We start from the raw sequence: 144179 nt of genomic DNA, 5'->3' as shown, positions 1-144179 counted from the left end.
ACACACAAAACCACACACACAACCACACACACAACCACACACACAACTATACACACACACAAGCACACACACAACCACACACACAACCACACACAAGCACACACACAAGCACACACACAACCACACACCCAACCGCACACACAACCGCACACACATAACCACACACACAACACGCACACACCAAATACAACCACACACACAACCACACACACACAACCACACACACAATCGCACACACAACCACACACAACCACACACACACATACAACCATAAACACACAACCACACACACACAACCACACACACATAACCACACACATACACAACCACATACACACAACCACACACAACCACACACACCCACAACCACACACACCAACAAGCACACCCACACACAAGCACACCCTCACACAACACCACACAAACAACCACACACAACCACACACAACCACAACCATACATACAACCACACACACACACACAACCACACACAACCGTACACACCCAACTACCCACACAACCACCCACACAACACACACACCCACAGCCACACACAACCACACACACAATCACACCCAACCACATATCCACACACACACCCACAACCACACCCACAACCACACCCACACCTACAACCACACCCACACACACAACCACACACACATCCACACACACAACCATACACACAACCACACACACAACCACATACATAACCACACACAACCACACACACAACCACAACCACACCCACAACCACACCCACACCCACAACCATACCCAACCACACAACCACACCCATAACCACACACAACCACACACACAATCACACATACAACACACACAACCACACACATACAACCACACACACAACCACACCCACAACCAACCACAACCACACACAACCACACCCATACTCACAACCACACACACAACCACACACACACCACACACAACCACACATAACCACACACACAACCACACACACAAGCATGCACAACCACACACACACAACCACACAAACAACCACACACACAGCCACACATACAGCCACACACACAACCACACACACAACCCCTCTCATAACCACAGACAACCACACACAACCACACACACAACCACACACACAACCACACACACAAACCATACACACACAACCACACACACAACCACACACAACCACACACAACCACACACACAACCACACACAACCACACACACACATACAACCATAAACACACAACCACACACACACAACCACACACACACACAACCACACACATACACAACCACATACACACAACCACACACACCCACAACCACACACACCAACAACCACACCCACACACAACCACACCCTCACACAACCACACACACAGCCACAACCACACACAACCACACACAACCACAACCATACATACAACCACACACACACACAACCACACACAACCGTACACACCCAACCACCCACACAACCACCCACACAACACACACACCCACAGCCACACACAACCACACACACACCTCCAATCACACCCACACACACAACCACACACACATCCACACACACACAACCACACACAACCACACACACAACCACACACATAACCACACACAACCACACACACAACCACACCCACACAACCACACCCACAACCACACCCACACACACAACCATACCCAACCACACAACCATACCCATAACCACACACAACCACACACACAATCACACATACAACACACACAACCACACACACACAACCACACACACACAACCACACACAAGAACACACACAACCACACACAACCACACACATAACCACACACATAACCACACACACAACCACACACACAGCCACACACACAAAACCACACACACAAAACCACACACACACAACCACACACACAACCACACACAACCACACACACAACCACAGACACAACCACCCACACAGCCACATATACAACCACACACACACAACCACACACACACACAACCACCCAAACCACACACACACACAACCACACACAAACACACACAACCATACACACAACACACACAACCACACACACACACAACCACACACAACCACACACAACCACACCCACAACCACACACAAACAACCACACATGCACACAACCACACCCACAACCACACACACACACAACCACACACACAACCACACACAACCAAACACAACCACACCCACAACCACACCCACACAACCACACACACAAGCACACACACAACTACACACAACCACAACCATACACACAACAACACACACAACCACACACCCAACCACACACCCAACCACACATACAACACACATACAACACACACCACCACACACACACACAGCCACACACAACCACACACACAACCACACACACACCCACAACCACACACACACACTACCATACAACCACACACACACAACCGCACACACAACCACAGACACACAACCACACACACACAACCACACACCCACACACACACACAACCACACACACACAACTACACACACAACCACACACACACAACCACACATACAACCACACCCACAACCAACCACAACCACACCCAACCACACAAACATACCCTCAACCACACCCAACCCCACACACAACACACATAACCACACACAAAACCACACACACAACCACACACACAACCACACACACAACTATACACACACACAAGCACACACACAACCACACACACAACCACACACAAGCACACACACAAGCACACACACAACCACACACCCAACCGCACACACAACCGCACACACATAACCACACACACAACACGCACACACCAAACACAACCACACACACAACCACACACACACAACCACACACACAATCGCACACACAACCACACACAACCACAAACACACATACAACCATAAACACACAACCACATACACACAACCACACACACACAACCACACACATATACAACAACATACACACAACCACACACAACCACACACACCCACAACCACACACACCAACAACCACACCCACACACAACCACACCCTCACACAACACCACACACACAACCACACACAACCACACACAACCACAACCATATAGACAACCCCATACACACACAACCACACACAACCGTACACACACAACCACCAACACAACCACCCACACAACACACACACCCACAGCCACACACAACCACACACTCAACCACACCCAACCACACATCCACACACACACCCACAACCACACCCACAACCACACCCACACCTACAACCACACCCACACACACAACCACACACACATCCACACACACAACCACACACACAACCACACACACAACCACACACATAACCACACACAACCACACACACAACCACACCCACACAACCACACCCACAACCACACCCACACCCACAACCATACCCAACCACACAACCACACCCATAACCACACACAGCCACACACACAATCACACATACAACACACACAACCACACACACACAACCACACACACAACCACACACAAGAACACACACGACCACACACAACCACACACATAACCACACACACAACCACACACACAGCCACACACACAAAACCACACACACAAAACCACACACACACAACCACACACACAACCACACACAACCACACACACAACAACACACACAACCACCCACACAGCCACACATACAACCACACACACAATCACACACACACACAACCACCCAAACCACACATACACACAACCACACACAAACACACACAACCATACACACAACACACACAACCACACACACACAACCACACACAACCACACACAACCACACCCACAACTACACACAAAAACCAAACATGCACAAAACCACACCCACAACCACACACACACAACCACACACACAACCATACACAACCAAACACAACCACACCCACACCCACACAACCACACACACAAGCACACACACAACTACACACAACCACAACCATACACACAACTACACACACAACCACACACACAACCACACACCCAACCACACATACAACACATATACAACACACACCACCACACACACACACAGCCACACACAACCACACACACAACCACACACACACACACAACCACACACACACACACACACTACCATACAACCACACACACACAACCGCACACCCAACCACAGACACACAACCACACACACACAACCACACACACACAACCACACATACACAACCACACACACAACCACACACACACACAATCACACACACAACCACACCCACAACCAACCACAACCACACCCAACCACACAAACACATCCACAACCACACCCAACCACACACACAACACACAAAACCACACACAACCACACACACAACCACACACACACAACTACACACACACACAAGCACACACACAAGCACACACACAACCACATACAAGCACACACACACGCACACACACAACCACAGACCCAACCGCACACCCAACCGCACACACACAACCACACACACAACACACACACACCAAACACAACCACACACACAACCACACATACACAACCACACACACAACCACACACACAACCACACATACACACACATAACCATACATGCACTCAACCACACCCACAACCACACATATAACCACACACCCAACCACACCCAACCACACACAACCACACACACACACACACACACACACAACCACACACAACCACAACTACACACACACCACACACACACAACCACATACACAACCACACCCACACGACCACAAACACACAACCACACCCAACCAATCAAACACACCCACAACCACACACACACAACCACAACCACACACAACCACACAACCACACACCCAACCACACCCACAACCACACCCAACCACACAACCACAACCACACACACAACCACACACACAAAACACATACAACCACACACACACACAACCACACACACACAAGCACACACATAACCACAGACACACAACCGCACACACACAACCACACACCCACACACACACACAACCACACACACAACCACACACACAACCACACCCACAACCAACCACAACCACACCCAACCACACAAACACACCCACAACCACACCCAACCACACACATAACACACACAACCACACACAAAACCACACACACAACCACACACACAACCACACACACAACTACACACACACAAGCACACACACAAGCACACACACAACCACACACAAGCACACACACAAGCACACACACAAGCACACACCCAACCGCACACCCAACCGCACACACACAACCACACACACAACACACACACACCAAACAAGACCACACACACACACAACTACACACACACAAACACACACACAACTACACACACAACCACACACACACACACATAACCACACATGCACTCAACCACACCCACAACCACACACACAACCACACCCAACCACACACAACCACACACACACACACACACAACCACACACAACCACAACTACACACACACCACACACACACAACCACATACACAACCACACCCACACAACCACAAACACACAACCACACCCAACAAAACAACCACACCCACAACCACACACACACAACCACAACCACACACAACCACACAACCACACACCCAACCACACCCACAACCACACCCAACCACACAACCACACCCACAACCACACACACAACCACACACACAACACATACAACCACACACATACACAACCACACACACACACAAGCACACACACAACCACACACAAGCATACACAACCACAACCACACACACAACCACACACACACACAACCACACACAACCACACAAACCACACACACAGCCAAACACACAACCACACACACAACCACACACACAACCACACACACAACAACACACAACACACACACAACACACACACAACCACACACACACAACAACACACACAACCATACACACAACTACATACACATCCACACATACAACCACATACACACACACATACAACCATGCACACACAGCCACACACACACAACCACACACACACAACCACACACAACCACACCCACACCCACACACAACCACACACACAACCACACACACACAAACACAACCACACACAACCACACCCATACCCACACCCACAACCACATACACAACCACCCCCACAACCACATAACCACACACACAATCACACACACCACCACACACACACAACCACCACACACAACTACACACAACCACACACACAACCACACACACAACCACCCCCACACACACAACCACACACCCAACCACACATATAACCACACACACAACCACACCCCCCCACAACCACACCCACAACCAACCACACACAACCACACAACCACACTCACAACCACACACACAACCACACACACAACCACACACACACAATCACACACACTCAAACACACACACACAACCACACACACAACCACACACACACAACCACACACACAGCCACACTCACAACCACACACACACAACCACACTCACGACCACACACAACCACACACAACCACACACACAACCACACACACACAACCATACACACAACCACACACACACAACCACACACACACAACCACACACACAAACAACCATACACGACCACACACACAACCACACATACAACCACATACAACCACACACACATAACCACATGCACACACAACTACACATACACACTCACACACACAACCATACACATGCACAACCACACATACAACCACACACCCAACCACACACACACACAACCACACACACACAACCACACACACAACCACACACACAACCACACACACACAACTACACACACACAAGCACACACACAAGCACACACACAATCACATACAAGCACACACTTACGCACACACACAACCACACACCCAACCGCACACCCAACCGCACACACACAACCACACACACAACACACACACACCAAACACAACCACACACACAACCACACATACACAACCACACACACAACCACACACACAACCACACCCAACCACACACAACCACACACACACACACACACACAACCACAACTACACACACACCACACACACACAACCACATACACAACCACACCCACACGACCACAAACACACAACCACACCCAACCAAACAACCACACCCACAACCACACACACACAACCACAACCACACATAACCACACAACCACACCCACAACCACACCCACAACCACACACACAACACATACAACCACACACACACAACCACACACACACACACAAGCACACACACACACAACCACACACACACACAAGCACACACATAACCACAGACACAACCGCACACACACAACCACACACCCACACACACACACAACCACACACACAACCACACACACAACCACACCCACAACCAACCACAACCACACCCAACCACACAAACACACCCACAACCACACCCAACCACACACATAACACACACAACCACACACAAAACCACACACACAACCACACACACAACCACACACACAACTACACACACACAAGTACACACACAAGCACACACACAACCACACACAAGCACACACACAAGCACACACACAACCACACACCCAACCGCACACCCAACCGCACACACACAACCACACACACAACACACACACACCAAACAAGACCAAACACACACACAAACACACACACACAAACACACACACAACTACACACACAACCACACACACACACATAACCACACATGCACTCAACCACACCCACAACCACACACACAACCACACCCAACCACACACAACCACACACACACACACACACAACCACACACAACCACAACTACACACACACCACACACACACAACCACATACACAACCACACACACACAACCACAAACACACAACCACACCCAACCAAACAACCACACCCACAACCACACACACAACCACAACCACACACAACCACACAACCACACACCCAACCACACCCACAACCACACCCAACCACACAACCACACCCACAACCACACACACAACCACACACACAACACATACAACCACACACATACACAACCACACACACACACAAGCACACACACAACCACACACAAGCACACACAACCACAACCACACACACAACCACACACACACACAACCACACAAACCACACACACAGCCAAACACACAACCACACACACAACCACACACACAACCACACACACAACAACACACAATGCACACACAACACACACACAACCACACACACACAACAACACACACAACCACACACACAACTACACACACATCCACACATACAACCACATTGTGAGAAGTTGGCCTGGTATATGCTGTTCACTAGTTCTAGTGACCACCTTGTACCATGCCAAGCAACCCTTATGGTGTGGTTGTAAGTCAACCTTTTCGGACTAGCTGCCCTAGTGGTAGCGTAGGCTAAGCAGTCTTTGAGGCTAAACTCGTGATGCGTGTTAAGCAAGCTGTTTTACCAATAGTAACCCCCTTTTATACCAATGAAAGGACACCACACAGATATATATTCAAAATATATATGTATTTATTTCTCAAAGTAACCCCTAGTCTCTTTATGAGCACAGGAGCACAAATCGTCAAACAAGATTACAGTAGAATACACAGAAGTTGCACTTTATATGGATAGGCCCTGGTGGCCACTCAAACCATATACTAAAATAGTGGTATAAGTACCACGAACAGGAAAGGGAAAAGGCCTAGGGCCTCTAGAATCGCTGGGCCTACAAGGAGCTAACGTCAGTTAGTGACCAGGAGGTCCACGGGTGGCGTGTGCAGAGCAAATAGTCACACGCGGGCTCCCATAGGTTTCAATGGGTGCGTAAAAAGTACAAAGTTACTGCAAAAGGAATCTTCCGGATGACCTAGGAACTTAAGATTTGGAACACAGGCACTAGAGATGTATTACTACACATGGGCACCGGAGTACCAGCTTTACCTCACCCACAGGAAGCGGGTGCATAGGCCTCAAAGTGCGTCGGGTTTCTTCTATCTGTTCCGTTGAGCCTGGGACAAAGATGCTGCAGGCGGTCGGTCGGGAAGAGATGCAGTGGATCCAAGAGTGGATCGGAGATGTTGAAGACCTGTAAGCAGAGGGGACAGTGTTCACAGTCACTAGCCAGTGACCAGCGTGGCACCAGGTGGGTACCAGGCGATGTCGGGTGCAAACAGGTGATGAGGGGTAGCTTGTCTCCGCAGCCACGTGGTCCCTGAAGGTCGACGACGTCCAGGAGTCGGCTCACGAGCTGTCCCACGCAGGCTCTCGCTGTCGGCGGTGTCGGTGACTTGATCGAAGCAAACAAGCCTTGGCAAAAGCAATTGCAGGAGGATTCGGAAATCAGCTGTTGGTTCTGACCAGCAAGGTCAGAGGGATTGCTCCTTTGGAGGGGAGCAAGGGCCAGTCTGGAGCAACCAGACCAGCGGTGTTTGTCGTAGATTTCGTCGCCAAGATGGCCACTAGCCAGCGGGCCAGCAACCGGTTAGGCGCGTCGAGTGGCAAAATGCAGAAGGGCCCCACGCAGATCGTGGAGATGCTGGAGGGCTCACCTTTGGTGCAGATGCTGCTCGAGGGTTGGGCTTCTCAGGACCCAAAGCACAACTTGGAGGGAGCCTCGGTTGTTGCACTGGTCAGCTTGTCGTAGTCGTTCCAAGATGGCTGGCTCCACGTGTCTCGGTGCCTCCACGGGTCTCCTCTTTTCAGGGACTGTGGATCGGGCGGTGAGAGGTCTGGAGGTCCAGGTCTTGTCAGTCTCTGGGCTCGGGCTCCGGCGGGAGGCGGCGGCAAAGCAGACGGTGATTCGCTGGATGGTGCTTGCGTTAGCAAGGTGGTCACTCCCTGACCACAGGGGAGATTTTCTTCAGTCTTCTGTGCAGCAGAATGTCGAAGTTCCCGTCTTCTTCTTAGTTTCAAGTTGATTCCAGGATGTCTGAAGTCTTAGGACACAGCTCCTACCTTTAAGCGGATTCTAGGGGCCGGACTACCTGCTAGGTCCCTCCCTATGGGTGGGACCAGGAAGGGGGGTGGTTACACCCCCAATCCTTTGTCCAGCTCGCCCCAGGCCCGGGACTGGTGTGCCCCAGGACCGGTTTGAACTGGCATATGCACCGAGGCTCCTTGTGAGCCACAGGCATGTCTGGTTTCTTTCAAGCCCTACCTGACCAATACACAAAATCCTGTCTGGGGTGGTGCATGCACCTCCCCTGGCAGGAAACCCTTTGTCCACACCTCCCAAGCTGGAAGGACTCCCAGCAGCAGGAGGGCAGACTTGTGTCTGTGGTGGCAGCATCCATTTTGTGGAGCTGAGGCTATGTCTGATTTTACCCGGGTTTCAGGCACTGTACATGTCGTGTCCCTCTAGAAGGGTGGAATGCTAACCCCGTCGCCAGAATTGGCGAGGGGTTAGTATTCCAATTCGTATGACACCTTACTCGACATGTTTTGATAAAGCCAAACCAAAGATAGCATTTAACCGTGAGGTTCATAATGCACTTAAGAGTATATGGTATGACGATATCTGGAAACAGTAGAAGGAAGTTGTTCCGACCACTGCAGACAGGCTCAGCTCATGCCAGAGCACCATCTCACATGGAACCAAGCACTCTGCCTTCAGGATTGTTAAGGCCTGCCATAGGAGTGACTTATAGGTTACCAGGTGTCCCATTTAAGGTTAGGTATAGGTATACTACACCTAAGTAAGAGGTGATTACACCAACTTACCCCAGCTGAGTGATCAGCCAGTTGTGTCAAATTGTTAGGCCAAGCCTGGGGTGGCATAATACATGCTGCAGCCCCTGGCAGGCCTTGGGTACACCAATGCCCTGGGTACCTAGTGTACACTGGTACAGGGGCTGACAGGGTGATCCACTTCCAATTGGTTATGCACCTAGGGTGCATAGTTTTAATTTAGTAGAGAGAACAGCAGGCTGGGGGTCTGATTGGCAGGCCCACAGCCTCAATATGTCAAAAACCAGTGAAGCAAAAAGCAAAAATTTGGGGTGACCATAGGATAGCAGACCCTACTCTCCTACACAACCCCCCCCCAAACGCTGGGACATTAAACTAGCCTTGACCAGTCTCGTCTTCATGTCCTAAGTGGAAGTACCTGGAGAGACCATCTGCATTCCCATGGTCAGTACCTGGCCGGTGCTCCACTGTAAAGTCCATCCCCTGTAGGGAAATGGACCACCTAAGCAGTTTGGGGTTTTCACCCTTCATCTGATTTAGCCACAAGAGGGGCTTATGGTCGGTCTGAATCTTGAAGTGAGTGCCAAACAAGTATGGCCTCAGCTTCTTCAGGGCCCACACCACAGCAAAGGCCTCCCTCTCAATAGCTGACCAATTCTTCTCTCTGGGGGTCAACCTTCTGCTAATAAAAGCAATGGGTTGGTCTTGACCATCTACATTAAGTTGTGACAGCACAGCTCCCACACCCAACTCAGAAGCATCTGTTTGGACAATAAACTCTTTGGAGTAGTCAGGACTTTTCAGGATAGGTGCAGAGCACATGGCCTCCTTCAGGTCATCAAATGCCTTTTGACAGCTTACTGTCCACTGAACCTTTTTGGGCATCTTCTTGGATGTCAGATCATTAAGAGGAGTCACAATGGACCCATAGTTCTTAACAAACTTCCTGTAATACCCAGTCAAGCCCAAGAAAGCTCGAACTTGAGTCTGGGTGGTTGGAGGGGACCAATCCTTGATGGACTGTATCTTACTCTCCAGTGGTTGAACTTGGCCCCCACCTACAAGGTGGCCCAAATACACAACCTTACTCTGCCCTATCTGGCACTTAGTAGCCTTGATAGTGAGGCCTGCCCTTTGCAGAGCCTCAAGAGCCTTCTTCAGGTGGATCAGGTGATCCTCCCAGGTGGAACTAAAGACAGCAATGTCATCAAGATATGCTGCACAAAAGTCATCCAACCCAGTAAGGACTTGGTTCACCAGCCTTTGGAAGGTGGCAGGTGCATTCTTCAGACCAAAGGGCATCACCACAAACTGATAATGCCCACCTGGGGTTGAGAATGCTGTTTTGGCCTTAGACTCCTCAGCTAACCTGATTTGCCAATAGCCAGCTGTCAAGTCAAATGTGCTCAAAAACTTTGCAGAAGCTAGTTTGTCTATGAGCTCATCTGCCCTTGGAATAGGGTGTGCATCTGTCCTGGTGACAGCATTGAGTCCTCTGTAATCCACACAGAACCTCATCTCTCTCTTGCCATCTTTGGTGTGAGGTTTGGGGACCAGAACCACTGGGCTAGCCCAGGGGCTCTCTGAGGGTTCAATGACACCTAATTCCAGCATTTTATGTACCTCAGCCTTTATACAGTCCCTGACGTGGTCAGGTTGTCTGTAAAGTTTGTTCTTTACAGGCAGACTGTCACCAGTGTCCACAACATGGGTACACCAGTCAGTTTGACTAGGTATCAAGGAAAACATATGTGAAAATGATTGTAGAACCTGTCTACATTCAGTCTGCTGATGGGCAGTGAGGTTGCCTCCAAGGGTCACTCCTTCAACTGAGCCATCTTCAGGGTTCTGAGACAACAGGTCTGGGAGAGGGTCACTCTCTTCCTCCTGTCCCTCATCTGTAGCCATGAGCAAGCCCATGTCTGCCCTGTCAACATATGCTTTAAGCCTGTTAACATGGAGTACCCTGTGGGGACTCCTGGGAGTTCCTAGGTCCACCAAGTAGGTGACCTCTCCCTTCTTTTCCAGGATTGTATGGGGTCCAGACCATTTGTCTTGGAGTGCTGCTGGGGCCACTGGCTCCAACACCCATACCTTCTGTCCTGGCTGATACTCAACCAAGACAGCCTTTTGGTCATGCCAAGCTTTCTGTAAGGCCTGGCTTGCCTCAAGGTTTTTAGATGCCTTCTCCATATACTCAGCCATCCTGGAGCGGAGACCAAGTACATAGTCCACTATGTCTAGCTTAGGCTTTTTGAGAGGTAACTCCCATCCTTCCTTCACCAAACACAGTGGGCCTCTCACAGGGTGCCCAAACAACAATTCAAAGGGGCTGTAGCCAACTCCTTTTTGTGGGACCTCTCTGTAAGCAAACAGAAGGCAGGGTAGAAGGATATCCCATCTTCGCCTGAGCTTTTCAGGTAATCCTTTGATCATACCCTTTAGGGTCTTGTTGAATCTCTCAACAAGCCCATTGCATTGTGGGTGATAAGGGGTGGTGAACTTGTAGTTGACACCACATTCCTTCCACATAGCTGTCAAGTATCCTGACATAAAGTTGGTACCTCTGTCAGATACTACCTCCTTAGGAAACCCCACTCTGGAGAATACTCCCAGCAGGGCCCTGGCCACAACAGGAGCTGTAGTGGTCCTAAGGGGAATTGCCTCTGGATACCTGGTGGCATGATCCACTACCACCAGTATAAATCTGTGCCCAGATGCAGTGGGAGGATCCATGGGACCCACTATGTCTATTCCCACTCTTTCAAAGGGGACCCCCACCACAGGTAGTGGTATTAGGGGGGCCTTTGTTGTGCCACCTGATTTGCCACTGGCTTGGCAGGTAACACAGGAGCGACAAAACTCCTTTGTATCTTCATTCATATGAGGCCAGTGAAAGTGAGGGACAAGTCTGTCCCAGGTCTTATTCTGGCCTAGGTGTCCTGCTAAAGGAATATCATGGGCCAAGGTAAGAAGGAAGCCCCTAAATTGCAGAGGTATGACCAACCTCCTGGTTGCACCAGGCTTGGGGTCTCTAGCCTCTGAATAAAGGAGCCCTTCATCCCAATACACTTTATGGGTACCTTGAGCATTCCCAGCAGCCTCAGCAGCAGCCAGCTGTCTGAGGGGTTCAAGAGAGGGACAGGATAACTGAGCCTGCCTCAAGTCAGCCCTTGAAGGTCCCCCTGTCCCCAGAAACTCAACCTGATCAGGTTCAAGCTCTTCAGGGACAGTTCCTTCAGGGTCCTCTAGATCAGCTTCCTGGGAAGGCTGATCATCACTCTGAGGCAGGGGGGAAGGCACAGCCTTGACCCTCCTGTTCTTCTTCTTGGTAGGTGCTTGGTCCATTGTTCCAGGATCCAAGACCTGTGGTTCAGTGAGGCACTTTTTGGCCTGTGACCTGGTCACAGCAAGGACATGTGATGATATACCTAACATCTCTGCATGAGTCCTGTACTCCACTTCTGACCATAGAGAACTCTCTAGGTCATTGCCCAACAAACATTCTACTGGGAGGTCTGCACTAACCACAACCCTTTTGAGGCCAGTTACCCCTCCCCATGAGAAGTTAACAACTGCCACACTATGTGAAGTAGTGGCATTGCTGGCATTGGTCACCAGGTAGTTCTCACCTGGTATGTACTGTCCAGGATCCACAAAGCCTGGTGTCACCATAGTGACACTGGCACATGTGTCCCTGTAGGCTTGAGCCACTTTGTCATTAATTAAAGGAGTCTGTCTGTACTTGCCCAGGTTACTGGGGCTCACAGTCAGGGACAAATCAATGTCCCCATCACAGATCAAGACTGCCTGTGTAAGGGTTCTGTCTAAGTCAGAATCTCCTTCAGTTCCCATAGTGATTCCCACTACACCCTTTGTCTGGGGACCAACACTGCTAACAGTAGTACTGGGAGCAGGTGCCTTAGGGGCAACAGTGTTGGGGGCTCCACCCTTTTTGCAATCACTAGTCCAGTGAGTTGTATTTTTACAATGATTGCACCAGGGTTTCTTTTGACCTTCTTTCTTCTTTTTGGACTGTTGTTGGGACCCACCCTCCTTAGCAGTAGTTTGGGGCCCTGTTGAAGACTTCTGGTCTTTAGATTTCTGATCTCCACCCTTTTGGTCTGTTTTCTTCTGATCACCCCCTTGGCCCTGGTTCTGGTTCTTTTGCTTAACCCTGGTTCTGACCCATTTGTCTGCCTTCTTTCCCAATTCTTGGGGAGAGGTCAGATCAGAGTCAACCAAGTGTTGATGCAGTTGCTGGTTTTGACAGTTATTTAAAATCTGTTCTCTCATCATCAAATTATACAATCCTGTAAAATCAGATACCTTACTTCCCAGCAACCAACCCTCCAAAGCCTTAGTGGCACATTCAATGTATTCAGACCAGTCCTGAGTCTGTGTCTTTTGGGTGTCTCTGAACATTAACCTGTACTGCTCAGTGGTTAAGCCTAACCCATCAACTAGAACACTCTTCAGGACTCTGTAGTTTCTGACATCCTCTTCTCTAACAGTGAGGAGTCTGTCTCTGCCTCTTCCTTCAAAGGAGAGCCAGAGGATTGCTGCCCACTGGTCTTCAGGAACCTGCTGTACTTTGCAGGCTCTCTCAAGAGCAGTTATCCACTTGTGGATGTCATCCCCACTTTTGTAGGGGGGCACAACCTTAGACAGGTTTCTATTGTCGAAAACCCTATCTTTGTCCTTAGGGACAATGCTGCCACCAGTGGGTATAGACCCACTCTCTTTATGCTGTCTAGCCTTGCTAAGTTTCTCTTCCATCAGGGCTACTTCTAGCTCCTGCTTCCTGATCCTCAGCTGAGCCTCTTGCATCTTGGCCTCATGTTCCCTCCTCTGAGGGGTGGTCATCCTTCTCCTGGAGTGACCTTGAGAGCCTCTAGAGCCATGGGAAGCATGGGAGTCACCTGAGCGATTCCTTTGCCTTCCAAGCCCTGTGTTAAGTCCACTGGGGAGATCCAGTGGGTTGAACCCACTGTCAGTCCCCAATAGCCTTGGTTTAGCTGGGCCAAGTATAATACTTGGCACTGGGCTAGTTCTCCCTTCATCCTCACTACTGTCAGTATCCTTTTCACTCTCATCCTCTGTGGTAGGCATCCCATCTAAGGGGTGACTATTGGAACTGGGTACCTCTGTAGTATCTTCAGAAGGGGGGCCTCCTGTTCCTGACCCTAAGGGGGCTAACTGGGAAGCTTTCTTGAGTGCTCTCTGATTCTCATCATTCTGTAAGAGCTCTCTGAGCTCAGCAGAGTTTGGGTTCTTGGGCTGTTTAAGGCCTCTAAGAGTTGCCAAATGCCTGAGCTCATTCTGATTAAGGGTAGCAAAGCTGGATGGTGCCCTCTGGGGGTCACTCTCAACAGAGATGGGTACAGTGGACCCCTCTGCCCCGGCCATTGCTCTTAAGTGTGGGTGGATGTGTTGCAATCTACCTACACTTGGGTTTACCTACTAAACCTATCTAGTAGTTGTAGTCAGGGTGTGCTACTCCCTTTGCTCTACAACAACTAAGTTCAGTAGAACTTATGTATATCTAATCTTGTTTTATATGTACCTACAGGTACCTATGTGATCTTTCAATTGGTAACCAAGAGATTACAATGGTAAAACACAGCAAGCTCAAATCCAACCGCTGCTCACCAATGTGAGAAGTTGGCCTGGTATATGCTGTTCACTAGTTCTAGTGACCACCTTGTACCATGCCAAGCAACCCTTATGGTGTGGTTGTAAGTCAACCTTTTCGGACTAGCTGCCCTAGTGGTAGCGTAGGCTAAGCAGTCTTTGAGGCTAAACTCGTGATGCGTGTTAAGCAAGCTGTTTTACCAATAGTAACCCCCTTTTATACCAATGAAAGGACACCACACAGATATATATTCAAAATATATATGTATTTATTTCTCAAAGTAACCCCTAGTCTCTTTATGAGCACAGGAGCACAAATCGTCAAACAAGATTACAGTAGAATACACAGAAGTTGCACTTTATATGGATAGGCCCTGGTGGCCACTCAAACCATATACTAAAATAGTGGTATAAGTACCACGAACAGGAAAGGGAAAAGGCCTAGGGCCTCTAGAATCGCTGGGCCTACAAGGAGCTAACGTCAGTTAGTGACCAGGAGGTCCACGGGTGGCGTGTGCAGAGCAAATAGTCACACGCGGGCTCCCATAGGTTTCAATGGGTGCGTAAAAAGTACAAAGTTACTGCAAAAGGAATCTTCCGGATGACCTAGGAACTTAAGATTTGGAACACAGGCACTAGAGATGTATTACTACACATGGGCACCGGAGTACCAGCTTTACCTCACCCACAGGAAGCGGGTGCATAGGCCTCAAAGTGCGTCGGGTTTCTTCTATCTGTTCCGTTGAGCCTGGGACAAAGATGCTGCAGGCGGTCGGTCGGGAAGAGATGCAGTGGATCCAAGAGTGGATCGGAGATGTTGAAGACCTGTAAGCAGAGGGGACAGTGTTCACAGTCACTAGCCAGTGACCAGCGTGGCACCAGGTGGGTACCAGGCGATGTCGGGTGCAAACAGGTGATGAGGGGTAGCTTGTCTCCGCAGCCACGTGGTCCCTGAAGGTCGACGACGTCCAGGAGTCGGCTCACGAGCTGTCCCACGCAGGCTCTCGCTGTCGGCGGTGTCGGTGACTTGATCGAAGCAAACAAGCCTTGGCAAAAGCAATTGCAGGAGGATTCGGAAATCAGCTGTTGGTTCTGACCAGCAAGGTCAGAGGGATTGCTCCTTTGGAGGGGAGCAAGGGCCAGTCTGGAGCAACCAGACCAGCGGTGTTTGTCGTAGATTTCGTCGCCAAGATGGCCACTAGCCAGCGGGCCAGCAACCGGTTAGGCGCGTCGAGTGGCAAAATGCAGAAGGGCCCCACGCAGATCGTGGAGATGCTGGAGGGCTCACCTTTGGTGCAGATGCTGCTCGAGGGTTGGGCTTCTCAGGACCCAAAGCACAACTTGGAGGGAGCCTCGGTTGTTGCACTGGTCAGCTTGTCGTAGTCGTTCCAAGATGGCTGGCTCCACGTGTCTCGGTGCCTCCACGGGTCTCCTCTTTTCAGGGACTGTGGATCGGGCGGTGAGAGGTCTGGAGGTCCAGGTCTTGTCAGTCTCTGGGCTCGGGCTCCGGCGGGAGGCGGCGGCAAAGCAGACGGTGATTCGCTGGATGGTGCTTGCGTTAGCAAGGTGGTCACTCCCTGACCACAGGGGAGATTTTCTTCAGTCTTCTGTGCAGCAGAATGTCGAAGTTCCCGTCTTCTTCTTAGTTTCAAGTTGATTCCAGGATGTCTGAAGTCTTAGGACACAGCTCCTACCTTTAAGCGGATTCTAGGGGCCGGACTACCTGCTAGGTCCCTCCCTATGGGTGGGACCAGGAAGGGGGGTGGTTACACCCCCAATCCTTTGTCCAGCTCGCCCCAGGCCCGGGACTGGTGTGCCCCAGGACCGGTTTGAACTGGCATATGCACCGAGGCTCCTTGTGAGCCACAGGCATGTCTGGTTTCTTTCAAGCCCTACCTGACCAATACACAAAATCCTGTCTGGGGTGGTGCATGCACCTCCCCTGGCAGGAAACCCTTTGTCCACACCTCCCAAGCTGGAAGGACTCCCAGCAGCAGGAGGGCAGACTTGTGTCTGTGGTGGCAGCATCCATTTTGTGGAGCTGAGGCTATGTCTGATTTTACCCGGGTTTCAGGCACTGTACATGTCGTGTCCCTCTAGAAGGGTGGAATGCTAACCCCGTCGCCAGAATTGGCGAGGGGTTAGTATTCCAATTCGTATGACACCTTACTCGACATGTTTTGATAAAGCCAAACCAAAGATAGCATTTAACCGTGAGGTTCATAATGCACTTAAGAGTATATGGTATGACGATATCTGGAAACAGTAGAAGGAAGTTGTTCCGACCACTGCAGACAGGCTCAGCTCATGCCAGAGCACCATCTCACATGGAACCAAGCACTCTGCCTTCAGGATTGTTAAGGCCTGCCATAGGAGTGACTTATAGGTTACCAGGTGTCCCATTTAAGGTTAGGTATAGGTATACTACACCTAAGTAAGAGGTGATTACACCAACTTACCCCAGCTGAGTGATCAGCCAGTTGTGTCAAATTGTTAGGCCAAGCCTGGGGTGGCATAATACATGCTGCAGCCCCTGGCAGGCCTTGGGTACACCAATGCCCTGGGTACCTAGTGTACACTGGTACAGGGGCTGACAGGGTGATCCACTTCCAATTGGTTATGCACCTAGGGTGCATAGTTTTAATTTAGTAGAGAGAACAGCAGGCTGGGGGTCTGATTGGCAGGCCCACAGCCTCAATATGTCAAAAACCAGTGAAGCAAAAAGCAAAAATTTGGGGTGACCATAGGATAGCAGACCCTACTCTCCTACACACATACACACACACATACAACCATGCACACACAGCCACACACACACAACCACACACACACAACCACACACAACCACACCCACACCCACACACAACCACACACACAACCACACACACACAAACACAACCACACACAACCACACCCATACCCACACCCACAACCACATACACAACCACACACACAACCACATAACCACACACACAATCACACACACCACCACACACACACAACCACCACACACAACTACACACAACCACACACACAACCACACACACAACCACCCCCACACACACAACCACACACCCAACCACACATATAACCACACACACAACCACACACCCCCACAACCACACCCACAACCAACCACACACAACCACACAACCACACTCAAGACCACACACACAACCACACACACAACCACACACACACAATCACACACACACAAACACACACACACAACCACACACACACACACACACAACCACACACACAGCCACACACACAACCACACACACACAACCACACTCACAACCACACACAACCACACACAACCACACACACAACCACACACACACAACCATACACACAACCACACACACAGAACCACACACACACAACCACACACACAAACAACCATACACGACCACACACACAACCACACATAAAACCACATACAACCACACACACATAACAACATGCACACACAACCACACATAAACACTCACACACACAACCATACACACGCACAATCACACATACAACCACACACACAACCACACACACACACACACCCACACACACACAACCACACACACAACCACACACAACCACACACACACCACCACACACACAAAACCACACACACAACCACACACACAACCACACACACAACCACACACACACAACCACACACACACACACACACAACCATACACCCACAACCACACCCACACACAACCACACCTGCACACAACCACACACACAACCACACAACCATACACACAATAACACACACACAACCACAAACACACAACCACATACAACCACACACAACCACACACACCCACACACACACAACCACACCCACACACAACCACACATGCACACAACCACACACACAACCACAACCACACACAACCACACACAACCACAATCATACATACAACCACACACACACACAACCACACACAACCGTACACACCCAACCACACACCCAACCACACACACAACACACACATCCACAACCACACACAACCACACACACAACCACACCCAACCACACATCTACACACACACTAACAACCGCACCCACAACCACACCCACAACCGCACCCACACCCACAACCACACCCACACACACAACCACACACACAACCACACACACACATACAACCATACACACACAACCACACATACACAACCACACACACAACCACATACACACACAAACACATGCACACACAACCACACATACCCACACACACAACCACACACACAACCACACACAAAACCACACACACACAACCACACAAACACACAACCACACACACAACCACACACACACAACCACACACACACAAACACACACACACACAACCACACACACACAACCACACACACAACCACATACAAGCACACACAACCACAACCATACACACAACCACACACACACACACACAACCACATACCCAACCACACACCCAACCACACACAACACACACAACCACACACACAGCCACACACACAGCCACACACACAACCACAACCACACAACCACACACAACCAAACCCACACACACCCACAACCACACATACAATGACACACAGAACCACACACACAACCACACACACACAACCACACACACAACCACACACACACACAACCATACACACACACACACAAACACACACACAACCATACACACACAACCACACACACATACAACCACACAAACAACCACACCCACAACCAACCACAACCACACCCAACCACACAACCACACACACAACCACACGAAAACACACACACAACCACAACCACACACAACCACACCCACACAACCACACTCACAACCACACACACAACCACACACATCCACACACAACCACACATACAACCACACCCACAACTACACACCCACACAACCACACACACAACCATACACGCAACCACACACATCCACACTCAACCACACATACAACCACACACACAAGCACACACACAAGCACACACACAACCACACATACAACCACACCCAACCACACCCAACCGCACACACACAACCACACACACAACACCCACAACCACACACAAAACCACACACACACAACCACACACACAACCACATCCACACACACAACCACACACAACCACATACACACATAATCACACATGCACACAACCACACCCACAACCACACACAACCACACACAACCACACCCAACCACACACACAACCACACACACACACACACCCACACACAACCACACAAACACACCACCACACATACAACCACACCCCCAACCACACCCACACAACCATAACCACACCCAACCAAACAACCACACACACAACCACCCACAAACATACACACAACCACACACACACACACACAACCACACACCCAACCACACCCACAACCACACCCAACCACACAACCACACCCACAACCACACACATACACACACACACACACACAAGCACACACACAACCACACACACAAGCACACACAACCATAACCACACACACAACCACACACACACAACCACACAAACCACACACACAGCCACACACATGACCACACACACAACCATACACAGAACCACACACACAACACACATACACAACCACACACACAACACACACAACCACACACACACAACCACACACACACAACCATACACACACATACAACACACACACAACCACACACATAACCACACACACAACACTCACAACCACACACAGACACACACACACACATGCATACACACAAGCACACACAACCACAACCACACACACCACATACACTACACCCACAACCACACACAAGCACACACAACAACACACAACCATATACACAACCACACACACAACCACACACCCAACCACAAACACAACACACACAACCACACACACACACACACACACACACACACACAGCCACACACACAACCACAACCACACATACAACCACACACACAACCACACCCACACACCCACAACCACACACACAACCACACAACCACACACACACAACCACACACAACCACACACACACAACTGCACACACAACCACACACACAACCACACAACCACACACACCCTCATACACACATACACAACCACACACACACAACCACACACACAACCACACACAACCACACACACAACCACACACACAACTACACACACAACCACACACACAACCAAACACGCAACCACACACATCCACACACAACCACACATATAACCACACACACAACCACACACACAAGCACGCACACAACCACACATACAGCCACACACAACCACACCCAACCGCACACACACAACCACACACACAACACACACAACCACACACACACATACACGTGTTACCATCCTTGTGGGGACTATGTGTAGATACCTGCCTTGTGGGGACTAACCTTTCCCAATGTTTTAAAAATATACCAGAAATGGAAAAATGTTAAGAAAAAATTCACAATACAGGATCCTGCTTCAAATTTGCAAATATCTTGTTATTTAATCACACGCACAGTACCATCTTTGTGGGGACTTGAACATGTGTTACCATCTTTGTGGGGACTTGCTGTATAATTATCATTTGCTATTGAATACAGTCATGTACACATGGCTAAATGTTTATTTTATCAGTAAAATATGCACATAACATCATAATCTTTTCATAATTCAATGACTTAATTTATTCTATGGGTACATGTTAGAAAAGGTAGACGGACCGGGAGGGTCGGCCGGGGTCAGGAGGAGAGGTCTCCGGGGAGAGCCGTCTCCAGCGATCGTACAGACAAGTAACTTCCCCCCCACAGACAGATATCACACACGGATAAGGTTCAGCGTTCTTTATAAGCACTTATTTAAGGTACGGTTGAATGGTACAAGGAGGTCTGGACTCAGGGGTCCCCTCGATTAGAGTCTCGCAAGGTAGGGAAGGGGGTAGCGGGGCAGTCTATTTACCAATCAGGTAGTTCTGATGAGATGATGATGAGCTCACAATCCTCGAGCTTGGTGGTGAGGTGGTACGGGCCGCGGCAGCGCCAGCAGGTCCCGGTGTGGATGGTCGATACAACGGGCCGCGGCAGCGCCAGCAGGTCCCCGGAAGATATACGGTCCGCGGCAGCGCCAGCAGGTCCCGGTGAGGAAGGTCGTTACAACGGGCCGCGGCAGCGCCAGCAGGTCCCAGGAAGATGACTGTTGCAGAAGGCCGCGGCAGCGCCAGCAGGCAGGACGATGGTTCACAAGAGCGGGCTACGGCAGCGCCAGTAGACCGTCAAGGTTGAGTTCACTCGGTGTCTCTCGACTCCAGGATACAACTGCCTTCCTGCTCCGGAGCTGCCTCAGTTATAGGGCTGGTGCCCTTTGATGTCCGGACCCTCGCACTTGGAGGTCGGAGGGTCCAGGATGAAGGTGTCCAGACACCCAGCAGGGGGTGGAGCCAGTGCCTGGGGGAGCTGGGGGCGATCGGCACCTGGCGGGGGAGAGCCCTTGACAGTTCGTTCTCCCATTGACTTGCCAAGTGGTCCGCTCACCTCCTGGGTGGATGGTGGTGCCGGGATGTCGGGGCCGGCCAGGCCCGGGGTTAGGGTCGAGGGGAGGCCATGCGGCCACGTGGTGCAGGGCCCCCGATGGCGGCTTGACCCGGCCGGGGAAGCCGGTGGGGCTGGACCCCGTGATGAGTAGGGGTCCGAGGGTAGAGGGTCCGTCGGGAGACGGAGTACAGGTGCTTGTCGTGGGGATATGCCAGGTGGGCCGGAGTTCGGGCCCTGTCGAGCGGGGAGGGAGCAAGCCGTCTGTGAGGCCTGTCCAACATGCGTCCCCCCCAGCTGAAGGCGGGGAGAGTCACCCATCTCCTTGGGGACTCTCTTCGTCGAGGCGGAAAAAGCGGGACAGGCCATCCGCGTTGGCGTGGTCTTGGCGTGGTCGGTGCTCCACGGTGAAGTCCATTCCCTGCAGGGAAATGGACCAGCGCAAGAGTTTTGGGTTTTCCCCCCGCATCTGCATCAGCCATTGCAGGGGTCGATGGTCGGTTTGTACCCGGAAGTGGGTACCGAAGAGATAGGGTCGGAGCTTTTTGAGGGCCCACACTACTGCAAATGCCTCCCTCTCGATGGTGCTCCAACGCTGTTCTCGGGCCAGGAGACGTCGACTGATGAAGGCCACCGGCTGGTCATGACCTTCGGGGTTCAACTGAGAGAGGACGGCTCCGATGCCGTGGTCGGAGGCGTCGGTCTGCACCACAAATTCCCGACTGTAATCGGGGGCCTGGAGCACCGGGGCGGTGCACAGGGCGGCCTTCAGCTCCTCGAAGGCCGCTTGACAATCAGGAGTCCAGTTGACCCGCTTCGGTTGGTTCTTGGATGTGAGACCCGTGAGGGGCCCCACGATGCTGCCGTAGTCCTTCACGAACCGCCGGTAGTAGCCGGTGAGCCCCAGGAAGGCTCGGACTTCGGTCTGGGTAACGGGGGGCTGCCAGGACTGGATGGCAGCAATCTTAAGTTGTAGTGGGGCCACCAGCCCGCTCCCCACTTGGTGCCCAAGGTAGGTCACAGACCCTTGGCCAATCTGGCACTTGCCGGCCTTAATGGTGAGGCCGGCCCGCTGGAGGGCGTGTAGGACCTCCTGGAGGTGACGGAGGTGGTCGGACCAGTGGCGGCTGTATACAGCGATATCGTCCAGGTAGGCAGCGCTGAATTCTTCAAGTCCCGCCAAGACCTGGTTCACAAGGCGTTGGAACGTGGCGGGGGCATTCTTCATGCCAAAGGGCATGACCTTAAATTGATAGTGGCCATCGGGGGTAGAGAAGGCTGACCGTTCCTGGGCCCTGGGTGTGAGGCCGATCTGCCAGTAGCCCGCCGTTAGGTCGAAGATACTAAGGTAGCGGGCGGCACCCAGCCGGTCGATCAGCTCGTCTGCTCGGGGGATGGGATGAGCGTCGGTCCGGGTGACAGCGTTCAAGCCCCGGTAGTCGACGCAGAATCTCAGTTCAGGGACGGAGCCGGGGGCAGCGGCCTTGGGAACTAATACGACCGGACTGGCCCAGGGACTGTCCGAGGGCTTGATGACCCCGATCGTGAGCATCTTGGCCACTTCCTCCTGTATGCAGGCCCGTACCCGATCTGGTACGCGGTAGGCCCGGTGCCGGACAGGGGGACTGTCCCCGGTGTCTACGTCGTGCAGACACCAGGGGGTGACCCCGGGGGTGAGGGAGAACAGGGCAGCGAACTGCAGCAGGAGGTCCCGGCAGTCCTGGCGTTGCTCCGAAGTGAGGGCGTCAGAGAGCCGGACCCCGTCCACGGAGCCGTCCTTCTCCTGAGTCTTCAGGAGATCCGGGAGGGGCTCGGAGTCTTCTTCCGTGCCACTGTCTGTAGCCATCAAGAGGCTTAGTTCGGATCGCACAAAGTGTGGTTTGAGCCGGTTGGTGTGGAGGACCCGAAGGGGGTTCCGGGAAGACCCCATGTCGATGAGGTAAGTGACGGGGCTTTTGCGCTCGACCACTTTGAAGGGCCCGTCCACTTATCCTGCAAGGCACATGGTTCGGTGGGGGACATCACCCATACTTGCTGCCCAGGCTCGAATTCAACGGAGGAGGCATTGTGATCATACCACCTCTTCATGTCCTCCTGGCTGGCCTCGAGGTTCGCCTTGGCCATCTCCCTGAAGCGCCGGGTCTGGTTTCGTAAGGCCAGGATGTATTTGAAGACGTCTGGAGGGGTCGTGAGGGGGGCCATCTCCCAACCTTCCTTGACTAGGCTGAGGGGCCCTCGCACAGGGTGCCCGTAGAGGAGTTCAAAGGGGCTAAAACCGAGGGACTTCTGGGGAACTTCTCGGTAGGCGAAGAGGAGGCACGGGAGCAGTACATCCCACTGGCGACGGAGAGGCTCTTCCAATCCCCCAATCATCCCTTTGAGAGTGCGGTTAAAACGCTCCACTAGTCCGTTCCCTTGGGGGTGATAGGGGGTCGTGAATCTGTAGGTGACCCCGCATTGTTGCCAGAGGGACTTCATGTATTTGGATATGAAATTCGTACCTCGGTCGCTGACGACTTCTCGGGGGAAGCCTACCCGGGAGAAGATCCCCATCAGGGCCCGGCCAACCACCGGAGCGGTCACTGTCCGTAGGGGCACCGCCTCGGGGTAGCGGGTGGCATGGTCCACTAGTACCAAGATGAACCTGTGTCCTTGCGCCGTGCGGGGGTCCAGAGGTCCCACAATGTCTATCCCCACCCTCTCGAACGGGGTGGTGACCACAGGGAAGGGTTGCAGAGGGGCTTTCAGCTTCCGACCACTCTTCCCGCTGGCTTGGCACGTGGGGCAAGATCGGCAGTGGTTCAGGACGTCATTCCTCATTTTCGGCCAGAAAAAGTGGGTCACCAGGCGACTGTACGTTTTGTCCTGGCCCAGGTGTCCAGCCAGGGGGACGTCGTGGGCCAGGTTGAGCAGAAAGTCTCGGAAGCGGAGCGGTACCACCAGAACTCGACCGGCCCCCAGCTCGGCGATTCTTTGCTCGCTGTAGAGCAGGTCGTTATCCCAGTAGACCCAGTGGGTTCCGGTGGTGTCCCCGGCGTTTTGGGTGCTGGCTTGTTGGCGGAGTCCCTCGAGGGAGGGACAGGTCTTTTGTTCCTGGCGGAACTGTTCTTGGGTGGGCCCCCCTTCTTGCCGCCACTGAGCCAGATCCGGGAGGTCCTGGTGTTGCGCGTCTTCTTCGGTAGTCGGGTCCGGGAGGTCGGACTCGCCGTTGTCCTCTACGGGGGCAACCGGGGGCGGAGGTGCTGGCCATTCGGTTTCTTCTGATCGGGGGGCGGCACGGGCGGCCATGGATCGGGTGGTTACGCAGGCCCAGTCCGGGAGGCCCAGCATCCCCAAGTGCTCTCTTTTCTCGACGGTGGCCCACGGGGAACTCTCGAGGTCATTCCCCAGGAGGCAGTCCACGGGGGCATCGTCCCGGACCGTCACCTTCAGTAGGCCGGAGACCCCTCCCCATTCAAACGGGACGCAGGCCATCTTACACATGCTCTCAGAGTTATCCGCCGAGCGGACGGGGCAGAGAATGTTCGGCAGGATCTGCTCGGGCTTTACCAGGTGACAGCGGACGGCCGTCACGCTGGCGCCGGTGTCACGCAAGGCCTCGGCTCTCTGTCCATTAATGGTCACCCACTGACCGTATTTTCTGGTGTTGGCGGGTAGGGGAGCCCGCGGAACCATGTCTCTTCCCCCTAAGCATGCCAGGACCATGGCGGCCGGTTCCCACCCTTGCTGGGCCGGCTCATACTCTTCGGGTCCCTCCGATGATTGCTCTTCCCCGAGGGCAGCGGCAGCTACCTGGCGGGGCTTGGGTGTTTGGTTGTGCGGGCAGCTCGGGTCATTGGCGTAGTGGCCGACTCGCTGGCATCGGTGGCACGTGACGTTGGCCCGGAACCCAGGACGCAACGGGGGGTTGCTCCGGCCGGCCGGAGGCGGGGTGCTGGCCACGGGGGTTGCCGGCAAGGCGTCTCTCCCTCGGCCCTGGCCTCCTCCTCCACCCCGAGGACGGTGCTGGCTTTGGTTGCTTCGATTCTGCTCGTGTGGCCCTCTCCGGCCCACTCGGGTGCTTTCCCATCGGTCAGCTTCGGCGGCGAGCTGCCGGGGGTCAGTCAGCTTACTGTCGAGTAGGTGCTGCCTGAGCTCGACGAAACAGTTGTTTGACAGGTGCTCCCATACCATAAGGTTGAAGAGTTGTTCGTAGGTGGTGACCTGACTTCCCTTGATCCAACCCTCGAAGGCCCGGCTGAAATAGTTCACGTATTCTACCCAAGTTGTACCTGGGATCCGGGTGCAGTCTCGGAACCTCTGGCGGTACATCTCGGGCGTGAGGCCGTAGCGGGCGAGGAGGGCAGCCTTCATGTGGTCGTAGGACGACATTTGGTGATCGGGGAGCTGTAGTAGGGCATCGCGACCCTCGTTGATAAATCTCCCCCAAAGTCCGGCTCCCCAATCACTCCGGTCGATCCGGTGGGAGGTCATTGCGATCTCATAGGCTTTAAACCACTGTTGTATGTCGTCTTCTCGGACATACTCGCGGACCACATCCTTGGGGATGTGAACTTTTTTCTCAATTGGCCCCGGGGTGTGTGGTCGCTCAGGCACCCCCAGTTCCTTATTCTGTTTGCGCAGTTCTATTTCCGCCAGTCAGCGCTCATGCTCGAGCGTTATTTTTTTCTCTTCCAGCTCTCTCTGTCTCTGCTTTTCTTCTCGTTCCTCTCGAAGCCGCATATGCTCGAGGTTGAGTTTCTGTTCAGCTAACTTGAGTTCCCCATCCATCTTGAGTCGTGCCATCTCTAATTCGTGTAATCTGACTCTGTCTCTTTCTCGTATCTCCTCCTGCGAGAGGCCCGTTCCCCGTTCCTCGGGAGCCGTGGCGTTCCCCTCTGGTGTGATGCTGTTTTGGTCTGGTGTGACGCTGCTTTGGTCGGAGGGTCCTGCGACCCCAGTTTCTGTCCATGACTCAAGAGCGCGCTTTAGATCATCCTTGGTACTCAGGCCGGTGGTAGCAATGCCAAGTTCTATGCAAAATTGTCTCAGTTCGCGGTGGTTGTATTCTTCTAATTTCTCCATTTGGAACTTCTCGGTGGAGCTGCTATCTTTGGTCGACATCGTGTTTTGTCGTGGGGTGAGCTACTCTTTGTACGATTACGCGTTGATTCGGATCGCGCCGCTGGCCACCAATGTTAGAAAAGGTAGACGGACCGGGAGGGTCGGCCGGGGTCAGGAGGAGAGGTCTCCGGGGAGAGCCGTCTCCAGCGATCGTACAGACAAGTAACTTCCCCCCCCACAGACAGATATCACACACGGATAAGGTTCAGCGTTCTTTATAAGCACTTATTTAAGGTACGGTTGAATGGTACAAGGAGGTCTGGACTCAGGGGTCCCCTCGATTAGAGTCTCGCAAGGTAGGGAAGGGGGTAGCGGGGCAGTCTATTTACCAATCAGGTAGTTCTGATGAGATGATGATGAGCTCACAATCCTCGAGCTTGGTGGTTAGGTGGTACGGGCCGCGGCAGCGCCAGCAGGTCCCGGTGTGGATGGTCGATACAACGGGCCGCGGCAGCGCCAGCAGGTCCCCGGAAGATATACGGTCCGCGGCAGCGCCAGCAGGTCCCGGTGAGGATGGTCGTTACAACGGGCCGCGGCAGCGCCAGCAGGTCCCAGGAAGATGACTGTTGCAGAAGGCCGCGGCAGCGCCAGCAGGCAGGACGATGGTTCACAAGAGCGGGCTACGGCAGCGCCAGTAGACCGTCAAGGTTGAGTTCACTCGGTGTCTCTCGACTCCAGGATACAACTGCCTTCCTGCTCCGGAGCTGCCTCAGTTATAGGGCTGGTGCCCTTTGATGTCCGGACCCTCGCACTTGGAGGTCGGAGGGTCCGGGATGAAGGTGTCCAGACACCCAGCAGGGGGTGGAGCCAGTGCCTGGGGGAGCTGGGGGCGATCGGCACCTGGCGGGGGAGAGCCCTTGACAGTTCGTTCTCCCATTGACTTGCCAAGTGGTCCGCTCACCTCCTGGGTGGATGGTGGTGCCGGGATGTCGGGGCCGGCCAGGCCCGGGGTTAGGGTCGAGGGGAGGCCATGCGGCCGCGTGGTGCAGGGCCCCCGATGGCAGCTTGACCCGGCCGGGGAAGCCGGTGGGGCTGGACCCCGTGATGAGTAGGGGTCCGAGGGCAGAGGGTCCGTCGGGAGACGGAGTACAGGTGCTTGTCGTGGGGATATGCCAGGTGGGCCGGAGTTCGGGCCCTGTCGAGCGGGGAGGGAGCAAGCCGTCTGTGAGGCCTGTCCAACAGTACACAATAGATGAATTGTGTTAATAAAGTGCCAGATATTAACATATAGCAAGATTACAGAAGGTAATTTAAAACTGTATGCAACTCTTTGCTTAGTGCTCAAATTCTTCAGAGACCAGTAGGAGGGGGAGTAACTTGCATTATTTTCTCTAGCGTCATTATACGAAATTACAGCAAAATTATGCAAAATCTTGCTGAATTACGCAATTAGCATATCCCAGCATTTAGGACTTTTGTCTGAGTGCAAAATGCACAAAATGGACCTGAGGACGCATTTCATGCTAAGACAATAGCTAAGAAAATAGATCTAAATGTAACAGAAACCGAACAGCAGCAGTCCACATCCACTCATGCTCGCTATATTCGTTCTTCCGGTGCTCCTGCAACAGGATGTCTGTGCCAAATTACTCATAAGTACACGAACGGGCAGAGTAACGTAAAATTGCTGAAATTGCTCTCATAGTGTGTGGGGATTATCATGGCCAAGTCCATACAGTGATTGTGTGTAACTATAAATGTATTCAAGTCCCCACAGGGATAGTGTGTTATTATAGTGATGTTCAAGTCCCCACAGAGATGGTGTGTGATTATTGGAATGTTCAAGTCCCCACAGTGATAGTGTGTGGTTACTTTGATTTTCAAGTCCCACAGAGCTAGTGTGTTATTATAGTAATATTCAAGTCCCCACAGAGATAGTGTGTGATTATTGGAATGTTCAAATCCCCTCAGTAATAGTGTGTAGTTACACGGAACGTTCAAGTCCCAACAGAGATAGTGTGTGGTTATGAAGATTTTCAATAGAGATCATATGTGAAGGTAAGCATGTTCAATTTCACACAAAGACAGTGTGTGTAGATAACATCTCTACACATATTGGACCGGATTCACAAAGATGGTGTGTGATTATAGTGGTGTTCAAGTCCCTACCAACAGAGTGTCTGGAGAACATTATGGTAACGTCCATACAACGATAGTATGTAAAGGTAATGATATTCAAGTTACCACAGGGATAGTGTGTGACTACAGCGATGTTCAAATCCCCAGAGATATGTGTGATTATAGTGATGGTCAAGTCCCAACAAAGATAGTGTGTGATTATAGTGATTTTCAAGTGCCCAGAGAGATAGTGTGTGGTTATAGTGATGTTCAAGTCCCCACAAAGCTTGTGTGTGATTATAGTGCTGTTCAAGTCTCCACAGAGAAAGTGTGTGATTATAGTGATTTTCAAGTCCCCAGAGAGATAATGTGTGATTATAGTGATTTTCAAGTCCCCAGAGAGATAGTGTGTGATTATAGTGATTTTCAAGTCCCCAGAGAGATAGTGTGATTATAGTGATGTTCAAGTCCCCAGAGAGATAGTGTGTGATTATAGTGATGTTCAAGTCCCCACAAAGATAGTGTGTGATTATAATGATTTTCAAGTCCCCAGAGAGATAGTGTGTGATTATAGCAATGTTTAAGCCCCATAAAGATAGAGTGTGATTATTGTGCTGTTCAAGTCCCCGAAAATATAGTGTGTAGTTACTGGAATAATCAAGTCCCCATAGATATATTGCATTGTTATTGGGATGTTCAAGCGATAGTGTCATGTCCAAAACTCCCCAAACAGTGTGTGAAGATATTATTCTTTTTTTGCAACATTTTGTTATTGATTTTACAGACTGTTGCTAACACCACTGCATTGCGGCCACCGACACTGATCTATGAAGTGCTCAAAAATTTATTACACAGAAGGAATAAGAAGGGACATATAAAGAAAACGGACATACACATAACAAACTATCTTGACCCGCACCATACCTCCTGAACATTCTAGGTCATAGTTTAAGCAACCCTACCAATGCTAGTACTATTTAAACAAACCTGAGTTCACAGATATGCAGCGCTAAGAACTAAAAACAGTATCACCAGTAATATACCCAATGTTACTTCACAATAACCATACCTTCGCACACCCACCACTGTATGAAAGTATAGGTAGAGCATGTGCTACATACCTAGATGTACAATATATGCCCAGTGCCGCCCTCTGTTGTCCTACCTCTCTGTCAAATTTGATAGTGGTCATGCATGTGTGTCAGTATTCACTCCAATCCCATGTGATATGCCTTTGCTGCCTTTTCTGTTTGATCCCTGTCACCTATACCTATACCTATGCCTGGGGTGGAGGGGGAAAATGGGGGATGAAGATACTGTTCAATCTCCACACAGATAGTGCATGCAGATAACGATCCTTAAGTATCCACTTCAGGCCCTCACGTGATTTTAGATTATAATGGCGTTTAAGTCCTTACTGACAGAAGGCCCAATTCACAAAGCTAAACTTAGACCTGATTTCTAAGTTTAGGCCTGAAGTCCAGGTTTAGAGCTGAAATCTAACTTTAGACTTCAGGTTGAAATTTAGACTTCAGGTCTAAAAAGAGGACCTGTAAGTTTACAATTGTTAGCTATTCACAAAGGTATTTTTCTAGTAGCATCTTCACGACTGCTAAGAGTCCCCACATAAAAATATAGGACTGTCCTATCTTGTTATGTGCGCAGACTCCACAGTTGTAAAGATACTTCTAGTAAAATACCTTTGTGAATAGCAAGCACATTAAAACATATACAAAATTGTATGTTTACCTTTGCGAAACAGGCCCTTAGACTTCAGGTCTAAACTTCGACTTCAGTTCTAAAGTTATACTTCAGGTATAAACTTCGACTTCAGGTGTAAGTTTACCTTTGTGATTTGGGCTCGAGTATGTTGAGATTGTCAAGTCCATACAGTAATAGTCTGTAAAGGTAAGGATATTCAAGTCCCCATAGAGATAGTGTGTGATTATAGTGGTGTTCAGGTCCCCACAGAGATAGTGTGTAACTATAGACATGGTCAAACCTCTACATAATGTGTAATAGTGGTGTTCTCCTTCCTAGGGAGAAAGTGTGTGAAGATAATCATGTTCTCATTCCCAGAGCAAAAGTGTGTTGCGATGATGTTTGAGTCCCTACACAGATCGTATTAGAACATAATCATGTTCAAGTCCAAACAAAGATCATGAGAGACAAGAGTGGTGTTCAAGTGGCCACAGATGTTCAAGTCAAAGATAGTGTGTGATGATAATCATGTTCAAGTCTAGAGCCAGTGTTTGATTACGGTAATCTTCAAGTCTCTATAGAATTACTGTGTAATTATAGTGATGCCATTTAAAGTTAAGCCAGATTTAAGTGATACCTTTACCATATTGTGTTATGATGGTCATGTTCAAATTCCCAAAGCCATAGGGACCAAATCACAAACTGTATTTTTCAGTATGTAAAGTAGTACTACAGTAGTACTGCTTACTAAAACACGCAATTCAAAAACCTATGGAGCCCATTCACAAATAATATTACAAATGAATAAATTTGCATGTCTAAGTTTACTCACTTTTGAGCAACTTTTTGCTTAGGGCTCTTCACTATTTATGAGTGTAATGTTACTCAAAAGTCCTCGCCTTCTAAATTTATAGGCTGGAGCCTAATTTATGAGTTTAAAGTTACTACTTGTAATGTTAAATACATTGGAGGAGATCTCCACCATTAAGGTCGCGGTCTCACAGGGTAAAGTATAGGGAAAATGTTTAACGTGTATTTTGTTTAGAAAAAATAGAAAACATATTTGTGTTAATTAATAATGTGAATTCATGATGATTCATTTTATATATTTATTTTAAACGTAAAATAATAAAAACAATGTCACAGAATTATTAACTTAATTTTAAATTAAACATTTAAGTATTTTGAATTTTTTTAATTTAAAAAATATTTCATCTGAAGTTTAATTATTAAAAAATCGCACTAAAGTAAGAAAATGTTATTATGTATTTAAAATTATTAAAGGCATAGCATATAATTAAATAACAGTAATTTAATTATGTTTAATAAACTCTTGATATTTACAAAAGCTTAATACATTATTTTAAATTAATAAATATGCTTCATTTTTAAAACCTTTGTTAAAAAATACATAGAATTTATTTATATTTTGAACAGAGTAATCCTGCATGTCGCATTGATTCCATGGATCCACAAAACTTCAAATAAAAGATTTTTTTTTAAAATTTGACAAAGGTGGTCCCTCTGAGCCCCCCGCCACCCCCAAACAAGGCACAGGGGTCAAGGCACCCGTACCCAACTTTCTATCATTCTATTTTGTTTTTAGGACTAAGATGATGGGTGCAATTTTCTGTCAGGTTCAGCTAGTCAATCAAAATGCTTGCTTAAGCTTGGGGATCCACTGATCCATCGTGGATCATTAGCATTGTTAAATATATATACATTTGAGTCGCCTTCTTGTCAATTTTCTGTAATTCCGCTCAGCCATTTTGGCTGAAGCTGTGTCTAAATTTTCTATGGAAAACTACATGGGAAAAACATGTTTTATGAATCACCGTTTTTCTCACCCCCGCTTGATGGATCACCTTTAAGAAGCTGAGGTGGATGAAACGTTTTTGAGGGAACGTTTCATAAAGATTAATCAAAAAGCACCAAAGTTATTATTAGACCAAAAAATCCATATCCTGTTCCTATGGATACGTGTCCCCATCTATAATTAGCTAGTGGGGAACACTGGGTAATATATACACATGTACATATATAAAAATGATGTTCAAGTATGATCAGAGATGTGTGTAATTATGGGCATGGGCATATTTTAAAAAAATTTATAAATACATTTCCCTAACTATGATCTTTTTAATAAAGTAAAATAGGCAGGGAACAACTATGAAACCTACTTACCCATATTTAAGGTGCTTATACAGAACACAGCCAAAGTGGAGTGCAAACTACATGGCTGCACTTTACTTTTGGAAAGGCATCAATGGCTGGCAATATACTGCCTTGCGATTGGCATATACTGCGGTATACCATGAAGTAATCGCAGTATACCGCAGGCCAGCACATAACTATTTGTATTGTGACTTATAACTTTAACAATACTTAAGAAATTTAGAGCCACTACCAAAGTGACCTTTTCTACCCCATGTTCTATATTCTTGCCAAATGTAATCTACATTAGTTCAGACACTTTCATCCTATGTCTGTTTAAGCTAGACCCTACTACAAAACATGCCACTTCACTCTACACCACACCACTCTGCACCACTCCTATCTACACCATTCCACTCTATGCTATTTGCCTCTTTGCCACTTCACTCTACACCACTCTATTCTATGCCACTCCAGTCTAAGTCATTCCACTCTGTGCCACTCCACTCTACCCTATTCCACTCTCTGCCACTCCACTCTACTCTGTTTCAGTCTACAGCACTCCATTCTATGTAACTCAACTGTATGCAACTCAACCCTGTGCCACTCCAATCTACATTATTCCACTCTATGTAACTCCACTTCAAGCCACGTCTCTCCAGGCTACGCTATACCACTATTCCAGTTTACACCATTCCACTCTATGCTATTCCAATGTACACCTTTCCACTTTATTCCTCTCCACTGTATGCCATTTCACTGTATACCATACCACTATACGTGACTCCACTCTACGCTACTCCACTGTATGGCACTCCAATGTACTCCACTCCACTCTAGACCACCCTTCTCTAGACCACGCCACTCTAGACCACGCCACTCTAGACCACTCCACACTATGCTATTCCAATATATGCCCCTTGGCTTTACGCCACTCTACTCGACTCTACTTTACTATAGAACACTCCAGTCTACCCCACTCCACTCAATGCCACTCCACTTTACAACACTTCACGCTATGCTATTCCACTCTTCACCACTCCACTTTACACCACTCCAGTTTGCACCACTCCAGTCTATTCCACTCCACTTTATGACATTTAATTCTATAACACTCCACTCAATGCTATTCCATACTGTGCCACTTACTCTACGACACTAAATTCTATGCCACTCCAATGTATGCCACTCCCCTCTATACCACTCCACTCTACACTATTTGAAACTACTACACTACAATCAACACTACTCTACTGTATGCCACTCCATTTTATGCTATTCCTTTCTATGCCAATCAATTCTATGCCACTCTACGCCACTCCACTCTATGCCACTCCACTCTACGCAACTCCTCTTTGTGGCACTTCACTCTATGCCATTCCACTGTACACCACCTCTACGCTATTCCACTCTACGACACTCCACTCTGTCTCACTCCTCTCTATGCTGATCTACGTTACGGTATTTAGCTCTATGCCGCTCCAATTTATGCCATTCTACTTTGTTACTGCACTCTGTACTATTCCAATCTATGCCACTGGAGTCTACAGGACCCCACTTTTTTGCACTTCACTGTACACCATTAAATTCTACACCACTCCACTCTAAGCTTTTCTACTCTGTGCCACTCCATGACACTCTATTGTATGCCACTCTACATCACTCCCCTCTAGGCAACTCCTCTCTATGCTACTCCACTCTACACTATTTGACTATACACCACTCCATTCTATTCCCCTCTACTGTACACCACTCCACTCTACATCACTCCAGTCTATGCTGTTCCTCTCTTCACCGCTCCACTCAACTCTATGCCACTATAGTCTAAACCATACCAACCCACACCACTCCTCTCTAAGACGCTAGACTCTACGCTATTTGACTCTATGCCACTATACTCAATGCCACTCTCCTGTAAGCCATTCCACTCCATGCGACTGAACTGTACGCCAATCCACTCTTCTATTCCACTCTATGCCACTCCACACTATTCCACTCTATGTTTCCCAAATCTACGCAACAACATTTTATGCTTTTCCACTCTACGTCATTTCACATTACACCACTCCACTCTATGCCTCTCAACTCTATGCCACTCTGCTGTATGCCACTCCACCCCATACTCCACCCCATACCACTCTACAGGTCACACCGGGCGGCAGCGGTTAACTCCTTGAGCCGTTAGTATGTGACCGTGTGCTCCCGTGAGCTGAGAGCGAAAAGCAACCCTGCTCGACAATTGCCTGATGCAAATCTGGGAACGGCAAGCCTGCCGGAGAAGCAAACCAAGGTTCGAGCGGAGCGGAGATTCCTGGTTGCTGGTGTAGGGGCTGCTGTGCCTCAAAGTTTTGCGGAGCTCCGGTGGGGTGAGGCAGCGCGAGAGCTCCGACGTTGCAGGGAAGCCGGCGCGATGTCCGGTGGCAGAGCCAGCACAAGCTTCAGCTCCCCACAGTATTGAGAGCCTCTTACTGAGTAGAACAGCATACAACCTCGACCCCCGGAAGCTTTGAGGAAAGGAGAGTCAGGAGGGGCAAGAAGTTTCCTCTATTGCACAGGAGAAGCCCGGGTAAGAAAGTTCCATTTCTCGCATATAAAGAAAGGTGCCCCATTAGAAAGAATCATCCGAGATAAGCCCTTCAGATATACTCTAAGTGGGAGGTAAGAATTGTGCCCCCGCGAACCGGAGTCGAGACGGCAACAAGGTCAGAGGGTTGTTAGCGGCTGGGCTGGGAGCGGCAGAGTGCGTGGAAGAAACCGAAGTAACTGAGCCACGATATAGAGGCTGAGCCGTAGCTGGAGCCAGCCCCCCCCGCCAGGGGGGATTGCCACCAAGCCCTCTGTACTGCGACTGCAGGGTGTAATGCGGCAGGGAGCAGTAGGAGCCACAGATGTGCTTAATGCAGCAGGCATTACTACAGCTCTAAAGGTAAAGTTGCTGTTAAATTTTTGATCAAACCCAGCGAATAACATAAAGGTTGGCAAGATGGCAAGATGGTAAGGTGTTTTGCCTGACATTTATTGAACTTAAAGTGGGTTTGGCACCGCGTGGTTTTAGTGGTTGTGGCGCCAGACGGTGTATGGAGCGACTCTACAGACACATATACTCTTGTCGACCTTAGCCTGAGGTACCTGTTGTTATAATATATACGAGTGGTCAGATGGTGGGATAAAGATAGAGCGGGATCGTCCCCCATAGATAGATCACGGTGAGTCCTGTGTTACCTCAATATTTTAAGTACCCGGACTTGTACCACTAAGAGCCTGGTATTGGAGCAGGCCCTTGTGAAACCTGAGAAAAAGAAGTGGCGCTTGTGGACTTTGAAGAAACTGGTTGTAGAGTAGAGAAGAGTAAAGGGAAATGCCTCCAAAAGGGAAGTCACGCGGGATCAAAAAGTCCCTGAAAGCTGTAGTGCCAAGAAAAGCAAATAAAAAGTGCCAGCAACAAAAGTCATTGACATTGGAGAGGATCAGCATAGATTCCGTGGAGGAAACATCGACACCAAATAAACATGACTGTCCACCAGCCCTAGTAGAAGAAGCGAGTGGAACTTCCTTAGGGCAATCTATAAAGAAATTTGGGGGGAAATATTATAAAAAGAAGCCTGAAATATCTGAATATTCCCCGCAATTGGGGGAACTCATGATAACTCATGAGCGACCAACGGACTGGAACTGGAACAGGTGTAATAATGGATGTAACAAATGATTCCTTCCAGCCACTATTTTTGGACCAAGGGGGAATAAATGAAGGGAAAATGTTTGAGCTGGAACCTAGATTATCATCATCACCTCGTCTATCCTGTAATGGAAGGAAAGAGGAGAGCCCTAGAGTACATAAAACACCACAACGGGAATCTAATAGTCAGGAGAAGAGGGGAATTGTAACTCCCCAACAAAGCTTTAACTCCCCAGATAACCTACAATCATCCTTGGCGCTTGACATGATTGCGTCCTTGGAATCATCTCTATTAGAGGTGATATTTTTAATGCAAAAAACTCTCCAGGCAATATTAGAGGCTTTGGTTGAGAATAATGGACAAGGGAAATCCCATAGAATCCAACTACAACTGATTGCAGAGGAGCTGAAACAAATGAATAACTGTATGCCAAATATAGTACGCCCAGTAGTGGAGAAAAGGGAGCAAGAGGTAAATGTATCCCTATATAACAACGAGAATAAAACCACGCATGTGAATGAAGTTATACAGATTGAAAATCCCCCGACAGTATACATCTCAAAGTGCCCTATGCGGGTAATAAAGAGGGGTGCATACAAAAGATCTAAAAGGGATAGGACCATAAAGAAGAGCAGAAAGCTCAGAAATAACCCACAGAAAATGGAAGGAAAGACAAGGAAGGTATACCAAAACCAAAGCCAGAGTATAAAAAAGGGTGTCGTAGTTTTAGGAAGTGAGGGACCACTGACAGATGAGATCATAAAGGCTCATGGGAAGATTCAGAATAGGAAAGTGATGAGTACATCAAAGAAGTTGAACACCCTGTGTGGAAGTGCGCAAAACCCAAGGCTTTGCAACACAGGAAAAAGCAGAAAGAATGTGGAGCAGGGTGGTGGGTGTACCAGCAGGGTCAAAAATGAAGGGTGAGTCCCACTTAGATAGAACAGGATTGAGAAGAGAGCCCGCTTCCATAATTAAGAGAAGCACGAGGATGCACGACAATATTGAGGACTTATGTGTGTTTATGGAAGGGTGGGGAAAAAGCGACAAAGGAAAATAAAACCCCTAAATCGTGCAAACCTATTGCAAATCCTGGTTAAATGCCCAACACTAGGAGAGGTTACATCTGAAGATATAAAACAAATAGGTTTTGTAACAAGTTTAGAAGGAAATGAGGTAACTAAGGTGTTTTTTTATTCAGAATTTTAAAGCAGTCGGTGGTAAAAGCAGAGAGAGATTTAGAAAAGGAGGGTATAAGATTTGTGCAGATCAATGAAATTGAGAGAGATGGGAATAAGTCCGGGAGCTCTGTGGCCCTTCTTCACCATGCAGGACTTTGCCCGTAGCAAGTACAGTATGAAGCATTAGGCGTCCACGATAGAAGAATCTGCACAGATAAAGATCAAGGAGGGTTAAAAGTAACAATACCGAATACCACATACGAGCCAATGTTGAGTAACCGATATGATCTCCTAATCGATTATTCAAATAGTTGGGAGGACAATCTGTCCAGTGTGTTAAGTGAAGTGGACTAGGATTCAGGGTACTCGCACAGCCTACGGACTCTGTCTTGGAATATTGGGGGATATAAGAGACAGCTAGCACAAGACACCTTTAGAGAAATGTTAGGTGTCTACGACATATTGTGTCTGCAGGAGTTCTGGTTGTGTGAGGTACCCATTCCAATAGATAGTTTTTTTATGGTAACTAAGGAGGCAGTACGAATGAACTTGGGATGACCCTCGGGGGGCTTAATTACTCTGGTATCAGTAAAAAAAGCCAATAAAATAATTAAGCTAAATGTGAATTGTAGGTGGTTACTGGCATGCCAGGTAGAACTATATAGTGGGACCGAGATAAAAAGACAAATTATTGTGATAAATGTATATATTAAACCAGGAGTAATAACAGATTACGAAGTTCAATTGCGCATGCTAGAGAAAGATTTGGAATCTATATGTATGACGAAAGCAGCATATTTGATAATGATCTTAGGAGATTTTAACCATAAATTAGAACCATCCCTTAGTGATAAATTGTTTAAGGAAATTTTAGCTACCTCACATATTCCTCATGCTAACTTTGGCGGCGTAGGTAGTGCCGCACGAGATAAATATTTGGTACAGTTCCTTGGATCAATAGGACTATTCTGTGCCAATGGACGGACGACTTTGGATTGCCCGGCAAAGAAGACTTTCCGCTCAGGGAATCAGAACTGCCCAATTGATTATGCTTTCATTGATGCATGGCACTTTAAGGATGTGGAACAATTTGAGGTACTGCAGAGTCAGGGTAGTGACCATTGGCCCTTAGAATTGTTAATCAAGATGGAAGAGGATACAGCAAGATAAAGAGTGATCCCCTTGCAGATTGAATACCCCAGACGCATAACCACCCGTATAACTGAGGAAAGCCTGCAATTGGTTAATAATTTGTTCATTGATTATACTACTGTTGGTAATGTACCACATAAAGGAAAAATTCTAATATAGTACACGCGGACTATCAAGCAGGTGGTAAATTGGCTAAAAATAAAAGTTAAAAAAGGGCCCACCCATAAAAACAACGGAAATTTAAAGAACTGGTTTAATAACGAGTGCAGAAATTTGAAACTTAGGGTACGGAAATGGGAAAGACAGTTAAAGAAAAAGCCAGATAAGGAGACAATGGAGAGCCTTCGAGTGGCGAAATCGGAATATAAAAATAAAATAAGAGAAAGGAAACTAGAAGATAAATTAAAAAATTGGCAAACAATGTTAGAAGTGATAAACACAAACAATATAAGAGCCTTCTGGCATTTGGTAAAAGAGGGCAAGGTACAAGGGGAAATGCGATGCTTGGTGGGTGAGGATGATTGGGTTACCCATCTGAGCAATCTATATAGGGGTAAAGTTTTGAAGAATACCCTCAAAGTAAAGCCTGAGGAGCTAGAACAATTAAAACAACACTTTTCCTTTCAAAATATAAAAAAAACAATTTAATCTTTAAAGCTAACAAAAGCTTCAGGACCAGACAATCTTCCAGCTATTATTCTGAAAAATAATACAGATTGGTGGGCGAGCTTTTTAAAAACAACCTTCCAACAAATTCTTGCGGTGGGGTCTTTACCAGAAAGTTGGAAGGGAGCAATTATGAGACCAATCTATAAAAAGGATGATGCTGCCCCAGAACTATCGCCTCATAAGCTTGCTGGAAGTGGGAGAGAAGGTCTTCTCCAAAATATTATTAGGGGTAGTGAAAGCCTGGGCAGAACAGCATGACCTGATACCCATAGAACAGGGGGTGTTTAAAGAAGAGCATTCGACCATTGATCACTGCCTCAGTTTATGGGCATTAGCAAGAAAGGCAACAGAAGTGCGTGGTAGCTTGTTTTGCTGTTTTGTTGATTTCCGAGCCGCATTTGACTTGGTAGATCGCAATATATTGTGGAGTATGTTGGTAAAGCTCGGAATCAACAAAGCAGTTCTTTCATTAATCCAGGATATGCACTCTAAGAATTGGGCTAGAATAATCCTGGATGATCTTGGGACATTATCTAAGAAGATTCCAATATTGAACGGCCTGAGGCAGGGCTGTGTTTTAGCCCCTTTGTTATTTTTCCGGTTTGTATCTGACCTACCATCTATATTGAGTAAAGCAGGGGGTTTAAGCCCTAAGGTGGGGGGAACCCATATTTCATGTCTGCTATAAGCGGATGACTTAGTGATGACAGACATGACAGAGTTAGGTTTACAAAAGAAACTAGATACCTTTTTAAAATACTGTAATAAGAAAAGCCTCACGGTTAATCTAGAAAAGACCAAAATAATGGTATTTGGAAAAAGAAAAAGTTCCTTCTACTGGAGACTGGGGGATGTTAGAATTGGTATAGTAGATAAATATAAATATCTGGGCATGTGGTTTGATAGTAGATTAAATTGGAAAGACCACATTCAGACCTTAAAAGCGAAGTCCCTTTCCACAGTCTGGGGTCTTAAACAATTTAAACAGAAGTATGGAGGCCCATCACTGCGACCAATACTCTCAGCCTTTACTGCATCGGTCCAATCACAATTTTTACATGGTGTTGAGGTTTTATTTATGGGGGGTAAATCAGATTGCAACCAAGAGGTGGGAAAATGTGTGAAACAGCTTCTCGCCCTCCTATCTTCAACTATGTTACAGGCTGTGCGAGTAGAATGTCATCTCACAGCCTGGAACTACCGGGGAATGCAAGCGACATTTAATTTTTTCGAAAAGATTGAATGGAGAAGGCCCCCCCAAAATAGCATATCTCTGTAAGAAAGAAATAGAGAATAGCGATCTTACTTGAGCGGTCCAAGCAAGGAACAAATTAGATAAGTTATGTGTTAAACTTACTCTAGAGCAAGATCTTTGGAAATCAATGCAGCAGATCCCTAGGCGGGAGTTACGGGCTATTGTTAACGCGGAGGCACGAGAAGAAGACTTATGCTACTTGAAGAGCAAATCCTCAGCCCAGTTTCTGTTAAATGGATGGATCAATGATGATGTTTTCCCCTATATAGAAGCTATGCCTAACCCAAAGCTCAGAAATGTAATATTGAAATTTAGAGTCGGCCTGAACCCAAGTAATATTAATGGGAAGATAAAATTACTTATGTCGAACGACCAAGGCCTGTGCTCATGTGGCCTACAAGTAAAATGCAGTAGCGAACATATTTTGCTGGATTGTTTGCGCTTTTTAGAAGAACGGAATTTTTTTTTTAAACCTATTTTTATTGTTTATGAAAGCTTCAGTAGAGACCAAGCACTTAGTTTACTGACAAATATGAGGTTTTTAAATGTGGCATGTGCAATAGGAAGATTTTTAATTGCTATACAGGAGTCAATGAGTGAAATGGCATAGGTTGAAAATTCAATCTTACCTATGATCTGGGGTCTATGCAAGATTTTGTATAAATGTATAGCTAATGTATAAGCAACCCCTTGCTGCCTTGGTAATGAACTAAGTGCCCTTATACGTGAGCTTTTTATGATATATTTTAGCAGGCTTTTATTGTGTAGTATACTGTTTTATGGTAAAACCTTGGGACAAATCATGTATTAAGTATTTGTAAAGTGTAATTTTTTTATGGTTAAATATGCCAAATAAAAATATTCAAATGAATGACTCTACGCTATTCCACTCTACATCACTGGACTCTATGCCATTTTATACCATTCCACTCTACTCCAGTCCACTCTATGGCACTACTGTACACCACTCTACTGTACACCACTCTACTCTGTCACTCCGTTCAACGCTATTCCACTTTACTCCACTTCACTCTGAGCCGCTCCTTGCTACACAGTTCCACTCTATGCCACTCCACACCACTCCTCTCTATGCTATTCCACTCTACTACAATTGACTCTACGCTATTCTATGCCACTCCACTCTATACTAGTCCTCTCTACACCACTCCACACTACGCTATGCCACGCCACTCTACACTATTCCGGTGTAGGTCATACACTCTACACCACTCTACTCTATGCCACTCCACTCTACACCACTTCATTCCATGCCACTCTGTAGGAGAGTAGGGTCTGCTATCCTATGGTCACCCCAAATTTTTGCTTTTTGCTTCACTGGTTTTTGACATATTGAGGCTGTGGGCCTGCCAATCAGACCCCCAGCCTGCTGTTCTCTCTACTAAATTAAAACTATGCACCCTAGGTGCATAACCAATTGGAAGTGGATCACCCTGTCAGCCCCTGTACCAGTGTACACTAGGTACCCAGGGCATTGGTGTACCCAAGGCCTGCCAAGGGCTGCAGCATGTATTATGCCACCCCAGGCTTGGCCTAACGATTTGACACAACTGGCTGATCACTCAGCTGGGGTAAGTTGGTGTAATCACCTCTTACTTAGGTGTAGTATACCTATACCTAACCTTAAATGGGACACCTGGTAACCTATAAGTCACTCCTACAGCAGGCCTTAACAATCCTGAAGGCAGAGTGCTTGGTTCCATGTGAGATGGTGCTCTGGCATGAGCTGAGCCTGTCTGCAGTGGTCGGAACAACTTCCTTCTACTGTTTCCAGATATCGTCATACCATATACTCTTAAGTGCATTATGAACCTCGCGGTTAAATGCTATCTTTGGTTTGGCTTTATCAAAACATGTCGAGTAAGGTGTCATACGAATTGGAATACTAACCCCTCGCCAATTCTGGCGACGGGGTTAGCATTCCACCCTTCTAGAGGGACACGACATGTACAGTACCTGAAACCCGGGTAAAATCAGACATAGCCTCAGCTCCACAAAATGGATGCTGCCACCACAGACACAAGTCTGCCCTCCTGCTGCTGGGAGTCCTTCCAGCTTGGGAGGTGTGGACAAAGGGTTTCCTGCCAGGGGAGGTGCGTGCACCACCCCAGACAGGATTTTGTGTATTGGTCAGGTAGGGCTTGAAAGAAACCAGACATGCCTGTGGCTCACAAGGAGCCTCGGTGCATATGCCAGTTCAAACCGGTCCTGGGGCACACCAGTCCCGGGCCTGGGGCGAGCTGGACAAAGGATTGGGGGTGTAACCACCCCCCTTCCTGGTCCCACCCATAGGGAGGGACCTAGCAGGTAGTCCGGCCCCTAGAATCCGAATAAAGGTAGGAGCTGTGTCCTAAGACTTCAGACATCCTGGAATCAACTTGAAACTAAGAAGAAGACGGGAACTTCGACATTCTGCTGCACAGAAGACTGAAGAAAATCTCCCCTGTGGTCAGGGAGTGACCACCTTGCTAACGCAAGCACCATCCAGCGAATCACCGTCTGCTTTGCCGCCGCCTCCCGCCGGAGCCCGAGCCCAGAGACTGACAAGACCTGGACCTCCAGACCTCTCACCGCCCGATCCACAGTCCCTGCAAAGAGGAGACCCGTGGAGGCACCGAGACACGTGGAGCCAGCCATCTTGGAACGACTACGACAAGCTGACAAGTGCAACAACCGAGGCTCCCTCCAAGTTGTGCTTTGGGTCCTGAGAAGCCCAACCCTCGAGCAGCATCTGCACCAAAGGTGAGCCCTCCAGCATCTCCACGATCTGCGTGGGGCCCTTCTGCATTTTGCCACTCGACGCGCCTAACCGGTTGCTGGCCCGCTGGCTAGTGGCCATCTTGGCGACGAAATCTACGACAAACACCGCTGGTCTGGTTGCTCCAGACTGGCCCTTGCTCCCCTCCAAAGGAGCAGTTCCTCTGACCTTGCTGGTCAGAACCATCAGCTTAAACTCCTTGCCTACAACAATTGCTTTCGCCAAGGCTTGTTTGCTTCGATCAAGTCGCCGACACCGCCGACAGCGAGAGCCTGCGTGGGACAGCTCGTGACTCGACTCCTGGACGTCGTCGACCTTCAGGGACCACGTGGCTGCAGAGTCAAGCTACACCTTCCTTCCTGTTTGCACCCGACATCGCCTGGTACCCACCTGGTGCCACGCTGGTCACTGGCTAGTGACTGTGAACACTGTCCCCTCTGCTTACAGGTCTTCAACATCTCCGATCCACTCTTGGATCCACTGCATCTCTTCCCGACCGACCGCCTGCAGCACTTTTGTCTACAGGCCCCACGGAACAGATAGAAGAAACCCGACGCACTTCGAGGCCTATGCACCCGCTTCCTGTGGGTGAGGTAAAGCTGGTACTCCGGTGCCCATGTGTAGTAATACATCTCTAGTGCCTGTGTTCCAAATCTTAAGTTCCTAGGTCATCCGGAAGATTCCTTTGGCAGTAACTTTGTACTTTTTACGCACCCATTGAAACCTATGGGAGCACGCGTGTGACTATTTGCTCTGCACACGCCACCCGTGGACCTCCTGGTCACTAACTGACGTTAGCTCCTTGTAGGCCCAGCGATTCTAGAGGCCCTAGGCCTTTTCCCTTTTCTGTTCGTGGTACTTATACCACTATTTTAGTATATGGTTTGAGTGGCCACCAGGGCCTATCCATATAACGTGCAACTTCTGTGTATTCTGTGATAATCTTGTTTGACGATTTGTGCTCCTGTGCTCATAAAGAGACTAGGGGTTACTTTGAGAAATAAATACATATATATTTTGAATATATATCTGTGTGGTGTCCTTTCATTGGTATAAAAGGGGGTTACTATTGGTAAAACAGCTTGCTTAACACGCTTCACGAGTTTAGCCTCAAAGACTGCTTAGCCTACGCTACCACTAGGGCAGCTAGTCCGAAAAGGTTGACTTACAACCACACCATAAGGGTTGCTTGGCATGGTACAAGGTGATCACTTTAACTAGTGAGCATCATATACCAGGCCAACTTCTCACATTGGTGAGCAGCGGTTGGATTTGAGCTTGCTGTGTTTTACCATTGTAATCTCTTGGTTACCAATTGAAAGATCACATAGGTACCTGTAGGTACATATAAAACAAGATTAGATATACATAAGTTCTACTGAACTTAGTTGTTGTAGAGCAAAGGGAGTAGCACACCCTGACTACAACTACTAGATAGGTTTAGTAGGTAAACCCAAGTGTAGGTAGATTGCAACACATCCACCCACACTTAAGAGCAATGGCCGGGGCAGAGGGGTCCACTGTACCCATCTCTGTTGAGAGTGACCCCCAGAGGGCACCATCCAGCTTTGCTACCCTTAATCAGAATGAGCTCAGGCATTTGGCAACTCTTAGAGGCCTTAAACAGCCCAAGAACCCAAACTCTGCTGAGCTCAGAGAGCTCTTACAGAATGATGAGAATCAGAGAGCACTCAAGAAAGCTTCCCAGTTAGCCCCCTTAGGGACAGGAACAGGAGGCCCCCCTTCTAAAGATGCCACTGAAGTACCCCTTCCCAATAGTCACCCCTTAGATGGGATGCCTACCACAGAGGATGAGAGTGAAAAGGATACTGACAGTAGTGAGGATGAAGGGAGAACTAGCCCAGTGCCAAGTGTTATACTTGGCCCAGCTAAACCAAGGCTATTGGGGACTGACAGTGGGTTCAACCCACTGGATCTCCCCAGTGGACTTAACACAGGGCTGGGAAGGCAAAGGAATCGCTCAGGTGACTCCAATGCTTCCCATGGCTCTAGAGGCTCTCAAGGTCACTCCAGGAGAAGGATGACCACCCCTCAGAGGAGGGAACATGAGGCCAAGATGCAAGAGGCCCAGCTGAGGATCAGGAAGCAGGAGCTAGAAGTAGCCCTGATGGAAGAGAAACTTAGCAAGGCTAGACAGCATAAAGAGAGTGGGTCTATACCCACTGGTGGCAGCATTGTCCCTAAGGACAAAGATAGGGTTTTCGACAATAGAAACCTGTCTAAGGTTGTGCCCCCCTACAAAAGTGGGGATGACATCCACAAGTGGATAACTGCTCTTGAGAGAGCCTGCAAAGTACAGCAGGTTCCTGAAGATCAGTGGGCAGCAATCCTCTGGCTCTCCTTTGAAGGAAGAGGCAGAGACAGACTCCTCACTGTTAGAGAAGAGGATGTCAGAAACTACAGAGTCCTGAAGAGTGTTCTAGTTGATGGGTTAGGCTTAACCACTGAGCAGTACAGGTTAATGTTCAGAGACACCCAAAAGACACAGACTCAGGACTGGTCTGAATACATTGAATGTGCCACTAAGGCTTTGGAGGGTTGGTTGCTGGGAAGTAAGGTATCTGATTTTACAGGATTGTATAATTTGATGATGAGAGAACAGATTTTAAATAACTGTCAAAACCAGCAACTGCATCAACACTTGGTTGACTCTGATCTGACCTCTCCCCAAGAATTGGGAAAGAAGGCAGACAAATGGGTCAGAACCAGGGTTAAGCAAAAGAACCAGAACCAGGGCCAAGGGGGTGATCAGAAGAAAACAGACCAAAAGGGTGGAGATCAGAAACCTAAAGACCAGAAGTCTTCAACAGGGCCCCAAACTACTGCTAAGGAGGGTGGGTCCCAACAGTCCAAGAAGAAGAAAGAAGGTCAGAAGAAACCCTGGTGCAATCATTGTAAAAATACAACTCACTGGACTAGTGATTGCAAAAAGGGTGGAGCCCCCAACACTGTTGCCCCTAAGGCACCTGCTCCCAGTACTACTGTTAGCAGTGTTGGTCCCCAGACAAAGGGTGTAGTGGGAATCACTATGGGAACTGAAGGAGATTCTGACTTAGACAGAACCCTTACACAGGCAGTCTTGATCTGTGATGGGGACATTGATTTGTCCCTGACTGTGAGCCCCAGTAACCTGGGCAAGTACAGACAGACTCCTTTAATTAATGACAAAGTGGCTCAAGCCTACAGGGACACATGTGCCAGTGTCACTATGGTGACACCAGGCTTTGTGGATCCTGGACAGTACATACCAGGTGAGAACTACCTGGTGACCAATGCCAGCAATGCCACTACTTCACATAGTGTGGCAGTTGTTAACTTCTCATGGGGAGGGGTAACTGGCCTCAAAAGGGTTGTGGTTAGTGCAGACCTCCCAGTAGAATGTTTGTTGGGCAATGACCTAGAGAGTTCTCTATGGTCAGAAGTGGAGTACAGGACTCATGCAGAGATGTTAGGTATATCATCACATGTCCTTGCTGTGACCAGGTCACAGGCCAAAAAGTGCCTCACTGAACCTCAGGTCTTGGATCCTGGAACAATGGACCAAGTACCTACCAAGAAGAAGAACAGGAGGGTCAAGGCTGTGCCTTCCCCCCTGCCTCAGAGTGATGATCAGCCTTCCCAGGAAGCTGACCTAGAGGACCCTGAAGGAACTGTCCCTGAAGAGCTTGAACCTGATCAGGTTGAGTTTCTGGGGACAGGGGGACCTTCAAGGGCTGACTTGAGGCAGGCTCAGTTATCCTGTCCCTCTCTTGAACCCCTCAGACAGCTGGCTGCTGCTGAGGCTGCTGGGAATGCTCAAGGTACCCATAAAGTGTATTGGGATGAAGGGCTCCTTTATTCAGAGGCTAGAGACCCCAAGCCTGGTGCAACCAGGAGGTTGGTTATACCTCTGCAATTTAGGGGCTTCCTTCTTACCTTGGCCCATGATATTCCTTTAGCAGGACACCTAGGCCAGAACAAGACCTGGGACAGACTTGTCCCTCACTTTCACTGGCCTCATATGAATGAAGATACAAAGGAGTTTTGTCGCTCCTGTGTTACCTGCCAAGCCAGTGGCAAATCAGGTGGCACAACAAAGGCCCCCCTGATACCACTACCTGTGGTGGGGGTTCCCTTTGAAAGAGTGGGAATAGACATAGTGGGTCCCATGGATCCTCCCACTGCATCTGGGCACAGATTTATACTGGTGGTAGTGGATCATGCCACCAGGTATCCAGAGGCAATTCCCCTTAGGACCACTACAGCTCCTGTTGTGGCCAGGGCCCTGCTGGGAGTATTCTCCAGAGTGGGGTTTCCTAAGGAGGTAGTATCTGACAGAGGTACCAACTTTATGTCAGGATACTTAACAGCTATGTGGAAGGAATGTGGTGTCAACTACAAGTTCACCACCCCTTATCACCCACAATGCAATGGGCTTGTTGAGAGATTCAACAAGACCCTAAAGGGTATGATCAAAGGATTACCTGAAAAGCTCAGGCGAAGATGGGACATCCTTCTACCCTGCCTTCTGTTTGCTTACAGAGAGGTCCCACAAAAAGGAGTTGGCTACAGCCCCTTTGAATTGTTGTTTGGGCACCCTGTGAGAGGCCCACTGTGTTTGGTGAAGGAAGGATGGGAGTTACCTCTCAAAAAGCCTAAGCTAGACATAGTGGACTATGTACTTGGTCTCCGCTCCAGGATGGCTGAGTATATGGAGAAGGCATCTAAAAACCTTGAGGCAAGCCAGGCCTTACAGAAAGCTTGGCATGACCAAAAGGCTGTCTTGGTTGAGTATCAGCCAGGACAGAAGGTATGGGTGTTGGAGCCAGTGGCCCCAGCAGCACTCCAAGACAAATGGTCTGGACCCCATACAATCCTGGAAAAGAAGGGAGAGGTCACCTACTTGGTGGACCTAGGAACTCCCAGGAGTCCCCACAGGGTACTCCATGTTAACAGGCTTAAAGCATATGTTGACAGGGCAGACATGGGCTTGCTCATGGCTACAGATGAGGGACAGGAGGAAGAGAGTGACCCTCTCCCAGACCTGTTGTCTCAGAACCCTGAAGATGGCTCAGTTGAAGGAGTGACCCTTGGAGGCAACCTCACTGCCCATCAGCAGACTGAATGTAGACAGGTTCTACAATCATTTTCACATATGTTTTCCTTGATACCTAGTCAAACTGACTGGTGTACCCATGTTGTGGACACTGGTGACAGTCTGCCTGTAAAGAACAAACTTTACAGACAACCTGACCACGTCAGGGACTGTATAAAGGCTGAGGTACATAAAATGCTGGAATTAGGTGTCATTGAACCCTCAGAGAGCCCCTGGGCTAGCCCAGTGGTTCTGGTCCCCAAACCTCACACCAAAGATGGCAAGAGAGAGATGAGGTTCTGTGTGGACTACAGAGGACTCAATGCTGTCACCAGGACAGATGCACACCCTATTCCAAGGGCAGATGAGCTCATAGACAAACTAGCTTCTGCAAAGTTTTTGAGCACATTTGACTTGACAGCTGGCTATTGGCAAATCAGGTTAGCTGAGGAGTCTAAGGCCAAAACAGCATTCTCAACCCCAGGTGGGCATTATCAGTTTGTGGTGATGCCCTTTGGTCTGAAGAATGCACCTGCCACCTTCCAAAGGCTGGTGAACCAAGTCCTTACTGGGTTGGATGACTTTTGCGCAGCATATCTTGATGACATTGCTGTCTTTAGTTCCACCTGGGAGGATCACCTGATCCACCTGAAGAAGGCTCTTGAGGCTCTGCAAAGGGCAGGCCTCACTATCAAGGCTACTAAGTGCCAGATAGGGCAGAGTAAGGTTGTGTATTTGGGCCACCTTGTAGGTGGGGGCCAAGTTCAACCACTGGAGAGTAAGATACAGTCCATCAAGGATTGGTCCCCTCCAACCACCCAGACTCAAGTTCGAGCTTTCTTGGGCTTGACTGGGTATTACAGGAAGTTTGTTAAGAACTATGGATCCATTGTGACTCCTCTTAATGATCTGACATCCAAGAAGATGCCCAAAAAGGTTCAGTGGACAGTAAGCTGTCAAAAGGCATTTGATGACCTGAAGGAGGCCATGTGCTCTGCACCTATCCTGAAAAGTCCTGACTACTCCAAAGAGTTTATTGTCCAAACAGATGCTTCTGAGTTGGGTGTGGGAGCTGTGCTGTCACAACTTAATGTAGATGGTCAAGACCAACCCATTGCTTTTATTAGCAGAAGGTTGACCCCCAGAGAGAAGAATTGGTCAGCTATTGAGAGGGAGGCCTTTGCTGTGGTGTGGGCCCTGAAGAAGCTGAGGCCATACTTGTTTGGCACTCACTTCAAGATTCAGACCGACCATAAGCCCCTCTTGTGGCTAAATCAGATGAAGGGTGAAAACCCCAAACTGCTTAGGTGGTCCATTTCCCTACAGGGGATGGACTTTACAGTGGAGCACCGGCCAGGTACTGACCATGGGAATGCAGATGGTCTCTCCAGGTACTTCCACTTAGGACATGAAGACGAGACTGGTCAAGGCTAGTTTAATGTCCCAGCGTTTGGGGGGGGGTTGTGTAGGAGAGTAGGGTCTGCTATCCTATGGTCACCCCAAATTTTTGCTTTTTGCTTCACTGGTTTTTGACATATTGAGGCTGTGGGCCTGCCAATCAGACCCCCAGCCTGCTGTTCTCTCTACTAAATTAAAACTATGCACCCTAGGTGCATAACCAATTGGAAGTGGATCACCCTGTCAGCCCCTGTACCAGTGTACACTAGGTACCCAGGGCATTGGTGTACCCAAGGCCTGCCAAGGGCTGCAGCATGTATTATGCCACCCCAGGCTTGGCCTAACGATTTGACACAACTGGCTGATCACTCAGCTGGGGTAAGTTGGTGTAATCACCTCTTACTTAGGTGTAGTATACCTATACCTAACCTTAAATGGGACACCTGGTAACCTATAAGTCACTCCTACAGCAGGCCTTAACAATCCTGAAGGCAGAGTGCTTGGTTCCATGTGAGATGGTGCTCTGGCATGAGCTGAGCCTGTCTGCAGTGGTCGGAACAACTTCCTTCTACTGTTTCCAGATATCGTCATACCATATACTCTTAAGTGCATTATGAACCTCGCGGTTAAATGCTATCTTTGGTTTGGCTTTATCAAAACATGTCGAGTAAGGTGTCATACGAATTGGAATACTAACCCCTCGCCAATTCTGGCGACGGGGTTAGCATTCCACCCTTCTAGAGGGACACGACATGTACAGTACCTGAAACCCGGGTAAAATCAGACATAGCCTCAGCTCCACAAAATGGATGCTGCCACCACAGACACAAGTCTGCCCTCCTGCTGCTGGGAGTCCTTCCAGCTTGGGAGGTGTGGACAAAGGGTTTCCTGCCAGGGGAGGTGCGTGCACCACCCCAGACAGGATTTTGTGTATTGGTCAGGTAGGGCTTGAAAGAAACCAGACATGCCTGTGGCTCACAAGGAGCCTCGGTGCATATGCCAGTTCAAACCGGTCCTGGGGCACACCAGTCCCGGGCCTGGGGCGAGCTGGACAAAGGATTGGGGGTGTAACCACCCCCCTTCCTGGTCCCACCCATAGGGAGGGACCTAGCAGGTAGTCCGGCCCCTAGAATCCGAATAAAGGTAGGAGCTGTGTCCTAAGACTTCAGACATCCTGGAATCAACTTGAAACTAAGAAGAAGACGGGAACTTCGACATTCTGCTGCACAGAAGACTGAAGAAAATCTCCCCTGTGGTCAGGGAGTGACCACCTTGCTAACGCAAGCACCATCCAGCGAATCACCGTCTGCTTTGCCGCCGCCTCCCGCCGGAGCCCGAGCCCAGAGACTGACAAGACCTGGACCTCCAGACCTCTCACCGCCCGATCCACAGTCCCTGCAAAGAGGAGACCCGTGGAGGCACCGAGACACGTGGAGCCAGCCATCTTGGAACGACTACGACAAGCTGACAAGTGCAACAACCGAGGCTCCCTCCAAGTTGTGCTTTGGGTCCTGAGAAGCCCAACCCTCGAGCAGCATCTGCACCAAAGGTGAGCCCTCCAGCATCTCCACGATCTGCGTGGGGCCCTTCTGCATTTTGCCACTCGACGCGCCTAACCGGTTGCTGGCCCGCTGGCTAGTGGCCATCTTGGCGACGAAATCTACGACAAACACCGCTGGTCTGGTTGCTCCAGACTGGCCCTTGCTCCCCTCCAAAGGAGCAGTTCCTCTGACCTTGCTGGTCAGAACCATCAGCTTAAACTCCTTGCCTACAACAATTGCTTTCGCCAAGGCTTGTTTGCTTCGATCAAGTCGCCGACACCGCCGACAGCGAGAGCCTGCGTGGGACAGCTCGTGACTCGACTCCTGGACGTCGTCGACCTTCAGGGACCACGTGGCTGCAGAGTCAAGCTACACCTTCCTTCCTGTTTGCACCCGACATCGCCTGGTACCCACCTGGTGCCACGCTGGTCACTGGCTAGTGACTGTGAACACTGTCCCCTCTGCTTACAGGTCTTCAACATCTCCGATCCACTCTTGGATCCACTGCATCTCTTCCCGACCGACCGCCTGCAGCACTTTTGTCTACAGGCCCCACGGAACAGATAGAAGAAACCCGACGCACTTCGAGGCCTATGCACCCGCTTCCTGTGGGTGAGGTAAAGCTGGTACTCCGGTGCCCATGTGTAGTAATACATCTCTAGTGCCTGTGTTCCAAATCTTAAGTTCCTAGGTCATCCGGAAGATTCCTTTGGCAGTAACTTTGTACTTTTTACGCACCCATTGAAACCTATGGGAGCACGCGTGTGACTATTTGCTCTGCACACGCCACCCGTGGACCTCCTGGTCACTAACTGACGTTAGCTCCTTGTAGGCCCAGCGATTCTAGAGGCCCTAGGCCTTTTCCCTTTTCTGTTCGTGGTACTTATACCACTATTTTAGTATATGGTTTGAGTGGCCACCAGGGCCTATCCATATAACGTGCAACTTCTGTGTATTCTGTGATAATCTTGTTTGACGATTTGTGCTCCTGTGCTCATAAAGAGACTAGGGGTTACTTTGAGAAATAAATACATATATATTTTGAATATATATCTGTGTGGTGTCCTTTCATTGGTATAAAAGGGGGTTACTATTGGTAAAACAGCTTGCTTAACACGCTTCACGAGTTTAGCCTCAAAGACTGCTTAGCCTACGCTACCACTAGGGCAGCTAGTCCGAAAAGGTTGACTTACAACCACACCATAAGGGTTGCTTGGCATGGTACAAGGTGATCACTTTAACTAGTGAGCATCATATACCAGGCCAACTTCTCACACACTCCAATTGATGCTAATTCACTCTACGCTACTCACTCCACTCTATGCTTCTCTGTTGTACAATACTACACTCTATGCCACTCCACCGTCTGCCATTCCACTGTACGCACCTCCACTCTGCACCCCTCCATCCTAACCCACTCTTCTCTACCCCACTCCATTCTACACTATTCAACTCTACTCCACGTCACACAAGCTACTCTATGCTACTCCACTTTACATTATTCCACGCTATGCTACTCCACTTCACACCCCTCCACTCTAGGCCAATCCACTGTTCTCCACACTATGCCACTCCACTTTACCCTACACAACTAGACTCCACTCTACGCCACTTCATTCCATTCCACTCTACTCTATGCCACTACCCTCTACGCCACTATCCTCTTCATCACTCCAGCCCACACCACTTCACTCTATGCCACTGCACTCTACGCCGCGACACAGTACACCAGTTCACTACCTCACTCTGCTCTACCACACTCTACTGTATGCCATTCTACACAACGCCACTACAAACCAATAAATAAGAAAAAAATAATCATGAATTTACTTGATATTTAAAAAAAATGAATAAATAAATGAATAAAACAAACACGCAAATCCAATGAAAAAAACAAAGGTTGAATCCTAGTTATAGTTAGGAAAAGATGTTTTATTCTTTCTATAGAAACCAACCTTAAACTACAAAAATATTATACCTTCAATTTCCATTTTATACACCATCTTTAAATTACTATAACTCACACACCTCCGCACACGGTGTTGTAAACTCACTAACCACACAGTACATGAACTACAACTCGCCCTGCTGCCATGCACAGTGCTCTCATAAAAGATGTAATTGGAAATGTGATGAGTGTTATAAATTATATAATTTAACAAAGTATAAGTGGTGTAATATGAAAGCATATAAGGTGTGCATGGAGAAGGCTTAAGTTATAGTTTATGTACTGTGTGGTTAGCGAGTACACAACACTGAGTACAGAGGTGCGTGAATTATAGTAATTTGAAGGCGGTGCGTAAAAAGATTGGGGGTAGCTAATTCAAAATACAGTTTGCAAGAGGTTAGAACACTGGCATTGAGGACTGGTTAGCAGGCCTCAGAGCACTCACAGGGGCTTATTTACAAGCCCATTGTGCGTTACTTTTATTGACACACCGGTAGTGCAATGGGTTTTCCATATTTGCAAGGCCATGTAAAGTCACAGTGCGCGAATATTCAAGGCCTTGTAAATATGTTTACCTTTCACGCATAAGTCTACGTGAAAGGGGCATTCCATGGGTGTTGCTGTGAGTGTTCCCACGCAATATCCATGAAACTTGACAAATTCCCAGATTTACATTTTGTAAACCCAAATGCGTTAGAAACCTACGACTCCCCAGGGGAGGCTTAAGGAGGGGCAACAAGGAGAAATACTTTTTTTTTCTCCTTGATTTTTCCTCTTTCTAATCGTGCTGCATTGTGCAGCACATATAGAAAGAGGAAAATGCCTTTAATTATTGTTTTTGCACAGGAAGGGATGCCTTCCTGCACAAAAACAATCATTCCCTTAGTGCAGGTACCTTTGCAAAATGACACAAGGATGTCTGCGCTGGCGCACGACTGCTGTTTGTGCGCCGGCGCAGGGGAGAAGGACAGGAATGTGCCATATCTTCTAGATATGGCACTTTCCTGCCCTTTTATTTTGATGCACAGCAGCGCAGCAGGAAGGCTTGCTGAGCTGCCATGTGTCAAAATACTGTAAATGGACCCTCAGAGTTGAAAACCAACAGCATCAGTCCAAAGCTTTGGGGGTGATCATGCAAAAAGAAGCATGTCCTTCGATTTAGAAAATGTATAGCATTATATTGCGTGAGGGCATACCTTGCATAATAAAAGTCACAAGAGACAGCAGGAAGAGATTGGTTTGAACAGACAATGTTTCCCTGTAACATTTTCTGTGCAAACCTTCCTCCCACAAACAAACCATAGCTGAAATTGTGTCATGCAAAATTTTACAAATTTTGCATTATTTAAATATCAGGCATTTTACCAACACAGCTTCAATTTTGGCTAGGCCAAGTAAGATATTCAATGTTGCAAAACCGGGAGAATCTCCTCTTTTAGCTGATGGGTCAATTTGTACGTATAAGCAAAAGGCGGTTCAAGTAGAAAAGTGATGAAATGTAGCCTACTGACTTGCATTTGAAACTCATCTAAAATGATATAAATTCTTTTGAAATGTTCTAGGAAAAATAAAATGTAGATTTCAGTAACGTAAATTAATTGTTTTTTTGATTATGAAATGTAGCAAATATTGCTTTTAAACTTTGTGCACTTGTGCCGATAAACTGGATGTGCTGTTATGACAGACACATATGCCAGAGTGCTCATGCTCCCATTAACCTGTGCGGATGCCTTGACCTTTGTCACTCTTTTCTTCACAATATTTATCAATGTTCAAATGAAAAATCCTGCACTTCATTTTGCTTCGCTTTAAAATGGCATTATTACGTTTTTGTGTTTGGGAGCACTAAAGGCAGTTTTAAGTGCTCAACCACATTCTGCTGCTGCGAAGTTTCTGCTGTCTACTGTCTGCGCACTTAACCAAGGTGTGTGTATTCTGTTGCAGCTGCGCCCATCCCCCAATCTGTGACAGTCACTGACTGGAGGTGGTTTCCAAAGAGCAGGTTGACCGGCCGGCCCTTTGTTATGCAAGAATGTGCATTTGCACATCTTTAGCTGACGATGGGCAGTGCCTTGGCTACCTTTCTTTCTCCCATTAAGAACAGGTGGCAGCCTGTTTGAGATCATTTTAAGAAGAAGCCTAGGAAACAGTTAATTAGCCTTATGAGGAAATGTGTAATCTTTCTGCGCAACGTCACTTTGAAAATAGTTTTAATACACCGAGAAAGTTCAGTTTATAACAACAATCTGTATTGTTTAAATGTGTTTTGTAGGAGAGTAGGGTCTGCTATCCTATGGTCACCCCAAATTTTTGCTTTTTGCTTCACTGGTTTTTGACATATTGAGGCTGTGGGCCTGCCAATCAGACCCCCAGCCTGCTGTTCTCTCTACTAAATTAAAACTATGCACCCTAGGTGCATAACCAATTGGAAGTGGATCACCCTGTCAGCCCCTGTACCAGTGTACACTAGGTACCCAGGGCATTGGTGTACCCAAGGCCTGCCGGGGGCTGCAGCATGTTTTATGCCACCCCAGGCTTGGCCTAACAATCTGACACAACTGGCTGATCACTCAGCTGGGGTAAGTTGGTGTAATCACCTCTTACTTAGGTGTAGTATACCTATACCTAACCTTAAATGGGACACCTGGTAACCTCTAAGTCACTCCTATGGCAGGCCTTAACAATCCTGAAGGCAGAGTGCTTGGTTCCATGTGAGATGGTGCTCTGGCATGAGCTGAGCCTGTCTGCAGTGGTCGGAACAACTTCCTTCTGCTGTTTCCAGATATCGTCATACCATATACTCTTAAGTGCATTATGAACCTCGCGGTTAAATGCTATCTTTGGTTTGGCTTTATCAAAACATGTCGAGTAAGGTGTCATACGAATTGGAATACTAACCCCTCGCCAATTCTGGCGACGGGGTTAGCATTCCACCCTTCTAGAGGGACACGACATGTACAGTACCTGAAACCCGGGTAAAATCAGACATAGCCTCAGCTCCACAAAATGGATGCTGCCACCACAGACACAAGTCTGCCCTCCTGCTGCTGGGAGTCCTTCCAGCTTGGGAGGTGTGGACAAAGGGTTTCCTGCCAGGGGAGGTGCATGCACCACCCCAGACAGGATTTTGTGTATTGGTCAGGTAGGGCTTGAAAGAAACCAGACATGCCTGTGGCTCACAAGGAGCCTCGGTGCATATGCCAGTTCAAACCGGTCCTGGGGCACACCAGTCCCGGGCCTGGGGCGAGCTGGACAAAGGATTGGGGGTGTAACCACCCCCCTTCCTGGTCCCACCCATAGGGAGGGACCTAGCAGGTAGTCCGGCCCCTAGAATCCGAATAAAGGTAGGAGCTGTGTCCTAAGACTTTAGACATCCTGGAATCAACTTGAAACTAAGAAGAAGACGGGAACTTCGACATTCTGCTGCACAGAAGACTGAAGAAAATCTCCCCTGTGGTCAGGGAGTGACCACCTTGCTAACGCAAGCACCATCCAGCGAATCACCGTCTGCTTTGCCGCCGCCTCCCGCCGGAGCCCGAGCCCAGAGACTGACAAGACCTGGACCTCCAGACCTCTCACCGCCCGATCCACAGTCCCTGCAAAGAGGAGACCCGTGGAGGCACCGAGACACGTGGAGCCAGCCATCTTGGAACGACTACGACAAGCTGACAAGTGCAACAACCGAGGCTCCCTCCAAGTTGTGCTTTGGGTCCTGAGAAGCCCAACCCTCGAGCAGCATCTGCACCAAAGGTGAGCCCTCCAGCATCTCCACGATCTGCGTGGGGCCCTTCTGCATTTTGCCACTCGACGCGCCTAACCGGTTGCTGGCCCGCTGGCTAGTGGCCATCTTGGCGACGAAATCTACGACAAACACCGCTGGTCTGGTTGCTCCAGACTGGCCCTTGCTCCCCTCCAAAGGAGCAATCCCTCTGACCTTGCTGGTCAGAACCAACAGCTGATTTCCGAATCCTCCTACAATTGCTTTTGCCAAGGCTTGTTTGCTTCGATCAAGTCGCCGACACCGCCGACAGCGAGAGCCTGCGTGGGACAGCTCGTGAGCCGACTCCTGGACGTCGTCGACCTCCAGGGACCACGTGGCTGCGGAGACAAGCTACCCCTCATCACCTGTTTGCACCCGACATCGCCTGGTACCCACCTGGTGCCACGCTGGTCACTGGCTAGTGACTGTGAACACTGTCCCCTCTGCTTACAGGTCTTCAACATCTCCGATCCACTCTTGGATCCACTGCATCTCTTCCCGACCGACCGCCTGCAGCACTTTTGTCTACAGGCCCCACGGAACAGATAGAAGAAACCCGACGCACTTCGAGGCCTATGCACCCGCTTCCTGTGGGTGAGGTAAAGCTGGCACACCTGTGCCCAAGTGTAGTATTACATCTCTAGTGCCTGTGTTCCAAATCTTAAGTTCCTAGGTCATCCGGAAGATTCCTTTTGCAGTAACTTTGTACTTTTTACGCACCCATTGAAACCTATGGGAGCACGCGTGTGACTATTTGCTCTGCACACGCCACCCGTGGACCTCCTGGTCACTAACTGACGTTAGCTCCTTGTAGGCCCAGCGATTCTAGAGGCCCTAGGCCTTTTCCCTTTTCTGTTCGTGGTACTTATACCACTATTTTAGTATATGGTTCGAGTGGCCACCAGGGCCTATCCATATAAAGTGCAACTTCTGTGTATTCTGTGATAATCTTGTTTGACGATTTGTGCTCCTGTGCTCATAAAGAGACTAGGGGTTACTTTGAGAAATAAATACATATATATTTTGAATATATATCTGTGTGGTGTCCTTTCATTGGTATAAAAGGGGGTTACTATTGGTAAAACAGCTTGCTTAACACGCTTCACGAGTTTAGCCTCAAAGACTGCTTAGCCTACGCTACCACTAGGGCAGCTAGTCCAAAAAGGTTGACTTACAACCACACCATAAGGGTTGCTTGGCATGGTACAAGGTGGTCACTAGAACTAGTGAACAGCATATACCAGGCCAACTTCACACATTGGTGAGCAGCGGTTGGATTTGAGCTTGCTGTGTTTTACCATTGTAATCTCTTGGTTACCAATTGAAAGATCACATAGGTACCTGTAGGTACATATAAAACAAGATTAGATATACTTAAGTTCTACTGAACTTAGTTGTTGTAGAGCAAAGGGAGTAGCACACCCTGACTACAACTACTAGATAGGTTTAGTAGGTAAACCCAAGTGTAGGTAGATTGCAACACATCCACCCACACTTAAGAGCAATGGCCGGGGCAGAGGGGTCCACTGTACCCATCTCTGTTGAGAGTGACCCCCAGAGGGCACCATCCAGCTTTGCTACCCTTAATCAGAATGAGCTCAGGCATTTGGCAACTCTTAGAGGCCTTAAACAGCCCAAGAACCCAAACTCTGCTGAGCTCAGGGAGCTCTTACAGAATGATGAGAATCAGAGAGCACTCAAGAAAGCTTCCCAGTTAGCCCCCTTAGGGACAGGAACAGGAGGCCCCCCTTCTAAAGATGCCACTGAAGTACCCCTTCCCAATAGTCACCCCTTAGATGGGATGCCTACCACAGAGGATGAGAGTGAAAAGGATACTGACAGTAGTGAGGATGAAGGGAGAACTAGCCCAGTGCCAAGTGTTATACTTGGCCCAGCTAAACCAAGGCTATTGGGGACTGACAGTGGGTTCAACCCACTGGATCTCCCCAGTGGACTTAACACAGGGCTGGGAAGGCAAAGTGTAGGAAGGTGGATATCTGACTATGGTTACCCCCAAATTTTTGCCTAGTGTCTAGCTGGTTTTTCGACTTAGTTGGCCTGAGATCCTGCCATTCAGGCTCTCAGGCTATCTGCTCTCTCTGTAAAATGGACTCCATGTACCCTAGGTACATACCCAATTGGTTGGATCACCCTGTCAGCCCCTGTACCAGTGTACACTAGGTACCCAGGGCATTGGTGTACCCAAGGCCTGCCAGGGGCTGCAGCATGTATTATGCCACCCCAGGCTTGGCCTAACAATCTGACACAACTGGCTGATCACTCAGCTGGGGTAAGTTGGTGTAATCACCTCTTACTTAGGTGTAGTATACCTATACCTAACCTTAAATGGGACACCTGGTAACCTATGAGTCACTCCTATGGCAGGCCTTAACAATCCTGAAGGCAGAGTGCTTGGTTCCATGTGAGATGGTGCTCTGGCATGAGCTGAGCCTGTCTGCAGTGGTCGGAACAACTTCCTTCTACTGTTTCCAGATATCGTCATACCATATACTCTTAAGTGCATTATGAACCTCGCGGTTAAATGCTATCTTTGGTTTGGCTTTATCAAAACATGTCGAGTAAGGTGTCATACGAATTGGAATACTAACCCCTCGCCAATTCTGGCGACGGGGTTAGCATTCCACCCTTCTAGAGGGACACGACATGTACAGTACCTGAAACCCGGGTAAAATCAGACATAGCCTCAGCTCCACAAAATGGATGCTGCCACCACAGACACAAGTCTGCCCTCCTGCTGCTGGGAGTCCTTCCAGCTTGGGAGGTGTGGACAAAGGGTTTCCTGCCAGGGGAGGTGCGTGCACCACCCCAGACAGGATTTTGTGTATTGGTCAGGTAGGGCTTGAAAGAAACCAGACATGCCTGTGGCTCACAAGGAGCCTCGGTGCATATGCCAGTTCAAACCGGTCCTGGGGCACACCAGTCCCGGGCCTGGGGCGAGCTGGACAAAGGATTGGGGGTGTAACCACCCCCCTTCCTGGTCCCACCCTTAGGGAGGGACCTAGCAGGTAGTCCGGCCCCTAGAATCCGCTTAAAGGTAGGAGCTGTGTCCTAAGACTTCAGACATCCTGGAATCAACTTGAAACTAAGAAGAAGACGGGAACTTCGACATTCTGCTGCACAGAAGACTGAAGAAAATCTCCCCTGTGGTCAGGGAGTGACCACCTTGCTAACGCAAGCACCATCCAGCGAATCACCGTCTGCTTTGCCGCCGCCTCCCGCCGGAGCCCGAGCCCAGAGACTGACAAGACCTGGACCTCCAGACCTCTCACCGCCCGATCCACAGTCCCTGAAAAGAGGAGACCCGTGGAGGCACCGAGACACGTGGAGCCAGCCATCTTGAAACGACTACGACAAGCTGACCAGTGCAACAACCGAGGCTCCCTCCAAGTTGTGCTTTGGGTCCTGAGAAGCCCAACCCTCGAGCAGCATCTGCACCAAAGGTGAGCCCTCCAGCATCTCCACGATCTGCGTGGGGCCCTTCTGCATTTTGCCACTCGACGCGCCTAACCGGTTGCTGGCCCGCTGGCTAGTGGCCATCTTGGCGACGAAATCTACGACAAACACCGCTGGTCTGGTTGCTCCAGACTGGCCCTTGCTCCCCTCCAAAGGAGCAATCCCTCTGACCTTGCTGGTCAGAACCAACAGCTGATTTCCGAATCCTCCTACAATTGCTTTTGCCAAGGCTTGTTTGCTTCGATCAAGTCGCCGACACCGCCGACAGCGAGAGCCTGCGTGGGACAGCTCGTGAGCCGACTCCTGGACGTCGTCGACCTCCAGGGACCACGTGGCTGCGGAGACAAGCTACCCCTCATCACCTGTTTGCACCCGACATCGCCTGGTACCCACCTGGTGCCACGCTGGTCACTGGCTAGTGACTGTGAACACTGTCCCCTCTGCTTACAGGTCTTCAACATCTCCGATCCACTCTTGGATCCACTGCATCTCTTCCCGACCGACCGCCTGCAGCATCTTTGTCCCAGGCTCAACGGAACAGATAGAAGAAACCCGACGCACTTTGAGGCCTATGCACCCGCTTCCTGTGGGTGAGGTAAAGCTGGTACTCCGGTGCCCATGTGTAGTAATACATCTCTAGTGCCTGTGTTCCAAATCTTAAGTTCCTAGGTCACCCGGAAGATTCCTTTTGCAGTAACTTTGTACTTTTTACGCACCCATTGAAACCTATGGGAGCACGCGTGTGACTATTTGCTCTGCACACGCCACCCGTGGACCTCCTGGTCACTAACTGACGTTAGCTCCTTGTAGGCCCAGCGATTCTAGAGGCCCTAGGCCTTTTTCCTTTTCTGTTCGTGGTACTTATACCACTATTTTAGTATATGGTTTGAGTGGCCACCAGGGCCTATCCATATAACGTGCAACTTCTGTGTATTCTGTGATAATCTTGTTTGACGATTTGTGCTCCTGTGCTCATAAAGAGACTAGGGGTTACTTTGATAAATAAATACATATATATTTTGAATATATATCTGTGTGGTGTCCTTTCATTGGTATAAAAGGGGGTTGCATTTGGTAAAACAGCTGGCTTAACACGCTTCACGAGTTTAGCCTCAAAGACTGCTTAGCCTACGCTACCACTAGGGCAGCTAGTCCGAAAAGGTTGACTTACAACCACACCATAAGGGTTGCTTGGCATGGTACAAGGTGGTCACTAGAACTAGTGAACAGCATATACCAGGCCAACTTCTCACATTGGTGAGCAGCGGTTGGATTTGAGCTTGCTGTGTTTTACCATTGTAATCTCTTGGTTACCAATTGAAAGATCACATAGTTACCTGTAGGTACATATAAAACAAGATTAGATATACATAAGTTCTACTGAACTTAGTTGTTGTAGAGCAAAGGGAGTAGCACACCCTGACTACAACTACTAGATAGGTTTAGTAGGTAAACACAAGTGTAGGTAGATTGCAACACATCCACCCACACTTAAGAGCAATGGCCGGGGCAGAGGGGTCCACTGTACCCATCTCTGTTGAGAGTGACCCCCAGAGGGCAACATCCAGCTTTGCTACCCTTAACCAGAATGAGCTCAGGCATTTGGCAACTCTTAGAGGCCTTAAACAGCCCAAGAACCCTACCTCTGCTGAGCTCAGAGAACTCTTACAAAATGATGAGAATCAGAGAGAACTCAGGAAAGCTTCCCAGTTAGCCCCCTTAGGGTCAGGAACAGGAGGCCCCCCTTCTGAAGATGCCACAGAGGTACCCCCTTTCAATAGTCACCCCTTAGATGGGATGCCTACCACAGAGGAAGAAAGTGATGGGGATACAGATGTGAGTGGGGATGAAGGGAGAACTAGCCCAGTGCCAAGTGTTATACTTGGCCCAGCTAAACTAAGGCTATTGGGGACTGACAGTGGGTTCACCCCATTGGATCTCCCCAGTGGACTTAACACAGGGCTTGGAAGGCAAAGGAATCGCTCAGGTGACTCCAATGCTTCCCATGGCTCTAGAGGCTCTCAAGGTCACTCCAGAAGGAGACTGACCACCCCTCAGAGGAGGGAACATGAGGCCAGAATGCAGGAAGCCCAGCTGAGGATCAGGAAGCAGGAGCTAGAAGTAGCCCTGATGGAAGAAAAACTGAGCAAGGCTAGGCAGCATAGAGAGAGTGGGTCTATACCCACTGGTGGCAGCAATGTCCCTAGGGACAAAGATAGGGTCTTTGACAATAGGAACCTGTCCAAGATTGTGCCCCCCTACAAAAGTGGGGATGACATCCACAAATGGATGACTGCTCTTGAGAGAGCCTGCAAAGTGCAGCAGGTTCCTGAAGACCAGTGGGCAGCAATCTTATGGCTCTCCTTTGAGGGGAGAGGCAGAGATAGACTCCTCACTGTTAGAGAAGAGGATGTCAGAAATTACAGAGTCCTGAAGAGTGTCCTAGTTGATGGGTTAGGCTTAACCACTGAACAGTACAGGTTAATGTTCAGAGACACCCAGAAGACACAGACTCAGGACTGGTCTGAATATGTGGAATGTGCCACTAAGGCTTTGGAGGGTTGGTTGCTGGGAAGTAAGGTGTCTGATTATACAGGATTGTACAATTTGATGATGAGAGAGCAGATTTTAAGTAATTGTCAAAACCAGCTTCTCCATCAACACCTGGTAGACTCAGATTTGACCTCTCCCCAAGAATTGGGAAAGAGGGCAGATAAATGGGTCAGGACCAGGATCAGGCCTAAAAACCAGGGTGGTGACCAAAAGAAAGATACCACCAAGCCTCAAGAGAAGGGTGGGGATAAAGAAAAAGAGAAACCTTCCTCAGGGCCCCAAAACTCCACACAGGGTGGTGGGTCCCAAGCTCCCTCCTCTACCACAGCTAAAAAGCCCTACTGCCATGAGTGTAAAACTCCTGGGCATTGGAAAACTGACAGCGGTTGCCCAAGGGCTAAAAACAAAACTGTTCCTCCAATTACTCCTGTCACACCACCTATTACTGTCAGCAGTAATCCCCCAGGTGGTGGGAGTGCCCCCAGAAATCTGGGTGGGTTTACTTGGGGAACACAGGGGGACCCTGGCTTAGCCAATTCCCCTACAGCAACCACTCTTGTCTGTGATGGTGGCATGGGGTTTGCCAACTTCACTGCCTGTCCCAACACTTTGGGTAGGTACAGACAGGAGCCCTACATCAATGGTACAAAAGCTGAGGCCTACAGAGACACTGGGGCTAGCATCACAATGGTGGCCCATTGGCTAGTTCCCTCTGAGCAGCTTTTGCCCGGTTTCTCCTACCAGGTGACTAACATTGATGGCAAACAGAACAGTCATCCCATGGCAGAGGTATGTCTCAGCTGGGGAGGGGTCACTGGCCCTAAAAGGGTAGCAGTGTCCCCAACCTTGCCTGTAGACTGCTTACTGGGGAATGACTTAGAACTCTCAGCTTGGGCTGGAGTTGAACAAGACACCCATTCTAAAATGGTAGGCCTTTCACAAAAGGGTAGGGGGGTTGTGCCATTCACAACCCCTGTCCAAATAGATTTCCTCCCTGAAAAGGTTGGAAGGGCAGTGGTAGCCACAGCCCAGGCACAGACAGACTTCCCTGTAGGGACTGGCAGAGCTGTGACAGTCACAGCTCAAACACAAACTGAGTGCCCCCCTGAAAAGGTTGGCAAGGCTGTAATGGTCTCAGCCTATACTCAGACTGACATAGGTGTAGTGAAGCCTGAAACAATGGATCACTCCACACAAACTGAGAGTAGTGGGGAGGAAGAAAAGTCTCCCTCTCCCCAGACATTAGGAAAAGGTCAGCCTCCTCAGGGATCTGACCTCACCCCTTGTGAAGGAACTGCCCCAGAGGTAGCCAGGCCTGGCCTGGCAGAGCCTCTGATGTCAGTGGCCCCTTCCAAGGTGGGATCCAGTCTGGTGCAGGTAGCCTGCCTCTCTCTACCCTGCCTCAGTCAGCCCAGGGCTGCAGAGGTCAGGGAGGCCAGTGGACCCCCAGAGGGCCCCTGTCCACAAGAACCCCCCCATCAAAAGAATGAGGATTGCCTGGCTAGTAGCCCTAGTCAGGTGATGGGTAAAAACATTCCTGAGGGATCTCCTTTACAGGTAGTTAGGGACCTCCCCCAGGGGGATTCTGTTGGGCACAGGCAAACATGGGACCTTAGGGCCCCAAACCTGACCTGTCCCTCCAGTAAGCCCACAAAAGGGACCCAGCCTCCAGCTTTAGGTAGCCAGAGGCTGACCCTGAGAGCACAGTGCAACTCAGTTAAAGAAAGAAAGGCATCCATGGTGGAGGATGATTGGAGGAAGCTGAGGCCTCACTTTGAGGACACTCACTTCAGTACTCCATCTCAACACCAGCCTTTTACTTTGCCAAGACACACCACAGGTAGAGATTCCCTATGGTGGAGACCCTCTGATACCCTTAGGGTGAGGGATTGCTTAGTGGACCATGAGACAGGGGGTAACCATGCCAGTGCTGGTTCCTCCTTATATGGCCACTTGGGCAATATAGGCTTACCTGGTCAAGGTCAGCCTTATCTCCCTTCGTTTGGGGGGGGGTTGTGTAGGAAGGTGGATATCTGACTATGGTTACCCCCAAATTTTTGCCTAGTGTCTAGCTGGTTTTTCGACTTAGTTGGCCTGAGATCCTGCCATTCAGGCTCTCAGGCTATCTGCTCTCTCTGTAAAATGGACTCCATGTACCCTAGGTACATACCCAATTGGTTGGATCACCCTGTCAGCCCCTGTACCAGTGTACACTAGGTACCCAGGGCATTGGTGTACCCAAGGCCTGCCAGGGGCTGCAGCATGTATTATGCCACCCCAGGCTTGGCCTAACAATCTGACACAACTGGCTGATCACTCAGCTGGGGTAAGTTGGTGTAATCACCTCTTACTTAGGTGTAGTATACCTATACCTAACCTTAAATGGGACACCTGGTAACCTATGAGTCACTCCTATGGCAGGCCTTAACAATCCTGAAGGCAGAGTGCTTGGTTCCATGTGAGATGGTGCTCTGGCATGAGCTGAGCCTGTCTGCAGTGGTCGGAACAACTTCCTTCTACTGTTTCCAGATATCGTCATACCATATACTCTTAAGTGCATTATGAACCTCGCGGTTAAATGCTATCTTTGGTTTGGCTTTATCAAAACATGTCGAGTAAGGTGTCATACGAATTGGAATACTAACCCCTCGCCAATTCTGGCGACGGGGTTAGCATTCCACCCTTCTAGAGGGACACGACATGTACAGTACCTGAAACCCGGGTAAAATCAGACATAGCCTCAGCTCCACAAAATGGATGCTGCCACCACAGACACAAGTCTGCCCTCCTGCTGCTGGGAGTCCTTCCAGCTTGGGAGGTGTGGACAAAGGGTTTCCTGCCAGGGGAGGTGCGTGCACCACCCCAGACAGGATTTTGTGTATTGGTCAGGTAGGGCTTGAAAGAAACCAGACATGCCTGTGGCTCACAAGGAGCCTCGGTGCATATGCCAGTTCAAACCGGTCCTGGGGCACACCAGTCCCGGGCCTGGGGCGAGCTGGACAAAGGATTGGGGGTGTAACCACCCCCCTTCCTGGTCCCACCCTTAGGGAGGGACCTAGCAGGTAGTCCGGCCCCTAGAATCCGCTTAAAGGTAGGAGCTGTGTCCTAAGACTTCAGACATCCTGGAATCAACTTGAAACTAAGAAGAAGACGGGAACTTCGACATTCTGCTGCACAGAAGACTGAAGAAAATCTCCCCTGTGGTCAGGGAGTGACCACCTTGCTAACGCAAGCACCATCCAGCGAATCACCGTCTGCTTTGCCGCCGCCTCCCGCCGGAGCCCGAGCCCAGAGACTGACAAGACCTGGACCTCCAGACCTCTCACCGCCCGATCCACAGTCCCTGAAAAGAGGAGACCCGTGGAGGCACCGAGACACGTGGAGCCAGCCATCTTGAAACGACTACGACAAGCTGACCAGTGCAACAACCGAGGCTCCCTCCAAGTTGTGCTTTGGGTCCTGAGAAGCCCAACCCTCGAGCAGCATCTGCACCAAAGGTGAGCCCTCCAGCATCTCCACGATCTGCGTGGGGCCCTTCTGCATTTTGCCACTCGACGCGCCTAACCGGTTGCTGGCCCGCTGGCTAGTGGCCATCTTGGCGACGAAATCTACGACAAACACCGCTGGTCTGGTTGCTCCAGACTGGCCCTTGCTCCCCTCCAAAGGAGCAATCCCTCTGACCTTGCTGGTCAGAACCAACAGCTGATTTCCGAATCCTCCTACAATTGCTTTTGCCAAGGCTTGTTTGCTTCGATCAAGTCGCCGACACCGCCGACAGCGAGAGCCTGCGTGGGACAGCTCGTGAGCCGACTCCTGGACGTCGTCGACCTCCAGGGACCACGTGGCTGCGGAGACAAGCTACCCCTCATCACCTGTTTGCACCCGACATCGCCTGGTACCCACCTGGTGCCACGCTGGTCACTGGCTAGTGACTGTGAACACTGTCCCCTCTGCTTACAGGTCTTCAACATCTCCGATCCACTCTTGGATCCACTGCATCTCTTCCCGACCGACCGCCTGCAGCATCTTTGTCCCAGGCTCAACGGAACAGATAGAAGAAACCCGACGCACTTTGAGGCCTATGCACCCGCTTCCTGTGGGTGAGGTAAAGCTGGTACTCCGGTGCCCATGTGTAGTAATACATCTCTAGTGCCTGTGTTCCAAATCTTAAGTTCCTAGGTCACCCGGAAGATTCCTTTTGCAGTAACTTTGTACTTTTTACGCACCCATTGAAACCTATGGGAGCACGCGTGTGACTATTTGCTCTGCACACGCCACCCGTGGACCTCCTGGTCACTAACTGACGTTAGCTCCTTGTAGGCCCAGCGATTCTAGAGGCCCTAGGCCTTTTTCCTTTTCTGTTCGTGGTACTTATACCACTATTTTAGTATATGGTTTGAGTGGCCACCAGGGCCTATCCATATAACGTGCAACTTCTGTGTATTCTGTGATAATCTTGTTTGACGATTTGTGCTCCTGTGCTCATAAAGAGACTAGGGGTTACTTTGATAAATAAATACATATATATTTTGAATATATATCTGTGTGGTGTCCTTTCATTGGTATAAAAGGGGGTTGCATTTGGTAAAACAGCTGGCTTAACACGCTTCACGAGTTTAGCCTCAAAGACTGCTTAGCCTACGCTACCACTAGGGCAGCTAGTCCGAAAAGGTTGACTTACAACCACACCATAAGGGTTGCTTGGCATGGTACAAGGTGGTCACTAGAACTAGTGAACAGCATATACCAGGCCAACTTCTCACACAAAGGAATCGCTCAGGTGACTCCAATGCTTCCCATGGCTCTAGAGGCTCTCAAGGTCACTCCAGGAGAAGGATGACCACCCCTCAGAGGAGGGAACATGAGGCCAAGATGCAAGAGGCCCAGCTGAGGATCAGGAAGCAGGAGCTAGAAGTAGCCCTGATGGAAGAGAAACTTAGCAAGGCTAGACAGCATAAAGAGAGTGGGTCTATACCCACTGGTGGCAGCATTGTCCCTAAGGACAAAGATAGGGTTTTCGACAATAGAAACCTGTCTAAGGTTGTGCCCCCCTACAAAAGTGGGGATGACATCCACAAGTGGATAACTGCTCTTGAGAGAGCCTGCAAAGTACAGCAGGTTCCTGAAGATCAGTGGGCAGCAATCCTCTGGCTCTCCTTTGAAGGAAGAGGCAGAGACAGACTCCTCACTGTTAGAGAAGAGGATGTCAGAAACTACAGAGTCCTGAAGAGTGTTCTAGTTGATGGGTTAGGCTTAACCACTGAGCAGTACAGGTTAATGTTCAGAGACACCCAAAAGACACAGACTCAGGACTGGTCTGAATACATTGAATGTGCCACTAAGGCTTTGGAGGGTTGGTTGCTGGGAAGTAAGGTATCTGATTTTACAGGATTGTATAATTTGATGATGAGAGAACAGATTTTAAATAACTGTCAAAACCAGCAACTGCATCAACACTTGGTTGACTCTGATCTGACCTCTCCCCAAGAATTGGGAAAGAAGGCAGACAAATGGGTCAGAACCAGGGTTAAGCAAAAGAACCAGAACCAGGGCCAAGGGGGTGATCAGAAGAAAACAGACCAAAAGGGTGGAGATCAGAAACCTAAAGACCAGAAGTCTTCAACAGGGCCCCAAACTACTGCTAAGGAGGGTGGGTCCCAACAGTCCAAGAAGAAGAAAGAAGGTCAGAAGAAACCCTGGTGCAATCATTGTAAAAATACAACTCACTGGACTAGTGATTGCAAAAAGGGTGGAGCCCCCAACACTGTTGCCCCTAAGGCACCTGCTCCCAGTACTACTGTTAGCAGTGTTGGTCCCCAGACAAAGGGTGTAGTGGGAATCACTATGGGAACTGAAGGAGATTCTGACTTAGACAGAACCCTTACACAGGCAGTCTTGATCTGTGATGGGGACATTGATTTGTCCCTGACTGTGAGCCCCAGTAACCTGGGCAAGTACAGACAGACTCCTTTAATTAATGACAAAGTGGCTCAAGCCTACAGGGACACATGTGCCAGTGTCACTATGGTGACACCAGGCTTTGTGGATCCTGGACAGTACATACCAGGTGAGAACTACCTGGTGACCAATGCCAGCAATGCCACTACTTCACATAGTGTGGCAGTTGTTAACTTCTCATGGGGAGGGGTAACTGGCCTCAAAAGGGTTGTGGTTAGTGCAGACCTCCCAGTAGAATGTTTGTTGGGCAATGACCTAGAGAGTTCTCTATGGTCAGAAGTGGAGTACAGGACTCATGCAGAGATGTTAGGTATATCATCACATGTCCTTGCTGTGACCAGGTCACAGGCCAAAAAGTGCCTCACTGAACCTCAGGTCTTGGATCCTGGAACAATGGACCAAGTACCTACCAAGAAGAAGAACAGGAGGGTCAAGGCTGTGCCTTCCCCCCTGCCTCAGAGTGATGATCAGCCTTCCCAGGAAGCTGATCTAGAGGACCCTGAAGGAACTGTCCCTGAAGAGCTTGAACCTGACCAGGTTGAGTTTCTGGGGACAGGGGGACCTTCAAGGGCTGACTTGAGGCAGGCTCAGTTATCCTGTCCCTCTCTTGAACCCCTCAGACAGCTGGCTGCTGCTGAGGCTGCTGGGAATGCTCAAGGTACCCATAAAGTGTATTGGGATGAAGGGCTCCTTTATTCAGAGGCTAGAGACCCCAAGCCTGGTGCAACCAGGAGGTTGGTTATACCTCTGCAATTTAGGGGCTTCCTTCTTACCTTGGCCCATGATATTCCTTTAGCAGGACACCTAGGCCAGAACAAGACCTGGGACAGACTTGTCCCTCACTTTCACTGGCCCCATATGAATGAAGATACAAAGGAGTTTTGTCGCTCCTGTGTTACCTGCCAAGCCAGTGGCAAATCAGGTGGCACAACAAAGGCCCCCCTGATACCACTACCTGTGGTGGGGGTTCCCTTTGAAAGAGTGGGAATAGACATAGTGGGTCCCATGGATCCTCCCACTGCATCTGGGCACAGATTTATACTGGTGGTAGTGGATCATGCCACCAGGTATCCAGAGGCAATTCCCCTTAGGACCACTACAGCTCCTGTTGTGGCCAGGGCCCTGCTGGGAGTATTCTCCAGAGTGGGGTTTCCTAAGGAGGTAGTATCTGACAGAGGTACCAACTTTATGTCTGGGTACTTAACAGCTATGTGGAAGGAATGTGGTGTCAACTACAAGTTCACCACCCCTTATCACCCACAATGCAATGGGCTTGTTGAGAGATTCAACAAGACCCTAAAGGGTATGATCAAAGGATTACCTGAAAAGCTCAGGCGAAGATGGGACATCCTTCTACCCTGCCTTCTGTTTGCTTACAGAGAGGTCCCACAAAAAGGAGTTGGCTACAGCCCCTTTGAATTGTTGTTTGGGCACCCTGTGAGAGGCCCACTGTGTTTGGTGAAGGAAGGCTGGGAGTTACCTCTCAAAAAGCCTAAGCTAGACATAGTGGACTATGTACTTGGTCTCCGCTCCAGGATGGCTGAGTATATGGAGAAGGCATCTAAAAACCTTGAGGCAAGCCAGGCCTTACAGAAAGCTTGGCATGACCAAAAGGCTGTCTTGGTTGAGTATCAGCCAGGACAGAAGGTATGGGTGTTGGAGCCAGTGGCCCCAGCAGCACTCCAAGACAAATGGTCTGGACCCCATACAATCCTGGAAAAGAAGGGAGAGGTCACCTACTTGGTGGACCTAGGAACTCCCAGGAGTCCCCACAGGGTACTCCATGTTAACAGGCTTAAAGCATATGTTGACAGGGCAGACATGGGCTTGCTCATGGCTACAGATGAGGGACAGGAGGAAGAGAGTGACCCTCTCCCAGACCTGTTGTCTCAGAACCCTGAAGATGGCTCAGTTGAAGGAGTGACCCTTGGAGGCAACCTCACTGCCCATCAGCAGACTGAATGTAGACAGGTTCTACAATCATTTTCACATATGTTTTCCTTGATACCTAGTCAAACTGACTGGTGTACCCATGTTGTGGACACTGGTGACAGTCTGCCTGTAAAGAACAAACTTTACAGACAACCTGACCACGTCAGGGACTGTATAAAGGCTGAGGTACATAAAATGCTGGAATTAGGTGTCATTGAACCCTCAGAGAGCCCCTGGGCTAGCCCAGTGGTTCTGGTCCCCAAACCTCACACCAAAGATGGCAAGAGAGAGATGAGGTTCTGTGTGGACTACAGAGGACTCAATGCTGTCACCAGGACAGATGCACACCCTATTCCAAGGGCAGATGAGCTCATAGACAAACTAGCTTCTGCAAAGTTTTTGAGCACATTTGACTTGACAGCTGGCTATTGGCAAATCAGGTTAGCTGAGGAGTCTAAGGCCAAAACAGCATTCTCAACCCCAGGTGGGCATTATCAGTTTGTGGTGATGCCCTTTGGTCTGAAGAATGCACCTGCCACCTTCCAAAGGCTGGTGAACCAAGTCCTTACTGGGTTGGATGACTTTTGCGCAGCATATCTTGATGACATTGCTGTCTTTAGTTCCACCTGGGAGGATCACCTGATCCACCTGAAGAAGGCTCTTGAGGCTCTGCAAAGGGCAGGCCTCACTATCAAGGCTACTAAGTGCCAGATAGGGCAGAGTAAGGTTGTGTATTTGGGCCACCTTGTAGGTGGGGGCCAAGTTCAACCACTGGAGAGTAAGATACAGTCCATCAAGGATTGGTCCCCTCCAACCACCCAGACTCAAGTTCGAGCTTTCTTGGGCTTGACTGGGTATTACAGGAAGTTTGTTAAGAACTATGGGTCCATTGTGACTCCTCTTAATGATCTGACATCCAAGAAGATGCCCAAAAAGGTTCAGTGGACAGTAAGCTGTCAAAAGGCATTTGATGACCTGAAGGAGGCCATGTGCTCTGCACCTATCCTGAAAAGTCCTGACTACTCCAAAGAGTTTATTGTCCAAACAGATGCTTCTGAGTTGGGTGTGGGAGCTGTGCTGTCACAACTTAATGTAGATGGTCAAGACCAACCCATTGCTTTTATTAGCAGAAGGTTGACCCCCAGAGAGAAGAATTTGTCAGCTATTGAGAGGGAGGCCTTTGCTGTGGTGTGGGCCCTGAAGAAGCTGAGGCCATACTTGTTTGGCACTCACTTCAAGATTCAGACCGACCATAAGCCCCTCTTGTGGCTAAATCAGATGAAGGGTGAAAACCCCAAACTGCTTAGGTGGTCCATTTCCCTACAGGGGATGGACTTTACAGTGGAGCACCGGCCAGGTACTGACCATGGGAATGCAGATGGTCTCTCCAGGTACTTCCACTTAGGACATGAAGACGAGACTGGTCAAGGCTAGTTTAATGTCCCAGCGTTTGGGGGGGGGTTGTGTAGGAGAGTAGGGTCTGCTATCCTATGGTCACCCCAAATTTTTGCTTTTTGCTTCACTGGTTTTTGACATATTGAGGCTGTGGGCCTGCCAATCAGACCCCCAGCCTGCTGTTCTCTCTACTAAATTAAAACTATGCACCCTAGGTGCATAACCAATTGGAAGTGGATCACCCTGTCAGCCCCTGTACCAGTGTACACTAGGTACCCAGGGCATTGGTGTACCCAAGGCCTGCCGGGGGCTGCAGCATGTATTATGCCACCCCAGGCTTGGCCTAACAATCTGACACAACTGGCTGATCACTCAGCTGGGGTAAGTTGGTGTAATCACCTCTTACTTAGGTGTAGTATACCTATACCTAACCTTAAATGGGACACCTGGTAACCTCTAAGTCACTCCTATGGCAGGCCTTAACAATCCTGAAGGCAGAGTGCTTGGTTCCATGTGAGATGGTGCTCTGGCATGAGCTGAGCCTGTCTGCAGTGGTCGGAACAACTTCCTTCTGCTGTTTCCAGATATCGTCATACCATATACTCTTAAGTGCATTATGAACCTCGCGGTTAAATGCTATCTTTGGTTTGGCTTTATCAAAACATGTCGAGTAAGGTGTCATACGAATTGGAATACTAACCCCTCGCCAATTCTGGCGACGGGGTTAGCATTCCACCCTTCTAGAGGGACACGACATGTACAGTACCTGAAACCCGGGTAAAATCAGACATAGCCTCAGCTCCACAAAATGGATGCTGCCACCACAGACACAAGTCTGCCCTCCTGCTGCTGGGAGTCCTTCCAGCTTGGGAGGTGTGGACAAAGGGTTTCCTGCCAGGGGAGGTGCATGCACCACCCCAGACAGGATTTTGTGTATTGGTCAGGTAGGGCTTGAAAGAAACCAGACATGCCTGTGGCTCACAAGGAGCCTCGGTGCATATGCCAGTTCAAACCGGTCCTGGGGCACACCAGTCCCGGGCCTGGGGCGAGCTGGACAAAGGATTGGGGGTGTAACCACCCCCCTTCCTGGTCCCACCCATAGGGAGGGACCTAGCAGGTAGTCCGGCCCCTAGAATCCGAATAAAGGTAGGAGCTGTGTCCTAAGACTTTAGACATCCTGGAATCAACTTGAAACTAAGAAGAAGACGGGAACTTCGACATTCTGCTGCACAGAAGACTGAAGAAAATCTCCCCTGTGGTCAGGGAGTGACCACCTTGCTAACGCAAGCACCATCCAGCGAATCACCGTCTGCTTTGCCGCCGCCTCCCGCCGGAGCCCGAGCCCAGAGACTGACAAGACCTGGACCTCCAGACCTCTCACCGCCCGATCCACAGTCCCTGCAAAGAGGAGACCCGTGGAGGCACCGAGACACGTGGAGCCAGCCATCTTGGAACGACTACGACAAGCTGACAAGTGCAACAACCGAGGCTCCCTCCAAGTTGTGCTTTGGGTCCTGAGAAGCCCAACCCTCGAGCAGCATCTGTACCAAAGGTGAGCCCTCCAGCATCTCCACGATCTGCGTGGGGCCCTTCTGCATTTTGCCACTCGACGCGCCTAACCGGTTGCTGGCCCGCTGGCTAGTGGCCATCTTGGCGACGAAATCTACGACAAACACCGCTGGTCTGGTTGCTCCAGACTGGCCCTTGCTCCCCTCCAAAGGAGCAATCCCTCTGACCTTGCTGGTCAGAACCAACAGCTGATTTCCGAATCCTCCTACAATTGCTTTTGCCAAGGCTTGTTTGCTTCGATCAAGTCGCCGACACCGCCGACAGCGAGAGCCTGCGTGGGACAGCTCGTGAGCCGACTCCTGGACGTCGTCGACCTCCAGGGACCACGTGGCTGCGGAGACAAGCTACCCCTCATCACCTGTTTGCACCCGACATCGCCTGGTACCCACCTGGTGCCACGCTGGTCACTGGCTAGTGACTGTGAACACTGTCCCCTCTGCTTACAGGTCTTCAACATCTCCGATCCACTCTTGGATCCACTGCATCTCTTCCCGACCGACCGCCTGCAGCACTTTTGTCTACAGGCCCCACGGAACAGATAGAAGAAACCCGACGCACTTCGAGGCCTATGCACCCGCTTCCTGTGGGTGAGGTAAAGCTGGCACACCTGTGCCCAAGTGTAGTATTACATCTCTAGTGCCTGTGTTCCAAATCTTAAGTTCCTAGGTCATCCGGAAGATTCCTTTTGCAGTAACTTTGTACTTTTTACGCACCCATTGAAACCTATGGGAGCACGCGTGTGACTATTTGCTCTGCACACGCCACCCGTGGACCTCCTGGTCACTAACTGACGTTAGCTCCTTGTAGGCCCAGCGATTCTAGAGGCCCTAGGCCTTTTCCCTTTTCTGTTCGTGGTACTTATACCACTATTTTAGTATATGGTTCGAGTGGCCACCAGGGCCTATCCATATAAAGTGCAACTTCTGTGTATTCTGTGATAATCTTGTTTGACGATTTGTGCTCCTGTGCTCATAAAGAGACTAGGGGTTACTTTGAGAAATAAATACATATATATTTTGAATATATATCTGTGTGGTGTCCTTTCATTGGTATAAAAGGGGGTTACTATTGGTAAAACAGCTTGCTTAACACGCTTCACGAGTTTAGCCTCAAAGACTGCTTAGCCTACGCTACCACTAGGGCAGCTAGTCCAAAAAGGTTGACTTACAACCACACCATAAGGGTTGCTTGGCATGGTACAAGGTGGTCACTAGAACTAGTGAACAGCATATACCAGGCCAACTTCTCACATGTTTGAATTGCATTTATATAGCGCTTACTATCACAATTGAATTGTAAAAAACACAAGCACCTTTTACATTTTCAAACTGTGTTATCCCCGTGTCGGTGTCCCATTTTACTGACGAGATTCAAATGACATAATGTTGCCGGCTCAAGACGTGGTGACTGCTTCCTAAAGTCGTCTTTCTTGAATGCCTAAAGCAAATGCCTGGAGAATTGGGGGATGGGGGTGCTTGGCTCTGGCTATACATATGTTAATTTGATCTTCTTTCCCTGGCGTGGCTGTCCGGCTGCCGAGGAAAGGCTTTCTAATGCAGCGCCAGCCAGGTAAAGAGACATGACAATAACGGGATGTTATGGGTTGTGAGAAGTTGGCCTGGTATATGATGCTCACTAGTTAAAGTGATCACCTTGTACCATGCCAAGCAACCCTTATGGTGTGGTTGTAAGTCAACCTTTTCGGACTAGCTGCCCTAGTGGTAGCGTAGGCTAAGCAGTCTTTGAGGCTAAACTCGTGAAGCGTGTTAAGCCAGCTGTTTTACCAAATGTAACCCCCTTTTATACCAATGAAAGGACACCACACAGATATATATTCAAAATATATATGTATTTATTTCTCAAAGTAACCCCTAGTCTCTTTATGAGCACAGGAGCACAAATCGTCAAACAAGATTATCACAGAATACACAGAAGTTGCACGTTATATGGATAGGCCCCGGTGGCCACTCAAACCATATACTAAAATAGTGGTATAAGTACCACGAGCAGAAAAGGGAAAAGGCCTAGGGCCTCTAGAATCGCTGGGCCTACAAGGAGCTAACGTCAGTTAGTGACCAGGAGGTCCACGGGTGGCGTGTGCAGAGCAAATAGTCACACGCGGGCTCCCATAGGTTTCAATGGGTGCGTAAAAAGTACAAAGTTACTGCAAAGAGGATCTTCCGGATGGACTAGGAACTCAAGATTTGGAACACAGGCACTAGAGATGTAATACTACACTTGGGCACAGGTGTGCCAGCTTTACCTCACCCACAGGAAGCGGGTGCATAGGCCTCGAAGTGCGTCGGGTTTCTTCTATCTGTTCCGTGGAGCTTGAAGACAAAGATGCTGCAGGCGGTCGGTCCGGGAGAGATGCAGTGGATCCAAGAGTGGATCGGAGATGTTGAAGACCTGTAAGCAGAGGGGACAGTGTTCACAGTCACTAGCCAGTGACCAGCGTGGCACCAGGTGGGTACCAGGCGATGTCGGGTGCAAACAGGTGATGAGGGGTAGCTTGTCTCCGCAGCCACGTGGTCCCTGAAGGTCGACGACGTCCAGGAGTCGGCTCACGAGCTGTCCCACGCAGGCTCTCGCTGTCGGCGGTGTCGGCAACTTGATCGAAGTAAACAAGCCTTGGCAAAAGCAATTGTAGGAGGATTCGGAAATCAGCTGTTGGTTCTGACCAGCAAGGTCAGAGGGATTGCTCCTTTGGAGGGGAGCAAGGGCCAGTCTGGAGCAACCAGACCAGCAGTGTATTTTGTAGAGTTCGTCGCCAAGATGGCCACTAGCCAGCGGGCCAGCAACCGGTTAGGCGCGTTGAGTGGCAAAATGCAGAAGGGCCCCACGCAGATCGTGGAGATGCTGGAGGGCTCACCTTTGGTGCAGATGCTGCTCGGGGGTTGGGCTTCTCAGGACCCAAAGCACAACTTGGAGGGAGCCTCGGTTGTTGCACTGGTCAGCTTGTCGTAGTCGTTCCAAGATGGCTGGCTCCACGTGTCTCGGTGCCTCCACGGGTCTCCTCTTTTCAGGGACTGTGGATCGGGCGGTGAGAGGTCTGGAGGTCCAGGTCTTGTCAGTCTCTGGGCTCGGGCTCCGGCGGGAGGCGGCGGCAAAGCAGACGTTGATTCGCTGGATGGTGCTTGCGTTAGCAAGGTGGTCACTCCCTGACCACAGGGGAGATTTTCTTCAGTCTTCTGTGCAGCAGAATGTCGAAGTTCCCGTCTTCTTCTTAGTTTCAAGTTGATTCCAGGATGTCTGAAGTCTTAGGACACAGCTCCTACCTTTAAGCGGATTCTAGGGGCCGGACTACCTGCTAGGTCCCTCCCTATGGGTGGGACCAGGAAGGGGGGTGGTTACACCCCCAATCCTTTGTCCAGCTCGCCCCAGGCCCGGGACTGGTGTGCCCCAGGACCGGTTTGAACTGGCATATGCACCGAGGCTCCTTGTGAGCCACAGGCATGTCTGGTTTCTTTCAAGCCCTACCTGACCAATACACAAAATCCTGTCTGGGGTGGTGCACGCACCTCCCCTGGCAGGAAACCCTTTGTCCACACCTCCCAAGCTGGAAGGACTCCCAGCAGCAGGAGGGCAGACTTGTGTCTGTGGTGGCAGCATCCATTTTGTGGAGCTGAGGCTATGTCTGATTCTACCCGGGTTTCAGGCACTGTACATGTCGCGTCCCTCTAGAAGGGTGGAATGCTAACCCCGTCGCCAGAATTGGCGAGGGGTTAGTATTCCAATTCGTATGACACCTTACTCGACATGTTTTGATAAAGCCAAACCAAAGTTAGCATTTAACCGCGAGGTTCATAATGCACTTAAGAGTATATGGTATGACGATATCTGGAAACAGTAGAAGGAAGTTGTTCCGACCACTGCAGACAGGCTCAGCTCATGCCAGAGCACCATCTCACATGGAACCAAGCACTCTGCCTTCAGGATTGTTAAGGCCTGCCATAGGAGTGACTTATAGGTTACCAGGTGTCCCATTTAAGGTTAGGTATAGGTATACTACACCTAAGTAAGAGGTGATTACACCAACTTACCCCAGCTGAGTGATCAGCCAGTTGTGTCAGATTGTTAGGCCAAGCCTGGGGTGGCATAATACATGCTGCAGCCCCTGGCAGGCCTTGGGTACACCAATGCCCTGGGTACCTAGTGTACACTGGTACAGGGGCTGACAGGGTGATCCAACCAATTGGGTATGTACCTAGGGTACATGGAGTCCATTTTAAAGAGAGAACAGCCAGGCTGAGATCCTGAATGGCAGGATCTCAGGCCAACTAAGTCGAAAAACCAGCTAGACACTAGGCAAAAATTTGGGGGTAACCATAGTCAGATATCCACCTTCCTACATGGGTCACGCCTTCCTCGTCAGGCGGAGGAATCTTAGGATGCAGAACATTCCGAACCCTGCAAACTCCATAGAGGCTTTTGTGCGTCACAGGCCGCACCTGCACAGTGTAAAATAACTTCTTCTGCAAGAAATTATCCTTTCATTATTATGGCCCTCAACGGAAACCTACGGCTTGTCCCACGTTGTAGTTTATTGTGAGCTCTATACGGATTCGACTTACTGACTTAACAATTCTTCATATTATGTCTGTTTTCATAATCTGCTTCAATATACTAGAAGGCTCGAATAGCTTTCTCCAAGCAACCCCCGTGCCTGCATATTTTGTGTACACGGGAAAAACAGGTGAACTATTATTTTTCTTTGCTGTTCTGGCCATATATCCCCCCACCCTTAGAACATGTCTAGTTCAAGTAAATGAAACAGCTATAACTGCTGAAATGGCATTCAGCCCCCCAAAAAATCAAAGCGGGTTGACAGAGAAATAGTCCTATTCCTTTGCTTTAATTTGAACTGCAAGGCAAATCTTTTTGGGAGGAAATTAATAAACTACTGAACCTTCAGAACCACTTTTAATTTCTAGTGTCTAACTACATTTACTTGGCTCTTCACTTACACTAACATTGGCTTCCCAGAAACTAATGCGCCGCCGGACTGAAAAAGCTTTGGCATCTTGTTTTGAATTCTTTCACAGAATGTACAAAACAGCGCTAAATTCGGCAAGCTTTGCATTCTAAGGAACACATTTAGTTCTGTATTTATCCAGTAGAACCATAAGGAAAAGATTTGCCAGTAAGGGCTGGTGCGTTTTAAGAACTAGATTCTCAAAAATAAACACTGAAAATACATATTGTGCATCAACGTTAAGGAAATTATCCAAGAAGGGCATAAGTTATTTACCAAAGTGCACTGCATAGCCAGATTTAGTCAGCCGGTAAATCCAGCTAAAATCCTCTAGTGGGAAATATGTTTCATTTAGCATTTAAGCAAAAAATTAAAATGCATACAACATTGTAAAATCATTACTGCACTGTCTTGCATATTTCTTTGCCACTCAGTTAAAATTATTATTTTGCTGGTTGCAAATACAAATTCATTTTGCTCTGTTAGCTATTTTTTGCAACACTAGTGCATAAAACAACATAACACACAGTCCTTCATTCTGGATACTTTGGTTCGCGCAGGTGCATCATTTTTCATGAAGAAGTATAGATTTACTGATTTCTGCAACGACCATGAACTTGTAATCAACGTTCACAAGACCAAGTTCATGGTGTTGCATAAACACAAAACAATAAAAGGCAGAGTAGTAATGAATAATGAACCTTTGGAACAAACTGATACCTTTACACATCTGGGAGTAACCATGAGTAGGAGGATGAACTGGAAATCCCAGTTAGGTCTGCTAGTCCTCAGGCACAATCAGCTAGCAGGAGCCCTACTGAAGGAATATCGACTTTCATATACTAAACCGGTGGGGCCGGCACCAACAATGTATAATGGGAAAATAGGAGCATCTATAATTTACAGTGCGGAGCTTTGGGGATTCGAAAATCTATCGCCCCTAGTCCTTGCACAAAACAAGTTTCTGAGATCATTAACCGCCCTACCCCAATCAACTCCTATCGGGCCCCTTCTGCTCGACCTAGGTTGTATTTCATTTGACGAGGCTGCGGGTTTTAGACCCCTTGCCTATTGGAGGAGACTATGGACGACACCAGAGTTAGCATCTTATGCCAATGCAGTAATGCACATTAGAAAAGCAGGCTCGTCTTCAAAAATTAAATGGTTGCAAAAGATCAAGGGCACTCTGTTTGACATGGGACTCAGCCATCTGTGGGAAGACCCAATAGGGAATTCATTTCCTAATAAAAATGAGTATAAAGCATTTTACTGGGACATGATCAGTAAGAAGACAATGTCAATGGTGAGTGTTAGCTCCCTAACAGGTATCTTCATGGAGCATAAGCTTGTAATGAGAACAGAAGCTTATTGGAACTTTATCACGAGAACAGGTGATAGGAAATTATATCACCAATTTAGAGTGGGCACCCTCCCGTTAAGATCTTTTACGGCAAAGTGGAACAATGCCTTAGACATCAACTGTCCCACTTGCCCATCCATGGTAGTCGATAGCTCATTTACTGTTTGTGTGCCCAGCATATAATGGTCTGCGACACAGGTGGCTTAAGCCGATGTGCGCTAATCTTGGCACCAGATCATGTAAGACAGCTTTGCACATTTTGATAACAAATACTCGAGAAGACATAGTCATTGCCATGGTAAAATTTCTTAGCTGGACCTGGGCCCTGCGAAGAATAAATTTGGAGGCTGTTTCAATAACCCTACCTAGTACTTAATCATGTATATTTGGCTATGCGGACTGCCCTCATGATAGAATCTTAAGGAAAATGTCTTCTTTATGGACTTTCTCTCTAAATATAAATTTTTATGGTTTGGATATTAATTGTTAAGTAATTGTTAGGAAATTTTTCGATATTGATGATATTAAATTTCGTACTGAATTGTATGATTTTAGGGCACGAAAAGGAAAATATACCTTTTATTTTTTATAATTAATAAATTCTCAGGGAACGAAATTGGTGTGTTTTTCCCTTTAATTTTTTTTAAATGTCCATGTGATATTTTACGACACTTTTATGTTTGCACTGTGTCTTTTATGATTGAAAATTATCGAATAAAGACTAACTGAACTGAACTGTATTCAGTGCAATACATTTTAGTTTCAGCACATCGATCGCATATTGTGGTTCTTGTATATCTGTTCTTGGTATGCACTAACCCGGGTTTCGGTAAGGACCGCAATGTGCGTCACACCTTCCTCAGAGCGCTCAGATATAAAATTCCCAAATTTACAATGAGAAAGGGAGGGGGACCTGTCCCAGAGAAGGGTTCTGATAAACGTGTGGGGGGCAAACCCATGCTCCTGGAACAATTGGTGGTTGACGGTCTGCAGAACCCAGCAGATCAGCCAGAGACGGATCTGTCCTAGCATAAATCTTGCCCCAGGTGACTTTGACTGCCAGGTGGCTAACAGAGATGTCTGCCTTATTAAGGCCCTAATTACGAGTCTGGCAATCCTCGGACTGCCTGACTCGTGCTGCGGCGACAGTCTTCCGACTGCCACCTTACGAACCTAGTGGTCGTGCTGCCATGGGACCGCCGACATCGCCAGGGAACTACCATTCCCTCGCAGTGGCAAGGTGTTCAGGAGGCCGCAATATGCTTGGTGGGACCACCATGGTCCTGCCAAGCATATTGCGAGTTTCCTCCCTGCAAGAATTTTCATGGCGGTTCAACTGCCATGAAAACCTTGGCGGAGAGGAAACAAAGGGGGCTCCACAGGGCCTCCTTGCGCCTCACACCCTGTGTATGAACAGAAGTTCCTGCACGGCATGGACTTTTCAATCCATGCCGTTCAGGAACTGTTTTTGGCATTCCATTGTAGGGCCTCTTTTATAGGCACTGACGTGGGAACGCCCAAATAAACGCCCACCAGTGATTAAAAAAATCATAATGCGGCAGGCGTATGTCACGCAGGTTTGGCAGTGCGGTGGTCTTGCCGGTGCACTGTCGCACTCGTAATCAGACCCTTCGTGTTTTCACGTGGAAAAGTTGTGTCAGAATTACACCAAATTTGGCAGAAAATTAGGGTGTATGGTCACATGGAAATGGTGCAGTGCGGCGCCATTTAAAAATGATGAGATGCGCCATATTCACAAGAATACAGTGCAACCGTGTGTTTTCTCTTGCGCTGGTGCTGAAAATATCTGTCTAGTGCCAACACGGACACCCTTGTGACATAGTGCAAGGGTGTCTGTTTTGCAAGGAATGATTGTTTATGTGCAGCAAGGTCTTTAAAGTCAATTTGCTCTTTCTTATGTGTGTTGCAGAATCAGCACACATTGAAAGAGCAAAAACGAGGAGAAATAAAAGTATTTCTCCTCGTTGCGCCAATCTAACAAATTCTTTTGCATGGCATTAGGTTTTCACACTGCCTCAGATTTACACATCCTGGTAAATCTGGGGCAGTATCAAAAAGCAATGGATGTTGCTGTGGTATGCCCACAGCAACATTCATTGCACACCCCTTCATGCAGAAAACTGAGTGAAAGAGTAGCATATTTACAAAGTGGCGTTAAGCCATGCAAAGTGGCTTCACACTGCTTTGTAAATATGGTGTAGGGAATTGTACATCTAAAACAGTGACGTTCCAGTGGCACAATCCCCTTGTCAATATGTCCCTACATCTTTACCCAGAAAGCATGCTTTTTTAGTGTAAATCTGTTCAGTAGATTTGAAGAAAGTAAGGTTCAAAATGTATAGCTATATTGACAGCAGGGCTGAAATTCAAAAATTCAAGCCACCTAATTGAAATGTGGCTGTCATTTCAGGACTGTAGGACAAAAAAGGATGCACAGGGTTCACATTGCATTATTCCTTTTTTACAAAACGTGTAGGCCTAAATCGTTAGATTAACACAACTTTTGCAATCATGTATTTGTTATGCAATAAGATTCCCCAGTCTGTGCTGCTGTTCATTTCTTATCTCGCTGAAACTTTAATAAGATGTTCCAAAAGTTAATGTGGAGCCAGTTGACTGGGAAAGACAATCAATTTCTCCAAACATGCCACTTACCTGTACCATTCTCAAGCTTAAAGTGGAGCAGCCAGGCAAGTTCAAAGACCAAGATCAATTTTCATACAAGAAGTTAGGTGCTGTGCATTTAGAGTTCAAAATGAATTGGGTTCTACTTACTTTGTACTCATCCTCCTCAGACTAATGAGAACAGCATCACCATTATTTTTTTTTAAACTTAGGGCCCGGTTTAGATCTTGATGGATGGGTTACACTGTCACAACGGTGACGAATATCCTGTCCGCTGAAATATAAATGCCATTATATCCTATGGGATTTGTATTTCGGCGGACGGGATATCCGTCACAGTTGTGACCGAGTAACCTGTCCGCCAAGATCTATACCAGGCCCTTAGTCATCTGTACATGCTCTAATAGTGCCCTGCTCCTGAAGTGAAAAAAGATCAAACATTTTGGAGATGTGTTTACTTTTTATTTAGCTTTTTAATACTTGAGAAGGAAATAAGTAGGGGTGAGCGAATTTTGCGTAGTCGCGCTACGCAAAGCTCCGCGAAACGGTAAAAAATCTCGGCGAGCGCGCAAAAGTTCCGCAAACACACGGAATTGCTTGCTCAGCATGTTCGCGATGCTTTTTTCCTGTTCGTGAATGCTGTTTGCGTGTTCGGGGAGAAATATCTTGCGAACACGCAAAAAATTCTGCGTTCTCCGTGGAACACAAAATTACCCAAATTCTGCGAGCGGAACGAAATTTACCGCCCAGGACTAGAAATAAGATGAACATATACAATCATCCTGGTGGCCATTTCTCGGTTTTCATGTTTAAAAGAGAGCTGTTAGAAGACTGTCTACAAAAGTGTCCCAATACAGTGGTGTGAGAAGTTGGCCTGGTATATGCTGTTCACTAGTTCTAGTGACCACCTTGTACCATGCCAAGCAACCCTTATGGTGTGGTTGTAAGTCAACCTTTTCGGACTAGCTGCCCTAGTGGTAGCGTAGGCTAAGCAGTCTTTGAGGCTAAACTCGTGATGCGTGTTAAGCAAGCTGTTTTACCAATAGTAACCCCCTTTTATACCAATGAAAGGACACCACACAGATATATATTCAAAATATATATGTATTTATTTCTCAAAGTAACCCCTAGTCTCTTTATGAGCACAGGAGCACAAATCGTCAAACAAGATTATCACAGAATACACAGAAGTTGCACTTTATATGGATAGGCCCTGGTGGCCACTCGAACCATATACTAAAATAGTGGTATAAGTACCACGAACAGAAAAGGGAAAAGGCCTAGGGCCTCTAGAATCGCTGGGCCTACAAGGAGCTAACGTCAGTTAGTGACCAGGAGGTCCACGGGTGGCGTGTGCAGAGCAAATAGTCACACGCGGGCTCCCATAGGTTTCAATGGGTGCGTAAAAAGTACAAAGTTACTGCAAAAGGAATCTTCCGGATGACCTAGGAACTTAAGATTTGGAACACAGGCACTAGAGATGTATTACTACACTTGGGCACAGGTGTGCCAGCTTTACCTCACCCACAGGAAGCGGGTGCATAGGCCTCAAAGTGCGTCGGGTTTCGTCTATCTGTTCCGTTGAGCCTGGGACAAAGATGCTGCAGGCGGTCGGTCGGGAGGAGATGCAGTGGATCCAAGAGTGGATCGGAGATGTTGAAGACCTGTAAGCAGAGGGGACAGTGTTCACAGTCACTAGCCAGTGACCAGCGTGGCACCAGGTGGGTACCAGGCGATGTCGGGTGCAAACAGGTGATGAGGGGTAGCTTGTCTCCGCAGCCACGTGGTCCCTGAAGGTCGACGACGTCCAGGAGTCGGCTCACGAGCTGTCCCACGCAGGCTCTCGCTGTCGGCGGTGTCGGCGACTTGATCGAAGCAAACAAGCCTTGGCAAAAGCAATTGCAGGAGGATTCGGAAATCAGCTGTTGGTTCTGACCAGCAAGGTCAGAGGGATTGCTCCTTTGGTGTGGAGCAAGGGCCAGTCTGGAGCAACCAGACCAGCGGTGTTTGTCGTAGATTTCGTCGCCAAGATGGCCACTAGCCAGCGGGCCAGCAACCGGTTAGGCGCGTCGAGTGGCAAAATGCAGAAGGGCCCCACGCAGATCGTGGAGATGCTGGAGGGCTCACCTTTGGTGCAGATGCTGCTCGAGGGTTGGGCTTCTCAGGACCCAAAGCACAACTTGGAGGGAGCCTCGGTTGTTGCACTGGTCAGCTTGTCGTAGTCGTTCCAAGATGGCTGGCTCCACGTGTCTCGGTGCCTCCACGGGTCTCCTCTTTTCAGGGACTGTGGATCGGGCGGTGAGAGGTCTGGAGGTCCAGGTCTTGTCAGTCTCTGGGCTCGGGCTCCGGCGGGAGGCGGCGGCAAAGCAGACGTTGATTCGCTGGATGGTGCTTGCGTTAGCAAGGTGGTCACTCCCTGACCACAGGGGAGATTTTCTTCAGTCTTCTGTGCAGCAGAATGTCGAAGTTCCCGTCTTCTTCTTAGTTTCAAGTTGATTCCAGGATGTCTGAAGTCTTAGGACACAGCTCCTACCTTTATTCGGATTCTAGGGGCCGGACTACCTGCTAGGTCCCTCCCTATGGGTGGGACCAGGAAGGGGGGTGGTTACACCCCCAATCCTTTGTCCAGCTCGCCCCAGGCCCGGGACTGGTGTGCCCCAGGACCGGTTTGAACTGGCATATGCCCCGAGGCTCCTTGTGAGCCACAGGCATGTCTGGTTTCTTTCAAGCCCTACCTGACCAATACACAAAATCCTGTCTGGGGTGGTGCACGCACCTCCCCTGGCAGGAAACCCTTTGTCCACACCTCCCAAGCTGGAAGGACTCCCAGCAGCAGGAGGGCAGACTTGTGTCTGTGGTGGCAGCATCCATTTTGTGGAGCTGAGGCTATGTCTGATTTTACCCGGGTTTCAGGCACTGTACATGTCGTGTCCCTCTAGAAGGGTGGAATGCTAACCCCGTCGCCAGAATTGGCGAGGGGTTAGTATTCCAATTCGTATGACACCTTACTCGACATGTTTTGATAAAGCCAAACCAAAGATAGCATTTAACCGCGAGGTTCATAATGCACTTAAGAGTATATGGTATGACGATATCTGGAAACAGTAGAAGGAAGTTGTTCCGACCACTGCAGACAGGCTCAGCTCATGCCAGAGCACCATCTCACATGGAACCAAGCACTCTGCCTTCAGGATTGTTAAGGCCTGCTATAGGAGTGACTTATAGGTTACCAGGTGTCCCATTTAAGGTTAGGTATAGGTATACTAAACCTAAGTAATAGGTGATTACACCAACTTACCCCAGCTGAGTGATCAGCCAGTTGTGTCAGATTGTTAGGCCAAGCCTGGGGTGGCATAATACATGCTGCAGCCCCTGGCAGGCCTTGGGTACACCAATGCCCTGGGTACCTAGTGTACACTGGTACAGGGGCTGACAGGGTGATCCACTTCCAATTGGTTATGCACCTAGGGTGCATAGTTTTAATTTAGTAGAGAGAACAGCAGGCTGGGGGTCTGATTGGCAGGCCCACAGCCTCAATATGTCAAAAACCAGTGAAGCAAAAAGCAAAAATTTGGGGTGACCATAGGATAGCAGACCCTACTCTCCTACACAACCCCCCCCCAAACGCTGGGACATTAAACTAGCCTTGACCAGTCTCGTCTTCATGTCCTAAGTGGAAGTACCTGGAGAGACCATCTGCATTCCCATGGTCAGTACCTGGCCGGTGCTCCACTGTAAAGTCCATCCCCTGTAGGGAAATGGACCACCTAAGCAGTTTGGGGTTTTCACCCTTCATCTGATTTAGCCACAAGAGGGGCTTATGGTCGGTCTGAATCTTGAAGTGAGTGCCAAACAAGTATGGCCTCAGCTTCTTCAGGGCCCACACCACAGCAAAGGCCTCCCTCTCAATAGCTGACCAATTCTTCTCTCTGGGGGTCAACCTTCTGCTAATAAAAGCAATGGGTTGGTCTTGACCATCTACATTAAGTTGTGACAGCACAGCTCCCACACCCAACTCAGAAGCATCTGTTTGGACAATAAACTCTTTGGAGTAGTCAGGACTTTTCAGGATAGGTGCAGAGCACATGGCCTCCTTCAGGTCATCAAATGCCTTTTGACAGCTTACTGTCCACTGAACCTTTTTGGGCATCTTCTTGGATGTCAGATCATTAAGAGGAGTCACAATGGACCCATAGTTCTTAACAAACTTCCTGTAGTACCCAGTCAAGCCCAAGAAAGCTCGAACTTGAGTCTGGGTGGTTGGAGGGGACCAGTCCTTGATGGATTGTATCTTACTCTCCAGTGGTTGAACTTGGCCTCCACCTACAAGGTGGCCCAAATACACAACCTTACTCTGCCCTATCTGGCACTTGGTAGCCTTGATAGTGAGGCCTGCCCTTTGCAGAGCCTCAAGAGCCTTCTTCAGGTGGATCAGGTGATCCTCCCAGGTGGAACTAAAGACAGCAATGTCATCAAGATATGCTGCGCAAAAGTCATCCAACCCAGTAAGGACTTGGTTCACCAGCCTTTGGAAGGTGGCAGGTGCATTCTTCAGACCAAAGGGCATCACCACAAACTGATAATGCCCACCTGGGGTTGAGAATGCTGTTTTGGCCTTAGACTCCTCAGCTAATCGGATTTGCCAATAGTCAGCTGTCAAGTCAAATGTGCTCAAAAACTTTGCAGAAGCTAGTTTGTCTATGAGCTCATCTGCCCTTGGAATAGGGTGTGCATCTGTCCTGGTGACAGCATTGAGTCCTCTGTAGTCCACACAGAACCTCATCTCTCTCTTGCCATCTTTGGTGTGAGGTTTGGGGACCAGAACCACTGGGCTAGCCCAGGGGCTCTCTGAGGGTTCAATGACACCTAATTCCAGCATTTTATGTACCTCAGCCTTTATACAGTCCCTGACGTGGTCAGGTTGTCTGTAAAGTTTGTTCTTTACAGGCAGACTGTCACCAGTGTCCACAACATGGGTACACCAGTCAGTTTGACTAGGTATCAAGGAAAACATATGTGAAAATGATTGTAGAACCTGTCTACATTCAGTCTGCTGATGGGCAGTGAGGTTGCCTCCAAGGGTCACTCCTTCAACTGAGCCATCTTCAGGGTTCTGAGACAACAGGTCTGGGAGAGGGTCACTCTCTTCCTCCTGTCCCTCATCTGTAGCCATGAGCAAGCCCATGTCTGCCCTGTCAACATATGCTTTAAGCCTGTTAACATGGAGTACCCTGTGGGGACTCCTGGGAGTTCCTAGGTCCACCAAGTAGGTGACCTCTCCCTTCTTTTCCAGGATTGTATGGGGTCCAGACCATTTGTCTTGGAGTGCTGCTGGGGCCACTGGCTCCAACACCCATACCTTCTGTCCTGGCTGATACTCAACCAAGACAGCCTTTTGGTCATGCCAAGCTTTCTGTAAGGCCTGGCTTGCCTCAAGGTTTTTAGATGCCTTCTCCATATACTCAGCCATCCTGGAGCGGAGACCAAGTACATAGTCCACTATGTCTAGCTTAGGCTTTTTGAGAGGTAACTCCCATCCTTCCTTCACCAAACACAGTGGGCCTCTCACAGGGTGCCCAAACAACAATTCAAAGGGGCTGTAGCCAACTCCTTTTTGTGGGACCTCTCTGTAAGCAAACAGAAGGCAGGGTAGAAGGATATCCCATCTTCGCCTGAGCTTTTCAGGTAATCCTTTGATCATACCCTTTAGGGTCTTGTTGAATCTCTCAACAAGCCCATTGCATTGTGGGTGATAAGGGGTGGTGAACTTGTAGTTGACACCACATTCCTTCCACATAGCTGTCAAGTATCCTGACATAAAGTTGGTACCTCTGTCAGATACTACCTCCTTAGGAAACCCCACTCTGGAGAATACTCCCAGCAGGGCCCTGGCCACAACAGGTGCTGTAGTGGTCCTAAGGGGAATTGCCTCTGGATACCTGGTGGCATGATCCACTACCACCAGTATAAATCTGTGCCCAGATGCAGTGGGAGGATCCATGGGACCCACTATGTCTATTCCCACTCTTTCAAAGGGAACCCCCACCACAGGTAGTGGTATCAGGGGGGCCTTTGTTGTGCCACCTGATTTGCCACTGGCTTGGCAGGTAACACAGGAGCGACAAAACTCCTTTGTATCTTCATTCATATGAGGCCAGTGAAAGTGAGGGACAAGTCTGTCCCAGGTCTTGTTCTGGCCTAGGTGTCCTGCTAAAGGAATATCATGGGCCAAGGTAAGAAGGAAGCCCCTAAATTGCAGAGGTATAACCAACCTCCTGGTTGCACCAGGCTTGGGGTCTCTAGCCTCTGAATAAAGGAGCCCTTCATCCCAATACACTTTATGGGTACCTTGAGCATTCCCAGCAGCCTCAGCAGCAGCCAGCTGTCTGAGGGGTTCAAGAGAGGGACAGGATAACTGAGCCTGCCTCAAGTCAGCCCTTGAAGGTCCCCCTGTCCCCAGAAACTCAACCTGATCAGGTTCAAGCTCTTCAGGGACAGTTCCTTCAGGGTCCTCTAGATCAGCTTCCTGGGAAGGCTGATCATCACTCTGAGGCAGGGGGGAAGGCACAGCCTTGACCCTCCTGTTCTTCTTCTTGGTAGGTGCTTGGTCCATTGTTCCAGGATCCAAGACCTGAGGTTCAGTGAGGCACTTTTTGGCCTGTGACCTGGTCACAGCAAGGACATGTGATGATATACCTAACATCTCTGCATGAGTCCTGTACTCCACTTCTGACCATAGAGAACTCTCTAGGTCATTGCCCAACAAACATTCTACTGGGAGGTCTGCACTAACCACAACCCTTTTGAGGCCAGTTACCCCTCCCCATGAGAAGTTAACAACTGCCACACTATGTGAAGTAGTGGCATTGCTGGCATTGGTCACCAGGTAGTTCTCACCTGGTATGTACTGTCCAGGATCCACAAAGCCTGGTGTCACCATAGTGACACTGGCACATGTGTCCCTGTAGGCTTGAGCCACTTTGTCATTAATTAAAGGAGTCTGTCTGTACTTGCCCAGGTTACTGGGGCTCACAGTCAGGGACAAATCAATGTCCCCATCACAGATCAAGACTGCCTGTGTCAGGGTTCTGTCTAAGTCAGAATCTCCTTCAGTTCCCATAGTGATTCCCACTACACCCTTTGTCTGGGGACCAACACTGCTAACAGTAGTACTGGGAGCAGGTGCCTTAGGGGCAACAGTGTTGGGGGCTCCACCCTTTTTGCAATCACTAGTCCAGTGAGTTGTATTTTTACAATGATTGCACCAGGGTTTCTTCTGACCTTCTTTCTTCTTTTTGGACTGTTGGGACCCACCCTCCTTAGCAGTAGTTTGGGGCCCTGTTGAAGACTTCTGGTCTTTAGGTTTCTGATCTCCACCCTTTTGGTCTGTTTTCTTCTGATCACCCCCTTGGCCCTGGTTCTGGTTCTTTTGCTTAACCCTGGTTCTGACCCATTTGTCTGCCTTCTTTCCCAATTCTTGGGGAGAGGTCAGATCAGAGTCAACCAAGTGTTGATGCAGTTGCTGGTTTTGACAGTTATTTAAAATCTGTTCTCTCATCATCAAATTATACAATCCTGTAAAATCAGATACCTTACTTCCCAGCAACCAACCCTCCAAAGCCTTAGTGGCACATTCAATGTATTCAGACCAGTCCTGAGTCTGTGTCTTTTGGGTGTCTCTGAACATTAACCTGTACTGCTCAGTGGTTAAGCCTAACCCATCAACTAGAACACTCTTCAGGACTCTGTAGTTTCTGACATCCTCTTCTCTAACAGTGAGGAGTCTGTCTCTGCCTCTTCCTTCAAAGGAGAGCCAGAGGATTGCTGCCCACTGATCTTCAGGAACCTGCTGTACTTTGCAGGCTCTCTCAAGAGCAGTTATCCACTTGTGGATGTCATCCCCACTTTTGTAGGGGGGCACAACCTTAGACAGGTTTCTATTGTCGAAAACCCTATCTTTGTCCTTAGGGACAATGCTGCCACCAGTGGGTATAGACCCACTCTCTTTATGCTGTCTAGCCTTGCTAAGTTTCTCTTCCATCAGGGCTACTTCTAGCTCCTGCTTCCTGATCCTCAGCTGAGCCTCTTGCATCTTGGCCTCATGTTCCCTCCTCTGAGGGGTGGTCATCCTTCTCCTGGAGTGACCTTGAGAGCCTCTAGAGCCATGGGAAGCATTGGAGTCACCTGAGCGATTCCTTTGCCTTCCAAGCCCTGTGTTAAGTCCACTGGGGAGATCCAGTGGGTTGAACCCACTGTCAGTCCCCAATAGCCTTGGTTTAGCTGGGCCAAGTATAATACTTGGCACTGGGCTAGTTCTCCCTTCATCCTCACTACTGTCAGTATCCTTTTCACTCTCATCCTCTGTGGTAGGCATCCCATCTAAGGGGTGACTATTGGGAAGGGGTACTTCAGTGGCATCTTTAGAAGGGGGGCCTCCTGTTCCTGTCCCTAAGGGGGCTAACTGGGAAGCTTTCTTGAGTGCTCTCTGATTCTCATCATTCTGTAAGAGCTCTCTGAGCTCAGCAGAGTTTGGGTTCTTGGGCTGTTTAAGGCCTCTAAGAGTTGCCAAATGCCTGAGCTCATTCTGATTAAGGGTAGCAAAGCTGGATGGTGCCCTCTGGGGGTCACTCTCAACAGAGATGGGTACAGTGGACCCCTCTGCCCCGGCCATTGCTCTTAAGTGTGGGTGGATGTGTTGCAATCTACCTACACTTGGGTTTACCTACTAAACCTATCTAGTAGTTGTAGTCAGGGTGTGCTACTCCCTTTGCTCTACAACAACTAAGTTCAGTAGAACTTAAGTATATCTAATCTTGTTTTATATGTACGTACAGGTACCTATGTGATCTTTCAATTGGTAACCAAGAGATTACAATGGTAAAACACAGCAAGCTCAAATCCAACCGCTGCTCACCAATGTGAGAAGTTGGCCTGGTATATGCTGTTCACTAGTTCTAGTGACCACCTTGTACCATGCCAAGCAACCCTTATGGTGTGGTTGTAAGTCAACCTTTTCGGACTAGCTGCCCTAGTGGTAGCGTAGGCTAAGCAGTCTTTGAGGCTAAACTCGTGATGCGTGTTAAGCAAGCTGTTTTACCAATAGTAACCCCCTTTTATACCAATGAAAGGACACCACACAGATATATATTCAAAATATATATGTATTTATTTCTCAAAGTAACCCCTAGTCTCTTTATGAGCACAGGAGCACAAATCGTCAAACAAGATTATCACAGAATACACAGAAGTTGCACTTTATATGGATAGGCCCTGGTGGCCACTCGAACCATATACTAAAATAGTGGTATAAGTACCACGAACAGAAAAGGGAAAAGGCCTAGGGCCTCTAGAATCGCTGGGCCTACAAGGAGCTAACGTCAGTTAGTGACCAGGAGGTCCACGGGTGGCGTGTGCAGAGCAAATAGTCACACGCGGGCTCCCATAGGTTTCAATGGGTGCGTAAAAAGTACAAAGTTACTGCAAAAGGAATCTTCCGGATGACCTAGGAACTTAAGATTTGGAACACAGGCACTAGAGATGTATTACTACACTTGGGCACAGGTGTGCCAGCTTTACCTCACCCACAGGAAGCGGGTGCATAGGCCTCAAAGTGCGTCGGGTTTCGTCTATCTGTTCCGTTGAGCCTGGGACAAAGATGCTGCAGGCGGTCGGTCGGGAGGAGATGCAGTGGATCCAAGAGTGGATCGGAGATGTTGAAGACCTGTAAGCAGAGGGGACAGTGTTCACAGTCACTAGCCAGTGACCAGCGTGGCACCAGGTGGGTACCAGGCGATGTCGGGTGCAAACAGGTGATGAGGGGTAGCTTGTCTCCGCAGCCACGTGGTCCCTGAAGGTCGACGACGTCCAGGAGTCGGCTCACGAGCTGTCCCACGCAGGCTCTCGCTGTCGGCGGTGTCGGCGACTTGATCGAAGCAAACAAGCCTTGGCAAAAGCAATTGCAGGAGGATTCGGAAATCAGCTGTTGGTTCTGACCAGCAAGGTCAGAGGGATTGCTCCTTTGGTGTGGAGCAAGGGCCAGTCTGGAGCAACCAGACCAGCGGTGTTTGTCGTAGATTTCGTCGCCAAGATGGCCACTAGCCAGCGGGCCAGCAACCGGTTAGGCGCGTCGAGTGGCAAAATGCAGAAGGGCCCCACGCAGATCGTGGAGATGCTGGAGGGCTCACCTTTGGTGCAGATGCTGCTCGAGGGTTGGGCTTCTCAGGACCCAAAGCACAACTTGGAGGGAGCCTCGGTTGTTGCACTGGTCAGCTTGTCGTAGTCGTTCCAAGATGGCTGGCTCCACGTGTCTCGGTGCCTCCACGGGTCTCCTCTTTTCAGGGACTGTGGATCGGGCGGTGAGAGGTCTGGAGGTCCAGGTCTTGTCAGTCTCTGGGCTCGGGCTCCGGCGGGAGGCGGCGGCAAAGCAGACGTTGATTCGCTGGATGGTGCTTGCGTTAGCAAGGTGGTCACTCCCTGACCACAGGGGAGATTTTCTTCAGTCTTCTGTGCAGCAGAATGTCGAAGTTCCCGTCTTCTTCTTAGTTTCAAGTTGATTCCAGGATGTCTGAAGTCTTAGGACACAGCTCCTACCTTTATTCGGATTCTAGGGGCCGGACTACCTGCTAGGTCCCTCCCTATGGGTGGGACCAGGAAGGGGGGTGGTTACACCCCCAATCCTTTGTCCAGCTCGCCCCAGGCCCGGGACTGGTGTGCCCCAGGACCGGTTTGAACTGGCATATGCCCCGAGGCTCCTTGTGAGCCACAGGCATGTCTGGTTTCTTTCAAGCCCTACCTGACCAATACACAAAATCCTGTCTGGGGTGGTGCACGCACCTCCCCTGGCAGGAAACCCTTTGTCCACACCTCCCAAGCTGGAAGGACTCCCAGCAGCAGGAGGGCAGACTTGTGTCTGTGGTGGCAGCATCCATTTTGTGGAGCTGAGGCTATGTCTGATTTTACCCGGGTTTCAGGCACTGTACATGTCGTGTCCCTCTAGAAGGGTGGAATGCTAACCCCGTCGCCAGAATTGGCGAGGGGTTAGTATTCCAATTCGTATGACACCTTACTCGACATGTTTTGATAAAGCCAAACCAAAGATAGCATTTAACCGCGAGGTTCATAATGCACTTAAGAGTATATGGTATGACGATATCTGGAAACAGTAGAAGGAAGTTGTTCCGACCACTGCAGACAGGCTCAGCTCATGCCAGAGCACCATCTCACATGGAACCAAGCACTCTGCCTTCAGGATTGTTAAGGCCTGCTATAGGAGTGACTTATAGGTTACCAGGTGTCCCATTTAAGGTTAGGTATAGGTATACTAAACCTAAGTAATAGGTGATTACACCAACTTACCCCAGCTGAGTGATCAGCCAGTTGTGTCAGATTGTTAGGCCAAGCCTGGGGTGGCATAATACATGCTGCAGCCCCTGGCAGGCCTTGGGTACACCAATGCCCTGGGTACCTAGTGTACACTGGTACAGGGGCTGACAGGGTGATCCACTTCCAATTGGTTATGCACCTAGGGTGCATAGTTTTAATTTAGTAGAGAGAACAGCAGGCTGGGGGTCTGATTGGCAGGCCCACAGCCTCAATATGTCAAAAACCAGTGAAGCAAAAAGCAAAAATTTGGGGTGACCATAGGATAGCAGACCCTACTCTCCTACAAGTGGGTACAAAGTTACTTCAGTTAACTCTCTGCGAGAATGTAGCCCTTAGCACAATGCAACGCTAGTCACACACTGATTTAGTCAGCATCTAAAAGAACATAAACAATAGTGCATATTAATATGAAAACAAAGGCAAAACAACATAAATACTCTAAATTCCTGGTACTAGCATTAAAATGTAACAATGGGCATTTATGCTTCTAGTTTATTAAAAAAAAAATTAAATTGGTTTATGTTGTATCACAGTGTAGTGCACCAACATTGTTTAATTGCAGAAAAGAATCAAATGGCAACTGTGAAGTATTCTGGCATTTGATACTGACCCGAATTACTTTCAGCAATGTTCAGACACAAATGTCTAAATTCAATAGCTTCATGTAAATAAAATTATATTTTATTAAATAGTAAAAGGTTAATTTGCATGAAAAATATTGTATAACCCCAAGTTTTGCAGCTTTTCCTTTGAAATGCATCTCCTTTCTGCTGCTAGTGAGTTTTTCTGGTGAGGAAAGTGTGTTTAAATGCAAAGTGTGTTTAAGACTGCAGTACCGCCTCCTGTCTACGGGGGAAGAGCTGAGCAGAAATATAAACACACTTGATGAAACACAGGTCCCCACAAGCCAGTTTTTTAAAAAGTTGTAAAAATTGACACAGATGTTCCTGAAGTCATTTTTTATCATTTACAAGACAATGTGTTGTGGGGACCTGGGTTCAGGTCCCCACAGTGCAACCAAGTCCCCACAGCGTGAGTGTGTTATCACACTCAAGTCCCCACAAGGATAGTAACACAAACACACACAACCACACACAAAACCACACATACAACCACACACACAACCACAACCACACACACAACCACACTCAACCACACACACACACACACAACCACACTGGCACACAATCACACCCTCAACCACACACAACCACACACAACCACACAACCACACACACAACCACACACACACAACCACACACACAACTACACACACAACCACACACAGAACCACACCCACACACACAACCACACACACAACCACACCCACACCCACACACACAACCACACACACAACCACACATACAACCACACACACACAACCACATACAACCACAACCACGCACACAACCACACACACACAACCACACATAAAACCAGACACACACAACCACAACCACACACACAAACACACACACAACCACACACACAACCACACACACAACGTGTAGGAAGGTGGATATCTGACTATGGTTACCCCCAAATTTTTGCCTAGTGTCTAGCTGGTTTTTCGACTTAGTTGGCCTGAGATCCTGCTATTCAGGATCTCAGCCTGGCTGTTCTCTCTTTAAAATGGACTCCATGTACCTTAGGTACATACCCAATTGGTTGGATCACCCTGTCAGCCCCTGTACCAGTGTACACTAGGTACCCAGGGCATTGGTGTACCCAAGGCCTGCCAAGGGCTGCAGCATGTATTATGCCACCCCAGGCTTGGCCTAACAATTTGACACAACTGGCTGATCACTCAGCTGGGGTAAGTTGGTGTAATCACCTCTTACTTAGGTGTAGTATACCTATACCTAACCTTAAATGGGACACCTGGTAACCTATAAGTCACTCCTATGGCAGGCCTTAACAATCCTGAAGGCAGAGTGCTTGGTTCCATGTGAGATGGTGCTCTGGCATGAGCTGAGCCTGTCTGCAGTGGTCGGAACAACTTCCTTCTACTGTTTCCAGATATCGTCATACCATATACTCTTAAGTGCATTATGAACCTCGCGGTTAAATGCTATCTTTGGTTTGGCTTTATCAAAACATGTCGAGTAAGGTGTCATACGAATTGGAATACTAACCCCTCGCCAATTCTGGCGACGGGGTTAGCATTCCACCCTTCTAGAGGGACACGACATGTACAGTACCTGAAACCCGGGTAAAATCAGACATAGCCTCAGCTCCACAAAATGGATGCTGCCACCACAGACACAAGTCTGCCCTCCTGCTGCTGGGAGTCCTTCCAGCTTGGGAGGTGTGGACAAAGGGTTTCCTGCCAGGGGAGGTGCATGCACCACCCCAGACAGGATTTTGCGTATTGGTCAGGTAGGGCTTGAAAGAAACCAGACATGCCTGTGGCTCACAAGGAGCCTCGGGGCATATGCCAGTTCAAACCGGTCCTGGGGCACACCAGTCCCGGGCCTGGGGCGAGCTGGACAAAGGATTGGGGGTGTAACCACCCCCCTTCCTGGTCCCACCCATAGGGAGGGACCTAGCAGGTAGTCCGGCCCCTAGAATCCGAATAAAGGTAGGAGCTGTGTCCTAAGACTTCAGACATCCTGGAATCAACTTGAAACTAAGAAGAAGACGGGAACTTCGACATTCTGCTGCACAGAAGACTGAAGAAAATCTCCCCTGTGGTCAGGGAGTGACCACCTTGCTAACGCAAGCACCATCCAGCGAATCACCGTCTGCTTTGCCGCCGCCTCCCGCCGGAGCCCGAGCCCAGAGACTGACCAGACCTGGACCTCCAGACCTCTCACCGCCCGATCCACAGTCCCTGAAAAGAGGAGACCCGTGGAGGCACCGAGACACGTGGAGCCAGCCATCTTGGAACGACTACGACAAGCTGACCAGTGCAACAACCGAGGCTCCCTCCAAGTTGTGCTTTGGGTCCTGAGAAGCCCAACCCTCGAGCAGCATCTGCACCAAAGGTGAGCCCTCCAGCATCTCCACGATCTGCGTGGGGCCCTTCTGCATTTTGCCACTCGACGCGCCTAACCGGTTGCTGGCCCGCTGGCTAGTGGCCATCTTGGCGACGAAATCTACGACAAACACCGCTGGTCTGGTTGCTCCAGACTGGCCCTTGCTCCCCTCCAAAGGAGCAATCCCTCTGACCTTGCTGGTCAGAACCAACAGCTGATTTCCGAATCCTCCTGCAATTGCTTTTGCCAAGGCTTGTTTGCTTCGATCAAGTCGCCGACACCGCCGACAGCGAGAGCCTGCGTGGGACAGCTCGTGAGCCGACTCCTGGACGTCGTCGACCTTCAGGGACCACGTGGCTGCGGAGACAAGCTACCCCTCATCACCTGTTTGCACCCGACATCGCCTGGTACCCACCTGGTGCCACGCTGGTCACTGGCTAGTGACTGTGAACACTGTCCCCTCTGCTTACAGGTCTTCAACATCTCCGATCCACTCTTGGATCCACTGCATCTCTTCCCGACCGACCGCCTGCAGCATCTTTGTCCCAGGCTCAACGGAACAGATAGAAGAAACCCGACGCACTTTGAGGCCTATGCACCCGCTTCCTGTGGGTGAGGTAAAGCTGGTACTCCGGTGCCCATGTGTAGTAATACATCTCTAGTGCCTGTGTTCCAAATCTTAAGTTCCTAGGTCATCCGGAAGATTCCTTTTGCAGTAACTTTGTACTTTTTACGCACCCATTGAAACCTATGGGAGCACGCGTGTGACTATTTGCTCTGCACACGCCACCCGTGGACCTCCTGGTCACTAACTGACGTTAGCTCCTCGTAGGCCCAGCGATTCTAGAGGCCCTAGGCCTTTTCCCTTTTCTGTTCGTGGTACTTATACCACTATTTTAGTATATGGTTCGAGTGGCCACCAGGGCCTATCCATATAAAGTGCAACTTCTGTGTATTCTGTGATAATCTTGTTTGACGATTTGTGCTCCTGTGCTCATAAAGAGACTAGGGGTTACTTTGAGAAATAAATACATATATATTTTGAATATATATCTGTGTGGTGTCCTTTCATTGGTATAAAAGGGGGTTACTATTGGTAAAACAGCTTGCTTAACACGCATCACGAGTTTAGCCTCAAAGACTGCTTAGCCTACGCTACCACTAGGGCAGCTAGTCCAAAAAGGTTGACTTACAACCACACCATAAGGGTTGCTTGGCATGGTACAAGGTGGTCACTAGAACTAGTGAACAGCATATACCAGGCCAACTTCTCACATTGGTGAGCAGCGGTTGGATTTGAGCTTGCTGTGTTTTACCATTGTAATCTCTTGGTTACCAATTGAAAGATCACATAGGTACCTGTAGGTACATATAAAACAAGATTAGATATACATAAGTTCTACTGAACTTAGTTGTTGTAGAGCAAAGGGAGTAGCACACCCTGACTACAACTACTAGATAGGTTTAGTAGGTAAACCCAAGTGTAGGTAGATTGCAACACATCCACCCACACTTAAGAGCAATGGCCGGGGCAGAGGGGTCCACTGTACCCATCTCTGTCGAGAGTGACCCCCAGAGGGCACCAACCAGCTTTGCTACCCTTAATCAGAATGAGCTCAGGCATTTGGCAACTCTTAGAGGCCTTAAACAGCCCAAGAACCCAAACTCTGCTGAGCTCAGAGAGCTCTTACAGAATGATGAGAATCAGAGAGCACTCAAGAAAGCTTCCCAGTTAGCCCCCTTAGGGACAGGAACAGGAGGCCCCCCTTCTGAAGATGCCACTGAAGTACCCCTTCCCAATAGTCACCCCTTAGATGGGATGCCTACCACAGAGGAAGAAAGTGATGGGGATACAGATGTGAGTGGGGATGAAGGGAGAACTAGCCCAGTGCCAAGTGTTATACTTGGCCCAGCTAAACTAAGGCTATTGGGGACTGACAGTGGGTTCACCCCATTGGATCTCCCCAGTGGACTTAACACAGGGCTTGGAAGGCAAAGGAATCGCTCAGGTGACTCCAATGCTTCCCATGGCTCTAGAGGCTCTCAAGGTCACTCCAGAAGGAGACTGACCACCCCTCAGAGGAGGGAACATGAGGCCAGAATGCAGGAAGCCCAGCTGAGGATCAGGAAGCAGGAGCTAGAAGTAGCCCTGATGGAAGAAAAACTGAGCAAGGCTAGGCAGCATAGAGAGAGTGGGTCTATACCCACTGGTGGCAGCAATGTCCCTAGGGACAAAGATAGGGTCTTTGACAATAGGAACCTGTCCAAGATTGTGCCCCCCTACAAATGTGGGGATGACATCCACAAATGGATGACTGCTCTTGAGAGAGCCTGCAAAGTGCAGCAGGTTCCTGAAGACCAGTGGGCAGCAATCTTATGGCTCTCCTTTGAGGGGAGAGGCAGAGATAGACTCCTCACTGTTAGAGAAGAGGATGTCAGAAATTACAGAGTCCTGAAGAGTGTCCTAGTTGATGGGTTAGGCTTAACCACTGAACAGTACAGGTTAATGTTCAGAGACACCCAGAAGACACAGACTCAGGACTGGTCTGAATATGTGGAATGTGCCACTAAGGCTTTGGAGGGTTGGTTGCTGGGAAGTAAGGTGTCTGATTATACAGGATTGTACAATTTGATGATGAGAGAGCAGATTTTAAGTAATTGTCAAAACCAGCTTCTCCATCAACACCTGGTAGACTCAGATTTGACCTCTCCCCAAGAATTGGGAAAGAGGGCAGATAAATGGGTCAGGACCAGGATCAGGCCTAAAAACCAGGGTGGTGACCAAAAGAAAGATACCACCAAGCCTCAAGAGAAGGGTGGGGATAAAGAAAAAGAGAAACCTTCCTCAGGGCCCCAAAACTCCACACAGGGTGGTGGGTCCCAAGCTCCCTCCTCTACCACAGCCAAAAAGCCCTACTGCCATGAGTGTAAAACTCCTGGGCATTGGAAAACTGACAGCGGTTGCCCAAGGGCTAAAAACAAAACTGTTCCTCCAATTACTCCTGTCACACCACCTATTACTGTCAGCAGTAATCCCCCAGGTGGTGGGAGTGCCCCCAGAAATCTGGGTGGGTTTACTTGGGGAACACAGGGGGACCCTGGCTTAGCCAATTCCCCTGCAGCAGATACTCTTGTCTGTGATGGTGGCATGGGGTTTGCCAACTTCACTGCCTGTCCCAACACTTTGGGTAGGTACAGACAGGAGCCCTACATCAATGGTACAAAAGCTGAGGCCTACAGAGACACTGGAGCTAGCATCACAATGGTGGCCCATTGGCTAGTTCCCTCTGAGCAGCTTTTGCCTGGTTTCTCCTACCAGGTGACCAACATTGATGGCAAACAGAACAGTCATCCCATGGCAGAGGTATGTCTCAGCTGGGGAGGTGTCACTGGCCCTAAAAGGGTGGCAGTGTCCCCAACCTTGCCTGTAGACTGCTTACTGGGGAATGACTTAGAACTCTCAGCTTGGGCTGGAGTTGAACAAGACACCCATTCTAAAATGGTAGGCCTGTCACAAAAGGGTAGGGGGGTTGTGCCATTCACAACCCCTGTCCAAATAGATTTCCTCCCTGAAAAGGTTGGAAGGGCAGTGGTAGCCACAGCCCAGGCACAGACAGACTTCCCTGTAGAGACTGGCAGAGCTGTGACAGTCACAGCTCAAACACAAACTGAGTGCCCCCCTGAAAAGGTTGGCAAGGCTGTAATGGTCTCAGCCTATACTCAGACTGACATAGGTGTAGTGAAGCCTGAAACAATGGATCACTCCACACAAACTGAGAGTAGTGGGGAGGAAGAAAAGTCTCCCTCTCCCCAGACATTAGGAAAAGGTCAGCCTCCTCAGGGATCTGACCTCACCCCTTGTGAAGGAACTGCCCCAGAGGTAGCCAGGCCTGGCCTGGCAGAGCCTCTGATGTCAGTGGCCCCTTCCAAGGTGGGACCCAGTCTGGTGCAGGTAACCTGCCTCTCTCTACCCTGCCCCAGTCAGCCCAGGACTGCAGAGGTCAGGGAGGCCAGTGGACCCCCAGAGGGCCCCTGTCCACAAGAACCCCCCCATCAAAAGAATGAGGATTGCCTGGCTAGTAGCCCTAGTCAGGTGATGGGTAAAAACATTCCTGAGGGATCTCCTTTACAGGTAGTTAGGGACCTCCCCCAGAGGGATTCTGTTGGGCACAGGCAAACCTGGGACCTTAGGGCCCCAAACCTGACCTGTCCCTCCAGTAAGCCCACAAAAGGGACCCAGCCTCCAGCTTTAGGTAGCCAGAGGCTGACCCTGAGAGCACAGTGCAACTCAGTTAAGGAAAGAAAGGCATCCATGGTGAAGGATGATTGGAGGAAGCTGAGGCCTCACTTTGAGGACACTCACTTCAGTACTCCATCTCAACACCAGCCTTTTACTTTGCCAAGACACGCCAAAGGTAGAGATTCCCTATGGTGGAGACCCTCTGATACCCTTAGGGTGAGGGATTGCTTAGTGGACCATGAGACAGGGGGTAACCATGCCAGTGCTGGTTCCTCCTTATATGGCCACTTGGGCAATATAGGCTTACCTGGTCAAGGTCAGCCTTATCTCCCTTCGTTTGGGGGGGGGTTGTGTAGGAAGGTGGATATCTGACTATGGTTACCCCCAAATTTTTGCCTAGTGTCTAGCTGGTTTTTCGACTTAGTTGGCCTGAGATCCTGCTATTCAGGATCTCAGCCTGGCTGTTCTCTCTTTAAAATGGACTCCATGTACCTTAGGTACATACCCAATTGGTTGGATCACCCTGTCAGCCCCTGTACCAGTGTACACTAGGTACCCAGGGCATTGGTGTACCCAAGGCCTGCCAAGGGCTGCAGCATGTATTATGCCACCCCAGGCTTGGCCTAACAATTTGACACAACTGGCTGATCACTCAGCTGGGGTAAGTTGGTGTAATCACCTCTTACTTAGGTGTAGTATACCTATACCTAACCTTAAATGGGACACCTGGTAACCTATAAGTCACTCCTATGGCAGGCCTTAACAATCCTGAAGGCAGAGTGCTTGGTTCCATGTGAGATGGTGCTCTGGCATGAGCTGAGCCTGTCTGCAGTGGTCGGAACAACTTCCTTCTACTGTTTCCAGATATCGTCATACCATATACTCTTAAGTGCATTATGAACCTCGCGGTTAAATGCTATCTTTGGTTTGGCTTTATCAAAACATGTCGAGTAAGGTGTCATACGAATTGGAATACTAACCCCTCGCCAATTCTGGCGACGGGGTTAGCATTCCACCCTTCTAGAGGGACACGACATGTACAGTACCTGAAACCCGGGTAAAATCAGACATAGCCTCAGCTCCACAAAATGGATGCTGCCACCACAGACACAAGTCTGCCCTCCTGCTGCTGGGAGTCCTTCCAGCTTGGGAGGTGTGGACAAAGGGTTTCCTGCCAGGGGAGGTGCATGCACCACCCCAGACAGGATTTTGCGTATTGGTCAGGTAGGGCTTGAAAGAAACCAGACATGCCTGTGGCTCACAAGGAGCCTCGGGGCATATGCCAGTTCAAACCGGTCCTGGGGCACACCAGTCCCGGGCCTGGGGCGAGCTGGACAAAGGATTGGGGGTGTAACCACCCCCCTTCCTGGTCCCACCCATAGGGAGGGACCTAGCAGGTAGTCCGGCCCCTAGAATCCGAATAAAGGTAGGAGCTGTGTCCTAAGACTTCAGACATCCTGGAATCAACTTGAAACTAAGAAGAAGACGGGAACTTCGACATTCTGCTGCACAGAAGACTGAAGAAAATCTCCCCTGTGGTCAGGGAGTGACCACCTTGCTAACGCAAGCACCATCCAGCGAATCACCGTCTGCTTTGCCGCCGCCTCCCGCCGGAGCCCGAGCCCAGAGACTGACCAGACCTGGACCTCCAGACCTCTCACCGCCCGATCCACAGTCCCTGAAAAGAGGAGACCCGTGGAGGCACCGAGACACGTGGAGCCAGCCATCTTGGAACGACTACGACAAGCTGACCAGTGCAACAACCGAGGCTCCCTCCAAGTTGTGCTTTGGGTCCTGAGAAGCCCAACCCTCGAGCAGCATCTGCACCAAAGGTGAGCCCTCCAGCATCTCCACGATCTGCGTGGGGCCCTTCTGCATTTTGCCACTCGACGCGCCTAACCGGTTGCTGGCCCGCTGGCTAGTGGCCATCTTGGCGACGAAATCTACGACAAACACCGCTGGTCTGGTTGCTCCAGACTGGCCCTTGCTCCCCTCCAAAGGAGCAATCCCTCTGACCTTGCTGGTCAGAACCAACAGCTGATTTCCGAATCCTCCTGCAATTGCTTTTGCCAAGGCTTGTTTGCTTCGATCAAGTCGCCGACACCGCCGACAGCGAGAGCCTGCGTGGGACAGCTCGTGAGCCGACTCCTGGACGTCGTCGACCTTCAGGGACCACGTGGCTGCGGAGACAAGCTACCCCTCATCACCTGTTTGCACCCGACATCGCCTGGTACCCACCTGGTGCCACGCTGGTCACTGGCTAGTGACTGTGAACACTGTCCCCTCTGCTTACAGGTCTTCAACATCTCCGATCCACTCTTGGATCCACTGCATCTCTTCCCGACCGACCGCCTGCAGCATCTTTGTCCCAGGCTCAACGGAACAGATAGAAGAAACCCGACGCACTTTGAGGCCTATGCACCCGCTTCCTGTGGGTGAGGTAAAGCTGGTACTCCGGTGCCCATGTGTAGTAATACATCTCTAGTGCCTGTGTTCCAAATCTTAAGTTCCTAGGTCATCCGGAAGATTCCTTTTGCAGTAACTTTGTACTTTTTACGCACCCATTGAAACCTATGGGAGCACGCGTGTGACTATTTGCTCTGCACACGCCACCCGTGGACCTCCTGGTCACTAACTGACGTTAGCTCCTCGTAGGCCCAGCGATTCTAGAGGCCCTAGGCCTTTTCCCTTTTCTGTTCGTGGTACTTATACCACTATTTTAGTATATGGTTCGAGTGGCCACCAGGGCCTATCCATATAAAGTGCAACTTCTGTGTATTCTGTGATAATCTTGTTTGACGATTTGTGCTCCTGTGCTCATAAAGAGACTAGGGGTTACTTTGAGAAATAAATACATATATATTTTGAATATATATCTGTGTGGTGTCCTTTCATTGGTATAAAAGGGGGTTACTATTGGTAAAACAGCTTGCTTAACACGCATCACGAGTTTAGCCTCAAAGACTGCTTAGCCTACGCTACCACTAGGGCAGCTAGTCCAAAAAGGTTGACTTACAACCACACCATAAGGGTTGCTTGGCATGGTACAAGGTGGTCACTAGAACTAGTGAACAGCATATACCAGGCCAACTTCTCACACAACCACATACACAACCACTCACAACCAGACACACACAACCAGACACACACACAACCACACACACAACCACACACACACAACCACACACACACACAACCACACACACAACCACACCTACAACCAACCATAACCACACACAACCATACCCACACCCACACACACAACCACACACACAAGCATGCACAACCACACACATACAACCACCCAAACCACACACACACACACAACCACACACAAACACACACAACCACACACACAACACACATAACCACACACACACACACAACCACACACACACATAACCACACACAACCACACCCACACACAACCACACCCACAACCACACACACACAACCACACATGCACACAACCATACCCACAACCACACATACACACAACCACACACACAATCACACACAACACACACACAACCACACACACACACAGCCACATACATAACCACACCCACAACCACACACACAACCACACCCACACACCCACAACCACACACACACACTACCACACAACCACACACACACCTGCACACACAACCACACCCACACAACCACACACACAACCACACACACACCCACACACAACCACACACCCACACAACCACACACACAACCACACAAACACAAAACCACACACACACAACCACACACACAACCACACCCACAACCAACCACAACCACACCCAACCACACAACCACACCCATAACCACACACAACCATAAACACAACACATACAATCACACACAACCACATCACACATACAACCACACACACAACCACACACACAACAACACACAACCACACACAACCACAACCATACACACAACTACACACACAACCACACACCCAACCACACACACAACCACACATACAACCACACATACACACACAACCACACACAACCACACACAACCACAACCACGCACACAACCACACACACAACCACACATACAACCACACACACACAACCACAACCACACACACAAACACACACACAACTACACACACAACCACACACACAACCACACATACAACCACTCACAACCAGATACACACAACCAGACACACACAACCACACACACAACCACACACACACACAACCACACACACAACCACACCCACAACCAACCACAACCACACACAACCACACCCATACTCACAACCACACACACCACACATAACCACACACAACCACACACACAACCACACACACAAGCATGCACAACCACACACACACAACCACACACACAACCACACACACAGCCACACACACAGCCACACACACAACCACACACACAACCCCTCTCATAACCACAGACAACCACACACAACCACACACACAACCACACACACAACCACACACACAAACCATACACACACAACCACACACACAACCACACACAACCACACACAACCACACACACAACCACACACAACCACACACACACATACAACCACACACACACAACCACACACACACAACCACACACACACAACCACACACATACACAACCACATACACACAACCACACACAACCACACACACCCACAACCACACACACCAACAACCACACCCACACACAACCACACCCTCACACAACCACACACACAACCACAACCACACACAACCACACACAACCACAACCATACATACAACCACACCCTCACACAACCACACACACAACCACAACCACACACAACCACACACAACCACAACCACCCATACAACCACCCACACAACACACACACCCACAGCCACACACAACCACACACACACCTACAATCACACCCACACACACAACCACACACACATCCACACACACACAACCACACACAACCACACACACAACCACACACATAACCACACACAACCACACACACAACCACACACCCACACAACCACACCCACAACCACACCCACACCCACAACCATACCCAACCACACAACCACACCCATAACCACACACAACCACACACACAATCACACATACAACACACACAACCACACACACACAACCACACACACACAACCACACACAAGAACACACACGACCACACACAACCACACACATAACCACACACATAACCACACACACAACCACACACACAAAACCACACACACAAAACCACACACACACAACCACACACACAACCACACACAACCACACACACAACCACAGACACAACCACCCACACAGCCACACATACAACCACACACACAACCACACACACAACCACCCAAACCACACACACACACAACCACACACAAACACACACAACCATACACACAACACCCACAACCACACACACACACACAACCACACACACACATAACCACACACAACCACACCCACACACAACCACACCCACAACCACACACACACAACCACACATGCACACAACCATACCCACAACCACACATACACACAACCACACACACAATCACACACAACACACACACAACCACACACACACACAGCCACATACATAACCACACACACAACCACACACACAACCACACCCACACACCCACAACCACACACACACTACCACACAACCACCCACACACCTGCACACACAACCACACCCACACAACCACACACACAACCACACACACACACAACCACACACCCACACAACCACCCACACAACCACACAAACACAAAACCACACACACACACAACCACACACACAACCACACCCACAACCAACCACAACCACACCCAACCACACAACCACACCCATAACCACACACAACCACAAACACAACACACACAATCACACACAACCACATCACACATACAACCACACACACAACCACACACACAACAACACATAACCACACACAACCACAACCATACACACAACTACACACACAACCACACACCCAACCACACACACAACCACACATACAACCACACACACACACACAACCACACACAACCACACACAACCACAACCACGCACACAACCACACACACAACCACACATACAACCACACACACACAACCACAACCACACACACAAACACACACACAACTACACACACAACCACACACACAACCACACATACAACCACTCACAACCAGATACACACAACCAGACACACACAACCACAGACACAAGCACACACACACAACCACACACACACACAACTACACACACAACCACACACACAACCACACATACAACCACTCACAACCAGATACACACAACCAGACACACACAACCACACACACAAGCACACACACACAACCACACACACACACAACCACACACACAACCATACCCATAACCAACCACAACCACACACAACCACTCCCATACTCACAACCACACACACAACCACACACACACCACACATAACCACACACAACCACACACACAACCACACACACAAGCATGCACAACCACACACACACAACCACACACACAACCACACACACAGCCACACACACAGCCACACACACAACCACACACACAACCCCTCTCATAACCACAGACAACCACACACAACCACACACACAACCACACACACAACCACAAACACAAACCATACACACACAACCACACACACAACCACACACAACCACACACAACCACACACACAACCACACACAACCACACACACACATACAACCATAAACACACAACCACACACACACAACCACACACACACAACCACACACATACACAACCACATACACACAACCACACACAACCACACACAACCACAACCACACACACCAACAACCACACCCACACACAACCACACCCTCACACAACCACACACACAACCACAACCACACACAACCGCACACAACCACAACCATACATACAACCACACACACACACAACCACACACAACCGTACACACCCAACCACCCACACAACCACCCACACAACACACACACCCACAGCCACACACAACCACACACACACCTACAATCACACCCACACACACAACCACACACACATCCACACACACAACCACACACAACCACACACACAACCACACACATAACCACACACAACCACACACACAACCACACACCCACACAACCACACCCACAACCACACCCACACCCACAACCATACCCAACCACACAACCACACCCATAACCACACACAACCACACACACAATCACACATACAACACACACAACCACACACACACAACCACACACAAACAACCACACACAAGAACACACACGACCACACACAACCACACACATAACCACACACATAACCACACACACAACCACACACACAGCCACACACACAAAACCACACACACAAAACCACACACACACGACCACACACACAACCACACACACAACCACAGACACAACCACCCACACAGCCACACATACAACCACACACACAACCACACACACACACAACCACCCAAACCACACACACACACAACCACACACAAACACACACAACCATACACACAACACACACAACCACACACACACACAACCACACACACACAACCACACACAACCACACCCACAACCACACACATACGACCACACATGCACAAAACCACACCCACAACCACACACACACAATCACACACACAACCACACACAACCAAACACAACCACACCCACAACCACACCCACACAACCACACACACAAGCACACACACAACTACACACAACCACAACCATACACACAACTACACACACAACCACACACCCAACCACACACCCAACCACATATACAACACACATACAACACACACCACCACACACACACACAGCCACACACAACCACACACACACCCACAACCACACCCACACACTACCACACAACCACACACACACAACTGCACACACAACCACAGACACACAACCACACACACACAACCAAACACCCACACACACACACAACCACACACACACAACCACACACACAACCACACACACACAACCACACACACAACCACACCCACAACCAACCACAACCACACCCAACCACACAAACACACCCTCAACCACACCCAACCACACACACAACACACACAGCCACACACAAAACCACACACACAACCACACACACAACCACACACACAACTACACACACACACAAGCACACACACAACCACACACACAAGCACACACACAAGCACACACACAACCACACACCCAACCGCACACACAACCGCACACACACAACCACACACACAACACGCACACACCAAACACAACCACACACACAACCACACACACACAACCACACACACAATCGCACACACAACCACACACAACCACACACACACATACAACCATAAACACACAACCACACACACACAACCACACACATACACAACCACATACACACAACCACACACAACCACACCCACCCACAACCACACACACCAACAACCACACCCACACACAACCACACCCTCACACAACACCACACACACAACCACACACAACCACAACCATACATACAACCACACACACACACAACCACACACAACCGTACACACCCAACCACCCACACAACCACCCATACAACACACACACCCACAGCCACACACAACCACACACACAACCACACCCAACCACACATCCACACACACACCCACAACCACACCCACAACCACACCCACACCTACAACCACACCCACACACACAACCACACACACATCCACACACACACCACAACCACACACACAACCACACACATAACCACACACAACCACACACACAACCACACCCACACAACCACACCCACAACCACACCCAGACCCACAACCATACCCAACCACACAACCACACCCATAACCACACACAACCACACACACAATCACACATACAACACACACAACCACACACACAACCACACACCCACAACCACACACAAGAACACACACGACCACACACAACCACACACATAACCACACACATAACCACACACACAACCACATACACAGCCACACACACAAAACCACACGCACAAAACCACACACACACAACCACACACACAACCACACACAACCACACACACAACAACACACACAACCACCCACACAGGCACACATACAACCACACACACAACCACACACACACACAACCACCCAAACCACACACACACAACCACACACAAACACACACAACCATACACACAACACACACAACCACACACACACAACCACACACAACCACACACAACCACACCCACAACCACACACAAACAACCACACATGCACAAAACCACACCCACAACAACACACACACAACCACACACACAACCACACACAACCAAACACAACCACACCCACACTCACACAACCACACACACAAGCACACACACAACTACACACAACCACAACCATACACACAACTATACACACAACCACACACCCAACCACACACCCAACCACAAACACAACACACACAACCACACACACAACCACAACCACACATACAACCACACACACAACCACACACACACACACCCACAACCACACACACAACCACACAACCACACACACACAACCACACACAACCACACACACACAACTGCACACACAACCACACACACAACCACACAACCACACACACCCCCATACACACATACACAACCACACACACACAACCACACACACAACCACACACACAACCACACACACAACCACACACACAACCAAACACACAACCACACACATCCACACACAACCACACATATAACCACACACACAACCACACACACAAGCACACACACAACCACACATACAACCACACACAACCACACCCAAGCGCACACACACAACCACACACACAACACACACAACCACACACACACAACCACACACAAAACCACACACACAACCACACACACAACCACACACACACACAACCACACTGGCACACAACCACACCCTCAACCATACACAACCACACACAACCACTGTGAGAAGTTGGCCTGGTATATGCTGTTCACTAGTTCTAGTGACCACCTTGTACCATGCCAAGCAACCCTTATGGTGTGGTTGTAAGTCAACCTTTTTGGACTAGCTGCCCTAGTGGTAGCGTAGGCTAAGCAGTCTTTGAGGCTAAACTCGTGAAACGTGTTAAGCAAGCTGTTTTACCAATAGTAACCCCCTTTTATACCAATGAAAGGACACCACACAGATATATATTCAAAATATATATGTATTTATTTCTCAAAGTAACCCCTAGTCTCTTTATGAGCACAGGAGCACAAATCGTCAAACAAGATTATCACAGAATACACAGAAGTTGCACTTTATATGGATAGGCCCTGGTGGCCACTCGAACCATATACTAAAATAGTGGTATAAGTACCACGAACAGAAAAGGGAAAAGGCCTAGGGCCTCTAGAATCGCTGGGCCTACAAGGAGCTAACGTCAGTTAGTGACCAGGAGGTCCACGGGTGGCGTGTGCAGAGCAAATAGTCACACGCGGGCTCCCATAGGTTTCAATGGGTGCGTAAAAAGTACAAAGTTACTGCAAAAGGAATCTTCCGGATGACCTAGGAACTTAAGATTTGGAACACAGGCACTAGAGATGTATTACTACACATGGGCACCGGAGTACCAGCTTTACCTCACCCACAGGAAGCGGGTGCATAGGCCTCAAAGTGCGTCGGGTTTCTTCTATCTGTTCCGTTGAGCCTGGGACAAAGATGCTGCAGGCGGTCGGTCGGGAAGAGATGCAGTGGATCCAAGAGTGGATCGGAGATGTTGAAGACCTGTAAGCAGAGGGGACAGTGTTCACAGTCACTAGCCAGTGACCAGCGTGGCACCAGGTGGGTACCAGGCGATGTCGGGTGCAAACAGGTGATGAGGGGTAGCTTGTCTCCGCAGCCACGTGGTCCCTGAAGGTCGACGACGTCCAGGAGTCGGCTCACGAGCTGTCCCACGCAGGCTCTCGCTGTCGGCGGTGTCGGCGACTTAATCGAAGCAAACAAGCCTTGGCAAAAGCAATTGCAGGAGGATTCGGAAATCAGCTGTTGGTTCTGACCAGCAAGGTCAGAGGGATTGCTCCTTTGGTGTGGAGCAAGGGCCAGTCTGGAGCAACCAGACCAGCGGTGTTTGTCGTAGATTTCGTCGCCAAGATGGCCACTAGCCAGCGGGCCAGCAACCGGTTAGGCGCGTCGAGTGGCAAAATGCAGAAGGGCCCCACGCAGATCGTGGAGATGCTGGAGGGCTCACCTTTGGTGCAGATGCTGCTCGAGGGTTGGGCTTCTCAGGACCCAAAGCACAACTTGGAGGGAGCCTCGGTTGTTGCACTGGTCAGCTTGTCGTAGTCGTTCCAAGATGGCTGGCTCCACGTGTCTCGGTGCCTCCACGGGTCTCCTCTTTTCAGGGACTGTGGATCGGGCGGTGAGAGGTCTGGAGGTCCAGGTCTTGTCAGTCTCTGGGCTCGGGCTCCGGCGGGAGGCGGCGGCAAAGCAGACGGTGATTCGCTGGATGGTGCTTGCGTTAGCAAGGTGGCCACTCCCTGACCACAGGGGAGATTTTCTTCAGTCTTCTGTGCAGCAGAATGTCGAAGTTCCCGTCTTCTTCTTGGTTTCAAGTTGATTCCAGGATGTCTGAAGTCTTAGGACACAGCTCCTACCTTTATTCGGATTCTAGGGGCCGGACTACCTGCTAGGTCCCTCCCTATGGGTGGGACCAGGAAGGGGGGTGGTTACACCCCCAATCCTTTGTCCAGCTCGCCCCAGGCCCGGGACTGGTGTGCCCCAGGACCGGTTTGAACTGGCATATGCACCGAGGCTCCTTGTGAGCCACAGGCATGTCTGGTTTCTTTCAAGCCCTACCTGACCAATACACAAAATCCTGTCTGGGGTGGTGCTCGCACCTCCCCTGGCAGGAAACCCTTTGTCCACACCTCCCAAGCTGGAAGGACTCCCAGCAGCAGGAGGGCAGACTTGTGTCTGTGGTGGCAGCATCCATTTTGTGGAGCTGAGGCTATGTCTGATTTTACCCGGGTTTCAGGTACTGTACATGTCGTGTCCCTCTAGAAGGGTGGAATGCTAACCCCGTCGCCAGAATTGGCGAGGGGTTAGTATTCCAATTCGTATGACACCTTACTCGACATGTTTTGATAAAGCCAAACCAAAGATAGCATTTAACCGCGAGGTTCATAATGCACTTAAGAGTATATGGTATGACGATATCTGGAAACAGTAGAAGGAAGTTGTTCCGACCACTGCAGACAGGCTCAGCTCATGCCAGAGCACCATCTCACATGGAACCAAGCACTCTGCCTTCAGGATTGTTAAGGCCTGCCATAGGAGTGACTTATAGGTTACCAGGTGTCCCATTTAAGGTTAGGTATAGGTATACTACACCTAAGTAAGAGGTGATTACACCAACTTACCCCAGCTGAGTGATCAGCCAGTTGTGTCAGATTGTTAGGCCAAGCCTGGGGTGGCACAATACATGCTGCAGCCCCTGGCAGGCCTTGGGTACACCAATGCCCTGGGTACCTAGTGTACACTGGTACAGGGGCTGACAGGGTGATCCACTTCCAATTGGTTATGCACCTAGGGTGCATAGTTTTAATTTAGTAGAGAGAACAGCAGGCTGGGGGTCTGATTGGCAGGCCCACAGCCTCAATATGTCAAAAACCAGTGAAGCAAAAAGCAAAAATTTGGGGTGACCATAGGATAGCAGACCCTACTCTCCTACACAACCCCCCCCCAAACGCTGGGACATTAAACTAGCCTTGACCAGTCTCGTCTTCATGTCCTAAGTGGAAGTACCTGGAGAGACCATCTGCATTCCCATGGTCAGTACCTGGCCGGTGCTCCACTGTAAAGTCCATCCCCTGTAGGGAAATGGACCACCTAAGCAGTTTGGGGTTTTCACCCTTCATCTGATTTAGCCACAAGAGGGGCTTATGGTCGGTCTGAATCTTGAAGTGAGTGCCAAACAAGTATGGCCTCAGCTTCTTCAGGGCCCACACCACAGCAAAGGCCTCCCTCTCAATAGCTGACCAATTCTTCTCTCTGGGGGTCAACCTTCTGCTAATAAAAGCAATGGGTTGGTCTTGACCATCTACATTAAGTTGTGACAGCACAGCTCCCACACCCAACTCAGAAGCATCTGTTTGGACAATAAACTCTTTGGAGTAGTCAGGACTTTTCAGGATAGGTGCAGAGCACATGGCCTCCTTCAGGTCATCAAATGCCTTTTGACAGTTTACTGTCCACTGAACCTTTTTGGGCATCTTCTTGGATGTCAGATCATTAAGAGGAGTCACAATGGACCCATAGTTCTTAACAAACTTCCTGTAATACCCAGTCAAGCCCAAGAAAGCTCGAACTTGAGTCTGGGTGGTTGGAGGGGACCAGTCCTTGATGGATTGTATCTTACTCTCCAGTGGTTGAACTTGGCCTCCTCCTACAAGGTGGCCCAAATACACAACCTTACTCTGCCCTATCTGGCACTTAGTAGCCTTGATAGTGAGGCCTGCCCTCTGCAGGGCCTCAAGAGCCTTCTTCAGGTGGATCAGGTGATCCTCCCAGGTGGAGCTAAAGACAGCAATGTCATCAAGATATGCTGCACAAAAGTCATCCAACCCAGTAAGGACTTGGTTCACCAGCCTTTGGAAGGTGGCAGGTGCATTCTTCAGACCAAAGGGCATCACCACAAACTGATAATGCCCACCTGGGGTTGAGAATGCTGTTTTGGCCTTAGACTCCTCAGCTAATCTGATTTGCCAATAGCCAGCTGTTAAGTCAAATGTGCTCAAAAACTTTGCAGAAGCTAGTTTGTCTATGAGCTCATCTGCCCTTGGAATAGGGTGTGCATCTGTCCTGGTGACAGCATTGAGTCCTCTGTAATCCACACAGAACCTCATCTCTCTCTTGCCATCTTTGGTGTGAGGTTTGGGGACCAGAACCACTGGGCTAGCCCAGGGGCTCTCTGAGGGTTCAATGACACCTAATTCCAGCATTTTATGTACCTCAGCCTTTATACAGTCCCTGACGTGGTCAGGTTGTCTGTAAAGTTTGTTCTTTACAGGCAGACTGTCACCAGTGTCCACAACATGGGTACACCAGTCAGTTTGACTAGGTATCAAGGAAAACATATGTGAAAATGATTGTAGAACCTGTCTACATTCAGTCTGCTGATGGGCAGTGAGGTTGCCTCCAAGGGTCACTCCTTCAACTGAGCCATCTTCAGGGTTCTGAGACAACAGGTCTGGGAGAGGGTCACTCTCTTCCTCCTGTCCCTCATCTGTAGCCATGAGCAAGCCCATGTCTGCCCTGTCAACATATGCTTTAAGCCTGTTAACATGGAGTACCCTGTGGGGACTCCTGGGAGTTCCTAGGTCCACCAAGTAGGTGACCTCTCCCTTCTTTTCCAGGATTGTATGGGGTCCAGACCATTTGTCTTGGAGTGCTGCTGGGGCCACTGGCTCCAACACCCATACCTTCTGTCCTGGCTGATACTCAACCAAGACAGCCTTTTGGTCATGCCAAGCTTTCTGTAAGGCCTGGCTTGCCTCAAGGTTTTTAGATGCCTTCTCCATATACTCAGCCATCCTGGAGCGGAGACCAAGTACATAGTCCACTATGTCTAGCTTAGGCTTTTTGAGAGGTAACTCCCAGCCTTCCTTCACCAAACACAGTGGGCCTCTCACAGGGTGCCCAAACAACAATTCAAAGGGGCTGTAGCCAACTCCTTTTTGTGGGACCTCTCTGTAAGCAAACAGAAGGCAGGGTAGAAGGATGTCCCATCTTCGCCTGAGCTTTTCAGGTAATCCTTTGATCATACCCTTTAGGGTCTTGTTGAATCTCTCAACAAGCCCATTGCATTGTGGGTGATAAGGGGTGGTGAACTTGTAGTTGACACCACATTCCTTCCACATAGCTGTTAAGTATCCTGACATAAAGTTGGTACCTCTGTCAGATACTACCTCCTTAGGAAACCCCACTCTGGAGAATACTCCCAGCAGGGCCCTGGCCACAACAGGAGCTGTAGTGGTCCTAAGGGGAATTGCCTCTGGATACCTGGTGGCATGATCCACTACCACCAGTATAAATCTGTGCCCAGATGCAGTGGGAGGATCCATGGGACCCACTATGTCTATTCCCACTCTTTCAAAGGGAACCCCCACCACAGGTAGTGGTATCAGGGGGGCCTTTGTTGTGCCACCTGATTTGCCACTGGCTTGGCAGGTAACACAGGAGCGACAAAACTCCTTTGTATCTTCATTCATATGAGGCCAGTGAAAGTGAGGGACAAGTCTGTCCCAGGTCTTGTTCTGGCCTAGGTGTCCTGCTAAAGGAATATCATGGGCCAAGGTAAGAAGGAAGCCCCTAAATTGCAGAGGTATAACCAACCTCCTGGTTGCACCAGGCTTGGGGTCTCTAGCCTCTGAATAAAGGAGCCCTTCATCCCAATACACTTTATGGGTACCTTGAGCATTCCCAGCAGCCTCAGCAGCAGCCAGCTGTCTGAGGGGTTCAAGAGAGGGACAGGATAACTGAGCCTGCCTCAAGTCAGCCCTTGAAGGTCCCCCTGTCCCCAGAAACTCAACCTGATCAGGTTCAAGCTCTTCAGGGACAGTTCCTTCAGGGTCCTCTAGATCAGCTTCCTGGGAAGGCTGATCATCACTCTGAGGCAGGGGGGAAGGCACAGCCTTGACCCTCCTGTTCTTCTTCTTGGTAGGTGCTTGGTCCATTGTTCCAGAATCCAAGACCTGTGGTTCAGTGAGGCACTTTTTGGCCTGTGACCTGGTCACAGCAAGGACATGTGATGATATACCTAACATCTCTGCATGAGTCCTGTACTCCACTTCTGACCATAGAGAACTCTCTAGGTCATTGCCCAACAAACATTCTACTGGGAGGTCTGCACTAACCACAACCCTTTTGAGGCCAGTTACCCCTCCCCATGAGAAGTTAACAACTGCCACACTATGTGAAGTAGTGGCATTGCTGGCATTGGTCACCAGGTAGTTCTCACCTGGTATGTACTGTCCAGGATCCACAAAGCCTGGTGTCACCATAGTGACACTGGCACATGTGTCCCTGTAGGCTTGAGCCACTTTGTCATTAATTAAAGGAGTCTGTCTGTACTTGCCCAGGTTACTGGGGCTCACAGTCAGGGACAAATCAATGTCCCCATCACAGATCAAGACTGCCTGTGTCAGGGTTCTGTCTAAGTCAGAATCTCCTTCAGTTCCCATAGTGATTCCCACTACACCCTTTGTCTGGGGACCAACACTGCTAACAGTAGTACTGGGAGCAGGTGCCTTAGGGGCAACAGTGTTGGGGGCTCCACCCTTTTTGCAATCACTAGTCCAGTGAGTTGTATTTTTACAATGATTGCACCAGGGTTTCTTCTGACCTTCTTTCTTCTTCTTGGACTGTTGGGACCCACCCTCCTTAGCAGTAGTTTGGGGCCCTGTTGAAGACTTCTGGTCTTTAGGTTTCTGATCTCCACCCTTTTGGTCTGTTTTCTTCTGATCACCCCCTTGGCCCTGGTTCTGGTTCTTTTGCTTAACCCTGGTTCTGACCCATTTGTCTGCCTTCTTTCCCAATTCTTGGGGAGAGGTCAGATCAGAGTCAACCAAGTGTTGATGCAGTTGCTGGTTTTGACAGTTATTTAAAATCTGTTCTCTCATCATCAAATTATACAATCCTGTAAAATCAGATACCTTACTTCCCAGCAACCAACCCTCCAAAGCCTTAGTGGCACATTCAATGTATTCAGACCAGTCCTGAGTCTGTGTCTTTTGGGTGTCTCTGAACATTAACCTGTACTGCTCAGTGGTTAAGCCTAACCCATCAACTAGAACACTCTTCAGGACTCTGTAGTTTCTGACATCCTCTTCTCTAACAGTGAGGAGTCTGTCTCTGCCTCTTCCTTCAAAGGAGAGCCAGAGGATTGCTGCCCACTGATCTTCAGGAACCTGCTGTACTTTGCAGGCTCTCTCAAGAGCAGTTATCCACTTGTGGATGTCATCCCCACTTTTGTAGGGGGGCACAACCTTAGACAGGTTTCTATTGTCGAAAACCCTATCTTTGTCCTTAGGGACAATGCTGCCACCAGTGGGTATAGACCCACTCTCTTTATGCTGTCTAGCCTTGCTAAGTTTCTCTTCCATCAGGGCTACTTCTAGCTCCTGCTTCCTGATCCTCAGCTGAGCCTCTTGCATCTTGGCCTCATGTTCCCTCCTCTGAGGGGTGGTCATCCTTCTCCTGGAGTGACCTTGAGAGCCTCTAGAGCCATGGGAAGCATTGGAGTCACCTGAGCGATTCCTTTGCCTTCCAAGCCCTGTGTTAAGTCCACTGGGGAGATCCAGTGGGTTGAACCCACTGTCAGTCCCCAATAGCCTTGGTTTAGCTGGGCCAAGTATAATACTTGGCACTGGGCTAGTTCTCCCTTCATCCTCACTACTGTCAGTATCCTTTTCACTCTCATCCTCTGTGGTAGGCATCCCATCTAAGGGGTGACTATTGGGAAGGGGTACTTCAGTGGCATCTTTAGAAGGGGGGCCTCCTGTTCCTGTCCCTAAGGGGGCTAACTGGGAAGCTTTCTTGAGTGCTCTCTGATTCTCATCATTCTGTAAGAGCTCTCTGAGCTCAGCAGAGTTTGGGTTCTTGGGCTGTTTAAGGCCTCTAAGAGTTGCCAAATGCCTGAGCTCATTCTGATTAAGGGTAGCAAAGCTGGATGGTGCCCTCTGGGGGTCACTCTCAACAGAGATGGGTACAGTGGACCCCTCTGCCCCGGCCATTGCTCTTAAGTGTGGGTGGATGTGTTGCAATCTACCTACACTTGGGTTTACCTACTAAACCTATCTAGTAGTTGTAGTCAGGGTGTGCTACTCCCTTTGCTCTACAACAACTAAGTTCAGTAGAACTTAAGTATATCTAATCTTGTTTTATATGTACCTACAGGTACCTATGTGATCTTTCAATTGGTAACCAAGAGATTACAATGGTAAAACACAGCAAGCTCAAATCCAACCGCTGCTCACCAATGTGAGAAGTTGGCCTGGTATATGCTGTTCACTAGTTCTAGTGACCACCTTGTACCATGCCAAGCAACCCTTATGGTGTGGTTGTAAGTCAACCTTTTTGGACTAGCTGCCCTAGTGGTAGCGTAGGCTAAGCAGTCTTTGAGGCTAAACTCGTGAAACGTGTTAAGCAAGCTGTTTTACCAATAGTAACCCCCTTTTATACCAATGAAAGGACACCACACAGATATATATTCAAAATATATATGTATTTATTTCTCAAAGTAACCCCTAGTCTCTTTATGAGCACAGGAGCACAAATCGTCAAACAAGATTATCACAGAATACACAGAAGTTGCACTTTATATGGATAGGCCCTGGTGGCCACTCGAACCATATACTAAAATAGTGGTATAAGTACCACGAACAGAAAAGGGAAAAGGCCTAGGGCCTCTAGAATCGCTGGGCCTACAAGGAGCTAACGTCAGTTAGTGACCAGGAGGTCCACGGGTGGCGTGTGCAGAGCAAATAGTCACACGCGGGCTCCCATAGGTTTCAATGGGTGCGTAAAAAGTACAAAGTTACTGCAAAAGGAATCTTCCGGATGACCTAGGAACTTAAGATTTGGAACACAGGCACTAGAGATGTATTACTACACATGGGCACCGGAGTACCAGCTTTACCTCACCCACAGGAAGCGGGTGCATAGGCCTCAAAGTGCGTCGGGTTTCTTCTATCTGTTCCGTTGAGCCTGGGACAAAGATGCTGCAGGCGGTCGGTCGGGAAGAGATGCAGTGGATCCAAGAGTGGATCGGAGATGTTGAAGACCTGTAAGCAGAGGGGACAGTGTTCACAGTCACTAGCCAGTGACCAGCGTGGCACCAGGTGGGTACCAGGCGATGTCGGGTGCAAACAGGTGATGAGGGGTAGCTTGTCTCCGCAGCCACGTGGTCCCTGAAGGTCGACGACGTCCAGGAGTCGGCTCACGAGCTGTCCCACGCAGGCTCTCGCTGTCGGCGGTGTCGGCGACTTAATCGAAGCAAACAAGCCTTGGCAAAAGCAATTGCAGGAGGATTCGGAAATCAGCTGTTGGTTCTGACCAGCAAGGTCAGAGGGATTGCTCCTTTGGTGTGGAGCAAGGGCCAGTCTGGAGCAACCAGACCAGCGGTGTTTGTCGTAGATTTCGTCGCCAAGATGGCCACTAGCCAGCGGGCCAGCAACCGGTTAGGCGCGTCGAGTGGCAAAATGCAGAAGGGCCCCACGCAGATCGTGGAGATGCTGGAGGGCTCACCTTTGGTGCAGATGCTGCTCGAGGGTTGGGCTTCTCAGGACCCAAAGCACAACTTGGAGGGAGCCTCGGTTGTTGCACTGGTCAGCTTGTCGTAGTCGTTCCAAGATGGCTGGCTCCACGTGTCTCGGTGCCTCCACGGGTCTCCTCTTTTCAGGGACTGTGGATCGGGCGGTGAGAGGTCTGGAGGTCCAGGTCTTGTCAGTCTCTGGGCTCGGGCTCCGGCGGGAGGCGGCGGCAAAGCAGACGGTGATTCGCTGGATGGTGCTTGCGTTAGCAAGGTGGCCACTCCCTGACCACAGGGGAGATTTTCTTCAGTCTTCTGTGCAGCAGAATGTCGAAGTTCCCGTCTTCTTCTTGGTTTCAAGTTGATTCCAGGATGTCTGAAGTCTTAGGACACAGCTCCTACCTTTATTCGGATTCTAGGGGCCGGACTACCTGCTAGGTCCCTCCCTATGGGTGGGACCAGGAAGGGGGGTGGTTACACCCCCAATCCTTTGTCCAGCTCGCCCCAGGCCCGGGACTGGTGTGCCCCAGGACCGGTTTGAACTGGCATATGCACCGAGGCTCCTTGTGAGCCACAGGCATGTCTGGTTTCTTTCAAGCCCTACCTGACCAATACACAAAATCCTGTCTGGGGTGGTGCTCGCACCTCCCCTGGCAGGAAACCCTTTGTCCACACCTCCCAAGCTGGAAGGACTCCCAGCAGCAGGAGGGCAGACTTGTGTCTGTGGTGGCAGCATCCATTTTGTGGAGCTGAGGCTATGTCTGATTTTACCCGGGTTTCAGGTACTGTACATGTCGTGTCCCTCTAGAAGGGTGGAATGCTAACCCCGTCGCCAGAATTGGCGAGGGGTTAGTATTCCAATTCGTATGACACCTTACTCGACATGTTTTGATAAAGCCAAACCAAAGATAGCATTTAACCGCGAGGTTCATAATGCACTTAAGAGTATATGGTATGACGATATCTGGAAACAGTAGAAGGAAGTTGTTCCGACCACTGCAGACAGGCTCAGCTCATGCCAGAGCACCATCTCACATGGAACCAAGCACTCTGCCTTCAGGATTGTTAAGGCCTGCCATAGGAGTGACTTATAGGTTACCAGGTGTCCCATTTAAGGTTAGGTATAGGTATACTACACCTAAGTAAGAGGTGATTACACCAACTTACCCCAGCTGAGTGATCAGCCAGTTGTGTCAGATTGTTAGGCCAAGCCTGGGGTGGCACAATACATGCTGCAGCCCCTGGCAGGCCTTGGGTACACCAATGCCCTGGGTACCTAGTGTACACTGGTACAGGGGCTGACAGGGTGATCCACTTCCAATTGGTTATGCACCTAGGGTGCATAGTTTTAATTTAGTAGAGAGAACAGCAGGCTGGGGGTCTGATTGGCAGGCCCACAGCCTCAATATGTCAAAAACCAGTGAAGCAAAAAGCAAAAATTTGGGGTGACCATAGGATAGCAGACCCTACTCTCCTACAACCACACAACCACACACACAACCACACACACACACAACCACACACACACAACCACACACACAACCACACACACAACCACACCCACACAACCACAACCACACCCAACCAAACAACCACACCCACAACCACACACACACAACCACAACCACACACAACCACACACACAAGCACACACAACCACCCACAACCATACACACAACCACACACCCAACCACACCCACAACCACACCCAACCATACAACCACACCCACATCCACACACACAACCACACACACACAACACACACAACCACACACAAGCACACACACACACAAGCACACACACAAGCAAACACACAAACACACCCAACCACAACCACACATACAACCACACACAAAACCACACATACAACCACACACACACAACCACATAAACCACACACACAGCCACACACACAACCGCACACACAACCACACACACAAAACCACACACACAACACGCACACACCAAACACAACCACACACACAACCACACACACACAACCACACACACAATCGCACACACAACCACACACAACCACACACACACATACAACCATAAACACACAACCACACACACACAACCACACACATACACAACCACATACACACAACCACACACAACCACACCCACTGTGAGAAGTTGGCCTGGTGTATGATGCTCACTAGTTAAAGTGATCACCTTGTACCATGCCAAGCAACCCTTATGGTGTGGTTGTAAGTCAACCTTTTCGGACTAGCTGCCCTAGTGGTAGCGTAGGCTAAGCAGTCTTTGAGGCTAAACTCGTGAAGCGTGTTAAGCCAGCTGTTTTACCAAATGCAACCCCCTTTTATACCAATGAAAGGACACCACACAGATATATATTCAAAATATATATGTATTTATTTATCAAAGTAACCCCTAGTCTCTTTATGAGCACAGGAGCACAAATCGTCAAACAAGATTATCACAGAATACACAGAAGTTGCACTTTATATGGATAGGCCCTGGTGGCCACTCGAACCATATACTAAAATAGTGGTATAAGTACCACGAACAGAAAAGGGAAAAGGCCTAAGGCCTCTAGAATCGCTGGGCCTACAAGGAGCTAACGTCAGTTAGTGACCAGGAGGTCCACGGGTGGCGTGTGCAGAGCAAATAGTCACACGCGTGCTCCCATAGGTTTCAATGGGTGCGTAAAAAGTACAAAGTTACTGCAAAGGAGATCTTCCGGGTTAACTAGGAACTTAAGATTTGGAACACAGGCACTAGAGATGTGTTACTACACTTGGGCACCGGAGTACCAGCTTTACCTCACCCACAGGAAGCAGGTGCATAGGCCTCAAAGTGCGTCGGGTTTCTTCTATCTGTTCCGTTGAGCTTGAAGACAAAGATGCTGCAGGCGGTCGGTCCGGGAGAGATGCAGTGGACCCAAGAGTGGATCGGAGATGTTGAAGACCTGTAAGCAGAGGGGACAGTGTTCACAGTCACTAGCCAGTGACCAGCGTGGCACCAGGTGGGTACCAGGCGATGTCGGGTGCAAACAGGAAGGAAGGTGTAGCTTGACTCTGCAGCCACGTGGTCCCTGAAGGTCGACGACGTCCAGGAGTCGAGTCACGAGCTGTCCCACGCAGGCTCTCGCTGTCGGCGGTGTCGGCGACTTGATCGAAGCAAACAAGCCTTGGCAAAAGCAATTGTTGTAGGCAAGGAGTTTAAGCTGATGGTTCTGACCAGCAAGGTCAGAGGAACGGCTCCTTTGGAGGGGAGCAAGGGCCAGTCTGGAGCAACCAGACCAGCGGTGTTTGTCGTAGATTTCGTTGCCAAGATGGCCACTAGCCAGCGGGCCAGCAACCGGTTAGGCGCGTCGATTGGCAAAATGCAGAAGGGCCCCACGCAGATCGTGGAGATGCTGGAGGGCTCACCTTTGGTGCAGATGCTGCTCGAGGGTTGGGCTTCTCAGGACCCAAAGCACAACTTGGAGGGAGCCTCGGTTGTTGCACTTGTCAGCTTGTCGTAGTCGTTCCAAGATGGCTGGCTCCACGTGTCTCGGTGCCTCCACGGGTCTCCTCTTTTCAGGGACTGTGGATCGGGCGGTGAGAGGTCTGGAGGTCCAGGTCTTGTCAGTCTCTGGGCTCGGGCTCCGGCGGGAGGCGGCGGCAAAGCAGACGGTGATTCGCTGGATGGTGCTTGCGTTAGCAAGGTGGTCACTCCCTGACCACAGGGGAGATTTTCTTCAGTCTTCTGTGCAGCAGAATGTCGAAGTTCCCGTCTTCTTCTTAGTTTCAAGTTGATTCCAGGATGTCTGAAGTCTTAGGACACAGCTCCTACCTTTATTCGGATTCTAGGGGCCGGACTACCTGCTAGGTCCCTCCCTATGGGTGGGACCAGGAAGGGGGGTGGTTACACCCCCAATCCTTTGTCCAGCTCGCCCCAGGCCCGGGACTGGTGTGCCCCAGGACCGGTTTGAACTGGCATATGCACCGAGGCTCCTTGTGAGCCACAGGCATGTCTGGTTTCTTTCAAGCCCTACCTGACCAATACACAAAATCCTGTCTGGGGTGGTGCACGCACCTCCCCTGGCAGGAAACCCTTTGTCCACACCTCCCAAGCTGGAAGGACTCCCAGCAGCAGGAGGGCAGACTTGTGTCTGTGGTGGCAGCATCCATTTTGTGGAGCTGAGGCTATGTCTGATTTTACCCGGGTTTCAGGTACTGTACATGTCGTGTCCCTCTAGAAGGGTGGAATGCTAACCCCGTCGCCAGAATTGGCGAGGGGTTAGTATTCCAATTCGTATGACACCTTACTCGACATGTTTTGATAAAGCCAAACCAAAGATAGCATTTAACCGCGAGGTTCATAATGCACTTAAGAGTATATGGTATGACGATATCTGGAAACAGTAGAAGGAAGTTGTTCCGACCACTGCAGACAGGCTCAGCTCATGCCAGAGCACCATCTCACATGGAACCAAGCACTCTGCCTTCAGGATTGTTAAGGCCTGCCATAGGAGTGACTCATAGGTTACCAGGTGTCCCATTTAAGGTTAGGTATAGGTATACTACACCTAAGTAAGAGGTGATTACACCAACTTACCCCAGCTGAGTGATCAGCCAGTTGTGTCAGATTGTTAGGCCAAGCCTGGGGTGGCATAATACATGCTGCAGCCCCTGGCAGGCCTTGGGTACACCAATGCCCTGGGTACCTAGTGTACACTGGTACAGGGGCTGACAGGGTGATCCACTTCCAATTGGTTATGCACCTAGGGTGCATAGTTTTAATTTAGTAGAGAGAACAGCAGGCTGGGGGTCTGATTGGCAGGCCCACAGCCTCAATATGTCAAAAACCAGTGAAGCAAAAAGCAAAAATTTGGGGTGACCATAGGATAGCAGACCCTACTCTCCTACACAACCCCCCCCCAAACGCTGGGACATTAAACTAGCCTTGACCAGTCTCGTCTTCATGTCCTAAGTGGAAGTACCTGGAGAGACCATCTGCATTCCCATGGTCAGTACCTGGCCGGTGCTCCACTGTAAAGTCCATCCCCTGTAGGGAAATGGACCACCTAAGCAGTTTGGGGTTTTCACCCTTCATCTGATTTAGCCACAAGAGGGGCTTATGGTCGGTCTGAATCTTGAAGTGAGTGCCAAACAAGTATGGCCTCAGCTTCTTCAGGGCCCACACCACAGCAAAGGCCTCCCTCTCAATAGCTGACCAATTCTTCTCTCTGGGGGTCAACCTTCTGCTAATAAAAGCAATGGGTTGGTCTTGACCATCTACATTAAGTTGTGACAGCACAGCTCCCACACCCAACTCAGAAGCATCTGTTTGGACAATAAACTCTTTGGAGTAGTCAGGACTTTTCAGGATAGGTGCAGAGCACATGGCCTCCTTCAGGTCATCAAATGCCTTTTGACAGCTTACTGTCCACTGAACCTTTTTGGGCATCTTCTTGGATGTCAGATCATTAAGAGGAGTCACAATGGACCCATAGTTCTTAACAAACTTCCTGTAATACCCAGTCAAGCCCAAGAAAGCTCGAACTTGAGTCTGGGTGGTTGGAGGGGACCAATCCTTGATGGACTGTATCTTACTCTCCAGTGGTTGAACTTGGCCCCCACCTACAAGGTGGCCCAAATACACAACCTTACTCTGCCCTATCTGGCACTTAGTAGCCTTGATAGTGAGGCCTGCCCTTTGCAGAGCCTCAAGAGCCTTCTTCAGGTGGATCAGGTGATCCTCCCAGGTGGAACTAAAGACAGCAATGTCATCAAGATATGCTGCGCAAAAGTCATCCAACCCAGTAAGGACTTGGTTCACCAGCCTTTGGAAGGTGGCAGGTGCATTCTTCAGACCAAAGGGCATCACCACAAACTGATAATGCCCACCTGGGGTTGAGAATGCTGTTTTGGCCTTAGACTCCTCAGCTAATCTGATTTGCCAATAGCCAGCTGTCAAGTCAAATGTGCTCAAAAACTTTGCAGAAGCTAGTTTGTCTATGAGCTCATCTGCCCTTGGAATAGGGTGTGCATCTGTCCTGGTGACAGCATTGAGTCCTCTGTAATCCACACAGAACCTCATCTCTCTCTTGCCATCTTTGGTGTGAGGTTTGGGGACCAGAACCACTGGGCTAGCCCAGGGGCTCTCTGAGGGTTCAATGACACCTAATTCCAGCATTTTATGTACCTCAGCCTTTATACAGTCCCTGACGTGGTCAGGTTGTCTGTAAAGTTTGTTCTTTACAGGCAGACTGTCACCAGTGTCCACAACATGGGTACACCAGTCAGTTTGACTAGGTATCAAGGAAAACATATGTGAAAATGATTGTAGAACCTGTCTACATTCAGTCTGCTGATGGGCAGTGAGGTTGCCTCCAAGGGTCACTCCTTCAACTGAGCCATCTTCAGGGTTCTGAGACAACAGGTCTGGGAGAGGGTCACTCTCTTCCTCCTGTCCCTCATCTGTAGCCATGAGCAAGCCCATGTCTGCCCTGTCAACATATGCTTTAAGCCTGTTAACATGGAGTACCCTGTGGGGACTCCTGGGAGTTCCTAGGTCCACCAAGTAGGTGACCTCTCCCTTCTTTTCCAGGATTGTATGGGGTCCAGACCATTTGTCTTGGAGTGCTGCTGGGGCCACTGGCTCCAACACCCATACCTTCTGTCCTGGCTGATACTCAACCAAGACAGCCTTTTGGTCATGCCAAGCTTTCTGTAAGGCCTGGCTTGCCTCAAGGTTTTTAGATGCCTTCTCCATATACTCAGCCATCCTGGAGCGGAGACCAAGTACATAGTCCACTATGTCTAGCTTAGGCTTTTTGAGAGGTAACTCCCATCCTTCCTTCACCAAACACAGTGGGCCTCTCACAGGGTGCCCAAACAACAATTCAAAGGGGCTGTAGCCAACTCCTTTTTGTGGGACCTCTCTGTAAGCAAACAGAAGGCAGGGTAGAAGGATGTCCCATCTTCGCCTGAGCTTTTCAGGTAATCCTTTGATCATACCCTTTAGGGTCTTGTTGAATCTCTCAACAAGCCCATTGCATTGTGGGTGATAAGGGGTGGTGAACTTGTAGTTGACACCACATTCCTTCCACATAGCTGTTAAGTATCCTGACATAAAGTTGGTACCTCTGTCAGATACTACCTCCTTAGGAAACCCCACTCTGGAGAATACTCCCAGCAGGGCCCTGGCCACAACAGGAGCTGTAGTGGTCCTAAGGGGAATTGCCTCTGGATACCTGGTGGCATGATCCACTACCACCAGTATAAATCTGTGCCCAGATGCAGTGGGAGGATCCATGGGACCCACTATGTCTATTCCCACTCTTTCAAAGGGAACCCCCACCACAGGTAGTGGTATCAGGGGGGCCTTTGTTGTGCCACCTGATTTGCCACTGGCTTGGCAGGTAACACAGGAGCGACAAAACTCCTTTGTATCTTCATTCATATGAGGCCAGTGAAAGTGAGGGACAAGTCTGTCCCAGGTCTTGTTCTGGCCTAGGTGTCCTGCTAAAGGAATATCATGGGCCAAGGTAAGGAGGAAGCCCCTAAATTGCAGAGGTATAACCAACCTCCTGGTTGCACCAGGCTTGGGGTCTCTAGCCTCTGAATAAAGGAGCCCTTCATCCCAATACACTTTATGGGTACCTTGAGCATTCCCAGCAGCCTCAGCAGCAGCCAGCTGTCTGAGGGGTTCAAGAGAGGGACAGGATAACTGAGCCTGCCTCAAGTCAGCCCTTGAAGGTCCCCCTGTCCCCAGAAACTCAACCTGATCAGGTTCAAGCTCTTCAGGGACAGTTCCTTCAGGGTCCTCTAGATCAGCTTCCTGGGAAGGCTGATCATCACTCTGAGGCAGGGGGGAAGGCACAGCCTTGACCCTCCTGTTCTTCTTCTTGGTAGGTACTTGGTCCATTGTTCCAGGATCCAAGACCTGAGGTTCAGTGAGGCACTTTTTGGCCTGTGACCTGGTCACAGCAAGGACATGTGATGATATACCTAACATCTCTGCATGAGTCCTGTACTCCACTTCTGACCATAGAGAACTCTCTAGGTCATTGCCCAACAAACATTCTACTGGGAGGTCTGCACTAACCACAACCCTTTTGAGGCCAGTTACCCCTCCCCATGAGAAGTTAACAACTGCCACACTATGTGAAGTAGTGGCATTGCTGGCATTGGTCACCAGGTAGTTCTCACCTGGTATGTACTGTCCAGGATCCACAAAGCCTGGTGTCACCATAGTGACACTGGCACATGTGTCCCTGTAGGCTTGAGCCACTTTGTCATTAATTAAAGGAGTCTGTCTGTACTTGCCCAGGTTACTGGGGCTCACAGTCAGGGACAAATCAATGTCCCCATCACAGATCAAGACTGCCTGTGTAAGGGTTCTGTCTAAGTCAGAATCTCCTTCAGTTCCCATAGTGATTCCCACTACACCCTTTGTCTGGGGACCAACACTGCTAACAGTAGTACTGGGAGCAGGTGCCTTAGGGGCAACAGTGTTGGGGGCTCCACCCTTTTTGCAATCACTAGTCCAGTGAGTTGTATTTTTACAATGATTGCACCAGGGTTTCTTCTGACCTTCTTTCTTCTTCTTGGACTGTTGGGACCCACCCTCCTTAGCAGTAGTTTGGGGCCCTGTTGAAGACTTCTGGTCTTTAGGTTTCTGATCTCCACCCTTTTGGTCTGTTTTCTTCTGATCACCCCCTTGGCCCTGGTTCTGGTTCTTTTGCTTAACCCTGGTTCTGACCCATTTGTCTGCCTTCTTTCCCAATTCTTGGGGAGAGGTCAGATCAGAGTCAACCAAGTGTTGATGCAGTTGCTGGTTTTGACAGTTATTTAAAATCTGTTCTCTCATCATCAAATTATACAATCCTGTAAAATCAGATACCTTACTTCCCAGCAACCAACCCTCCAAAGCCTTAGTGGCACATTCAATGTATTCAGACCAGTCCTGAGTCTGTGTCTTTTGGGTGTCTCTGAACATTAACCTGTACTGCTCAGTGGTTAAGCCTAACCCATCAACTAGAACACTCTTCAGGACTCTGTAGTTTCTGACATCCTCTTCTCTAACAGTGAGGAGTCTGTCTCTGCCTCTTCCTTCAAAGGAGAGCCAGAGGATTGCTGCCCACTGATCTTCAGGAACCTGCTGTACTTTGCAGGCTCTCTCAAGAGCAGTTATCCACTTGTGGATGTCATCCCCACTTTTGTAGGGGGGCACAACCTTAGACAGGTTTCTATTGTCGAAAACCCTATCTTTGTCCTTAGGGACAATGCTGCCACCAGTGGGTATAGACCCACTCTCTTTATGCTGTCTAGCCTTGCTAAGTTTCTCTTCCATCAGGGCTACTTCTAGCTCCTGCTTCCTGATCCTCAGCTGGGCCTCTTGCATCTTGGCCTCATGTTCCCTCCTCTGAGGGGTGGTCATCCTTCTCCTGGAGTGACCTTGAGAGCCTCTAGAGCCATGGGAAGCATTGGAGTCACCTGAGCGATTCCTTTGCCTTCCCAGCCCTGTGTTAAGTCCACTGGGGAGATCCAGTGGGTTGAACCCACTGTCAGTCCCCAATAGCCTTGGTTTAGCTGGGCCAAGTATAACACTTGGCACTGGGCTAGTTCTCCCTTCATCCTCACTACTGTCAGTATCCTTTTCACTCTCATCCTCTGTGGTAGGCATCCCATCTAAGGGGTGACTATTGGGAAGGGGTACTTCAGTGGCATCTTTAGAAGGGGGGCCTCCTGTTCCTGTCCCTAAGGGGGCTAACTGGGAAGCTTTCTTGAGTGCTCTCTGATTCTCATCATTCTGTAAGAGCTCTCTGAGCTCAGCAGAGTTTGGGTTCTTGGGCTGTTTAAGGCCTCTAAGAGTTGCCAAATGCCTGAGCTCATTCTGATTAAGGGTAGCAAAGCTGGATGGTGCCCTCTGGGGGTCACTCTCAACAGAGATGGGTACAGTGGACCCCTCTGCCCCGGCCATTGCTCTTAAGTGTGGGTGGATGTGTTGCAATCTACCTACACTTGGGTTTACCTACTAAACCTATCTAGTAGTTGTAGTCAGGGTGTGCTACTCCCTTTGCTCTACAACAACTAAGTTCAGTAGAACTTATGTATATCTAATCTTGTTTTATATGTACCTACAGGTACCTATGTGATCTTTCAATTGGTAACCAAGAGATTACAATGGTAAAACACAGCAAGCTCAAATCCAACCGCTGCTCACCAATGTGAGAAGTTGGCCTGGTGTATGATGCTCACTAGTTAAAGTGATCACCTTGTACCATGCCAAGCAACCCTTATGGTGTGGTTGTAAGTCAACCTTTTCGGACTAGCTGCCCTAGTGGTAGCGTAGGCTAAGCAGTCTTTGAGGCTAAACTCGTGAAGCGTGTTAAGCCAGCTGTTTTACCAAATGCAACCCCCTTTTATACCAATGAAAGGACACCACACAGATATATATTCAAAATATATATGTATTTATTTATCAAAGTAACCCCTAGTCTCTTTATGAGCACAGGAGCACAAATCGTCAAACAAGATTATCACAGAATACACAGAAGTTGCACTTTATATGGATAGGCCCTGGTGGCCACTCGAACCATATACTAAAATAGTGGTATAAGTACCACGAACAGAAAAGGGAAAAGGCCTAAGGCCTCTAGAATCGCTGGGCCTACAAGGAGCTAACGTCAGTTAGTGACCAGGAGGTCCACGGGTGGCGTGTGCAGAGCAAATAGTCACACGCGTGCTCCCATAGGTTTCAATGGGTGCGTAAAAAGTACAAAGTTACTGCAAAGGAGATCTTCCGGGTTAACTAGGAACTTAAGATTTGGAACACAGGCACTAGAGATGTGTTACTACACTTGGGCACCGGAGTACCAGCTTTACCTCACCCACAGGAAGCAGGTGCATAGGCCTCAAAGTGCGTCGGGTTTCTTCTATCTGTTCCGTTGAGCTTGAAGACAAAGATGCTGCAGGCGGTCGGTCCGGGAGAGATGCAGTGGACCCAAGAGTGGATCGGAGATGTTGAAGACCTGTAAGCAGAGGGGACAGTGTTCACAGTCACTAGCCAGTGACCAGCGTGGCACCAGGTGGGTACCAGGCGATGTCGGGTGCAAACAGGAAGGAAGGTGTAGCTTGACTCTGCAGCCACGTGGTCCCTGAAGGTCGACGACGTCCAGGAGTCGAGTCACGAGCTGTCCCACGCAGGCTCTCGCTGTCGGCGGTGTCGGCGACTTGATCGAAGCAAACAAGCCTTGGCAAAAGCAATTGTTGTAGGCAAGGAGTTTAAGCTGATGGTTCTGACCAGCAAGGTCAGAGGAACGGCTCCTTTGGAGGGGAGCAAGGGCCAGTCTGGAGCAACCAGACCAGCGGTGTTTGTCGTAGATTTCGTTGCCAAGATGGCCACTAGCCAGCGGGCCAGCAACCGGTTAGGCGCGTCGAGTGGCAAAATGCAGAAGGGCCCCACGCAGATCGTGGAGATGCTGGAGGGCTCACCTTTGGTGCAGATGCTGCTCGAGGGTTGGGCTTCTCAGGACCCAAAGCACAACTTGGAGGGAGCCTCGGTTGTTGCACTTGTCAGCTTGTCGTAGTCGTTCCAAGATGGCTGGCTCCACGTGTCTCGGTGCCTCCACGGGTCTCCTCTTTTCAGGGACTGTGGATCGGGCGGTGAGAGGTCTGGAGGTCCAGGTCTTGTCAGTCTCTGGGCTCGGGCTCCGGCGGGAGGCGGCGGCAAAGCAGATGGTGATTCGCTGGATGGTGCTTGCGTTAGCAAGGTGGTCACTCCCTGACCACAGGGGAGATTTTCTTCAGTCTTCTGTGCAGCAGAATGTCGAAGTTCCCGTCTTCTTCTTAGTTTCAAGTTGATTCCAGGATGTCTGAAGTCTTAGGACACAGCTCCTACCTTTATTCGGATTCTAGGGGCCGGACTACCTGCTAGGTCCCTCCCTATGGGTGGGACCAGGAAGGGGGGTGGTTACACCCCCAATCCTTTGTCCAGCTCGCCCCAGGCCCGGGACTGGTGTGCCCCAGGACCGGTTTGAACTGGCATATGCACCGAGGCTCCTTGTGAGCCACAGGCATGTCTGGTTTCTTTCAAGCCCTACCTGACCAATACACAAAATCCTGTCTGGGGTGGTGCACGCACCTCCCCTGGCAGGAAACCCTTTGTCCACACCTCCCAAGCTGGAAGGACTCCCAGCAGCAGGAGGGCAGACTTGTGTCTGTGGTGGCAGCATCCATTTTGTGGAGCTGAGGCTATGTCTGATTTTACCCGGGTTTCAGGTACTGTACATGTCGTGTCCCTCTAGAAGGGTGGAATGCTAACCCCGTCGCCAGAATTGGCGAGGGGTTAGTATTCCAATTCGTATGACACCTTACTCGACATGTTTTGATAAAGCCAAACCAAAGATAGCATTTAACCGCGAGGTTCATAATGCACTTAAGAGTATATGGTATGACGATATCTGGAAACAGTAGAAGGAAGTTGTTCCGACCACTGCAGACAGGCTCAGCTCATGCCAGAGCACCATCTCACATGGAACCAAGCACTCTGCCTTCAGGATTGTTAAGGCCTGCCATAGGAGTGACTCATAGGTTACCAGGTGTCCCATTTAAGGTTAGGTATAGGTATACTACACCTAAGTAAGAGGTGATTACACCAACTTACCCCAGCTGAGTGATCAGCCAGTTGTGTCAGATTGTTAGGCCAAGCCTGGGGTGGCATAATACATGCTGCAGCCCCTGGCAGGCCTTGGGTACACCAATGCCCTGGGTACCTAGTGTACACTGGTACAGGGGCTGACAGGGTGATCCACTTCCAATTGGTTATGCACCTAGGGTGCATAGTTTTAATTTAGTAGAGAGAACAGCAGGCTGGGGGTCTGATTGGCAGGCCCACAGCCTCAATATGTCAAAAACCAGTGAAGCAAAAAGCAAAAATTTGGGGTGACCATAGGATAGCAGACCCTACTCTCCTACACCCACCCACAACCACACACACCAACAACCACACCCACACACAACCACACCCTCACACAACACCACACACACAACCACACACAACCACAACCATACATACAACCACACACACACACAACCACACACAACCGTACACACCCAACCACCCACACAACCACCCATACAACACACACACCCACAGCCACACACAACCACACACACAACCACACCCAACCACACATCCACACACACACCCACAACCACACCCACAACCACACCCACACCTACAACCACACCCACACACACAACCACACACACATCCACACACACACAACCACACCACAACCACACACACAACCACACACATAACCACACACAACCACACACACAACCACACCCACACAACCACATCCACAACCACACCCAGACCCACAACCATACCCAACCACACAACCACACCCATAACCACACACAACCACACACACAATCACACATACAACACACACAACCACACACACAACCACACACACACAACCACACACAAGAACACACACGACCACACACAACCACACACATAACCACACACATAACCACACACACAACCACATACACAGCCACACACACAAAACCACACACACAAAACCACACACACACAACCACACACACAACCACACACAACCACACACACAACAACACACACAACCACCCACACAGGCACACATACAACCACACACACAACCACACACACACACAACCACCCAAACCACACACACACAACCACACACAAACACACACAACCCTACACACAACACACACAACCACACACACACAACCACACACAACCACACACAACCACACACAACCACACCCACAACCACACACAAACAACCACACATGCACAAAACCACACCCACAACAACACACACACAACCACACACACAACCACACACAACCAAACACAACCACACCCACACTCACACAACCACACACACAAGCACACACACAACTACACACAACCACAACCATACACACAACTATACACACAACCACACACCCAACCACACACCCAACCACAAACACAACACACACAACCACACACACAACCACAACCACACATACAACCACACACACAACCACACACACACACACCCACAACCACACACACAACCACACAACCACACACACACAACCACACACAACCACACACACACAACTGCACACACAACCACACACACAACCACACAACCACACACACCCCCATACACACATACACAACCACACACACACAACCACACACACAACCACACACACAACCACACACACAACCACACACACAACCAAACACACAACCACACACATCCACACACAACCACACATATAACCACACACACAACCACACACACAAGCACACACACAACCACACATACAACCACACACAACCACACCCAAGCGCACACACACAACCACACACACAACACACACAACCACACACACACAACCACACACAAAACCACACACACAACCACACACACAACCACACACACACACAACCACACTGGCACACAACCACACCCTCAACCATACACAACCACACACAACCACACAACCACACACACAACCACATACACACACAACCACACACACACAACCACACACACAACCACACACACAACCACACCCACACAACCACAACCACACCCAACCAAACAACCACACCCACAACCACACACACACAACCACACACAACCACACACACAAGCACACACAACCACCCACAACCATACACACAACCACACACCCAACCACACCCACAACCACACCCAACCATACAACCACACCCACATCCACACACACAACCACACACACACAACACACACAACCACAAACAAGCACACACACACACAAGCACACACACAAGCAAACACACAAACACACCCAACCACAACCACACATACAACCACACACAAAACCACACATACAACCACACACACACAACCACATAAACCACACACACAGCCACACACACAACCACACACACAACCACACTCACACAACCACACATACAACCACACACACATAACCACACACACACCACACACAACCACACACACAGCACACACAACCACACACACACACAACCACACACACACAAAACACACACACAAAACACACACACAACCATACACACAACACACAAAACCACACAAACCACACCCACAACCACACACACAACCACACACACAACCACACACACACACACACACACAAGCACACACACAACCACACACACAACCACACACAACCATAACCACACCCACAACCACACACACACAACCACACAAACCACACACACAGCCACACACATGACCACACACACAACCATACACAGAACCACACACACAACACACATACACAACCACACACACAACACACACAACCACACACACACAACCACACACACACAACCATACACACACATACAACACACACACAACCACACACATAACCACACACACAACACTCACAACCACACACACACACACACACACATGCATACACACAAGCACACACAACCACAACCACACACACCACACACACTACACCCACAACCACACACAAGCACACACACAACAACACACAACCATATACACAACCACACACACAACCACACACCCAACCACAAACACAACACACACAACCACACACACACACACACACACACACAAACAGCCACACACACAACCACAACCACACATACAACCACACACAACCACACCCACACACCCACAACCACACACACAACCACAAAACCACACACACACAACCACACACAACCACACACACACAACTGCACACACAACCACACACACAACCACACAACCACACACCCCCCCATACACACATACACAACCAAACAACCACACACACAACCACACACACAACCACACACACAACCACACACACAACCACACCCAACCACACACTCACAACCACACACACAACCACACACACAACACACACAACCACACACATACAACCACACCCAACCACACCCAACCGCACACACACACAACCACACACACAACACACACAACCACACACACACAACCACACACAAAACCACACACATAACCACACACACAACCACAACCACACACATAACCACACTCAACCACACACACACACACAACCACACTGGCACACAACCACACCCTCAACCACACACAACCACACACAACCACACACAACCACATGCCCACACACACAACCACACACACACACAACCACACACACACAACTACACACACAACCACACCCCCACCCACACCCACACAACCACAACCACACCCAACCAAACAACCACACCCACAACCACACACACACAACCACAACCACACACAACCACACACACAAGCACACACAACCACCCACAACCATACACACAACCACACACACACAACCACACACCCAACCACACCCACAACCACACCCAACCACACAACCACACCCACAACCACACACACAACCACACACACAACACACACAACCACACACACAAGCACACACACACACACAAGCACACACACAACCACACACACAAACACACACAACCACAACCACACATACAACCACACACAGAACCACACATACAACCACACACACAACCACATAAACCACACACACAGCCACACACACAACCACACACACACAACCACACTCACACAACCACATATACAACCACACACACACAACCACACACACAACACAGACAACCACACACACAACACACACAACCACACACAGACACAACCACACACACACAAAACACACACACAACCACACACACACAAAACACACACACAACCATACACACAACACACACAACCACACACACACCACACACAACCACACACACAACCACACACACACACATATACACACATGCACACACAACCATAACCACACACACAACCACACACACCACACTCACAGCCACATACACAACCACACAAACATAACCACACACACAAGCACACACACAACCACCCACAACCATACACACAACCACACACACACACACAACCACACACCCAACCACACCCACAACCACACCCAACCACATAACCACACCCACAACCACACACACAACCTCACAAACAACACACACAACCATACACACACAACTACACACACACACACACAACCACACACACAAACACACACAACCACAACCACACACACATAACCACACAAACCACACACACAGCCACACACACAACCACACACACACAACCACACACACAACCACACACACAACCACACATACAACCACCCACACAACACACACAACCGCACACATAACACACACAACCACACACACATAACCACACACACACAACCACACACACACAGCACACACACAACCATACACACAACCACACACACGCACACACATCCATACACACACACACACACACACACACACAACACACACAACCACACACAGCACACACAACCATACACACAACACACACAACCACAAAAACACAAACACACACACACACAAGCACACACACAAGCACATATAATCACAACCACACATACAACCACACAAACCACACACACAGCCACACACACAACCACACACACACAACCACACACACAACCACACACAACCACACACACACACACAAACACACATGCACACAACCACACCCATAACCACACACAACCACACACAAACACACACACAACCACACACACACACAACCACACACCCAACCACTCCCACAACCACCCACAACCACACACCCACAACCACACACACAACCACACACACAACACACACAACCACACATATACAACCACACACACACACACACACAAAAGCACACACAAGCACACACACAACCACAACCTTACACACACACAACCACACACACAGCCACACACACAACCACACACACACAACCACACACACAACCACACACACAACCACACACACACAACCACACACACAACACACACACAACGACGCACACAACACACACACAACCACACACACAACCATGCACACACAACCACACACACACACAAAACATACACACAACCACACACACACACACAAAACACACACACAACCACACACAACACACACAACCATACACACAACACACAACCACACACACACACAACCCACACACAACCACACACACAACCACACACACAATGCACACAACCACACACACACACACACACAAGCATACACACAAGCACACACAACCACAACCACACACACAACCACACACACAACCACACACACCACACCCACAACCACACACAAGCACACACACAACAACACACAACCATATACACAACCACACACACAACCACACACACAACACACACACAACCACACACACACAACCACACACACAACCACACTCACACACACACAACCACACATGCACACAACCACACCCACAACCACAACCACACACAACCACACACACACAACCTCACACACACACAACCACACACACACAACTACACACAACCACACCCCCAACCACACCCACACAACCACAACCACACCCAACCAAACAACCACACCCACAACCACACACACACAACCACAACCACACACAACCACACACATAAGCACACACACAACCACCCACAACAGTACACACAACCACACCCAACCAAACAACCACACCCACAACCACACACACAACACACACAACCACACACAACCACACACACAAGCACACACACAACCACACACACAAGCACACACAACCACAACCACACATACAACCACACACACACAACCACACAAGCCACACACAACCACACAGACAACCACCCACACACAACCACACACACAACCACACAAACAACCACACACACACACAACCACACACACAACACACACACAACCACACACACAACACACACAACCACACACACACAACCACACACACACACTACCACACTTACACACACACACACAACACACACACAACCACACACACAACACACACACAACCACACACACAACACACAACCACACACACAACACACACAACCACACACACACACACATAACCGCCAACCACACACACAACCACACAAACCACACACACAGCCACACATACAACCACACACACATAACCACACACACAAGCACACACACAACCACCCACAACCATACACACAACCACACACACACAACCACACACCCAACCACACCCACACCCACACCCAACCACACAACCACACCCACAACAACACACAACCACACACACAACACATACAACCACACACACACAACCACACACACACACATACACAAGCACTCACACAACCACACACAAGCACACACACACAACCACACAAACCACACACAGCCACACACACAACCACACACACAACACACACACACACAACCACATACACAACACACACAACCACACACACACAATGTGAGAAGTTGGCCTGGTATATGATGCTCACTAGTTAAAGTGATCACCTTGTACCATGCCAAGCAACCCTTATGGTGTGGTTGTAAGTCAACCTTTTCGGACTAGCTGCCCTAGTGGTAGCGTAGGCTAAGCAGTCTTTGAGGCTAAACTCGTGAAGCGTGTTAAGCCAGCTGTTTTACCAAATGCAACCCCCTTTTATACCAATGAAAGGACACCACACAGATATATATTCAAAATATATATGTATTTATTTCTCAAAGTAACCCCTAGTCTCTTTATGAGCACAGGAGCACAAATCGTCAAACAAGATTACAGTAGAATACACAGAAGTTGCACTTTATATGGATAGGCCCTGGTGGCCACTCAAACCATATACTAAAATAGTGGTATAAGTACCACGAACAGAAAAGGGAAAAGGCCTAGGGCCTCTAGAATCACTGGGCCTACAAGGAGCTAACGTCAGTTAGTGACCAGGAGGTCCACGGGTGGCGTGTGCAGAGCAAATAGTCACATGCGTGCTCCCATAGGTTTCAATGGGTGCGTAAAAAGTACAAAGTTACTGCAAAGAGGATCTTCCGGATGGACTAGGAACTCAAGATTTGGAACACAGGCACTAGAGATGTAATACTACACTTGGGCACAGGTGTGCCAGCTTTACCTCACCCACAGGAAGCGGGTGCATAGGCCTCGAAGTGCGTCGGGTTTCTTCTATCTGTTCCGTGGAGCTTGAAGACAAAGATGCTGCAGGCGGTCGGTCCGGGAGAGATGCAGTGGATCCAAGAGTGGATCGGAGATGTTGAAGACCTGTAAGCAGAGGGGACAGTGTTCACAGTCACTAGCCAGTGACCGGCGTGGCACCAGGTGGGTACCAGGCAATGTCGGGTGCAAACAGGGAGAAAGGTGTAGCTTGTCTCTGCAGCCACGTGGTCCCTGGAGGTCGACGACGTCCAGGAGGCGAGTCACGAGCTGTCCCACGCAGGTTCTCGCTGCCGGCGGTGTCGGCGACTTGATCGAAGCAAACAAGCCTTGGCAAAAACAATTGTTGTAGGAAAAGGAAATAAGCTGATGGTTCTGACCAGCAAGGTCAGAAGGACTGCTCCTTTGGAGGGGAGCAAGGGCCAGTCTGGAGCAACCAGACCAGCAGTGTATTTCTTGAAGTTCGTCGCCAAGATGGCTACTAGCCAGCGGGCCAGCAACCGGTTAGGCGCGTCGAGTGGCAAAATGCAGAAGGGCCCCACGCAGATCGTGGAGATGCTGGAGGGCTCACCTTTGGTGCAGATGCTGCTTGGGTGTTGGGCTTCTCAGATCCCAAAGCACAACTTGGAGGAAGCCTCGGTTGTTGCACTTGTCAGCTTGTCGTAGTCGTTCCAAGATGGCCGGCTCCACGTGTCTCGGTGCCTCCACGGGTCTCCTCTTTTCAGGGACTGTGGATCGGGCGGTGAGAGGTCTGGAGGTCCAGGTCTTGTCAGTCTCTGGGCTCGGGCTCCGGCGGGAGGCGGCGGCAAAGCAGACGTTGATTCGCTGGATGGTGCTTGCGTTAGCAAGGTGGTCACTCCC

This window comes from Triturus cristatus, chromosome 1_1, assembly GCF_964204655.1.
Source record: "Triturus cristatus chromosome 1_1, aTriCri1.1, whole genome shotgun sequence".
Lineage (NCBI taxonomy): Eukaryota > Metazoa > Chordata > Amphibia > Caudata > Salamandridae > Triturus > Triturus cristatus.
This window is presented reverse-complemented; position numbering follows the sequence as displayed.